This window comes from Sceloporus undulatus, chromosome 5, assembly GCF_019175285.1.
Source record: "Sceloporus undulatus isolate JIND9_A2432 ecotype Alabama chromosome 5, SceUnd_v1.1, whole genome shotgun sequence".
NCBI lineage: Eukaryota > Metazoa > Chordata > Lepidosauria > Squamata > Phrynosomatidae > Sceloporus > Sceloporus undulatus.
In genome coordinates, this window is record NC_056526.1 from 167,214,883 (window position 1) to 167,359,061 (window position 144,179).

The 144,179-nt window shown below is 40.0% G+C and overlaps 1 protein-coding gene and 1 pseudogene across 1 annotated transcript; one reads left to right on the forward strand and one right to left on the reverse strand.

The window, feature by feature from the left end:
• The first annotated feature begins 27,865 nt into the window (after nucleotides 1-27,865).
• DKK2 (dickkopf WNT signaling pathway inhibitor 2) lies at nucleotides 27,866-116,101 on the forward strand. The gene is made up of 4 exons (XM_042469698.1): nucleotides 27,866-28,180; nucleotides 106,049-106,199; nucleotides 108,194-108,343; nucleotides 112,233-116,101. Exons 1-4 carry the CDS (start codon nucleotides 27,866-27,868, stop codon nucleotides 112,481-112,483), a joined length of 867 nt encoding a protein of 288 aa, XP_042325632.1. The 3' UTR covers nucleotides 112,484-116,101.
• A 6,933-nt stretch (nucleotides 116,102-123,034) lies between these two features.
• LOC121931716 lies at nucleotides 123,035-126,970 on the reverse strand (annotated as a pseudogene).
• Nucleotides 126,971-144,179: the final 17,209 nt, after the last annotated feature.

Consider the following 144,179-nt stretch of genomic DNA (forward strand, 5'->3'; position numbering starts at 1 on the left):
ACTAGTATAGAGTATGTGGAAACCAAAATTTAGGTGTAAACCTTAAAATTCTAGTGACATTTCTGTTCTTCTTTAAGGACATTTAGTCTTTTTGAAACTCATTTCTGAGCACTTTTAAGCAGGATGGGTGGGGGCAAAAGAACTCATGTTTCTCATTCTCATTGCAGTGTGGCTATTCAGTACTCCATATGCGGACAATGGATAACAATCACTCCCAAACCCATAACAAACAGGCATTTTGAATAGTGTTTTCATTAAAGGAACATTACCAAAAATATAGTTGTCCAGGAGGCATTTTTAGCCCTCTGTGCTGAAATTATGTTTGACAAATGGGTAAGGAGAGACAAAGGACAAGTGCTTTTGAAAACAACCCCAGAAAATGTAGACACAGAAAGATCAAAGCTCAAGAAATATATCCATTACACAAGCATCAGGAGTTTGTGTTCCTTTTCAGAAATTGAACATGTGTGGCAGAATGTGGTTAAAGCTTTTAAGAAAAAAACAGAGGACTGTTTCTACATGCTCCATCTACCATGGAAGACAATCACACAGGGTTCATTGTGAAGAAACACAGACCCACCAGGGTCAAAGTACATGTGATGTTCAGTTGCATGTTGCCTCCCCATCTCCCTCAATATTTCTGTTTTTTCCTTTCTTCCCGTTTCCCCCTTTTTAAAACCAAATACATTGGCATAGACTATAGTCTGCAGGGGAAGACTGGGGTGGGTGGGAGACCTGTAAAACCTCTCCTTCAGGCTGGTCATTTGCTAAAATCTCAACAAGATCAACAAGCTAAGGTTGGAGTCCTGTTGGGTTATTTGCACTTTAGTAAAAATTGTTGCTCCAACGATTGTGCTTTCTCAGAAATTTTATATGTGTGGCCCTAAATGCAGCCAATCATTTTGCAAGCACACATATGCCCCTTTTACCCACTCTTGACTTGGAGGATGAGGAGCTATCAACCTTCACACAGAGAAATTTCCCCCTATTTCCCACAATACATCCTTGGCCTGTAAACCCCCCCCCCCTTTTTTTCCCCCCCAGGCTGCTTTTTCTTTCTGCTCATAGGAGAAAATTTCTTGCCTTTTCCATTCTTTTCCCTTCTAGATGTCACATGTAGCTGAGAAAGCAAGGATTAATAGCAGGTGTTCCACTACATAATGTAGTCTCCATGGCCATGTTGTTGTTGTTGTTGTTGTTTTGGAGCACATAACAGGGCAGAACCGCAAGCACCTAAGTGCTCAAGTATTGTGGCCCCCAAGCGTGTGTCTCTTGAAATACAAATATGGTGTCTGGAGAGAGGAGATTTTGAAAGAGTGACTGTGGTAGGGAGAAAAAAAAGTTGAATGCCTCCATATCATTGCACTTACCCCCAGTCCACTGAATAATAGACATGAAGAAAGAGAGGTTATGGAATTATTCAAATAATCTTAGTTACGTCCTCTTTGGGTTACTGTGACATGCAATACACTTTTCATGTATTGCATGTAATGCAATTGCAAATTTCATGTAGTTATATACCATGTGTCTTACTATAAATCCTTTACATGAAGCTGGTCTTAAACAATGTCCAGAAGCTTCATCTGGTTCAAAGAACTTCAGCCAGATTGCTAACTGGGACTGGTTAAAGGGAGTGTACAATTTCCTCATCACAACAGCAGTCCCAGCCACCAGACACAATTCAAAGTGGTAGTTTGTTTCCTGAGTCTAGGCTATCTGAGGGGCCATAGCTCCCATGGAAGCCTATCCAACTCAGAGATTCAGAAGAGAGTGCTTCTCATAATCCCATCACCCTCGCAGGCATGTTTGGTTGGAATGCAAGAGAGGGCTCTTCCAGGCATTAGAATTTCCTTCTTAGAGAAGCTAGAATGGATGTCCTTCCATTGACAGGTAAAAACCTCATTATTCTGATAGGCCATTGAGAATTGATTAATTTACAAGAATATGGCTTTTCTTAGAGTTTGTTGCTGTTGTTGACTGACTTCAAGTCAACTGTGACTTGTGCGGACCATATGAATGAGACATTTCCAGGGCACCCATTCTCAACAGCTGTGCTCAGGTCTTGCATACTCAGTGCAATGGCTTCCTTGACTGAATGTGTCCATTGGTAATGCTGTTTTTCTTTTTTCCTGCTGCTTTCTACTGTACCAAGAATTATTGTCTTTTCTAGTGAGTCATGCCTTCCATATGGCCAAAGTATGACAGCCTTAATTTAGTCATTTTGGCTTCTAGGGAGAGTGCTGTACATTTTTAATCACTTGCTTTTTAATGGATATGTTGTAAATGTTTTTTATTTTTGTAATCCTATAGACAGAATAATGGCATTTTAAATGTATATTTTGTATGTTTCTATCTATGTGTGTTTTAATGTTCATTTCTTTTTATCTTGTAAGCCCCTGCTTTGAGGAGAAGGTGGAGTATAAATAAACTACCTTGCAATACAACACAGTGCAATAGAATGATTGTTACATTGGACAATTGAGATGATGGTGGTTCAAAAATGTCTACATTGACTAGTGCTGTAAATCTTTGTACATTTCATTATTGCAGGAAATATTAAATCATTTATTTAATTGTCTCCCTGCTTCAAGAAAGTTTTCAAAAACAGTACAGTTTATCTGAAAACCATTTGGTATTCAGAACTTATTATGTGCAAACAAACATATGTTTTGCATAGAAATTTCTCTGCACAGAAAAGCATGTTTTCCCTGTAGGAAACTTGTCTTAACAGAAAACCTTAAGTGTAGAAACCAATATTCCTGGACATAAATGTTTTATCCTGTTTTATGTGCAAAAAAAAATGCTATGTAGAGTTTTTCCACACAGAATAAATCCCTAATTCTATCAGCATTTCCTGACACTCAGGTTCATTATGTTGTTCAAATATCTGCCAAAGTTCTTTCTGTCCTAAACATGGCTAGGTCAGATTGTAATGGCTGGATCTACTTGAAATATTGTAGTTCCATTACATAGCACAAGAACTCTTCCACCAAATCTCATATGTTATGACTTCAGTATGCATAGGATCAGGCTTTCAGCTGCTTCCAGGTTGGTAGGTGGATAAGTCACATTCTCTTGTTGTGTGCTGCAGTGCTAACCATGTGACTATGCACAAATCCAGTTTCTAAGAAGTCAGCATCAGGAAAAAGACAAGTGTTCTTAGACTCTGGCAGTGTCACTTAGTGCAAATCATGAAGCAGCCATAAGTAAGAAAATTACAAAAAGATGTTCTTTACAAGCACAAGGACATAGTGCCAAAATCACACAGTCAGCAAAGCAAATGACTGTAATAGATTTTGACACAAAGGCTACTCAATCAAGGTTTCTCCAATCAGGAAGAATTCAGAATGGGAACCTTTGCATGTTTCTGGAGATGTTCTCACTCTTCTAAGTAAAAGAGGGGCTGGGAGCCCCGCACTGCTGACATGTTTATGGCTTTTTATTCACACATGTGTGGATTTTGGCCCATAAAGGGAAGCTGTATGTGTATGTGCAGTTAATCTGGCTTCTGGTAAACAAACAAATAGTGATTCCTATGGTTTTATCCCTTGGCTGTGATCCACAGGTACAGTGGTCAGTGGGGGAGCACTATCTACAATGTAATGGATTGTTGACTTTCCCCTGTTGATAAATAGATTTCTGACACCATTCACTATGGAGACAAGCAGGAGTTAGAAGACAAAGTCATTATGTCAAAACCATGTGAGACATGGAGAGTGCTGAACCATTAGGCCATCATTTTCTCTTCTAATAGCTTGCTTAGAGCCCAGGTACAAATGAGTAATGCAACTGAAGGGAGTTGTATTGGATATGAATTTCCATATTAGTACTTTTTGTAGCAAAAAAGAGAAAACTCAGTTCCTTCTCTCTCACTCTGTGTGTGTGTGTGTGTGTGTGTGTGTGTGTGTGCGTGTGTGCATGTGTGTGTGTCTCACTCTCTCTCATACACACACATAAAGCATCTCTTTTAATTTATCTCTTGTTTGGCTCTTCAGGCTGATTATATTTTCAAGAGCCGTCCCTGCAGGAAAAAGAGACGTCACCCCAAAGATTTACAGAGGACAAGGAGGAGCTTAAAGGATGTTTAGAGGCTTCCCTTGAAAATGGGCCATTTGACTTGAAATGCAGCAGTAACATGAGGTAATGGAGTTATTTTCATTCAGGCCTGAACCTTTTCAGCAGTACAGCTGGGTTTTGTAGAGCATATCTCCCAGGCAACCTCATTTTCCAAAGGAGATAGTCTCTGCCAGTACAGTAATTCAGTGCTTCCTGCATCCATTCAAGCTGGTGAGATGGAAAGTAGAAGGAATCAGTGAGGTTCTACGAAGTTCCCCTATCTTGAAGCAGACCACAGTCCAATATTATCTATGCCAGTGGTTGTCAGTGCTTGGTCCTGCAGATGTTTTGGACTTCAGGTCCTAGGATCTTCAGCAATTGACCATGCAAGTTTGACACTGTGTGGAAGTAAAGACCAAGACATTTAGAATGTGCAAGGTTGAAATCTATGGTCTACTCTGATTGACAGGAATGCTTCAAAGTCTTTAGCAAAGTTGACCACGTCAGCTCTGTTTTTTGATAATGTTTTCATTGAAGAAGGCAAAAACGGAACTCGGAAACTTCTACTTGCGTTACCACTGATCTACGGAGTTTCATCCTATTCAAGATAATGTCATTCCTGTTGAAGATAGTTGGCTGTTCTCATCTGAGATAATTTCCTATTTATTACCTGAGATTATTATCTGAGATAGTATCTCACATGTACACAATGGAAGAATAATTGTAAGGAACAAATAAAATTTTGGATCTCAATACATGGCTGGTAGTTGAGCTTTCCATGAAAATATATTTAAGCTGCTCACTGAAATAATAACCTTTGGTGCCTTCCTTGATAGGAAATTAGCTGACATACCATGGGAATCTAAAGTCTGGGAAGTGGCATTTTGTGCTGGAAATGGGATATTTGACATTTAAAGGAAATGCACATGGAAAACAAATGCTTAGAGACCAGACACACGCCATGCTGATTATTATCATATTGGACTAGTCATCTACAGTTTGTTTATTTTGGGGGGAAGGTACAGAGAGTCAGTCACATGTTATTGTCACACAATGAAGCCAGAGAAGAATAAATTCAATGTGTCTAAAACTGAGTGAAAACCACACTGGCCAACAATAACAGCAGAAAGAAATTAGAACTGATCTAGGACAGCAGAATGGTGAAACTCCCTGCCTTATGAAGGCGCCCTAATGGTGGCTTCATTATCAAGGGCAAAATGTACCTGAAGCAGAAGTGAATTTAATACACACACACCCTGCCTGAATAGGCTGTATTTGTGTATAACATTTCATATAGAGCATATATATCTACATATGTTTATATAGATGTATATATGTATGTATATCTTTGAATTGCCTGCCAAGGCTCTCTGATAAAATCCCCCAAAGTTTTTAGTCCTCATCATTTTAGGGAAAAATTGAAACACACTATCTTTGATGATTTTAAAGCCCATATTGTAATTCTGAGGCATATCTAATGATTTTGAATTTCTGGCTACAGGAAGACCTGCTATTGTTGCCATATACAGTTTTGAGGGAAAGACATGCATATCATTATTACATTTTTTAGGAGAAATGTCCAGTAAACAATACTGCAAGCCAAACTAAATTTGATAGTGGGAATTATTCATTCATTCATTTAATCTATACCCTGTTTTCTCCCAATATGTGACCTAGGTCAGCTTACATTATAAATAAATTAAAAAATACTTATAAAACAATTTGATAATATAAATATTTTTTAAAAAATGATATTGAAAGCATTAATTAATTTTTAATAATAAATAAAATAATTAAACTTTATTTATACCCCACCCTCTGTCCAGGACAATTGGGGCAGCTTACAGATTAAAACTTCATACAAAAACCCAATATCCCCATTTCCCTCCCTCCCCTAAAACAAGAATTTGGGTCCCATGCACCAAATAATGTGTACCATACTGTGACATATTGGCCTGTTACAGACAGCCAAAATAAAGCTGCTTCGAGTCACAGTGGAGGTATGGTGTTTCAATGATGCATACGTCCTAAGAGTCCAGAAGCCACACCAAAGCCACACTCCAGTCCTTAGGGCTCGAGCGTGGCTTTGGTGCAACCTCTGGACTCTTAGGATGCATGCATCATTGAAACACCATACCTCCACTGTGTCTCGAAGCAGTTTTATTTTGGCTGTCTGTAACAGGCCATTGGTAGCTATGTGTGTGTGTGGGGGGGGGGTCTGTCCCAAGTTAGTAGAATAATGCATCTGCTCCAGGTTTTAGTTTGAATTTTAAAGAGGTTATCCAAACTAGAAAATCTATTTTTAGAATAGGGTCCAGGACCACAGACCTTTAATGTCCTTTAATATTCAAACTAAAACCTGGAGCAGTTTTTCCACCCTACTGTCATGTAGGGACATTTAATTTTGTTGTTGTTGATGATGATTTCATTCTCAATGGAAGCAATGCATAATTCCAGTTGTGAGAAATCTGTACTGTGAGAAAGTCTGTTTGCACTTCAGGGCTTATTCAGTGCAAGTTTTTCACCTTTTGTGCAGAAAACAGTATTTTCTGCAGGGAAAATAATATTTCTGTGCAGAAACATTATCGTCTGCACAGAAAATGCTGCTTTTCTGTGCAGAAAATGCTGCAGTTGGGGACTTATTCTGCACAAATTTCACACATGATTTTTAAAAGTAATTTTTTCTGCATATAAAATATTGCTTTCTACACACAAATACACACCATGCAACATTTGTGTACAATCAGATCCTCAACTTCAAACATTCTCATCAATCAAAGATTCTCCTTTTCAGATTCTCCAGTACTCAAGAAACAATTTTTTCAACATTTTTTGAATATTTTGAAATATTCTTCCCACCATTACTGACATGGGGTGATGGTGGTCATGTGTTCCTCTTTCAATTTTCTTTTAGCTGAATCAAATATAGAGAGCAAATATAACTGGGACCAATCAGTAAAATGAAACATTTTAACAGGACTTTTATACAGTGTGACTGGAATCCTTACAACAGCATCAATTGGATCTATGCCATTGTAAGTGTGTTGTTGTCATTGTTGTCGTTGAGGTTGGATTTCTCTACTGAGCTTGTGCAACAATCAACTTTTCTCCACGAATCACACTTTAGCTGCTTCAGGTCTTACTCCATGGCCATTATTCCTTGAGGTCCTGGCAAGTGATGCCATCTTACACTCCCCTCAGGCTACTACATGGTTATGGAAGGGGATGTCCACTGGAGGAAGGTGATTTCTGAGAGAGGAGTGGGGGAGCTAATGGTGGGATTTTTTCCCATTAATATGTATAGTAAACTATTTATTTAGGTGAGAGCCAGCATGATGCAGTGGTCTGAGTGTTGTATGATCCTGGAGACTAGGGTGCAGTACAGACTGCCCCTTTTAGCAATGGATTGGGGCCAGGGCAGCCTCAGTGGCCAAACATTGTATATGTTTCTTCTGAGATGGTTTGGGGCCTTGGAAGGTTCTGTCCCTTTCTCCTTCTACATACATTTGGCAGTATGTAGCCTTTGAAACGTTGTTAGATGCCTTTTCTCAACAACTCTGGCCTTTGGCCATGCTGGCTCAAACCAAAGGAAGCTGGATTCCAAGAACATCTGGACTGTCACAGGTTTCCAGTCCTGTTCTATAGCAATTACATCTTCTATGACCATGTGTGACCAGCTTGGTATCCAAATCATTTCCGATACTCTTCAGGAAAATGCCTGCATTACTGCTGCTACAGTATTTTCTTGGGCACAAACAAATAATCCTCAAACAGATTGATGCTAAATTTTATTACTTCCAAGACTTAAGGAATCAGCCTTTTCTGATCCAAGTCACTAATGAAGGCATTCAGTATCAGTGGACCCTGAAGGAAAGAATGGTTCTATGAAGGAGCGCTATTTTTCTGTCCAGATCTGACTGTGTGCAACATTTTGTTTAGATCATTCCCCCTGTTTTAAAAAATGGCTAAGCAAATATTTTTCCTGTTCCCTATTTTGGTTTATAAAGTTGCCAGACTGAGATTAACCATACTCTTTGACAATCCCATGGGTGCTTTATCTTGGAATCTGTTGTTCCCTCACTTGTCACAAACATTTCAGTTAACAATTTCAAGTAAGCAGCTTTTGTTTTTCCAGTGAAACATATTCATTTTTTTTCCTACTGGAAGTCAGTGGCAGATACAAGTAGTGCTCTAGATACTGCTGGACTGCAACCCCCATTATCTCTCACAATTGGCTATGCTGACTCAAGCTGTTAGAAGTGCTGAACCACATGATTCCTACTTCTATGATACTCCAGCAAGCCCACTGAAGCAATGGGAAATTTGTAAGTCAATGGTATATATAGGTTCCACTGATTCAGTACTGGAGTTCAGAACTAAGTACTGGATGTAGGCTCACCTTCTCAAACAGCTGACATTTCTCACCAGTTTTCAACCATACTGATTTTTAAAAGAATAACACAAATCCCCAATTCACTCTGTTCCATTATTGTTTTATCAACACAGCCAACAAACATTTAGAAGTACAGCTCTTTAAGGTGGGGGGGGGGGGGGAAGGCATTGACCACAAAACAAGAATTCTGTTCTCCCAAATAAAATTTTCCTGTAGAAGTTTTCCTTAAATTTCTAGCACTGCAGTAACCTCAAATTTCAGTTGAGCATTTAGAAATGTAGTTTAGGCATCCAAAGAAAAGGGACAGGTGAAGTGACCAAGGGAATGGGAAAACTTCAGAGAGTTCTAGGTGTGAAAGATTTTCAGTGCTTCACTCTCTCCAGTGCTAGAAATTGGATTTGAAGAAAATGTTCATCAGGAGCAGAATTCTTACTGGGGGAGAGCACATTTTGTCCCCCTTCCCATAGATATACCCCCCCCCATAAAAGTGTCAGTGGGATGTGGCCATAATAGGCTTCTACAGGGAAATGGGGAGGGACAGAAGGGAAACATCTGCATTCCAGGTGAAGTCGACAAACCTTCTGTGGCAGAGAAATGAAGAAACAAGGGGGTTCACGTCAGCTTCTCCCAACATCCTAACAAATCCAATTGCATGGTATGTGTTTGGATGGGAGGGGAGGGGAGGGGAGAGATGCTTTTTTTTCCCCCCAGAAAGAGAATGGCTTCCTTTCACAATACCAGAAAGCCTCCACTCGGTCTGATATTAACGTTTGATGGTGGCTTAAGATCACACAATAAAAGTCAGGGTGGGCTCCATCAGAAAAAGTTGCATTTCACAGAACATTTGCTATTGATATGTTGGGAAAGTGGCAGACTGGGCGGGGAGGGAGAGTTGAGGAGTGCTTGCATGATCCATTAATAAGAAACAGTTTGGCACACCAGATTACTAAAGCATGGCTAATCTTCAAGCCAAAACCCACACGTTCCTCATTTTTGTTTCCCAGACTTTTGGAGTTGGTATATGCATACAGTACAGAGGGACTGGCTAATTAAATCATTGAAAGGAAAGTTAGCATTTAGACATTCTGAAATGGAATAAAAGCACAGCAGATTGGATCTGCAGAGGCTCTCCTTTCAAATTGGCGGTGAATTAATCTGACTTTGCTTGCCTTTATTGCAACAATATATGCTTGTAAAAATAATGCAGTGTGTTTGTCTACATAAATTTTGTCTATCAACTGTCTACCATCCATTAATCTCTTGTGTGTGCACATGCACATGAGTGGTATTCAAAGTGACCCAATCCTGCTGGTGTCTTGCATATGTCTATGTTCCCCTACAGGATGTTTAGCCTGGAGAAGAGACGGTTAAGAGGTGACATGATAGCCTTGTTTAAATATTTGAAGGGATGTCATATTGAGGAGGGAGCAAGCTTGTTTTCTGCTGCTCCAGAGAGTAGGACCCATAGCAATAGATTCAAACTACAGGAAAAGAGATTCCACCTCAACATTAGGAGGAATTTCCTGACAGTAAGGACTGTTCGACAGTGGAACAAACTCCCTTGGAGTGTAGTGGAGTCTCCTTCTTTGGAGGTCTTTAAGCAAAGGCTGGATGGCCATCTGTCAGGATGCTTTGACTGAGAGTTCCTGCATGGCAGGGGATTGAACTGGATGGCTCTTGTGGTCTCTTCCAACTCTATGATTCTATGTTTCTAAGTGGACCAACATTTTTATCTGGAGCAGAACAGCTATATTCAGTTTGTTTGTTTGTTTGTTTATGGGATTTATATCCTGCCTTTCTCCCAAAATGGGATTTAAAAAGATGAAACTGAAACATTAATTTAAAAGGTTAAGGAACAATTAAATAATACTAATATGAAAAGATAAGTTAAATACAGCATAGTTCAGATCATTTTTAAAAGTAAAAACTATTAAAACATTAAAACAGCACACAACACTACATAATTCACCCATCAGAAGCCCGCCTAAGTAAAAATGTCTTCAGCTGCCAGTGAAAAGAGAGCAGGGAGGGGGGCAACCTGACTTCCAGTGGAAAAGAGTTCCACAGTCTGGGGGCAGCCATGGAGAAGGCTCTCTTCCCTCACTATTTGCACCTGTGAAGGTGGTGGGACTGAGAGAAAGCCCTCCCATGCCAATCTTAGCACTTGGGCTGGAAGTGTTTTAGCAATACAGTGGTACCTCGGGATACGAAATGCGCGGGTTACGAAATTTCCGGGTTACGAAAAAAACCCATTCAAAAAAACTGTTCCGGCTTACGAACGTTTTTTCGGGTTACGAAAAAATTTTTGGTGCTTTTCGGCGCTATTTCACACGAAATCGCGGCTTTTCCCCATTAGCGCCTATGGGTTTTTCGGCTTACGAAGCATTTCGGGTTACGAAAGCGGCGGCGGAACGAATTAATTTCGTAACCCGAGGTACCACTGTATTGCATTAGTCAAACATTAAGTTCATTTTGTTTTGATTCATTTAATATCTATTGAATCTATGTCCTGGAAACAATAGCTATGTTTACTGGTGGTAACCACTTTAGTTAGTGTTGCTATAATACGAACAGACAGCCAAGTAGAGATATATATGAAAATGGTCAAAGGCTTGGAAAACATGCCCTGTGAGGAGCAGATTAGGGAGCTGGGTATGAATTTGCCATGGTGGACAGAAGGCTTTTTAAAAAGGAAAATTCTGTTTTTACAACAATCTTTTTTCCCCCAAAAGAGTGAAATCAGAGATCTGATTTCTATGGTTTGGGGACAATGGTCATGTTGCTATAGGAAATGAATGGAAGCAATGGAGGGAGGATAGTTTTTCTTTTATAAATTTAATATTGACATAGATGCAGGTGTAAAATCTTAGTTCCATGCTTTTTCTCAGGCATCTCTCAAAAGAGAGAATTAGTGAAGGAGTTTGTTTGCCATAGGAAATTGAAGTTCCATCAAACAGCCTTAAAATATTTCCAGAAGAATAGTTATGTTAGTCTGTAAAATCAAAAATGACCAAGTCATTTGGCACCTTAAAGACTAACATATTCATTGAGGCATGATGGTTTATAAACTTAAGACCACTTGGTCAAACTCCATGAGACTGGATTACAGTTGTTGGTTTTGTAAAAGGAAGAAAATCAAATCTTGTTTTTCTTTTGGATCAGAATTTGAGGCATGTGTTTAAAACTGGAGAGATTTCTGAAAGGCACAAATCAGACAGTATGCAGTGGGACCTTATAGCACCTTTGAGAATAACTCTGCAAAAGTAGTTGTAGCATAAGATTTCACTCCATGCATCTGAGGAAGTAGACCAAGTGTAGGAAAGTTTATGCTACAGCTTTTTTCAAACAGTCTCAATGTTGCTGCAAGATCTCTTTGCATATTGATATTCCAGACTAACATACATGTATTTGAATTCTACAAATGAGATAGGATTGTAGGAAATTGTTCTGGTGTTTCAGTGCTTCTTCCATATTTATTTCCTGAAATACTATAATAAATAATATAATATAATAATAAATAACAAAATACTAACTCGTCATGCTCATTAATTGCTTATGGCAGAAACTGGTAAGAATGTGGTACATGAATAGGCTGTAACAGTGTCCTGCTCCGCTGTTGTTGTTTCAGCAATTGATGATATTAAAAAAATGAAAAAAGCCAAACTATTTGATCCTATAAGAAAGCAAAGATGAGCTTTACACTAGACTTGTGATTATCAGGGGGGAAAGTTAGGGTATTCAGTTTGTATCTTGGATGCCTCCTTCATACTCATATCTAATATACTTTTCAAATTTATTGCTGAAACCATTTTGTTCTTGTTATTTGAAATTAAAATTATTTTATGGCTTCCCATCAGAATATATTTGCTATTTTAATTATTATCAGGTGTGTTTAAACAGCTGAAATATAAATGGCTGAAACAGACATACAAAGGCCAAATCAGATGGGGCAAAAAGTGCAGCTTTCGGTCACTTCCAGGACAGAGTGTGCAGCTGACACATTCCCCTAGAAGCCACTCTGAGATCACCTAAGGTGGCCTTGGGCCACTAGTAGAAAGAGCGGGGAAAGTCTGCTCTTTGCCAGTGGCCTGTTGAAACTATGGTAGCGGCCTGATTTGAGAGCAGGTTGTCCCATTGCCGCAGTCCTATGCCAAATGGGGGCTGACCAGGGCGGGAGTGGCCAGAGGCTGCTCCCAGCCACTGGTCTGCTTCATCCCAAAGACATCCTATATATAAGTGTGGATTTAGGCACTTGGACATCCTATATATAAGAGTGGATTTGGGCACTAATTGATTTTCCAAGTGACATTCTTTTGAATAGCTCCAATGTCAGTGTGGCATTATCATTATCATTATTCCACTGTTTTCCCAGAACTGTGACTCAGAATGGCATAGTGGTTTGAGTGTTGGACTGAAATTCTAGAAACCAGGGATTGATTCCCAGCTCGGCCATGGAAACCCACTGGATGACATTGGGCAAGTCACAGTCTCTCAGCCTCAGGGGAAGGCAATGGGAAACCTCCTCTGAACAAATCTTGCTCAGAAAATCCTATAAGAGGTTCATTGTAGGGTCTCCATAAGTTGAAAATGACTTGAAGGCACATGACAACAAACAACACCAGGTTTCCCACCCTGAGTTTTAGTCCAGATTAGTGAAGCTGTTGATCATTCATAGGCATAGTTCATTGATTTCACTATGATTTCCAGAAACATGAATTTAAGATGCACAGAATCTCTCGAGAAGTATTAAGTATTGTTTAAGCTCAATAACATGCATAAGCAGGGAATTCTTATGCTTTGGTATTCCCACTGCAGTTCCCCATGTCTCCTGAAAAATCTCTCCAGCAGGACAAGAGAACCTAAGGGTCTATCTGGAATGGCTAATGTAGAAGTGGGAAATCTGGTAAAAAATGGTGAAAACACCTTTTTTTTGCAAGTAGAAGGATTCTTGGACAGTAAAGTGGTGTCCTGGTCTGTACGGGGCCTGAAAGCTGTTTTTCTGTTCCCCAAGTCAATTCACTCTCTCAGATCTTTCTTTTTTACCAAAAAAAGAGAGACAGAGATGCTTCTACAGCACAAGCAGGAAACTACAGAGTTGGTGGAAGCTTTTTCCCCCTCTCAGTGCTCATATGGTTTCAGTGTGCCTAAAGTGATGTCATTTTCAGATGTCATTCTGGCTCCTTTTGGCTATTTCCCCCTCTTATTTGCTGTTTTGGGTAGGTTTGGGGGGCTTTGCAGGGTTATGGGAAGAAATATGTTACATTTTAAGGTAATTGGTCCATTTTGGGGGGGGGGGAAATTGCCCTAAATATATTTTTAAAATTGGGGGTGGGGCTGGAGAGGTCTTCTGAAAGGTCCAAGTGCTGCAACGACAGGTTCCAGGACCACATGCTGCCTGCTGTCCCTTTTTCCAGCAGAAAAGAAAGATCATTTTGTTCTTACTGATGAATTTCTCTTAAATAAGCACAATAATTAGAACACATACTGAAGTGATCAAGCTTAAGTACTGTAAAATAAAGTATAAGGATCTTAATAGTCTTATATAACTGTATCCTTATATTGCAAATCATACAAACAATTCATTCTGCTTTACGTCAATACTTTAGTGGTCTACTAGCCCTAGATTTTCTGGCATGCTTCCTTCTGTGAACTTACTTTAATTTTTTTCTTATTGTTCATTTTTATGTCTTTTTTTTTTAGCTGGTTACACCAAAACAATTCCCTCTTGACTAACTTTATTATAAGGTTCTTGCTTTGTTTTTTTCATTTAACCTGCCAGAGTTCATGCTTCCTTCTGTTTTCCTCATTTGGATCTGACTTTTTTAAAAAAAATGCTCTAAAACTTGTAGTAACACTTCAATTTGCCTCCTAAATGACATCTTTCTAGACTAACATAAATTGGTCCCTTTCTCCCCACCCATATGGGCCACTTCCCTGAACAGGCCATTCAGTCAGCTTTTCCTGATGTTTCATTCATTTTATTCTTTGAGAGAACTGTGAAAAGCAATAACCAAGAAAACAGGGAGAAGCACAGAGAAATGCAGATAGGGTAAAGAAGGTGTAAAGGGGGAATGCAAATAAAATCTTGCTTTCTGAGGACTGAAATCATTACCTTGCTCTTCAAGACACAGTCAGAACTACCAATGTTGACTCAGACTATTGTCTGAATGTTGTTAGGTGATGAACATGTTGGTTTTATTTGTGGCAGACACTGTAAGAAAGACTTGGGGTCATATATCTCTTCACATTGAACCTTTTAATATGAATTGGAGCTTGGCTATGCAAAGCTTATAGTGTTTGATATATCTGCCATGAAGAACAGACTGAGCGACCACTCTGTCTTGATCTTATTGTTTGTGCTCAAGGCTGTACAACTAACCACAAAGTACTTTATGTGTTCACTTGGTTTTCAACACTTACTGAGTTCTATGTAAGCTCTCATGACCTTGAAATCCATGAACCAGTTAAGTCAGAAGACTTGAATGTCAGCCACCTCAGTCCATTCATTTCAATAAGACTAGTTCCTGATGCTAAGTGAGTTATAGATGGTTCTAAACTGGTATTTAGGACTTAACATTGCACTAGCTCATAGATCTGACTATAAACAAAAGTCAAGGCAAGAACGTCTGCTTGAATGGTTTGGGGATTGGATTACACTGACAATTATGAGTCATTAGTCAATTTATTACTCCTCTTAGTTGAATGACATTGGGCAGTTCTTCTTTTTGTGCTTTCAGTAATGTCACTGTTTTATTATTCACAATATCTTTGACACGTGAAAATCATTTCATGTATGGGATGAGCGTAGCTGGTTGTACTCTTTTACACAGTCAGAAATTCCTGGGTTCAGTGATGCCTAAATTGCCACAATCATTCCCCCCCCACACACACACATACCCCATTGTTTATTTGTTTATTTTAGTAAAGAGGATGTTTCTAATGATGAATTGGCTTTCATGCATATTACTGACTAACAGGAAAAATCAGCAAATTAATCAGCAAATCTCCATAGCAGAGCCCAGTCCAGGGTATGAGTAACATGGCAGTCTTCTAAAATACTGCATAAATTCTGAATAGAGGCTGGTTATCAATATGAACTTATGCAGTCTGCTCAGAATTAAGCCCCAATACACTGAATGCAACTTACTCCATTGTAAACACTGCAGTTTCAGCAATTCAGAAAGAAGCATATTAATTCAGGTAGTTATTTTATACCAAATGGAACAAAATTCTGTATAAAAGATACTTTACTGAGTGCATTAAGTGGCATGGAGAGAGCAACAAATGCAAAATTAACTTATGGCCATTGCCTAAATCTTGACTTGTTGTAAGGATCCCATCAAAAGAAGCCATGGCATTGTTTCAGTGTTCATTTTCTAGCTTTCCTAAGGCTGCCAGTGGTATGTTAAAGGGCTAGTGAATCTACTCTGGGCTTTGGTGTGAGCTTTAAAAGAGTTCTCCAAGGCAATGAACCAAAGTGGATTCTTTGCACCACTGACATGGATTTCATCAGCCCACCACCAAGGCTGCTGATAGATAACTCTGTATTTCAGAATGCTTGCAAGTAATATGAAAACTTGTTCTTAGATTCAAGTAAATTCAGAGAGGAAATGGCATTGCACTGGCTAGAAGATTACTGACAAGGATACTTGAAAAATTCTCAGATATCGTTCTCTTAACATTTTGTTTGGTCTGCTATTATTATGGCCAACCAGGGAATGTCTTTATGACCCCCACCATATATTTTTCTAAAAGGTAATTAAACAAACTGCCAAGGAAGCCCTAGAGGGGGAATACTAAACAGGATAATCTCTTATTATATTTGTCTTATAGGAGAAGCTGCACAGGATGGCAGAAATTCATTGCAGCTGGTTAGAACCATAAAAAGCCCCAGCATTGCTTAATACACCTTTATTTTTTATATGTCTTTCATTGTCTCCAAAACTTCACACAGAATTAAAAACAGATTTAATTTTAAGAGCAAGTGGTGTTTCTTTCTTTAAAGGGGGAAAGACACATACAGGATCTGAAAATTACCTTATATGCTTTGAAATTAAGAATAGTGGCAGTCAAATGACTTGAGTTATGAGTACTTAAGGGAGGGAAAACGAAATCAGACTAGAGAAGTGTAGAAGGATGGCAAGTAGGTATTACAGGATAGTAACAATTGTGAGCCAGTGTGGACTATGACTTTGGACACCAGGGTTTGAATCCTGGTTCAGCTATAGAAACTCACTGGGTGACCTTGGGTAAGTTATACTCAGCCACAGAGGATGGCAATGACAAACCTGCTCTGAAGAAACTTGCCAAGAAAGCCCCATGATAGGTTTGCCTTAGAATTGCCATAACTCTTGAAATGACTTGAAGGCACACAACAACAATTATTATTATTGGTTGGAATCCTTTCTTTTATATATATGTGAACACCACAGTTAGAATGCTACACAGTGAAACTCATCCCAATTCCTCGTCCCTGCTTACTAGGAAACAGCAACTGCGATTGACAGGGATCTGTTCCTCTCTCAGTCAAGAAGCAGCTGGCTTATGTTCCCACTCTCTCCACTGAGCAATCTCTAGTGTGACAGTCACAAGTTAAGAGGTGACATGATAGCCCTGTTTAAATATTTGAAGGGATGTCATATTGAGGATGGAACAAGCTTGTTTTCTGCCGCTCCAGAAACTAGGACGTGGAGCAATGGTTGCAAACTACAGGAAAACAGATTCCACCTCAACATTAGGAAGAACTTTCTGACAGTTAGAAGTGTTTAACAGTGGAACACACTCCCTCAGAGAGTGGTGGAATCTCCTTCTTCAGAGGTCTTTAATTTCTGATAGATGGCTGGATGGCCATCTATCAGAAATGCTTTGACTGTGTGTTCCTGCATGGCAGGGGTTTGGACTGAATGGCCCTTGAGGTCTCTTCCAACTCTTTGATTCTATCGAAGCAGGACCTCTGTTGCAATTCCCCCTCACATCAGAGATATTTCATGGGAGTAGTGTGGGACCATTAGCCAGCTCCTTCTTGATTGACAGGGAACAGACTCCCATTGATCACAGCAGCTCCTTCTTGGTAAATGGAGAATGGGGGACTCATACAGTCCCTATGTAACCCCTAAACTAGAGACTATGTAGGGATCATGACTATGAAACAGTCAAGCGAGTGTGACTCTAGGTTATGCATTCATAACTCAGGCTTTGCAGTGTCTCAACTGTGGAATTCCCTATCCAAGGAAGTTAGGCTGGCTCCATCTCTTTTAAGCTTCCAGGGGGACAGCCAAAACAGTGCATCACATTCAGTGTTTGAAATTGTTGTTTTAACTGTTTCAAAACTGGATTCAAGAATTGTTTGTAGACTGCTTTTAGGAGTTTTAAAACAGAATTTTAATATGTTTAAAAGTTTTTTTAAATCTTTGTTTTGTTTTTTATTTGTTCATCACCTCATGAACCCTTGTGGAATGGGAGGCGATACAGAAATACTTTGAATAAATATTAAATAAAAGATTAAACTAAAATTCCAAAAGCTCTGGTAGACAACAACATTTTACTTGAAATTTAAAAGCAGTCTGAGAGTGTTCAGGAGACAATTTCAGGAGTATGGAGCAGCACGTGATCCACTTTAATTCCCCCTCAAACTGCACTTTCTTCTGTATTTGAACTGTTTTAATCTGAAATTTGTCCCATGAAATTTATGAAGATGTTGATGATTTTTTAGAAGTTGTTATATAAAGAAAAAGCAGACTGTTCCCCATTCCGAATAGTAACAGAGCATAATACAGTCAGCCCTCCATATCCATGGATTCTTTATCCATGAATTCAAGCATCCATAGCTTGAAAATGCTTAAAAAAATATAAATTCCAAAAAACAAACCTTGATATTGCCATTTTATATGAGGGACATCTTTATACTCCACCATTCTATTTGAGTATCCATGGATTTTGCTATCCACTGAGGTTCCTGGAATCAAATCCAAGCAGATACCAAGGGCCCACTGCATATATATGCAAAAACATGAGATAGATGCTTAGGGATTTACACATAGGTCTTCTTGGTCCAAATCAATATCACTCTCCTCCTGCCCAGAACACTAACTTTTGATGGATATTTTGGGGAAACTATTTATAAATGTTTCCTCATCTAAAAAGAAAGGGGGGATAGCAATTCCTTGTAAGCGGAAATCTAGCCCATCAAGAAATCTGTGGAACTTTTTACATGGTGGAGAATTTGGAAAGGGTGTTTTCCATCTACCAGATGGTGACTTCTTTCTGCACTTACCTCCTTTTGCAACCGAATCTTAATTATACAATGGATCAAGTGGTTTAACTAGAGTCCTGGAGCCTTAACATTCCTTTTCCAGAATAGGATTTCCTGACCTAGAGGGTGAATTCCACAGAATAACACCAGAGCATCTGTTAAAAAAATACTTTGCAAAGTATTGCTTTCCAAGTATATTTGAAGGAAAGATGGCGTTCCATATTCCCAGCAGTGCAGAGAGATTAGATCAGAACAAATACAGATATTATTACTTTCTAGCAGAAACAGCTGAAAACTTTAGCAGCAGATCCTGACCAGATGCATGCAAACCTCACAACAGTGAAGATGGAAAGATTGAGCAGTGAGGGGAAGAGATCTACTGTAGCAGACCACAGTTAGAATTACCTCTGTTACCTATCATTAGTCAGTTATTCTCACTGTTTCTACATGGCTGCTTAGGTATGTGCATTCAAATCACCCGTCAACTTATGAATTTAATAGAGTTTGTTAGGTAAGGAATACTCAAAGGTGGTTTTGCCAGTTCCTTCTCTTGAAATACAGCCTACAGCACCTGATATTCATTGCCATGCCTCTCATTCAAGTACTAACCAGAGCTGACCCTGCTTAGCTTCCCAGATCAGATGAGGTTTGGTGCCTTTGGGGTATTTAGGTCCTGCTGCTTAGCTACTGAAGTACAAATTCAGACAATTTGTTGTTTGGATAAACACGTGATGCTCACTTTCCTTGCACAAACCTTATGCATCATGACTAAGGATGTGTAACGAATTCACTACATCAGATATTTTTTGAGATTTCTCAAATATGAACCACCTGGAAGTGAACACTAGAGTCACTTCAAGTTCAGAAACACACACATTCCAGGATTTTGAAAAACATGCTTGATGAAGTGTTTATAATAGAAAAGTGCATATAGAAAAATGCATGTGTTTCAAAAATGTACACAAAATTGCTTTAAGTCAGTGGGTGGATGCCTGCAAACAAAGCACACATACATACATACCAAGCATGCATACAAAAATTCAGTTTTTTTTAATAAAAAAAATAAGTACTGTCTGGCAAAAACAAAGAAAGGAAATAAAATAAATTATTCACTAAATAAATACATAAATAAATAAATATAATGCAAGGAAGCAGCAGAAACCAAATAGAATGGTGGGAAAATAAGGAATTTTGTGGAAACAGACTTGTGAGATTCACACATCTCTGATCATAACTTGCCCTATCACTGGCAGATTTCACATGTTTCATATATACAAGCAAGTGCTAGCAACCTGTTCATGAATTACATGAATCATTGCTATTGACTTTTACAGTTGTTGGGAAGGTCGGGTCTTTTCTGACCACGCAATGGGCAAAGGTCCCTTCAAAGCTAGCTCTTAAGCTCTGTCGTTCTCCCTCCCAACATGGCCATTTCACTGTTCTCACAGAGGAGGGGATGAGTGAAGATGCATACAGCTCTTTTCTTGTACCTAGATGTGCTGTGACAGGAAAAGAGTTGGACATGGCCCTACTCATTCCCCCATTTTCTAGCAACACAGAAATGTCCATGTTGGACGGTGGCTGCACTGCCCAAAGGGTATGTTTTTGAAAATAGCATCAGGACACATACATATACATATACACATATGTACAATGGCATCCCTACGGTTAGCATCACCCAGTGTGGTAACTAATACTGTCACCCTCTCATTGACCTTCTTCCATACCATACAGAACACTTAGCAATATTTATGTATGAATGTTACTCATAAATCATAATTCCTGTATGTCACTGAATGTAGTGGCAATAGTTGTGACATACACAATAAATTAAAATTATACCCTTAAATTACAATATCATATGCACAGCATAAATGGATTTACATTGTTTCATGTGATTAAAGTGAAAATTTGGTAAGATGTCACTGAAAAAAAACTTGGGACCCTTACTTTCTCTTCCAACTGAGCCCTGCCCCCCACACACCTTCTCTTCAGTGCTTTTTTCTTTCTTTCTTTTTTCATTTTATTTATTCCATATATAAATAACAAACAAGACATACAAACTTCAGTGTTTTAAAGGTGCACAGGCAAATGCCACATGCCATTTCTGCCCAAAATGGGTATGGTCCGCATCCCCCTCACCCGTTTAGTAATGCCTTGTATATCTCCCAGTGCAGGATCTTGGACAGGGGGTCCCCTGTGATGATACAGTATACGGTCTCACCCACAGTAATATGTAATAATAGTGAGACTGGCCAACATAAGAGGCTTATTGTGAAAGTAGTTTGACTCAGCTGGTCCAAAATCAATTTAAGATCATGAATCCTAAAGGCACATGGAGTTTCCTTCCCTTAAAATCAGCCATATTTCCCAGTCTATTAAAAGCACACTGAAACATTTGAATAAACAACTGTACCATGTAAGATAAGGGAATTCCCTATGCCCCAAAGGACTGCTTTGGACCTAGAAAACTCACTAAAAATGTGGTTTGATCATACAGTTGATAAACCACACAGCTTAAAAGAAGGCCTATCACAGGGCCTATTTGAGATATGGGCAAAGTATGGGCATGAACTTCAGATAGCCCCCAAAGCCATGTTTTTACAGCTCCCCATGCCTCCAAACATCCAGTTTTCCAAGCACCAAGCCACTTTTTTTTCAAAAAAGATCTGGGCTGGCATCTTGTTAGTGAATTAGGATGGTGCAAATTCAATATTCGCTATTGTAGCCCACTTTTACAACCACTGAGGTCAGAATTCTGTACTGACCACACAATGACCAAAATTCTCTTTGCCCAAAAAGCATCCCTCTATTTTCTCTGCTGCAGCTGTCCCCCATATGACCATTTCCTATCTGCTGGAGAGTAGATGAAGTGGCAGAGAAGCATCCAGTTATATTCCTATAGCTGGAGAGGTAGCAATGGCATTATTCTCAGAGACCCGGGGATGACCTCTGGGAGATCCTGAAGTATGCCTTTTTCTGTGTGTCCACCTATGGGGAAACAACTGGTTGCTTCATCGATACTCCCATCAATCTCCCTCAATCAGGAAATGGCTGTGTTGAGTAGATGCAGCAGAGTAAAGATTCAGGGGGTTGGGAGGTTGAGTGAGAAGCACATGACATGCATGTGTGATATATCTTCCAATACAGGATCTCAGCCAAGGTTTTACCACTTCTGGAGACCCCTAAGGCATTGTGGTTTTCTGTATTTGTTGATTGACAGGCCTCACAAGGCAACTTCCATACTGAATGTCAATATGAGATGTGCATATCCAATCACCCTTGGGTTTTATATCATGGTTTTTTGTTTTTTTGGTGGGGGGGCACTTAGGGATCCAGTGCAGCTTGAGCCAGGTGCTATGGGTAAAATATCGGCCCATCTACTCAACGCTGATTTCCAGTCCAACATCACTGTTGCAAAAATATCCAGATGCAGAAATAAACTATGCCAACAGTATGCAATAACATGCAAACAGCAACATTGCACAACATCTGACAGCGATGGATGCTGTACCTACAGTACCTAAGTGCAATGGGCAATGCACAGTATGAAACTGTAATGGTATAACAACCTCATTTCTGCTGCTGACAGCAGAATGTCTCTTATCATGCTATGGCAAATAATTCACCTTGAATGAGTAGTATGACTTGCACATGTTTATGTCACACCTTTGTCTATCTGAAGTCAAATGATCCAATTTCAGTTATGATTGCTGTAAACTCTACTAGTCTTATTTGGAATCTTCCAACAAAAATATTGTGTTTTGAGAAGTCACAAAGATGTTTTGTTTTTGTTTTGTTTTGGTTTTGTTTTTGGTTTTTTAGGCTATCCAGTAATGTACTTTACTGGAATTTAAGGGATTCATCCTTTCATTCCTACTAAGCCATGCAGGTCACTGTCTCTCAGTCTGACCTACCTCACAGAGTTCTCAAGGAGATAAAAGCTTTCCACATGCCATTTTAAGCTCATTAGAAGAAAAGTAAAATATAAGGTTGTCATGTTTTTTAAAAAAATAAAAATTACCAGGCCACTTGATTTCATTTCCCCCCGTGCTTTCATTCCCAAAATTGTTTATTACATTGGACAGCATACAGAATTCTAAAACTCATTTGCTTCTCTGGCCTTTCAAGAAAACCAGTTTGGTTGATTGCTTTGGGTAAAAGAAAGGCTTTCTGCCCCCAAGTCAAGCAATGAACATTTGTTCTTCCCTCTCTTTATGTATTTGCTTTTGTAAAATCACATTAACATAATATATTCTCTGCCTTTGAGGTATCCTTGACTTTCCCAGTCTTGCAGCTCAGGCATTCTATTCTGCTGCAAATTTAATTCCCAGTTACAAAAAGATCTAATAATTACATCTCTCAGGATGGTTTCACTGAGACCAGATTAGCTAAAATAAATTAATATACCTGCTGTTATTGTGTGCCTTCAAGCAGTTTCTGACTTATGGTGACCATAAGGTGAACCTATCACAAGTTTTTCTTGACACGATTTGTTCAGAGGGGGTTTGCCTTTGCTTTCCTCTAAGGCTGATAGTGTGTGACTTGCCCTAGGTCACCCAGTGGGTTTCTATGGCTGAGCCAAGATTCAAACCTTGGTCTCCAGAGTTATAGTCCAATTCTCAAATCGCTACCCCATGCTCACTCAATATACTTCTTAAGATATACACCAAAATTGGCTGCTATTCTCCAGTTCTGATAAATGCCAATGAAAAACAAATGCAGTGTGTGTAAATTTCAACAAGCTCAAGTAGTATAAAAATCTGTGTGTGTGTGTGTGTGTTGTGTGTGTGTTGTGTGCCTTCAAGTCATTTCCCATTTAATGCGAATCTATCATGGGTTTTTCTTGGCAAGATTTGTTCAGAAGAGGATTGCCACTGCTTTCTCTTGAGGCTGAGAAAGTGTGACTTGCCCAAAGTCACTCAGTGGGTTTCATGGCCAAGCTGAGAATCAAACCCTGATCTCAGAATCATAATCCAATACTCAAGCTATTACACCATGCTGGCTCCTTCTTATTTAATGACTGTTTCATTATTATTTTAATATTATCTTTAAATCATAGTTATTTGTATATTAGTTTGAGTACCAGTTTAAATGGTGCAACTTAAGTAACAGCTGCCATCAGCTTGTCTCCTACGAAGTGGAGGTAGCTGGTGGGTTCCATGTCAGTGTGGTGGAAAATCTGCCCTGGGTTTTACAGGAGCTTTCCAGGGTGCTGAATCCTATCCCCCAAAAGATTTAGCACCCTGAATAGCTCCTTTAGAGTTTGGACTAATTCACTGTACCACTGACATGAATGACATCAACCATCACTGGTCTATGTAGGCTGCATGATATTCTGGAGCTTGTTATCAGGCCCGTCCTAAGTTTATGTCTGACATTCAGCTAAGGTGCTGCATTGGGAGACCTATTGCAAGTTCTGCCATGGCAAAACTATGAGACATCCCTTTTCCTGGCAGGACTCATATTTATAGAACAACCTTCTTAAAATGATTTCATTATAAGGCCTACCTGAACAGAAAGATAGATGGATTTCGCACCCTTGCAGGACATACCTTCCTCCTGAAGCCATCCTCTATAGCCATTTAATGGTTAGTGGAGAGTGGAGGATGGCTGTGAAGCAGCTGTCTATATGTCTACAGCCAAATGCACAATGCCAACACCATGTTCCAAGACCTCCAGAGAACCCCTGAAAAGTCTGAGAAGATGCTTTCATAATTATGCATCTGACTATACTTTCATAGCCAGATGCTTCTTGGCTCTTCCCCTCTCTCCATCAGTCACTACATGTGGGGCAGCCACCGGAGGAAGATGAGTTGTCAGGTTTTTTTTTTCCTTTTTCTTTTTTAGTGTATACGAAAAAGTATATTGGGTGAGCATGGCGTAGTGGTTTGAGCATTGGACTAAGACTCTGGAGACTTGCTCTTGAATATGTCATTAGAGAAGCCTGTTTTTTTTTTTTTTTTTGGAGGGGGAGATGAAAGTATGCCTGTTGCTATTGACCTTATTTGATAAGTGCATACATCTCTGAAAAGCCACTATCATAAAAAAGTAATGTTGCAACCAGTTGCACCCAATGGATTATTACAGCAGATGAGCAATGACAACCTGGCACAGTCCAGATTTTTTTGGACTACAGTTACCACAAATCCTGGTGAAAGGCTAGAGACATCCTGGAAGTTGTAATCTAAAACATCTGGATAGGGCCAGAATACCTATCCCTATAGTATACTGTAGTGTAATATTGGTACTTCTTTGATGGAGGTCTTAGAAAGCCTGGCTACACATGAAGCAGAATAAGCTACATGCAGATGAAGTTCTCAGATGAGCAAGAAGTGCCATTTCCAATTGCAGAGGAAAGGGGGGCGCCAGTGACATTTCCCCATATTTCTGTAGGTGAAAATAAGGAATACCTGGGTCACCATAAGTTTGCGTTAAGTTTGTCATAAATCAGAAACAACAACCCTATGAGGAAGTGTCTCTGAACTTGAAGGCACACAACAACACAGCAGTGGAGATATGTTTTATGAACATATTTTACACCAGTGTCCAATGAAGAATGTCAGGGTTCTAGTAAAAACAAAAACAAAAAAAGAGTAGATCCCACAAGCCTGAAGTCTGCCCTCCCCTTGTGTACACAATGCAATGCAGAGTCCTTGCACTCCAAATTTTGCCACCACATTAGCCATGTACCTTTCATTCCCACCCCAATTTTGGGTACAGTTTCCAGATGCCTGGATGACCCAGGTGCAAACACCATATGAGAAAGTGTCTCTGATCTGAGAACCAAGGGCCCTTTCTTCCCAAACGTGTTACGTTTTTCAGCAAAGCTGTAAAATCTGCTCCCCTGCTTAAAAAAACAATGCATTTTCCTTTCCTTCAGCATTTTTTTCCTGCCAGTCAGACTCCTTTCCAGTCATTCCCAACACTGCAGGGCAACTTTGAAGTAAACACCAGAGGCTTCAAAGAAAGTTCCTTCCAATCTCAATATATTTAAAAAAACCACACACACACAACAGCATCCTTTCTGTATATCAATGTATCATTTCTACAGGCCCATTCACACTACACAATTGTAGCAGTATGATTCCACTTGATCTCCCATAGCTGCATCCTATGGAGTCCTGGAGTTTGAAGTTAGGTGAGGCACTAGAGCTCTCTGGCTGAGAATTCCAAACAGTTGTGATGTGCTTTCAAGGCATTTCTCACTTATGGTGACCCTGAGATGATGAGAAATCTCTACTTAGGACAAGAGAACAGAATACAGAGAAACAGAATGTTTTCCAAATGGCAAATGTCTTCTTTAAGGCTGATCATTTAAGAACAACCCAACCTTCTCTTGGTGTAGGTGCTATGTCTCTCTAGGGACATCTAGGGAGTCTCTCTTGGGAAAAGAAACCATCATGGTAATGCCTGGGAGAATATTGTCTGTGTGTGTTGTGTGCCTTTTCTGACTGATGGTGACCCTATCCTGGGGTTTTCTTGGCAAGACTGGTTCAGAGGAGGTTTGCCCTTGCCTCCCCCTGAGGCTGAGAGTGTGTGACTTGCCCAAGGTTTCCATGGCCAAGCAGGGAATCGAACCCTGGTCTTCAGAGTCATAGGGCCGCCTCAGGGTCTCCATAAATCAGAAACAACTTGAAAGCAACACCCCCACCAGAAAACTAGCAATCCCATGCATTGCTATGGCAGCTAAAGTGGAATCATGGCCCGTGTGTGTGTGTGTGTGTGTGTGTGTGTGTGTGTGTGTGTCTGTGTGTGGAGTGAAGGGCCCTAATTCCCTTTCAATTGGCAGCTGTCACTGTATATCCCTTGAGGGAACCCCTGTGATGCTTCCCAGGCTGACCAGGCGTCCTCCTTTCCCGGGAAACGTCCTACATTTCAGCCCCCAAGGATACATTTCAGCCTTCCGTCCGGGAGGCATTCCAAGATGCCCTCCCTTCTGAGCACGGCTGAAGAAGCATCCATTTCTGGGAGTGTTTCCAGCGTTTCGTTGCTCGTGTCCTCCAACCTCCGACATTTTGCAGGGCCTTGTCCTCCTCCTCCTCGGCGGCGAGGATGTCTGCTCACTTTGGTGCATTCACGCCCCACAAGGGCCATCTCCTCTCTGGGGGGAAGAAAGAAAAGGAAAGCCGACCCAGAAAGGGTTGAGAAGGCGGCGACCTAGGGTCCATGGACAGAGGCACACAGTCATCTATCTATCTATCTATCTATCTATCTATCTATCTATCTATCTATCTATCTATCTATCTATCTATCTATCTATCTATCTATCTATATATCTATCCATCCATCCATCCATCCATCCATCCACACACATTTGGAAGACTGGGTGCCTCTGTGCATGGGCAGAGCGCATATATCTCCCTCCGAGATGGGGAGGAGGGCCTGCACCCGTCCCCGGAGGGAGTGCTCTTGGCCCAGGAGGGAGAGGAGGGGGTCGGTGGGGCGGAGGAGGGCTGGGGGGGATCTGATCCAGCTCCCCTCCTTGTCGCTCCCAGGCTCCGGGGCGGAGGGAAAGGCGACTCCAGCGTTCTCCGGTACAAAGGGGGGGGGTGGGAGGAGAGGAGGAAGGCTCTATATAATCCAGCGGGGCCAGGGAGCGGAGGAGCTGCCTGGCTGGACGGGCGGACGCGAGCCAGGGAGAGCCCTTTGGAGACCCAGCTCTTCTGCCGTCCTCTCTCGCTGGGTCTCTCTCTGCATTGCTTCACCTCGGGATGCCCGGGAGCAGCTAAGTGAAGGAGAAGGAAGAAGAGGAGGAGGAGAAGGCGGAAAAGGAGAAGGAAGAGGAGAAGAAGGAGGAACAGGAGAAGGAGGAAAAAGGAGGAGGAGGAGGAGGAGGAAGCGATCCCTGTCCCTGTTTAGTCGACAGCCAGAGAGAGAGAGGAGAGCGAGGGCGTCTTGCTGGGGCGGTCTCTCTCTGTCCCCCTGAAGCCTTGCGGGAGCCGGGGCTGGGTCTGGGGTGGAGGCGGCCTTCCTGCCTGCCTTGCCGTCTGAAGCCCCGGGGGCTGGGGAGGCCCCTTCCTCCTCCTGCTGCTTTTCTTCCGTCGATGTAGCCGAGGCAGCCTCCTGCTCCATCAGCCACTTGCCGGATCCTGGTGCGGGGCCTCCGGGGCGAGCTCCCGGTCCCTGGCTGCCCCGCAGGCAGGCGCTGGCGGGAGGCGACCATGCGGCGCCGCCGGAGCTCCCTGGCGCTGCTGCTCTCCTGCTTCTCCTGCCGCCGCCCGCTGCTCTTCCTGGCGGCGCTGCTGGTGGCCGAGGGCAGCTCCCCGATGGAGGGGCCCAAAGTCAACTCCATCAAGGGCAGCAGCAGCCTCCTGGAGGCCCAGGAGGGGCCAACGCCGCCCGCCAACCGCTCCAGCCCCTTCCCGCAAGGCCTGGGCCCCGGAGCAGCAGCAGCAGCAGCAGGAGCAGGCGGCAAGAAGGGCAAGCTCTTCGGCCCCGCGGGGAAGGGGCTCAAGCACTACCACCGGCAAGGCGAGGTAAGCCAGCAGCGGCTCTCTTTCTCCTCCAGACGGGAGAGAGAACCCGGCTTGGCACCGCTTTAACTCCCAGAATGCCATAGCCTTGAGCCAGGGCAGTCCAAGCAGTGCCAAACCGGGTTATTTCTCCAGTCTGGATGCAGCCCTAGAGAGAAGACCCGGACAGATCTTCTGAAAAGCTTTGTATTCCCTAATGATCCAAGGTTTCATCTGCTTTGCAGGAATAATGCAATTGAGACCATTTCAGATCTTTGGAGATCCGGGATTAGTAGTTTTTGAGATATTTAGCCTTCATATCTGTGTGAGAGCTCTGATGCTACAGCAAACTGAGCCATGGCAGTTAAAGTGGTGTCAGACCGGATTATTACAGTGGTGTGGATCTGTCTTTCCTTTCCATCCTTCTTTCCACCCTCCTTGCTACCTCCCTTCCTTGCGGCTTCTATAACAGCAGACAGATCCTTCAGATCTTTTGGGGGACTCAAGAATTGCCTCTCAGGGGATCAAGATGAGCTCCGTGTTTCCGCCTTTTGTTTTCAGCACTTAGGGCTATACTGCCTCAGTCTGAACCATCCTGACCTCCTCAAAGGCAACTGTTATATTCAAGGGATGGCTCTGGATCAGGGAAGGAGAAAAGATGCTCAGATCTGTCTGTCCAGAACCTGTCCAGAATTTGGTACAGGATCTCTGCTGGCATTTTTACACTGTGGTTGGAAACAAGTGGTACTTAGTGCTCTGGCCATCATTTTGAACACCTGACTGTTTTGTCCCTTAGGAATGAAGTCAATCTAGTATGAAGAGAATGTGTAAAAATTCAGAAGGAAAGCCCCAAGTAAATTAAAAAATCTCCTGGGGAGAGCATAGCTAGGGCTTAGTTCCCATGAAGCCTGTGCTCTGAAGCAGACTTAACTGAAATCAGGGGTAATGATTTCCAAGCGCCTATTAGAATCGAGCTCTCAATGTGTTTCCGATTAATAGAACAGTCATTCCAGTCGTGGGTTAAGAATGGCAATGGGAGACCCCAGCAACCAGATTCAGCTCTCTTCTGCCTTGTTGCGACTGGATTTGTAGGGAACAGCCAAGAGAATCTGGCCACCACTTTCCATTCCTTACCCTCAGTGGGTTTCCACTTTTAAAGAAAAGTTGCTGACCAGGGATTTAATGTCTGAACATGTGCAATTCCCTCTTCCCTTCCCCAAATGTCTGCAACTCAAGGGGAGCTTTGGAGAACAAGGAAAATCTGGAGCTGGACAGAGAGCCTGGGCAAGGGAATTCTTCCTGCAATATTGTCTTTGTTGTGTGATTTCTTGTCATTTCAGACTTAAGGGTGAAGCTATCTTAGGGGTTTTCTTGGCAAGATTTGTTCAGAAGGGGGTTGCCTTTGCGTTCTCTGAGGCTGAAAGAGCGTGACTTTAATAGAAACTTCCATCGTTCCCTTTGATGAAGCTTTGGAGGCTTGAATCAAAAGGATGTGAACCAAAGCTGTTGTTGGGAGAAGGAAGAAGAGCACAATACATTTCCGTCTCCCCCGTTTACCCCATCCAGATGATTAGGAAAATGGTGGGTTAACTTCCTTTCCCCAGCACTACTGGGGTTAGCTATGGGGCAAATGAGGGCCATGCTCCTCCAAATAAAGATTCTGCTGCCCCCCAATTTTTCTGCAGCACCCAAATTTGTAGCATCGCAGAGAGTGAGATGCTGAAAATTGTTCACACCTGAAACTTGTATTTGCTGTGTTTGCATTTGTTTGGTAACCTTGCCTGCTGCCCCCTTTTTTTGGATACCTACACTGTATTTCCACATGGTAGAATTCAAAGATACTGTATAGCCATGTTAGTCTGTAGAATCAGTGCGTAGAGAGATCTTGTAGCACCTTTGAGACTCACTGGAAGAAAGAAAGACCAATGTCTTTCTTTCAGTTAGAAGTCTCAAAGGTGCTATAAGATCTCTCCACTGTATTTCCAAATGCTCAGCTGGTTCTTTAAGTTACTATAATGCTAGAAATGTGGAAAGTGAGGAAAAAATTCATGGGAGGGCAGAATTCTTAATCAGGATAGCAGTGTAACTGCACTCTGTGCAAGTTACATTCATCTTGTATTAAGAAAAGGGAAGGAAATCAGACAGTCTGAAGGTGAACGAACCTTCTGCAACAAGTCTGTTTTATGCTTCCAGTGAATGCTGTTCACCTTTTCCTGGCTCCTGTCTTGGGTGGCCATAGCAGACCTAAGGACAGGGAAGGGTAACTGATGGAGGAGCCGATAAGTAGGGTGAGAGACTCTCCCATTTGCTTATCAAGAAAATGTTCCCCTTGTCTCCTCTCCTCCCTTCTGGCTCCTCCGGATTTGATCTGGAACACAGCATTTCTTTGGAGACATCAGAGGCTTGGGTTCCTCACCTTCCATTGTGACTTCAAGCACTCAGATGCCCTGCATTTCCCAAGGAGCAAAGGGTGTAGTAATAGACAATCAGGGATTGTTTGTCCTAAAGGTGGCAGTGGAGATGGGGAAGGCAGAGGAGAAGAAGAAACAAACTCCAGGATTGTCAACATTCAGGGGTAACTATGTTGGACATTTAACAAACAAAAAGCCATCAGTGATAACTTTATTGGCCAACCAAAATGCACAATATACTTGTTGCAAGCTTTCGAAGCTCCATGGGCTTCTTCATCAGGCAAGATGTTTCAAGCCAAACAGGAGGGGGGGGGGAACAATTGGAGATGTTAGTCAGATGCCTGCATGTTGTTTCAGTCCTGTTGTTCCAGGATTGTCATACACTCAGAAACCCTGAGGCTGCTGAGATCCAGCACTCTGATAGGAACAACAACAAGGCAGACAGGAGTGTTGTAACTGAAATACCAACATTCAGTCAACACCGAAAGAACATTGGGTGCACTTCCTCCTTATCTCCAAGGGATCTCTTTCAAAAGGGACCAACAACTTGCAAAGTCATTCAGGTTACTGATTAAATGATTGGACCTCCAAAATAAAACAATAAAACAAAAGAAGAACTTTATAATAATATCTATCTAACAGTTCTGAAGCACACACTTTCATAGAGCAATAACATAGTATTTGGAAAAACAAAACCTACATATGAGTTTGGAGGCTTTGGAATCCTCTCTCCCAAAAGGGTATCTCTTTGATTTTGGCATAGTATGGGAGGCATATTTTAACCTCATAAACAGAAACCTGTGACGTCCCAGTCTTTCAGTGTTCAGCTCTGACTGAGAATGGAAGTGCTATGGCAAGATCCTGAAGTACAAATTTTTTAGAAGTCTTAGATTTGAATCTGATGCTGAGTGGATATGGGGGACAATAATATCTTTCTCTGTGTGTGTGTTGCAATTGTAGTTGGGGGTGAGAATAATGAGTATTCTGGTTTTATTCATTACGTTTGGGAGAAGATGATGGAGATGGTGGTGATGATAGCAATGATGGAATTAAGAGAAATTCTGCGACTACTTGATTTCAAATCAATGAAACTGTTATCACCCATTTGAGATTATTTGTTCTTCCGTGATTCTGCTTTGCTGGTGGCTAAGGTAGGAAAAGACATGACAAGGAAAATATTTTCATGACTGACCCATAGGGCATATTGTTCTAATAATTTGTATTATATTTTCCTTCTCCTGGCAGTTTCCACAAAGGTTAAAACCCACCATCACACACAATAAAATTAAGGGGACAGTTTTTGCATTCCATCCTTGACAAACTATCCCCTCTCTTGGTCTTGTTCTCCCATCTCCATGCCTTACACCATGCTGCCTCATGTGGTTGGAATGACATGCTCTATATACAGCAAATGACTTGGGAACAGAGAAAGCTGTATTATATTGTGTCTGTCAGTCTATCTGTCTCAGTATAGACCTCTCTGACTTTTGGAAGGTCTCAGGGATTTCAGACAGAGGTCTTTTTCAACTCTACAACCCAAGATCCTATTATTCAAGAGGTTCTTTCATGTTCTTCAGGGATTACTTTTTAGCAAAGCCTTCCATGAAGTTTCATCTTCACTGTAACTTACTATCTTCGCTACTACTTAACTTCCTGTTATTCAGTGCCAATAACTCATACTCATGTTTTAATTTTCTCTCATCCTTGACTCTTGTCTCTCTACTATAAATTGCAAGGCACCTGGGCATGAAGTGCTCTAGGGATTATATTGGACTATATTGTAATCCAATATACATGAAGGACATCAGGTCAGGATTGGTTGGTTTATATATTCTGTATACTGCCTATATAATTTGGATGTCAGATATCCAGTAGCAGTGGCAGTTATCATAGCTGCTACAATCAACATTATAATTTTTATATGTCAACAGTTGGAGTGCCCTTGGCATTTATTTTTCTTTGTTCATATGTTTTAGTTTATATATAGTAGTGGGTTGTGGGGATAATTTAGACTACCCATTTTCAACCTGACACATTTCAGATGTGTTCCCATAATCATCACCCAAGAAGCACAGACCAGTTGCAGATTATGGGAACTATTCTCCAACACATCTGGAGAACACCAGATCAGGAAAGGCTGATTTAGTTTAAAATCTGCTGTATAGACACAATTTTGCCATTCATTTCTTTAAATGTACAAACTGATACTTAACAATGCTTTATTATATATTCATGAAGTATACAGAGAGGAAAAGGGGGATTTATATATGATATATGTTGTTGTGTGCCTTCAAGTCACTTCTAACTTGTGTCAACCCTTTCATGGAGTTTTCTTGGAAAGATTTGTTCAGAGGGGTTTGTCACTGCCATTTTCTGAGGCTGAGAGAATGTGATTTGAGTTTACATAGCTGAGCTGGGATTCAAACCCTAGTCTCCAGAGTCTTAGTCCAAGGTTCAAACCACTGTGCCACACTGGCTCGCCATATATTATATATAGTGTAAGGATAGACAAGTGATATAGTACACAATTGTTTTGGAGTCTCCCCCCCCCGGTAAATATGTGTCCTTCATTTACCTGGGCCACATACTTGAAAATCAAGTTCCACTGACATCAGGACTGAATTACTGCACAAGTACTTTCAGGCATAACTTCTGCCAAGCTTCTTCACAACAAAAATGATTTTGACTGCACTTCTCCAGAATGCACACTTTTGTGAATGGTTCAATGACATTTCATAGTTCCAGAGCTGCTGATCTGCTGCCTTTCAGAACAGTTTTGCTGATGTCATGTGCTCTCAAGTCATTTCTGATTTACAGTGACCCTAAGATGGCCCTCCCATTGTTTTTTGGGAAGAAGCAATAATTGTTCAGAGGGGGCTTGCCTTTGCCGTTCTCTGAGGCAGCGAAAGTATGACTTACCCAAAGTCAGCCAGTGAGCTTCTGTGGAGTTTATCACACAGGAGGAATTTCTCTTAATTTTGAATGAAAAGAAAGTGGGGCCAGAACGCATTCATGTGAATTCGCTAGTTCAGTGAATTTACGTGAATTCGAATTGCATTCGAACTGACTTCCCATTGCCCCAAAATAGCTTGCCATGCCTGAAATTGTGTGTGGTAGTCTATCACGCAATAATGTGAAACCTCATGATTGCGTTCGGACTGACTTCCCATTGCCCAAAATTGCTTATGGTAGTCTATCATGCAATAACGTTAAACCCCATGATTGCGTTCAGATTGCCATTGAATTATACTTCCAATTTCCCTTGTCTGATAAACTCCTATGGCTGAGCGGGGATTCAAATCCTGGTCTCCCAGAGTCCCAGGATAACACTATACTGGCTCTCAGTGGTTTCATACACCCTGAATAATTAGCATAATAACAATGATTTAAATAAACCTTGATTAGATTAGTAGTCCTCTTTAACTTGTTCCTCATTGTTCTGAGGAATGCAAATATTTCTTATTAAGATAACAAGATCTATTTTCCCCCCTTTCTCCCTGTTTTCCCACACCCTTTTTGCTTTTCTTGTTTTCTTTACAGTATTTCATTTCATATAATTACAGCTTTTAAAACGTTTCCCTCTTTAGACTGAAACAGAATCACTTTTGAGGAGAAATTAGGGCCCAAATGCACAAAACAAATAGCAAAGCTTTGTTTGCTATTAGAAAGTTGCAAAAAGTGATGCCATTGTCGATTAACTGAGTGCGTTCGGAGTGATTCTGGTCTATGCATTAAAATACATCAGTCTGCATGAAAGATCAGTGTACAATGTGCATTGGTTTAAGCTGATAATTTGCCTTCCTTAATTTGCCTTCCTAACACTTCATTAGTAAATTTTGGGTGTGTTTGGCAATTTTTAGAATGTGATCTGCTACTGATAATTCACATAAGGATGGGTCACAATTTACTGTGCATTCTATTATCTGCAACAGGTTGCGTTGCTGTTTCATGTACGTGTGTGGTCCATTTCACACCCTGTACAACAAGTTTCTCACTGTGCATATTCTTGACAGGGAACTATAGCTGATACCAACTCTGTGGCAAGTATATCTGTATTATTCAGGCATTTTCAAATACTTCTTTATCATGTTCATATATTACATTTTTAGATCTTCACTTTAAAATCCTAAGTGTGCACCTACAATAAAATGTGCAATTCAGCCTAACATCATCATCATCATCAACAATAACAACAACAACAACAATTATAGCTCTCTTTTTTGGGAAAAGTGCCTGATTTTTTTAAAAGACATGTAACTGGCCTAGATTCTGGGTAAAAATCTTGTACTTCTCCATTTCCTTTCTAATGTCCTGTCCTATCCTACCCATGGCCAGGAACTTTTTCTTTTCTTAAATAGTATATTCATGCTGCTGCACCTGTGAACTCCTTCACCTTTTAAATGCTGTTTGCAATTGTCTTTTAGCAGCTGTAAAACTTGGCCACTTCACAACTGTGTCCCAGTGTCCTTCCATTTTTTTTCCATGCATACTACATAAAATATATTGGCTTATGTGTGAGTTCAAAGATACATGCTAAGGAGAGCACATCTGTATCTCTATCTGTTGATCCTCTCTCTCTGAGCTCTCTCTCTCTCGCTCTCTCTCTATAAAAGAAAATTCTGTATCCCACAAACCTGGAACAAGGAAATGTATAACTATAAAAATGCAAAAAGGTTAATGCCTGGAAAGAGACAGCCTAACTGTATAGAGACAAGAAATTTTGCTACCTGAGAAAAATGACAGGACACCCCCTGCCCCACTTTGATCTTCAAAAGCAAACTTGACAACTAGCTGGAAAAAATTTTTGACAGCAGGTCACAGGATAGTATACGCCACTGTAGATAAAGTCAGTAAGGTAGCGGTACAGGATAGGCTTTGTGCAGTGGCATCAATAAGGCGGGACATCTGGTCAGGCCCTCCTGGCTTGGTACAGTAGTGGAGGCTTCCTCATGAGAAGACCTCTGCCATGCTGCAGCAAAAGAGAGGGCCGAGTGTACCCTTTTGACTGCTACCACCCTAACAAAGCACTAGCAATAGCATTTACATTTCTATACCGCTTCATACAGAACTCAGTAGTCTCTAAGAGATTTACAGTGTGTAATCTAATTGCCCCAAACAAGCTGCATACTCGTTTTAGTGACCTACGGAAGGATGCAAGACTGAGTAAACCCTGGAGTCCTGGGATCAAACTCACAACCTTTTGGGTTTGTACTGGCATTTAACCACTGTGCCATCAGGGCACCCTAGGAGATACCAGGAGTGGGGATGACCACTGTCCTACGACAGAGAAGATATATCTCAAGGACTGTGTAGGAATGGTTGTGTGGCTATTGCAAGCTACTGGAAACAGTTTCCTTCTCTTGCCTAATGGTAGGGCTGGGTTTTTTTAAATAAAGAATTAGGTGCACCTAACATTAAATAGGACTGACCCATGGGAGTTGGATAGTGTTTTAGCTAAATCCATTCCAGTGTAGAGACACCATAGGCATGCCTCATAAGGTTCCTAGACTTTGTCAGATTTCTTACAGTGAGTCAGAACCTTTTATTACATCAAGTCTTGCTGGAGGCAGAAATTTACATACAGAGCTAAAATTGATTTTTAAAGGACTAGGCCTATATATACTGTTCATCAAAATAAGAAGCAGACTTCTTTACCTTCTTGGATTCTCATTAGTCCTATCATCTACCATTCAGAGCTGTCATAAATGTTAAATTCATACTTGCCCTTTCAAAATGATAATTTATTTTCTGGGTGTCTGTAAAGTTTAATTATATGGGTAACAGATCATGAACTTTAATTGAAGGGAGATCAACTTGCAGTCTAGGTAATGAGAAGGATACTCCTGGTATTTATATTATGCCATCATTAAACATGGTTCAAAAATAATAATAAAAATAAAACAGACAGCCCTGCCAAATGTATACAATTAAAAAAAAAAGAATATAAGGCAAGGAAGGAGCAATATAATATTTCACAGCATTTCATTTTGCCCCCTAAAACAAAAGTTTTTTTACACAGTGTTCCCATATTCCCATCTAAGAATATCAAGTGTTTCATTAATATAGGATCTGGTAAAATATTTCTTGCTGGGGATGGAACTGAAACCATGGAGTACATAGGCACCTGCTCTTCGCAGATCATCACTTGGGAATAAGCATCTCAACTGGAAAAAAAACACCAAATTTGGAATGGAAGAGTGGTGAGGTTCTAAGACCTTCCCTAATATATGCAATCCTTTGATTACCATATACTTTAAGGTGGCTCATGTGTCTTACTTTATATCAGAGAGTTCTCTAATTGAAGGAATAACCCTGTCTTTGGAGACAACTTTGGTTTCAGTCCAAGTTTTGTTTAAAGACAAAGAATCATAAAGTAAAGCAGAGGTCTTGAAACAACTCACCAAATCATAACAAATAGCAGTGGACACTGATGGTTTCAGTGTCAGTGGGATGATGAATCTGCTGCACTTTCATATAGATTTTAAAGGAACTATTCAAATTGTGGCACCCTAAACTTCAGGGACTAAAGCCTGGACTAAATTAATATAAAGACTAGTGGCAGATTCACATCCCACTGATGCTGGAACCACCAGCTGCCACTAGGGAGTTGCTCATTTCATCTAGTCACATTATTCTCTGCTATTATTAATACATTGTTACTGAGATTCTGCATCTTTTGATCTGACTCTGGAAGCACAACTTACAAGCAATCTCAAGTGATGGAGCCCTGAAATGCTGGCAAGTGGGGGCTTTAAGGATGATGTGACTCCCCCACTGTGTTGCATGATATTGCAACAGAGTTGCAACAGAACTCTGAAGGGGCCCCGCTTCCACTCCTTGCATCATCATACCTTGGTGGGAAGGGACTGATCATGTCATCCTGCAATGCCCTGCCTGCGAGTATGGCCGAACTCTGTCATTTGGAATAGCTGACTAGCCTTTAAGATGGGTTTGGAGGGCATTTACAACTGTGGCAATGGTACCATTACAATAAATATGAATAGGAAACAGTTATCTGGTCATAAGGCTAGATTGTGCTATCTTAACTGACTAACAGGATGCCAGCCAACATTTCTGTCTAAATTAGTGTATCTATTTTTCCATCGGCACATATTGATAGTGAGTACAGTACAAATGTAATACAAATCCACATCTTCTCTTTTGGTGAAGTACTTCCTTCTTTTTTAGCTATCTGTAAATGGTCACCCTAAAACTCTCCTGGTGGTCTTGGGCGAAGACATGTCTTTTAGGCTTGTTGTGAGGGTGAAATGGTATAATCTTCCTCTTCCCATTGGTTTCAGCTCAACAGTCTACTCGATGGATGAGCAGAATATAAACGTATTAAAAGCTCCTGGGCGTGCTCTCTCTCTCTCTCTCTCTCTCTCTCTCGAATACCACTTTAGTACAATACTTAACATTTCTATATCACTTCATAGTGAACTAAGCATTTCCTATAACTCTCATTCAGAATTGATCCTGGTGCCTTGGCGACTCTTGGAGCTGTGTTCCAAAAACCAACTTTTCACAGTTTTAGAAGACATTGGCTGCAATCCTACATTGCCACAGCATAATGTAAATATATGCTAGCAGGCTAGTGCTACAGAAACTCCATACAGAATAGAAACATTATGGAATAGTTGTTCAGGAATAGGCCCCACTGAGCATTTGCATTGTATGATATACCATTTTATGTATCTACAGTCACAGTGGTTCTAGATGAGCAACTCAGCTTGTCTTGCCATTAGCTGAACATGGTCATTGTGCAATGTCGAAATAGCCACTCTTGTATGTCACTAACACGTTGCAGACCCTTCAGGTGTTTACCCAGAACACAGAAGAGCAAAACTTGTTGAACTGAACTTGCTTAGAATCTAATTTCAGATATTTGTACTGAATGTGAAAAGACTGGGAATCTGGCAAGAAGGCAGCTGCAAAAGCATTATGGGTAGAGCTAGCATGTGCACTCCATCCCATATGTACTATTTACCCTCATGTATTATGTTCAGGATCTGAACAGGGATATTTTTCCATCTGAGTGTCAGGGTGTTGTTGTTGTTGTTGTTGTTGTTGTTGTTGTTGTTGTGTGCCTTCAAGTCATTTCTTGCTTATGGCGAACTTCGGGTAACCCTATCATGGGGTTTTCTCGGCAAGATTTGTTCAGAGGAGGTTTGCCATTGCCTTTCCCCGAGGCTGAGAAGTGTGACCTACCCAAGGTTACCCAGTGGGTTTCATGTCCAAGCAGGAATCAAACCCTGGTCTCCAGAGTCATAATCCAACATTCAAAACTACTGGCTCTCTATGCAGGAGTGTTTTTAATTGGTTTAATCATGTTTTTTTTTAAAATAATATTGTTATTTAATTCTCTTTTAACTTTTGTAACCAATATTTTAGTTTTCACTTTTTAAAAAAAATACTGTTAGAAGTCACCTTGGACACTATTTTGAGATAAAGGTGGGATATTAGTGCAATAAATAAATAAAACAAAACAGCTGGATGAGAAAGACATATTTCAGACTTGCCTCCACTGACTCATGAGGTTTCCTCAGAGTCTATGGCAGTTAATGGTGGTTTCCATGTCAGTGAATGTTGAGTTTACTCTGGATTTTTATCCCAACTTTAATGGAGTTATCCAAAGAATCAGACTTTATCCCCCAAGCAGGCTTAGCACCTTGGATAACGCATTTAAAGTTTGCAATAAAACTAAAATCACTGGCCCACTGACATGTCACAACTTGCCACAGTTCCCGATTAAACATGGCTACTTACAGGAGTGCAGAACAACTGAGTAGATTTCTCACTCTTTCTTTGGGTCCCTCACTCACTTCAGTCTGTTCTGATATATTTGAGAGAAATATGTTAACGTGTTCAGTTTACGGGCTACATAAATCAAAAGACATTGGTCACTGGGAAACAATAAGATGTTCAGTGGGAGTCTTATTTCACAGTCTCCATTTAGAATTACTTCAGTGATACCCAAACTAAATATTTTGGCCGTAGGGCTCACTGAGGTCAATGGCTTGACCTGTGGGATATACAAGACATTTTGCTGCCTGAGATTGCAAGCCTGCCACCAATGCTGTTTCCAGAAACCAGCTGTATAGGCAATTGAATATTAATTCAGTGCTGGCAAGAACCCTATCTTCCAAGGCAGGAAGCAAACTTAGGAGGGTGTCAAGGACAGAGTTGTATCTTCCAACTCCTTAGTGCCCCTCCGAACCTACAGCATCTGATGCCTCAGGTGACTGACTCACTTTGTTCAATGGTAGGGCCGGCTCTGTTTTTACCTCAAGCCAGGAGCAACTTGAGGTGTCCCATAAACACCCCTTCCACAGTTGCTGCTCCTTCTTCTCTTGCTAGTCATACACTTTAGTGTACTGATAAATTTTGAAGTGCTCTAGTGCTTGGATCTACTGACCTTTGCCTTTCATTATCTCCCTCTGTTGTTTTCACAATATATGTTTTACGGTATTGGCAATCTCCTTGAAAGTAGAAACCTGATTATGCCACTTATGTAACTGTATTACACCATATACAAAAGTAGTAGTAGTATGATGAGAAGTAGTAATAGCAGCAGCATCCACAGCCAGTAAGGAAGAAATGGAATGATGATTTGAACAACCATGGAAGGACTAGGTGGGAGATCCAGTAGATATGGAACCTGTATGGAGTTAAAAGTTCTCTAGTTTGCTGCCTGGCAAGTCTATGGTACTTATAAAATTGCTCAGAGCCATGCTGACTTGGATGCTGTAGTTGATACAGTTCCAGTGGATGTAACCTTGGCTCCTGCTTGTCTGGTGTTATTGGATTCTTTTCAGTTTGGACAGGCTGAAGATGTGGGCAGGATCCTCAGAGAGATGAAAGCCATCACATATGTATTAGACCCTTGACCTTCCTGGCTTATTAAACAGGCTAGGAGAGGACTGGCTAAGCTGGTCAGTGCCTCTTTACAACAAGATAGAGTTCCAGCTTGCTTAAAGGAGGCAGTTGTGGAGACTGTTGAAAAAAATAACAACCTTGGAATTCCTCTATAATGGATAATTGTCAGCCAGTGTCCAATGTAGCATGTTTGCACATTTTACATTTTTGTAAGGTATTAGAACATGTGGTAGCCTCACAGCTCCAGAGGTTTCTGGATGACATGAATTATCTAGATCCATGTCAATCTGGTTTCAGGCCTAGCTGTTGGACAGAGACAGCTTTGGTTACCTTGGTGGGCAGCCTTTGCTGGGAACTAAACAGGAAGAATGTGTTCTTGTTGGTTCTGCTGGACTTTTCAATCACTTTTGATACCATTGACAATGGGTTGCTTCAATAGGATGGGAACTGGAGACACTGTTTTGCAGTGGCTCCTTTCCTTCCTGGAAGGTTGAACCCAGAAGGTGGTGCTGGGGGACTTCTAGCTATCAGCCTGTGGGATCCCTCAAGGTTCTCTTTTGTTCCACATGCTATTTAATGTATACATGAAACAGCTGGGGGAGGTCATTCAGAGTTTTGTGCCATCAATATGGGGATGATACCCAGTGGTACTACTCCTTTTCACCCCAGTCCAAGGAGGCTGTCTTGGTTTGAAACCATTGCTTCTCATTGGTAATGGACGGATATAGAGGGGGAGAACAAATTGAAACTTAATCCAGACAAGACAGAGATACTTCTCTATTAGAAAGGCATATCAAGAAATAGGAATTCAGCCTGTGTTAGAAGAGGTTACACTCTCTCTGAGATGTAGTTCACAGTTAGTTTAGCTGTACTCCTGGACTCAGATTTGAATTGGGGGCCAGGTTTCTTGGTGACCAAGAGTGCTTTTGCACATTTAAAGCTTGTGTACCAACTATGCTGTTTCCTTGAGAGTCAGATCTGGACAACGTGTGCTACATGCCTTAATTCCATCTCATTTGGATGACTGTAATGTGCTATACATAGGGATGCCTTGAAGAGTGTTCAGAAACTTCCGCTGATGGAAAGAGTTGCAGCCAGGTTATTAACTGGGGCAAGGAACAGAGACAATATATACACCCATGTTAAACCAACTCCAGGGCTGCCAGTTTGTTTTTGGCATAATTCAAAAGTGCTTTAGCCATAAAGCCCTATATGGCTCAGATCTGGCTATGTGGCAGACTGTATCCCCTGTATGGCCTGAGATTATCAGGGTCATCAGGAGGAGGCCCTTCTCACAGACCCATCACCATCACAACCATGATTGGTGGGAAAGCAAGAGAGGGCCTTCTTGGTGGCTGCCTCTAGAATCTGGAACTCCCTTCCAAGAATGGCCCCTTCCTTGCTGTCCCTTCTGTTGGCAGGGAAAACCCCATTTTTTTCCAACGGCTTTTAAAAACAGAGCTTTTAAAGAATGGCTCTGGGGTGCAGTATTGTTTTAAATGGACTTTTAAAAAAAAAAGCTTTTTATCTTTTTTAATTGCATTATATTCTTTATAAATGAGGTTGGAATTGTTTTTATTTCAGTGAATAGTTAATTCTATTGTTAATATCACTTTTTATATGCTTTTAGTTTTAATTTATTTTAAAATTGTAAGCCACCTTGTCTCCTGGTTTTGGAGTGAAGTGAGATACAAATAAATAAGTATACAACAACAACAATGGGATATAGGACTAAATCAAGGTCACCCACATTGAAGTAAATATTCTGCCACCAAGCAGTGGCATCATGGGGTGGGATTCAGCCTGCACTGGGTGAATCCAGAAGATGGCTGACACCCAGTCAGGCCTTCTTCTCCCACTGTGGGTTGAGAAGGGGTGAGTGTGCCCATCCCTGCTTTGCATTAGCAACACTTTCACCTGAGGGAGAAGGCTGCCACTACTAGATGAGAGAGAAGGGTGAATGTGCCCTTTGGTCTGCACCCTCACATACTGGGTGACACACCAAAGGTAGGAACGCTGCTGATCCCAATTAATGATCTTTATCTTTTGCTTTGTTTCTCATGTATCATAAGGACTGGAATAGTAGGACCTTCTCAGTCATTGCACTTGACAATGGAACTTTCTTTCAGTAAGGACTCAATTGTTCTTCATGCGGTTGTCATTCTAGTGACAGTTGAAAATGTATTTATTTGTCAAATGTTTTATTTGACATTTTTTATGGTTTTGTGTGTGTGTGGAAATGTGATTTTAATGGTGATTGCATGTCATGTTCTGTTTATGAAGCTTTTTAGTTAACCTAGATTATAATATGTGACTCAATCTTATGCAACAGCTTTGAGACTAACTGAAAGAATGAAATTGGCAGCATGAGGATTTCATAGACTCAAGTCTGCTTCCTCCACAATGCATTTGGTGAATGCGTCTGAGGAAGTAGACTTAAGTCTTGAAAGCTCATGCCACCAGTTTCAGTTAGTCTTAAGGTGCCACAAAGATCTTTTCACATACTGATTTTACAGAATAACAGAGCTACATTTTGAATCCTAGATTATAAAATTCTGCAAGTTGTTAGCTGCCTTACACAGATATTAAAGGTACAGGAGATCTGAATTCTTTAGTTTTTGGCCAGCCTATTTTAATGTCTTTCTGTCTGTCTGTCTGTCTTTCTTTCTTTCTCTCTGAATGGAGACCTCACGATCATGTAGGCTCCTTCCTAATAGTGTGCATCTGCAAGCTAGAAAAACCTTTACTATCTGAATTTTGATTATTGCCGTGTAATTATTAAAACCCCAAAAGTCCTTTAACTTGTTTGGAAGAAAACTATATTGAGGAATTGATAGAATCTATTGGGATTCTTTCTAAACACGGTGATTAAAAGTGTAGCTGTTCGTTTTTGCTTCTGTTCATAGTTAAGAGATCATCTTTGGTGGTCTTGTTATCCATCATTACATTTGAATACCCATTTGCTAAACAGAAGAGTTTTTTAAAAAAAACAGAAAGGTCCCGCACAATGTTTCTTGCAAACAAGCTAGTAAAATTATGGTGTTAATCATGCAATTGTTAGGTGGATTTGTAATTGGTTGACGGCTGAACCCAAAGAGTACTCAGCAGTAGCTCCGCTTCCTGGAGAGAAGTGACCAGTGGGATGCCACAGGGTTCTTTTTTGGACCCAGTGCTCTTTTAGGAGGTATTTCCACTACAGTAGGGTCCTGTAGATCACAAGTTGAACATGAGTCAACAGTGTGATAGCAGCTAAAAAGGCCAATGTGGTTCTAGGCTGCATCAATAGAAATATAGTATGGTAGATCAAGGGAAGTAAAGTGCTATTCTATTCTTCTTAGGATAAAGCCTCAACTGGAATACTGTGTCCAATTTGGGCACCACAGTTCAAAAAGGAGGTTGAAAAGCTGGCACATGTCCAGAGGAGGGCAACCAAAAATGGTGAAAGATGTGGAAACCATGCCCTGTGAGGGGGGACTTGGGAGGATGGGTATGTTTAGCTTGGAGAAGAGAAGGTTAAGAGGTGATATGATAGCCCTTTTTGGATTTTGAAGGATGTCATGTCGGAGCTGGAAGACAAGCTGTTTGTTTTCTCCTGCTCCAGAGGATTAGGACACGGAGCAATGGATGCAAACTACAGGGAAAAGAGATTCCATTTCAACATTAGGATGAACATCTTGATGGTAGAGGAGCTGTTTTACAGTGGAACACTCTTCCTAGTATGATGGAGTGTTTTTGAATGTTTTTAAAACAGAGGGTGGATGGCATCTCCGGGGGATTGCTTTGATTGTGAGCTCCTGTATGGCAGGGGGTTGGACTGGATAACCCTTGAGGTTCTTCCAAATCTGTGATTTTATGATTCTATGGTGCTTTGGGTAGAGTTTTGTTGGAACATTCAGAGCTGGAGACCAGCAGAGTGGTGGTTAAATAGCAGACCTCATAACTGAGCCTGATACCATTCACATACTTTATGTCAGGCAACCAGGAAAGATTGATGAAAATCAAAATTCTCTCCTGTTGCCTCCGACTTTTTCAGGTAGGCCCACCTGATATAGGAAAATCCCATCTTTTCAGATGGTTGTTAAGTTGGGGAAGTCTTTCATTTCATACAGGTGAAGGTTCTGGAATCATTACATTTTTATTCTTATGCTTTTTCCCAAAGAGCTTAAATCACACTGGTGGGCAAAATGTGGTCCTCCTAGATGTTACTTATAACTACTTTCCCCATCATCTTAATACACAAGTAGACAAGGTGAAACTCTGTAAGCTGACCCCCAGTGTAGACAATTCTTTAATAATAATAATAATAATAATAATTAATAATAATATAAAATTAAATTTTTTTTATATCCACCCTTCCATGATCAGGGCGGCTTACATCAGAATTAAAACAACAATCAATACAGAAAAAGTTAAAATACAAAATATAATACCAAAACCATTACAAAAAAAAATAATAACACAAAGCCCCATAGCCCAAACCTCATGCCACGGAAGAGGGAGGGAGGCCCACAGGATATTTATTCGGGGAAATGCCTGTTGGAACAGGAAGGTTTTTAAGTCCTTCCTGAATTGGGCCAGGGTGGTAGTCGAGCGGAGCTCAGTGGGCAGCGTTTCCAAAGGGCTGGGGCAGCCGTGGAGAATGTCCTCCGTTGTTGGTGGAGGCTAACCTAGCCCCAGGCACCTTCAATAATTGCTGCCCAGATGTTCTGAGTGCAAGCGGAATGTACGGGGAGGAGGGGGTCCTTTAGGTATCCTGGGGCCCAAGCATTTAGGGCTTTATAGGTAATTACCAACACCTTATATTGAGCTCGGATGGGCAGCCAATGGAGAGATCTTTCAAAATAGGTGTTATATGGCTGGTCCTGGGGGCACCAGTGACCAGCCGGGCTGCCATATTCTGCACCATTTGGAGCAGCTTCCGAGTTTGGTAAAGGGTTGCCCCATGTGAGTACATTGCAAGAAATCCAGTCTCGAAGTTACCCAGTACCAGACGCGTACAACGTTCTAGGTCTCTGGGCCAGGTATGGCGCAGCTGGCGAATCAGCCGAAGCTGATAACAGGTGCTCTTGACCGTCGCATTCACCTGAGCAGTCAGGTTTGAAGCGACGAGTATAAGACGCACCCCAGACGCTGCGCAAGGAGTACATTCATGCCCATTGGTCTCCGCATGATTCTCTCTCAGCGGTTTCATGTAAATGTTAAATAGCATGGGAGACAGAATGGCTCCTTGAGGGACCCCAGTTTTTAAGGGCCTTATCAGAGCACACACGTCTCCCAGCTGCACCATCTGGGACCTCCCAGAGAGGTAGGACCGGAACCACTGGAGCGCAGTGCCCCCGATTCCAACTCTGCCAGGTGGCCAAGAAGGATACCAAGGTCTATGGTATCGAAAGCCGCTGAAGTGTCAAGAGCACCAGCAGGGACACGCTTCCCTGTCGATGCTCAGACAGAGATCATCGACCAAGGCGACCATGGCCGTCTCAACCCCCCGTAACCCGCCTGGAAGCCAGTTGAAATGGTGTCAGATAATCCGTTTCATCCAAGGACCGCCTGAAGCTGGATCGCAACCGCTCTCTCGATCACCTTACCCAAAAAATGGGCAGCAGCGAAACAGGCCGATAATTATTATGTACCAGGGGGGATCGAGGGGAGGTTCTTTTTAAAATCAGGTTTTTACACAATGGCCAATTTAAGTTGAGATGGAAATAGCCCATCCTCAGAGTATAGTATTAACTATCGGCTAACAACAATGTTGCCCCACGGTCCCCCCTGGGCCGCTAACCACGAGGGACAGGGATCAAACAGAGAGCAGTGTTGTTTTCCGAACACTTCCGAGGATCTTGTCCACTCCTCGGTACTCACCAACTCACACTGATCCAGTTTAACATAGTCCACGGAGGTTCTGGACACTCTTTATGACACATTATAGTCAGGCTTAAATACCATGTCTGGTGCAAAATCCACCACAATGGTGGATATTTGATCAGATAGTCCTAGTCTGGATACTCCTAGTCATAGACCAAGTGCCTTTACTCCAGCATTGGACTCCTACAAGATATCATTCTCAGGCAAGTGGGAACGGAAATTGTAGGGATGCCATAACCCAGTGGCGCCGGGAAAAAAAACCGCTTTCGGGGGCCCCTCCCGGTCCCGGAACGGGTTTGGCCCTAGCATGGCCTTGATACCGGTTTTTGGGCCCGCTCCCTGCAGCCATTGCCACTGCTGCTAATGCGGCCGGCCACGGCGCCAACCCCCCTCTCCTGCTCTTCCTGGAGTGGTGGGGGACATGGGCAGGCCAACCCACCCTCCTCCTCCTCCAGCTCGCCTTCCTCCTCCTCCCAGAGCAGCGTCACGCCACCGCCGCCGCGCCTCCTGCGCCAAGGCCCAGGCTTTTCCTGCCTGAGGCATGCAGGGGGCTCTAAAGCAGGAGCAGGTCCCTGCTTGGCCGCCAGCCCAATGGCCAGCTGGCCATAGGGGACGGGCTCCTCGGCACGCACTGCCCGGGCCTCAGCAAGGGCCAGGGCAGCGCGCACGCCTGCCTCACTTCCTCCGCCGCGCGTGCGTGCCTGCCTGCTTCTCACCCCACGCGCGCAATGGCCCTTCCTCCACACGCGGCGGCCAGTGCCAACCTGATAAAAAGAGAGGAGGAGGAGGGGGAGCAGAGGAGGGGGGAGCACTGCAGGGAGGGAGGGGAAGGAGCTGGAGGAGGAAGGGTTCCTTGAAGGGCAGAATAGGGCAAGAGGAGGAGGAGGAGGAGGAAAAGCTGAGTCAGTGGCCATTAGGTCTGCCTTGTTTTTTTGGTTTTTTTTAAATTATTTTTTAAAAATATAAAATACTTTTTATTTTATTAATTTTTATATTTCTTGTTTTTATTTTATTGATTTTTTATTTTCTTGGTTTTTTTATTATTAATTTTTATTCTTTTTTTATTTTATTAATTTTTTTATTATTTCTTGTTTTTATTTTATTGATTTTTTTATTTCTTGGTTTTATTTTTATTAAATATTATTATTTCATGTTTTTTATTTATTATTTTTATATTTCTTTTTTCCTATTATTTTTATTTTTTAATATAATACACCCTGTCTTGATTTTTATTTTTTTTGTCTAGGAATAATGCCAAAATGTCCTCCATTCTGATCATGCCTTAGAAACATGCATTTAGATTAACATTTTTAAAAAATCATCAATTTTTTTCGCGTGTCCTCCATTTTTAATAAAATCGTGTCCTCCATTTGAAGATGTTGTCCTACATTTGTCTACATTTGTCCGGTCTGAAGGTCCTGGCTTATGGCAACCCTACAGGACTTGTCATGTGTCTGACATTCCTCGAGGTAACAGTTTCATATGCAATGCATAAAAAACAAAACAAAAACAAAAATAAAACATATGTCCGACTAATCATTATAGCATAGAGCTCTTCAGACTCCAGCCTGTAGCTATTCTGTGACAGAACAAGTTCAAAGCAAGGAGTTTATTCAGCTGTGTTAATAAGGACTTGTGATGATGGAATAACCACAAAAAGGTTAATTGTGCCTGGCTTGGGAAGGCACTATGTAGGATTAAAGGATGACATTAAAAACCTTGAGAAGGAAGAAAATGGGTGGAGGGGAGGCAAAGTTCTTTGAGGAGTTACATAATCTGTGACCTTTCTGTGTGCATCAATTTCTTGATTATTTTAAGTGTTTAAAATCATGTATTTATTCAGCCACTGAGCTCTATGAAAACTCTAAGGGCAGAGAATTTAAATCCAAACCAGAATGTTTCCATTTGGAAAGGTCCTTCTGGTCATTTGCATACCAAATTTTCCTGAGCTGGAGGTTACCCATTAAAATGGAAATTGTAACATCCTCTGAACAATCACTAGATGGTGTTTCATACCAGTGGGCAAATAAAACTGAAGAACAGTAAATAATTGACCACAGGATCTTGGGGCACAGCCATAACAGGCCTTCTCAAATGCCAAACATATAACCACAGTATCTTAAATAATTAGCAGCCCAGAGAATACCAACTCCTTAACCATGGGACCTAGGCAAAATTTAATGATGCAAGCCAGAACCAATTATAATTTTAGATGAGGAGTGAGAACTGTTTGCTATTGCATTTTGCTTTATAAAATCTAGGTGTTTATTATGAAACTTTCTTGCTTATTTTTGGCATCTGTATTAAGCCCACCCCACCCCACCCCATCCCTGATCCTCCTTGTCATATGGAGTTCCCTTTGATTTACTGTATTTTTAATATGCTAACATGAAAGGGGTGAAAATACCATGATGTATTTTATCATCTCTACTATAATAAGCACCAGCCTGTAGTCAAGATCAGAGCCCTACTTGGCTGAGCCATGTACAAAACCCACTAGGATAAGATGATCCTTGATTGGATGCTCTTGTAATTCAAACCAGGAATGCTGTGAAATGACTGAACGATTGGCATGATGATCATTTCCCTTTTAAAATGGTACTCCATTTTTAGAATGTAATGCTGCAGTAGTGGTGGAGTGGTGGCAAAACACACAACAACTTTCAGACTTTGATGCCACAATGTGATAGCTTTGTAACAGTTCCCAAGCCCATATTTCAGATCACCATTCAAACCACTGAAGAAGGTAGCCTGAAGCAGTGTGGCTCAGGGATCATAGGATATTTGGGAATGTAATGGAATAGGAATGGGAATGCAAAATATACTTGTTTATGTTTTAAATAGTTTTCTCTGGAAGTTGCCTTGGGCCCCACCCTGGGAGAAAGGTGGCATATCAGTGAAGTAAATAAAATAATAACTAACTAAACAAATATTTAAATTAGTGATTAAAAAGGAGATTTCCAAAGCACCCATACGTTCTGGATGTGACAAGAATCTGAGTGTAATGACATTCTTCAGATGTCAGGACTTCATGCTATTCAAAAATTAGAGGAAAAAATGTGAGCTCTTATGCAGGAAAATGGGGTTCTCTGTGCAGGAAACTTGGGAGAAAAAACAATCAACTTTTTCCCCCCTGAAAGGTTATATTTCTTAACAAATGGGGTGAAAATTGAAATGATGATGGCTTACATGTCTCTGTTCTACTAGAGCAGAAAGACATACAACTCAAACCAGATGAAGGTCACTCAAAGGCCATTTTGCCTCCACTTGGTATTCCATGGGTCTAACATGTCGCACAAGTATGGGATTTGGCTGCCATGTTGACTTCTCAGCGTGGATAACAAATGGCTCCAGTCAGTTACAGTGGAGAGGGGAATTGGATTATTTCTTCCTGCTTTTGCAGTCTACTTCCCCATAGTGTGCTCTTGAGTTTTTAGATTCAGGGACTAAGGGAAGATTAGCTTTTTCTGCTCTACTGGCAGCACAGTGGGTAGAGTCATTTCTATATCGGGGCAGTCCAAAACTGATGTTGAGTTGTACTTTATCCAGTTTGGGAAATGTACTTTTTTGGTCAACATCTACCAGAATTCCCCAGCCACTGTGGCCATAACTCTCAACTCATAAGCACACATATCTATTCAATATGTGTGTGTCTCTGCTGAATCTTGCTCCCAGCATTGATATCTGATTCTGACCAAGGGAAGAATCTGGAAAGCAAGGTTACAGCATATCTTAATGTGTACCTATAGCCATATGTGCTTACTGACACCTTACAAAAGAGGTGGGGGGGGACAGTTTCCATCAGTCACCTCATAGCTTGTGGGCTATACTGGGCAACTGTTCCCTTTTGCCAGAGGTGCACACCTAACGGCACGTGAAATTTCACAGTAAAGAGAGGCGTAGAGCAGAGGTTGAGCTGGGAGCTGTGTTTTGGGACTTTTCTTTTACTTTTAACTGTTTTATTCCTTTTAGGGGCTTGTGGAGAGTTTTTGCTCAGAGGGTCATAGACTTGCCTTAGAAAGGAGGTAGCAGTCAGTAGCTCTCTATATAGCGATAGACCCAGTCTCTTGAGCTCAGTGACAGAGCTTGGGGAACAAGCCAGGCCAACAGAGATTTTTTACTTAGCTGTTTAACAGGCAGTTTTTGAGTGGGAAGCTCACAGTCCTGTTTCAGTGCCTCCTTAAGACTTCTGAGTATGGACAGTGAGGGAGCTACCGTCATCTGCAACAGTTGTGGGATGTTTGTCTTCTTACTTACAGATGTGGGGAACTTCACCTGTACCAAGTCCAAGTTGGTAGCCCTCTCTGAACTGAAGGTCCAGCAGCTGGAGGCACGGGTATCTACACTTCAGCATATTAGGCAAATATTTGGCTGGAGATGTTCCTTCAAGGAGCTGAATGTGCCTTGACATTACCATAACTGGTATGTTGCTTTGTTCATAGTGCTTGAAAATGTATGGGAGATGTTTAATCAGAGACAGTGAAGATCAAAGCATTAATGTGTGTACATGGCATGCAAACATTGCTGTCCAGTGTTATTTCCTACTCTCTGTTTTATTCAATCAGAAAGGAATCCACTCTTGAGAAACGTACTCTACAAAACAATGGGAGAATCTCTATTTGAGAAGGAGATGGTGGGTTTGAAAAGCTATCCAGCCTTCTCAACTTATTTGAAGCACAGGTGGACAAACCATTGGTCATGGACCAGAGGCCAATGAGTGATCTGCCCAAATCAGCCTAACCACAGGTACTTTCACACTGGTGCTCTCTATGATGGCCTTTTTGAGTGTAATCTGCTAGAGACTCATCCAACAGATCCCCTAACAGCTTGGCTCAGAGAAAGCATATAAAGTATTGCTGTTGCCACATAAGTATTAATGTGAGCTTGATTTATCTGGGGGATGCAGAGGTAAAACTTCACCTATTCATGACCTGCATAGAAACTGGTAATCTAGTTTGGTGTAGTGGTGTGAATATCAGACTATCAAGATTTTCACATGGCATTGTTATATCGTTCCTTTATTGTCCCAAAGTGTAGTGGAATCATCTTAACAGATAGACGATTCCAAAAGATTTTCACATGAGGCTGTTAGGGTTCTTAAAACGTTGATATATCAGAATTCAGCAATAAATGATTACAAAACGATTTCAAAACAGTTGAATTGCTGAATTCTGATATATCCACGTTTTAAGAACACCAACAGCCTCATGTGAAAATCTTTTACAATCGTCTATCTGTTAAGACTATTCCACTACACTTTGGGATGATAAAAGAACGATATAACGATGCCATGTGAAAATCTTCTATGACTCTAGAGACCATGGTTCGATTCCCCACTTGGCCATGAAACCTGCTGAGTTAACTTGGGCAAGACACATTCTCATCCTCTGTAGAAGGCAACAGCAAACCTCCTCTGAACACACCTAGCCAAGAAAACCCCATGATAGGATCAGCTTAGTCAGAAATGGCTTGAAGGTACACAACAACAACAACAACAACAACAAACATGCATAACCTTGGATTGTCGTTTTATTCGAAAGTTTGAATGGGGTCGTCATAAGTTGATAGGCCACTTGAAGGTGTGCCACACACACACACACACACACACACACACACACACACACACACACCACTGTATACTGAAGAAATGCAGCTTCATGGGAAGAGGATAAGATTGTCTTTTTGATGAAGAGATGTAGCAAAAATAAAATATCTGTCTTGGTGAAGAACTGTAACTAATATAGGGATTTGGTATAGGACTTTAGGACTTTTAAGAAAGTAGGATGGCTCTCCAAGGAGACAAACAACCCTGAATATACTGTAATATCAATTCATAAATACGTCCACAAGTAAGCTAGCTGATTTCATTACACTGCTGTTGTAGGATAATATTATTAGTTATGTGTGAACATATGGAAGGAGGCCTTCAGGTGTGTAGAAATCCCAGATGTCTTGCAAAAACACATACACCCCACACAATTTTGGCACAAATATTTATTTAGTGTGTTGGGAAATGTTCAGCCAGTCAAGGAGCAGATGTTTGACCACGTGACTTGGGCAACCAATTGGAGTCCCCCCTCAGGTTTTGATCCACCAATGGATGACATGGAATAGTTTACCATCCACTTGTGGGTTGAACACTTTTTTGTCTTACGGTTCTTAGGGAATGTGTGCCAATAAGACATAAAACAGTAGAGACCAGGATGTGGTCATGAAGGAGCTAGGGAGTCCATTTGCAACAAATGTTATTTACAAGGAAATATAATTAGGCTAGCACTATTTGAGAAAGTCTTTCCTGGACTATATTTAAGGTACATGTTTTTATGGAAATGTGGTTTTTTCTGAAGTGGCTTCTACTGTTCTCCAGGAGGAGGAGCAAAGCAAACCTGGCAACTAGCCCTCTTTTCTCCAATTCCCAGAGCAAAAGCTAGTGATGTATTTTACCTCATGTGCATCTTGTTAAGGTTAATGTGTTCATTGAAGCACAACAGCTGTCTGTCAAACATTAGGTTCAAAATTCACTTTATATTAAAAATTTCATTGGAAAGACTGTGCTTCTTAAGTCAGTAAAATGTTTCTGCAAGTGGTTGAATTAACATAGCACTTCCAAAATGCTTTTTAGGAGTCCTTATAAATTTTAGGGCTTGTTTTTCCTCCCTGTTTTTTCTATCTCATAGAACGTCCCTAGTAAGGAAATGGCAATTTAAGCAGAAGAATCCTCTTGAAATTATAATATTTTTTCCCACAGGGGGTCCTCAAATAGCAGCTGTAACAAATTGAAAGTGAGCTTTAGTCTGTTTTCTTTTTTTACTAAGTAGTCCTGTTAGTCTCTTGCAACTAGGGTTGCCATAAGTCAGGAGCTCCAAACCAGGACAAATGTAGGACAAATGTAGGGCAACATTTTCAAATGTAGGACACATTTTATAAAAATGGAGGACGTGCAAATAAAAATGTTAATATAAATGCATGTTTTTTAGGCATGATAAAAATGGAGGACATTTTGGCATTATTCCTAGACAGATGGCAGAAATGTATTTGCCCTTAGGTTCAACTGTACTTCTCAGAAGTGTGTACTTGGTCAAGGGACTGTGGTTTTTCTTCACTGCGCATGAGTTTGTAAAAATCACAGCAAGCCTCAGAGGCTTGTTGATATCAATATCATCATCATCATCATCATCATCATCATCATCATCATCACTATAATTGTCCAAGAAAGGCAGACTTGTTAGCATTCAAAGCGCCATAAATACACAGAAAATACACTTGCATATATTTAATAATAAAAATAATGGGAAAAAAATAAAAAACAAGGCAGGGGTGTATATATTTCATAATAAAAATTGATGTAATAAAATAAAACAAGCAATAATAAAAATTAATGAAATAAAATAAAACAAGCAATAATAAAAATTAATGAAATAAAATAAAACAAGCAATAATAAAAATTAAAGAAATAAAAAAATAAAAAGCAATAATAAAAATTAAAGAAATAAAAAATAAAAAGCAATAATAAAAATTAATAAAGTAAAATAAAATAAGTATTTTATATTTTTAAAAATAATTTAAAAACCCCAAAAAACCAAGGCAGACCTAATGGCCACTGACTCAGCTTTCCTCCTCCTCCTCCTCCTCCTCCTCCTCCTCTGGCCCAATTCTGCCCTGGCCTTCAGGCACCCTTCCTCCGGCTCCTTCCTCCTCCTCCTCCTCCTCTCCTCCCCTCCTCCTCCTTAGGATGGCTGGCGCACGCACGGAGGGAAGCGGGGCAGGCGCGCGCGTGCGTGCAGAGGGAAGCAAGGCAGGTGCGCGCGCTGCCACTGGCCCCTGCTGCGGCCTGGGCGGCGCGCGCCGAGGAGCATGTCCTCTTTGGCCAGCTGGCCAAAGCAAGGGACGAGCTCCTGTTTTGGAGCCCCGTGCGCGTGCGCGCGGGTGGGCAAGCCCTGACGCGGTGGCGGCGGCGCTTCTGCCGCCGAGGAGGAGGAGGAAGGCGGAGCTTGAGGAGGAGGTGGGTTGGCGCTGCCCAGCCCACCACAAAGAGGAGGAGGAGGAGGTGGGTTGGTGCTGCAGCCAGCTGCATTAGCGGCAGCAGCTAAGGCCGCAGGAGGAGCAGACCCCGAACCGGGAACAAGGCATGGGGCCCCCCAAACCGGGCCGGGACCGGGAGGGGGCCCCCAAAAGCGTGATTGTCATGGGGGCCGCCGGGTTATGGCATCCCTACTTGCAGCAAAAGAGGAAGGGGGGGGAATGTGACAGCAGCTTTAAGACTAACTGGTTTTTATTTTATTATTGGCTTTCATAAATACAAACCTACTACTTCAGTTGCTATAGTGAGTGGCATAAAGGCCTCAGGTATAAAGTTGTGGAGTGGGACAGAATGTAATAGCGTTGAGAAAGATGTACATTATTATCATTGCCCTAAATCTTCCAAGGTGATACAGGTCTTTACAATGGACAGTTAGTATTAATGTGTGAAAGAAATAAATCTGCTTACTAAAAGTCAGTTTTCCTGGGTTCACAACTCTCTCAGAAGATTCCTTTTGTTATACAGTGAATCCTTCCCATTCACAGGGATTTGGTTCCAGAGCCCCCCCCCCCCCCCCCCGGATGGCAAAATAGGTGGATAGTTACACCCCATATTATTCAGTGGTGGTGATGCCTGTGCGGACACATCAGGATGGATGGATGCATGCACCACCACTGAATACTAAGGAGTAGTATCCACAGGTCAAATCCACAGATTGACAGTCCACCAATATGGAGTGTGCATGTATGTGCAGTAGTGAAGTCTCTTGTATTAATAGATGTAGTGTGCCCTGAAGTCTCAGTTGGAGCTTTAGATATCAAAGTACAAGGAACTAAGACTTGAATGGGCTTCATAAAAACCTAGTTGAAAATCCAGTCTAATGATGTAACACTTACCAGCAAACAGAAACAAGCATAATACAATTTATACCATAATATATAAACAGCAAGTATATAGCAAGTATATCACAGCCTTATTACTCCATAATGAGGAGGGAAGGAAAATCCCATGTATAGAAAATACGCCCCGCATTTTCCTTTCCTTTACTGGGGTGTAGAGGCAACTCTGGGCTGGGATTGACAGATGAAATAAGGGACCGAGTTCTTTTGCTTTTAATGGTTCTTTGCATGACAAGAAACACCAGCTGAAATTCTGCACAGCTATTAAAGTTCTTGCTTTTAAACCTGTGCTTGTTATCAGTAATGGACTGGATGCGAGTGACAAATTGAAATTTAATCCAGACAAGACAGAGATGCCCCTGGTCAATTATTATTATTATTATTATTATTATTATTATTATTATTATTAAACTTTATTTCTAAAGCACTGTAATTATACACAGCGCTGTACAAAGTCGGTAAAATTAAGGTCAATTGAAAGGCAGCTCTGGGAATAGGGATTCAGCCTGTGTTTGTGGGGTTACACCCTTCCTGAAGACATAGGTTTGTACTTTGGGTGTACTCCTGGACTCAGCTTTGAAACCTGGAGGCTTCTGCAGTCACCAGGAGTGCTTTTGCACATTTAAAGTTTGTGTGCCAACTGCTCCTGTTCCTTGAGATGCCAGATCTGGCAACAGTGGTGCACACCTTTGTTACATCTCGTTTGGACTGCTGTAACACACTCTACATGGGGCTGCCTTTGAAGAGTGTTCAGAAACTCCAGCTGGTTTAAAGAGCTGAAGTCAGAGTGCTAGCTGGGACAGGTTACAGGGACCATACTACTCCTGTTAAAACAGCTCCACTGGCTCCCAGTTTATTTCCAGGCACAATTCAAAATGCTATTTATGACCTATAAAGCCCTATGTAGCTGAGGACCAGGCTATCTGGCAGACCAAATGTTCCTGTATGTGTCTGCTCAGGCCCTGAAATCATCAGAAGAGGCTCTTCTTTCAGTTCTATCACCTTCACAAGTGTGGTTGGTGGGGACATAAGAGAGAGCCTTCTTGGCTGCTCCTTCTAGACTGGAACTCACTTCACAGGGAGTTCAGACTGTTCCCTCTCCCTGCTGTCCTTTTGTTGACAGGCAAAAAAGCCTTCTTTTTCCAACAAGCTTTTAATACAGAAAGTTTTTAAGGAATGGTCTAGGGTTGCTGTATTCTTTTAAATTGTACTGTTTTTAGTAGCTTTTAATCTTTTTAATTGCATTATATTATTTTATCTAGAGATTTGAAGTATTTTAATGTTGCAACTAGTTTAATAATGTTTTAGTGTTCATTTTTTGCATGCTTTTAGCTGTGTTGCTCTTTTAAACCATAAACCATCCCAATTCTGGGAGGAAAGTGGGATACAAACACTACAGGAAACCTTTGCCTTATTTCACCTGAAAACCCTACCCCTGGGCTTTTAAAGGCTATGTGTATACCTTCTATGATTAAAAAAAAGTTTCCTATGATTATGTTTTTTCCACTTGCATAATCAAAACAGTATCTCCTTTTAATATAGAAGGATTTAGGTTGTTGTCATTCACATTTACCAGGCAGGGCTATATTTAGGAAGAAACCTGTTTGTAACATACATAATCTGGAGTTACCCCCATATCTGTCATTTTATAGGTGGGGCAGAAGGAGGTATACACTATCGTCTTCAATAATTCTCTATTTTATGAGGAAGGTAGACCCCCCCCACCGGCCCCCAGGCAGAGAGCATGCATCCCAGAGCCATGTGGTGGTGAAGGAAAGGAGTGCAGGTGGGAGACCAAGAAAACAGCCTCTCCTTTCCATGGAGATCTTGGAAAGCTGTATCTCCTTTCATTGCCTGGCTGCAAAAATACAGCTGGCTGCTATTTGTACACTCTCCCAAACTCCCACTATCATGACATGGGGAGTGCTTCCTCTCAAAGGATCAGAAGACAGTCTAACACAATTGATAGAGCAATTTTCCCCAGGTATGCTGATGCAGGATCTCATCTGTTTTATTAGTGACCACTCCCTGTGGAGAACCAGAGAGTTGGTTCTGACAAACAACAGATGAACATTAAACTTGCTTGTGTATCACTTCCAGAATGTGTGAAGTGACTCAATCCTGGCCTACCTCTCTGCCTTATATGTAACTTTTTATAAACATTGAAGATCCATTTGATTATTAAGTGACAGCTCTACCTATGCACCGAACAGGGTGTGGCATATTCAGTGATTTTTAAAAAGCAATTAAAAGCTTATTCCAGGTTAAAAGTTAAACGAACCTTGCTCACAGTGTATTTATCAGAAAAAGGAAAAGAGATATGACTTTAATAACTTAATCCAAAATACACTTCAGAAATAATCCAGTTTGAGACCACTGTAACTGCTCTGGCTCAATGCTAGGAAAATTCTGGGAACTGTAGTTTTTCTGAGACATTTAGGCCTGTTACAGACAGCCAAAATAAAGCTGCTTCGAGTCACAGTGGAGGTATGATGTTTCAATGATGCATGCATCCTAAGAGACCAGAAGACACACCAAAATCACGCTCTAGTCCTTAGGGCTGGAGTGTGGCTTTGGTGCGACTTCTGGACTCTTAGGACACATGCATCATTGAAACATCATACCTCCACTGTGACTCGAAGCAGCTTTATTTTGGCTGTCTGTAACAGGCCTTAGGTTTCTCTGCCAGTGAACTCTGGTGCCACAATAAACCACAATTCCCAGGATTCTCTACCACTGAGCCAGGGCAGTTAAAGCAGCCTGAAACTGGATTATTTCTGCAGTGTATTTTGACCATATATATCTCTATAATCTACAAATGTTATTTGTAGAGTGTATGCTACCATCATGCCTTTATTTTATTTTCTGTTATTTTATTTTATTTCATTTTAATTGATTGTATGTACAGTGCTGTGTAAATCTACAGTGCTTTTTATAAATAAATAAATAATAGTAAGGTTCGGCAAGAATATTATGTTCAGCAAAAATATTATATTCAGGAGGATCTAGGTAATCAAGACAGTGGGTGAGAGATTTTTTTTGAAACCACTTAAGCTACATGTGCACTACATAAATAATCCAGGTTGACAACACTTTAACTGCTGTGGCTCAGTGCTATGGAATTCTGGGAATAGTAGCTTTATAAAACATTTAACCTCCTTTGTCAGAGAGCTCGGGTGCCACAACAAACTACAATTTCCAGAATACCACAGCATTGAGCTATGACAGTCAAAGTGGTGTCAAAGTGGATTATTTCTGCAGTACCCATGCAGCCATGGTTGCTTGCCAAGCACTCCTGCTCAACACTATTTTGAGCAGGCAACATACTTTGATTCTGTTTACACACTCTGCACAGAGGTTGGAAAAAAATGGCTAACGGCCATGCTGCCTCGGGGATTCTGAAAGCTGTAATCAGTCAATCAATCAATCAATCAATCAGTTTTTTAAAAAAGTCAGTGTTCAAACCTCTGAACCAAGTTTGCAGGTTTTTGTTGCTTGTTCCCTAGTTCCATTACTAAAGGTAAACATACTTTAGAGAATGAGAAGAAATAGCAAGTGGAAGAAGACATTAATATGAATATGGGAGGGATACAGAGGTCCTTTCATTTTTCAGAGTTGGAAATGATGCTGGTTTTGCTGCTAGGAATTGTGCAGTGTGTAGTTTAATCTATTATTCTGGCAGCAAAACATGCCTTGTTGAAGATGGATCTCTTCCAACGGGCCTATCCAACTTCTCTAATTTGATTTTGAATACTATCTTACTACGATGACTCGATCCTTATGTTTATGACCAATACTGTAACAACCCCTCCCCTTTTATCTCTTCTTTTGATTAATGTATTTTGAATTATATGTATTTTATGACGTTTTTACTTGTTGTAATCCCACTTTGATCCAAAGGAAGAAGAGGGAAATATAAATAATAATAATTGTTGTTGTTGTTGTTGTTGTTGTTGTTGTTGTTTCCCTGGTAGAGAGAAGGCTTGTGGAGGAGCACCCATGTCTATAAGACCTATCAATCACTTGCTATTTTGTTCCCCTTCCCTGATGACAAGAGTTATGGGTGATATGAATACAATCTTTTATGAGTGAAAAATAAAATGAATGCAATTTTCATGAATGGATGACAATATACATTATTCATAACAATAAATAAATAAATGCAGGCTTTTTTAATCACAAGTTTATGTGGGCATGATATTCATGAACGATATCTCTTTTGCTCTTTTTTCCTTTCCTTTGATAGTCATACAATTTTCAGTAACTCAGGAGTAACTAAACTCAGTAATTTAATCCCAGTTTAAAAGCGTATAATCATATAGGTGTTATGACTGTTCTCATTTAGTTTACAAATATACCAGTAAGTATTCTTTCATAAGAATTTTAGGTGTCATTGGCCCAGTACATACCTGTAAAAATGTCTGGCGCAGCAGCGGCCTTTTTTCCTCCGGAGGGAATCCGCAGTTGCCAAAAAGCAGGTTCTTTTTCTGCCATGCCAGTTACATGTGACGTAACTGGTGCAATGCGATCTGAAGACGTGGCACCCGTGTACACGGGGTGCCGCCATTATGCTGCCACCAGTACGTGCTAGGGTTAGGGACCCTGTGTTTGCTGCGCAGTCCCGTAACCTTAGCACGGTGTGAGCATGGCGCTTTAGCGCTCTCTGTACCTCACCATTGTGACTTTCTGCTCATTGTAAAACTACAACACACAGTTTCCGTTATAAAACAGCCATTGTGTGTGTGTTTTCCTTTGTGTTTGAACTATAAAATGGAATAAAAACATTTTACATTTTGCATAACTTGGTGCATAATTATTCAAATGCCTTGAGTAATTTATATATAGAAACTACAGATTCTTATTGACATGGTTCAGGAATTGCCAGATTGAGACCTAGAGACATATAGTTTGATCTGAAAAGGCAATTACTGCGTAGGATGCATTTCATCTGCATGATCTAGCCTTTTCACTAGCAATCCCTAATCCTTTATTCCTACATTGATCTAATGCTTTCTATATAAAACTGGACAGGGATGCAAGGATGTTACAAGCAGAGTTGTGGCTTTTCTTTTCTTTAATGAATCTCTTCCTGGCTTTGCTAATGTTAAAAAGACGAAATGGTGCCTCATGTGTTCTCCATCTGGAAGAGCAGTGCCAATTCAGACAGGCAGCTCTCTGCGTCTGTTTTGATTTTAGCCCTCCAGAAGCTCCGGCACCGTGTTGTTCTCCAGAGAAGCATCTACGTGGTTTCCCATTGACCAGGAATACAGTGCCAGTGGGAGAAGCAGTGTGTGCGGTGGGACTCCCTGATTTGAGATGAATCAAATCTTTTGACTATATAAGATGCAGATTTACAATGGCCAACATTCTGGTTTTGATTTCCCCTCCTTTGCTGCATAGTATCTCTATGGCTCACTTTTCAACAATCAGCATTTGAGCTTCATGATAGGGAGGGCAAAGGGCTAACAGTAAAAATACAGAGTTCTGGGGTATCATTTCCAGAGAAAACTACTGTGGGATCAGCCTGGTATATCAGACTATTATAAAGATATTTGGACCTCACTTACTTAGTGATATAGGGGGTATCAAACTTGTTCAAGTATTTCCTCTGCAGACTGAAAGCTGATCTTTGCAACATATGGACTCCCAAACACTGTGATTTGTAACTTTGATTTGTTACAGAAAACTAAAAATGGAACATTTTTACATCCTGGAGCTAAAACATGCAATATGAAGTTTCCTTCACAATAACAAGCAGCAATCTAATAAAGAGGAAGCCAGCCCTCACATGAGATGTAACAGAAAAAATGTTGGAATTTCCATTTCATGTTCTTGAACCAGGCTCCATGGAGGGAAGAGTTACTAATGCTCTGGCAGCCAGGAATATAAATCTGAAAATGGTACAAGACGTACTTGCAACAAAATGAAGAGACATTCCAGTTCTTCCTTTGTCTCTTCACTCTTTTAAATATGCTGTAAGTGTTGTCATACTGAAAGAGAGAGAGAGCACTCAGAATGATCCCAATGACATGATGGGGACTTGAACTTGACTTTCTCAACTCAAAGTCTCATCTTCAAATAACATGCCACACTTGTTCTTGCTTCTCCATTCAGAAATATATATTTCTTAGAATGTTTTAAACTTGCTAGCAGACTGGTAAGGGAAGATATCTTGTGGGAGCTGACAATATATCTGTGCTTGCAGAATGCAATTTGCATTGTAGAAGAATGTTTTTACTCCTGTACCATGCAAAACTTTGATTTAGTATTGTTGTGTGCCTTCAAGTCATTTCTGATTTATGGCAAGCCTAAGACAAAACCTATCATGGGTTTTTCTTGGCAAGAATTATTCAGAAGGAGTTTGCCTTTCTGTTCCTCTGAAGCTAAAAGAGTGTGACTTGTCCAAGGTTACCCAGTGGGCTTCTATGGCTGAGCAGGGACTTGAACCACATTGGCTCTCTAGAGCTATTGTATTCAAATTTAAATGGGATCCCCCAGGTAAGAATGAAAACACTAATTATGGCTGGTATTCTGTTAGTGACTTACAAAGTTGAACATAGAACACCATGAATCTCCCCCATCCCCCCCCCCCCCCCTTTTTGGTCACTTCAGAATACTCTACTGACTTCTCACAACAACCAAATCCCCCCCCTCCCCCAGGACTCACCTTTTAGCTGCTGCAGCCATTTAGCCATGGTCTAGTGATTTGAGTACTGAGCTAGGACTCTGGAGACCAGGGTTTGATTCCCACACAGCCATGGAAAAATCACTGGTTAACCCTGGGCAAGTTACACTTTTTCAGCTTCAGAGAAAGGTAAAGGCAACCCTCTCTAAACAAATCTGGCCATGAAAATCCTAAGTTAGGAGCAGCTTAGGTCTGTCATAAATTGGAAATAACTTAAAAGCAAACAACAACAACAAAAGCCATTTAGTGGCCAATGGAGAGCCAGGAACATCAGAGAAGAATCTGGCTATATCTGTGCCTCTGGAGACTCTGGCATATGATGTCACCAGGACTTCCAGAGACAGATGCTGCTCCAAAACTAACCTCATTTCTCCACCAACCAAAAAATGGCCATGGATTGTGGGCTGCAGCATCAAGAAGGACATTCTGGAGGGGGTAAGAGGAGAAACCCAGTGTAGTTCCAACTGTATAGAACTTTGCAATACATCCCCTACTGCTTGCTTGCTTTGTGCCATATGGTGTTATGTATACCATGATGGATGGATAATGTTGAATGAATTATGCATTATTAATTGTAACATGTAAAGTCCTCATTTGCTCATAAGATCATTCAAGGACAGAAAGAATACATTAAAATGTTCAAAAATGGTTGGAAAACGTGTTATTTTTCAGTGTTGAGAAACCTTGACAAGAAGAAACATAGAGAGATGGGAATCTTCACAATTCTTGACTTGACTCTGTGCAAAACTCTCGCTTGTTTTGCACAGAGAACAACATAGTTGTGCCATAAACAGTACAGTGGGCCCTTGTTATCTGCTGGGGTTTGGTTCCAGGAACTCCCATGAATAACAAAATCTGTGGATGCTCAAGTCCCATTAAATAAAGTGGCATATCAAAAGGTGCCCCTTATATAAAATGGGGAAATCAAGATTTGATACTTGGAATTTATACTTTTTTCGATATTTTCAAGCCATCAACAGGGCAGCTATTGTTAACCGTTCCAGAGGCGAAATTTAGTTCTACCACCAGGAGGGCTTTCTCCATCTCAGCCCCCAACCTCTGGAACGCGCTGCCCTTCGAGCTCCGCTCAGCCACCTCCCTAGCCCAATTTAGGAAGGGGCTAAAGACCCACTTATTTGAACAAGCTTACCCCTGACCAGCTACTCTCCCCCCCTCCCCTTGTCAGCACTGTCTTGCCGGCATGGACATTTTATTATTTTTATTAATCTGTTTTTAATATTTTGTATGACCTGTTGCTATATTGTTCGGAATTGTTGTTCACCGCCCTGGTTTTTAGAAGGGCGGTATATAAATAAAGTTTTATTATTATTATTATTATGGATGCTTGAATCCGTGTATAAAAAAATCTGTGGATAAGGAGGGCCAACTGTATTTTATCTGCAGATAATTAATATTTATATGCAGAAATATTATTTTCTTTGTAGAAAATGCTGTTTCCTGCACAAAACAACCACAGGTGAATTTTGTACAGAGTAAGTACTGAACTTTGACTAGTCTTCAAAAACAGTGTGATTTTTAAAGAATTAAATTGCTTAATTTATGTATTATTCCCTTTGAGAAGAAGATTAGTAATGAATTTCATCCCAAATATACAGCCATTTAAAAATGTTTGTTGCTAAGTAGTGAAAATATTGGTCATAATTGTCTTGGTTAATCACAACTAAAGTAATCCCAATGAATCAATTGTTGAGTGGTGAGTCACTACATTTATTGTTAACTGCCCCAGAGTCTATCTCGATCCATGGCAACCCTGTGGATGAGACTTCTCCAAGCCCCCCTTCCCTCCACTGCTCTGCTTAGTTCCTGTACACTTATACAGGAACTAAGCATGACCTCCTTAATAGAGTCCATTCATCTATCATGCAACCTTAATATCTTTCAACTTCCCTTCATCTTTCCTAGCATTATTATTTTTTCCAGTGAGTTGTGCCTTCTCGTGATGCATCCAAAGTACGACAGCCTATGTTTTGTCATTTAAACTTTCAGAGAGATTTCTGGCTTGATCTGCTCTAGGAGAACCCATTTATTTGTCTTTGGCTGTCCATGGGATCCTCAGCATTCTTCTCCAGCATCAGACCTCAAATGAATTGATTTTTCTCCTGTCTTCTTTCTTAACTGTCCAGCTGTCAAATCCATGCATGGTAAGAGGAAATATAATGAGTTGAATGATTCTAACTTTTGTGCTGAGTTGTATATCTTTGCATTTTAGGATCTTTTCTAATTCTTTCATATCTGCCCTCCCCATTCTTAATCTTCATCTGATTTCCTGGCTGCAGTCCCTGTTTCTGTCAATGTTTGATTCCAGGTATGAGAATTCTTTTACTATTTCTTCATTGTCTAGGCTGAATTTGTGTAGATTCTCCATGGTCATCATTTTTGTTTTCTTTATGTTCAACAGTAAGCCTGCTTTTGCACTTTCTGCCTTGATCTTTCTTAGTAGTTGTTCCAGGTCAAGGAGGTTTTCTGCTAGTACTGTGGTGTCATATACATATCTTAGATGGTTGATAATCCTTCCTTCTATTTTGACTTCTCCTTCTATTTCCAGTCCTGCTTTTCTTACAATATGTTCTGCATATACAGGTAGAGAGATAAGATGCAGCCTTGTCTGACCCCTTTGCCAGTTGGGGACCATTCAGTTTCTCCATGTTCTATTCTGATAGTGGCCTCTTGTCCTAGATATAGATTCCTCATTAGTACTACCAGTTATGTTGATACTCCCATGTCTATAAGGGCATTCCATAGTCCTTCATGATCTATGCAGTCAAAGCACATGCTGATTTTCTTTTGGAATTCCCTTGTACGTTCCATTAGCCATCGTATATTTGCAGTGTGGTTCCTAGTGCCTTTTCTTCCTGATATTTTCCTCTACATATATTATTGCAGTCTATGTTGCAAAATTTTGAGCATAATTTTGCTTGTGTGGGAGATTGGTGCTATGGTCCTATAGTTGCTGTAGTCTTTTGTGTCTTCCTTTCAATGGATGGGGATGTTGTTTCCAATCCATTTTGTTTTCCTTATCTGTTGACATATGTTAGTACTGTAGTAGACTCTTTCAACATGTATTGCAGCAGTTTGACTGGGATATCATTTGTTTCTGGTAACTTGTTTTTTCACCATTTTCCTTACTGCAACTTCAACCTCTCTTTTTAGAATTCATCTTCAAATGGCTCTTCATTCCATGTGTCATTCATTTTATCATAACTTTTATATAATTCTTCTGTATATTGCTTCCAATGTTTTCTTTAATTCCTTCTTTGTCCTGAATTATGTTATTTTTAATGTCATAGAGCGTCTCGGTCCTTGGTTTGAAATTTCCTTTGATTCCTTGGATCTTGTGGAATAGATCTTTCATTCTTCCCTTTCTGCTTTTGTCTTCTATTTTTTTCTGTTGGTCGTTGTAGTAGTTTACTTTATCTTTCTGCATTAGTTGTTGTCCCCACATATGAAACCCAATTAATTTAATGGGCTTACTCTACTCAGAATTAGGCCCCTTTAAAAATTAGAATATAGGTGGAACCAAATCTTTCATTTACACAAAAAACCTACATGTGGCCCTCAAAGCTTTTTTTGTGGCTCTCAACCTGCCAGCTTCTCCCAATTTCACTTTGGGTGGGCAAAAAGAAAGGGTAAATTCTCTTTACTGGAAGCTTGCAATTTACCAGTTTACCTTTTAAATATTTTACAGGGTTTCCTGACACTGTTTAATCAAAACTACTCATCTTTAAGAAAAACAAAAAGCAGCAATATTGTGAGCTGTGAACCACATCTCTACATCAAACCAGCTAAACAAGATAATAAAATCAAACTATCTGATAAAATTGAATCCAATACCAATGATTAACCCACCCCCAACCTAATTTAAAAGGACAGACTCTGCTTAGTACCAAAGGTTGGTAAGAAAGGTGGATACCAATGTATCTTTTCTGGAAAGGAGTTCCACATTCCATATGTATACACATATTTACCATAGCTCATAGTATAAAATGTCCAAGTTGAAAAGCTCAAAAAATAAATGGAAACTAGACCTTTCCTTTAACATTGGTAACATTTATTTGTGAACATATACAGTAAGCAAGTACATATAGTAAGTAAGCAAGACTTCATTGCTATTTTGAAATGCAGGAATGTAACCATTTATAAGGAGTGGGGAAGAGCTGAATTTGGGAGTGGGGGGAAATCTCTCATCTGTCTTGGTGTATATATACAAATCTTTGAAGTTATTTTCTCTTTGCGTGCATATTGGCTGGAAAATCAGGTCTTAAAGTAGAACTGTTAGATGAACGTACATCTGAATAAACATTAGAGGTCCCCAGTTTCTTCTGTTTTGTTTTGTTTTTTAGGTTATATATTTACATTGGAAACAGTTTGCTATTCATTCAAATAGAACTGATCAGAATCGCAACCACTTATTCTTCTAGCAAATGCAGATTGTATGTCTGTGTTCCTCAAGTGAAAGACCTGAGAAACACCGAGGGAAGTGTTTGTAAAGATTAGCAATAGTGGTCAAGGTTTTCCAAACTTAAAAATCGGATTAGATTCTCCCATTATCTCTCTAGACTCTGCAGAAGATTGTCTCCACCTTAGTTTGCCATCCAGCAGAACTCTCAGAAGCAGGAATAGAAAGGATATTCACTATTTATAACCTGGACTAAAATAAAATAAAATAGGTTTTCTAACTTTTAGGAAACATGGTCAGGAGGAATAACACAAAGCTTAGAATTTATTTATTTATTTAGCATTATCAATATACAATGTACAGTTTTGTACGTTTTCACGTGGTGTTCCAAATTGTATCCTGAAATTATTCTGCACACCAATATATGTGATGTTTGTGCAAAATAACCCCATTTACACAAACACCTTGATTTTGCACGCACACACACCACACCCTTTCTTTATGCAAAAATCCCATCCTGAAACACTTCTGGGTGTCTGAATATTGGGTGAAGACAACAGTGGTAGTAAAAGTTGCAGAAATTGCATGCAACCACAAAACAGTTGAACACTTGCATCCCTATCCAGAAGTGAATTTGATGAGGTAGGCTGGAAGATATTTAGTTAAGGGGGGTCCCTGCCTTACAGTCAGGAGGCCGGACTGAATGGCCTGAGTCTCCTTCCAGGAATATTATTCCATGTTTTTCTTTTGTGTTTTACTTAAAACGTCTAGAGCAAGCAGGAAGTTTAAGAATGCTAATAAAAGGTTACTATGGATTTGAAGTAGACCTTTGTCCACTTTGATGTTGAATCAGAAAGGTCTGGCTTCCTATGCCGGTTGGAAGCAAGTGCTTGCATATGGTCTCAAGAAGTATTCACTCTCTTCATTCCCTCCCACAGCTGCAGTTTCCTGTTACAAGTTGTGATTTAATAAATATATTTAATAATCATAGAAATAAAAAAATGTCCTATGCCCTTCCCCTCCCAGCTGGAGCCATGATAAATACATATGTTAATTTATAAAAAAAGAAAATAAAAGAAAAGAAATAATCGCCATTCCCTCCAGAATCCCTCTCCACCTCCCAGCTGCAGACTTCCAACCTCATGGCATTTTTCCTTCCAGCTTTTATTTACAGAAATACTTTATTGAAAAACCTAAACTCTCCAAGCCTCTCTCTTTCTCTCTCCCAAGACGGTTGCGCTGCCTCCCCACACTGCTTGTAAGTGCTTCCAAGAGGGGCTGATTCTGAGCCATTGTTGCAAGGAGTTAAAATTCCTTAAAAGGATCCCCTGAGGGATGGATTTTTTTGAATAGGCAGGAGCCTTACAAACAAAACCCCCTGGTGTGAGAGAGAAAATAATGGTGTTGCAAACTGTAACAAATGTGGCAAAAGCCACATCTTCCATGTCCTTTGATGATCATAACTCATGGTTTCTATCAAGTGCATGTACACATCCCTCCTACATTGCTTTGAAAAACACTGAGCTTTCGTTTCTTCTTTCCCATAATACAAATAACATTGGGCCCTGCCTGACCTCTGTTATGTGTGTCTGTGTGGGAAATATTCCACTGTACTGACTTGTGTACTAGGTATATGCACTCCTCTATAAACTAAGCACTAATCTTTTGTTGATCAGAGCATAAACCATTATTTTAAAAACTGTATAATATTGCTTATTACATTATATGTAATTCATTTGCTACTCTTTACATTTTTTTAAAAAAGTAATTTATTGCCACCTCCTGCCCAGAATCATCTAGGTCAGTGCTTCTCGGACTATTTGATATGAAGGATTAGCAGTTATTTTTTTACAGTGTCCCAGGGACTGGCACCATATTTGTGCTCATTGGCTACAATTGCTTCTTTCTTTCTAGAACCTTGCCAGTGACCAACAGCCGTGGGAATCAGGGACTGGCACTGATTCAGGGACCACCAGTATGAGTACCACTGCTCTGACTTTCACTGCCATTACTAGGGGTTACAAAAACTAGGAGAGCATTCAATGAAATCCACAAAATAAACAAGAGATGTATCTCAAGATAATCAAATGATGGTGGCTGGAATTCAGTATTGCAGTTACCGATTTGTAATTTAGAGTTACAGGACCTTAGATTTGGATTTCATGCGTATTTGTTTTATGGAAAAGTGAAAGTGAATGTAGATTTTAAAAACCATTTTGTAAGAGCTTCATTGTATAGAATATGGGAGAGATACAAAAGATGGATTTGTTCTGCTACTCCGATGTGGTTATCCCCCCATGAGGCACTGTTTAATACAGATTCTCAAAAAAAGGAAGGTTGGTTAACATATGGAGAGATATTAAAAGGAAATAGAAAAAAACTTTGATATGAAACCATTAGAACAAATCAGAGCAGAAGGACATAAATATGAATGGTTTTTATACCATCAATCGGTGTCTAGCTTTAGAACTGACAAAAAAAAAAACAAGTTAATTCAACAAAAAACCAAAAAATTAAAAAATAAATTTGTTTGGGGGGGGGGGAATCGGCAATGTTATCCAGAGTATATAAAAAACTTCTGGAATATAATTTAGAAGGAGATATAATAAAAGAAAATATGATAAGGTGGGCCAAGGATTGTAAAAAAACGTTGGAACTAAGACAATGGGAAATATCCTGGAAAAAAGACTTAAATATACTACCTGTCAGGACATAAAGGAGAATTATCTGAAAATAAGGCATCTCTCCCCTGATAAATTGTGCAAAATATATGGAAAAGGACAAAATAAATGCTGGAAATGTGTTAAGGAAAAGGGTACCTTTTTCACATGTGGTGGAAGTGCTCAGAAGCTAAAGAATTTTGGAAAATGATAAAACAGGAGATTAAAGAAATAATTGGAATAGAATTGCAGTTTAGGTCAGAAGTCTTACTACTTAATGTGATAGAAAAAAACGTGGAAAAACAGTTTGGCAAAATGATCTTTTATATGTTGACGGCTGCTAGATTGATATATGCCAGATATTGGAAAATTAAAAAAGACATTAAGCCTGAGGAATGGATGAACAAATTATTAGATATGATGGAAGCGGATATAATTTCAAAGAGACTAATTGAAAACAAAAAGGAGACAGAGAAATTGGAAGGAAGGGAAAATTCTGATACAAATAATTGGGAAAAATTGTATGTATTTATAAGGAAAAAATGGCCAAACATACAAAATGAAATTTAAAAGTAACGAGGAAAAATTGATAAAATTAGATAAAAGATAGATGAGTATGGAAGTATGGAAAATAACGGAAGTTAAATTTGTAATAAGGAGTAGAAACAATGTATTCATGTGAAGAGAAAACAAAAAGATGAAAGGAAATTGAAGATATGCAGGAATACTGAAAAATGAAACGGTTCAAGGATTGACCAAGGGAAGTCACAGTGTTTTATGTTTTATGTTAGATGTATGCGACTGAATGGAATGATGTATTTTTGTTTTTGTGTTTTAGTGTTATGTGTATAGGTGTTATGTTAATGTAGGTTCGATTGGAATAGAAGATTTTAGATGTTTGTATTGTAAGATGTATTTATAAATAAATAAATAAATAAATAAAAAGAGTTACAGGGCCATAACCAATTCCTATTCATGAACACTACATATTCACGATTGTGGCACTATTGCCATGATTGTAAAAGACGTTAATGGCCACCAGCTGCTGTGAGCAACAGAGATCTATTCTCCTGCCAATTTAGGCATAGCAGACTGTGGTTTTGGATCTTTTTCCAGCCAACAATCTCCAGGGCTATGAAGAATTGTGACATGGATTTTGATTGTTGCACTAGAGATTGTTGAGGGATGAAAACAACAGGAGTAGGGCCAAGATATGTTACTTTTAAAGAATGCTTAACTAAGCAGCCAGTCTAAGGCCTCACTCAGCCATTGTTTATTAGTTAATAAGATTTTTAACAAATAAAGTAACCAAGGATTATACCAGCATAGCTACTTTTTTCTGAGAATGAGTAGAGAGCTACCCAGTACCTCCTTTAATAGTACCTTTGCCAGGCTGAGCAACACTTCCAATGATTACTGGGTACCATCCCATCCACGAGTTTCTTCATGTCTTTGTTTTCACTGGCTTCTGTTTGCCTAGATCACAGTATAAGCAAGAGGATCACAGTGTAAGTAGCAAGACTTTTTGTTCTGCCAGTTTCAGATAGGATCTTGGCCATTCTGTTATCTATTATTTTTGATATTTTTCATTGCTTTTCCAAAAAAATAAATAAATGAGAATTGATAAGAGAATGACTAATGCTTGAAAAAAATCAATTCAGAATCAGAGTTGTAAGGGAACTGTGGCATATTAGGGTCAAAGCTCCATGATTGTTTTTTATTAGCAAGGACTATGATTGCCATTTTCCCTTGTTTTTAGATAAAATTCCCACAATAGCAAAATGTGGAAATAGATATTGGTATGAGTACAGTCCAAGGTACTTTTAGGTGGCTTAGTAGTGAGTGAGTAAGATTCATTAGCTTTATATTCATTAGCTTTACAAAAGACTTGTTCCCGGAGCAGATAAAAACTGCAAGATGCACACACATAGTACCTGCCACTTTTGGACTCTCTATGGGAGTGTTGTTAGATTAATTGTGATGATGAGGGCCTGAACCTGGCAGTATGCCACAATACCACTGTTCAAAAATGCTTCTAAAATGCTGTAAAAATAGTTGGAAAACATTATATGTTTTACAAAAATAGTCTAACTTCTCCATTGTTACAAAAAAGCTTGAACAACTAAAAAATTAATAATGAAGTTACATGTAACCAGTTACTTTCAAGTTCATCTTGAAGACATCAATATTTCAGTAGCTGGGTTGCTTCATAATTATATTTTCTGACTCATAGATATAATTTATTCTAGGGAAAGCATGTGGAAGATATCTATGTATTTAAATTCATAACTGAAGAGCTTGCAGTAACAACATTTGAAGGAAAAATATTAAATATGAATTAAAATGTAATACTAGTCAATTAAATATTTTAAACCATAACAAATGTTGAAACTATGGCTGGCTTAAGACATTTTTCCCCAATAAAGACCTAGACATATAAAATAGCAATAACTACTTCAGACTACACCAGAGGACAGATTTTAGACATCAATATGTAGTAGCAAAATTGGCTACTAATATAATTGTTATTGCATTTTAACTAACGTAAGAACTATCTGGATGTTGTCCCCTTGCAATGAATTTCTGTCTTTCAATACAAATGTCTCTCAATGAAAAATCGGAAATTTAAAACTAAAAATTTTAAAATGTAAATCATGGAAAAAAGCAGGATATTAAATGAATAAATAAATGTGACCCCAAATTACCACAAGTGACCCCTCAAAAGCATGTTTGAAGTAATGAATCAATATTATTTGTTACACCAAAAGTAACAAATGAATTACCATTCGAGGGCTGTTCAAGTGTAAACCTCTTTTCTGGAACCTCTTGAGCTGCCATGTTTCAGTACTATCAACCCCAGTCCACACCCAATTTTAAATTACTTTCAGAACACATACACCCATATTCATTTGGTCAAAACTGAACAAGACATTCCCTCTTTTCCATAGGCCCCAACAAACTGAAAAACTGTAAGCAATTTCATCCATAAATAGGCTTTCCTCATCACAACTGCCTACCTCTGTGTACCTTATTAAGGACAACATGGTTATGTGATTTTCCAAATAAAGACCTAGACATATAAAATAGCAATAACTGCTTCAGAATGCACCAGATGACAAGTTTTAGACATCAGTGTGTAGTAGCAAAGTTGGCAAAAAGCAATGAAAATTGAAGAAAATATGTGTAACAAAATAAGACAGGGAGGTATGATAGTTAGAGTAGGGATTGGCAAGTGTGGTAGTTCGCCTTTATGCACCAAAACCCTGAAAGGGCCACATGGACTACTGAAAAACAAAACAAATAAAAAAAAGAGTGGAACTCTTTGTTCTCAAAAATGTTTTTTTTAATATTAAACAGCCCAGAGGAGGGAAATACGTAACATATTTATTTAAGAGGTAAATTGTTGCATCTGAAGGCTTCCAGGAACAGCAGTCCCAACAGCTGATGTGAATGCATCTACAGTGCAGAAATAACGCAGTCTGGAGCAGCAGAAAACAAGCTTGCTCCATCCTCAATATGACATCCATTCAAATATTTAAACAGGGCTATTATACCACCTCTTGACTGTCTCTTCTCCAGGCTAAACCTACCCTGTTTCCTAAGTGTCTCTTCATAAGGCATAGTTTCCAGATCCTTCACCATTTTGGTCGCCCTCCTCTGGACACGCTCCAGCTTTTCAACATCCTTTTTGAATTCTAGAGTAATTCATTTCTTTTTAAAACCACACACACATGCACATGCACATAAACTGATGTTTTGTATGTTTTTAATCTGCTCTGGATTTAATACTAATTCTCTAGTAATCTTAATATTATGCCTAATTTTTTCTTCAAATGAGCTCAAGACTGTGGATATGGTTTTCTTCATGTTCTTCTTGCAACTACCTGTGACATAGGTCAAGTTGAGAGAAAATGACTGGCCCAAGATTATCCAGTGCATTTCATGCTAAGTGGGAACTTGTACATGTCTTTTTCTCACATCTTTCCACCCCCCTATTATACTACATTGGTCCATGTACATTTAAAAAAAATTAAAACTAAAAATGTATTAGCTTTTTAAAACGTAATAGAATTTGAACTTTTCCTGGCAAAATGAAAACCTTTGAGGTATATATGATTTCCGTGTGTGAGCTGAACATGTGTTGCTTAAGATCACAATCCCAGACTTATCTACTTGGAAGTAAGTTCCCCTGAGTTTAGTGGTGCTTCCCACAGGTAATTGCATATAGGATTTCCTCTTTAACCTTGATGAAAGCAGTGAAATTCAATAATGTGCTAATGTGTTTCTTAAAGTCTCACATTGATAAAGACAAATGAAAATAGACACTGCCAAAGAAAGATATAACTGTTTTACTTAGAAAAAGACAATTTTAAATATCACACACACAGAGAGAAATTAAATAGTTTAATATGGCATTTATTTATTTCATATCCTCCTTGGAAAGGGCAGCTATGAAAGAACTAGACAAGATCTTGAAGTGAAAAGATACATAACTGAACACTAAAGTTAGAATTGTCCATACCATTGTATTTTCCATCACTACATATGGGTGTGAGAGTAGATGGTGAAGGTTAATTTGAAGCCAGTTAACCACAATAAAAAACACTAATTTAAGAATGTTTAAAGATATTTAGAATGTAGTAAAAAAAACCAGATTTTGAGATTTTTGAAAGTGTCTTGTTAAATGCCAGGAGGCAATTACTATCTCTGTGAATTTAAACTGCAACATTAAATATCAAATCACAACATAGAAGTAGGGCAGCCTTCAGACATGCCCTTTCCTTAATATACAGAAGACACTACTCTGTTTCTTGTGTTTATGTTCAACCAGACCATTTCTGGACAATTGCAATGTGCGTTTTAAAATTCTTTTCCAGCACTTGCACATTTCCTTAGAGTCAGCTAGAGGGAGCACATGCTGAACAACCAGGGAAAGCACAAGCTGCAATAAGAGAGAAAGCAAATCAAAGGATGACAAAATTTCTAAAAGAATGAGGCTAAGACATTTTACCTAAAACATTCATAATAATAATAATGACCACCATGATCAGGATGGGGATGGAGGCAGTGTGGCCATGCTACTATGGCAGGTTTACTTATGGATCAAAACACTGATTGACTTTATGCCTCACCTACCCAGATGCTCAAGGCAATATATGAACCTAGCACTATTTCATAATGACAATAAAACCCAAAACATGTCAAATAGAAACATAAATAAATATATTCCCAATGATGATAAGAGTGGCACATTACTAGAGTGGAGGAAATATGTCACAGCAAAAGAGAGGACAAATGAAGGTGACAGTTTGGATAAAATGTGATTTTGTAATTTATATCCATAGATGCTGGTTTTGAAATAACTTTTGTAAATTAAAGAATAGTAATTGTAGTATGGAAGACTGTGAACAGCTGGTCAGTATACCTGCCTTCTCTCTCTCATAGTTAAACTGGATATGGATTGGTCAGCCATTAAAGAAGAGGACTGGCTTCTGAGAATCCTTCAAACAGGAGAATGTTGAGCCATCATTTGCTCTGCTAAGACTATCAGTCTCTTAAACCAGAAAAGGGAACTGAGGACCAAATCAAACTGTTATTGTTAAGTAAAATAGATCCACTGAATCAACAGGAAGTTGGTAAACCAACACTTACACAAGTTCCTTTAATTCAGTGGGTCTACTCTTTTGGGGATTAACAATTGGATTCAGGCCAATAGTCACAAACAGTATCCATGTAAGATGAAAATTAATGCTTGCTGACCAACTTGTCTCCTTGGCCTAACAAATCAGTCAGTACCGTAAGTCTGTCTGCAAATCAGAATTGCCCCTCTAGCCTGAAAACTTTTTCCATCAACAGTTTTTGTACCAAAAGCAACATGTAAATAAATAATAATTGCTGACGCTGAAATGGGATAAAAAGGCCTGTACATTGCCCAACATTGGCAAAGCCATTCCATTCTTTCAAAAATGTTTAATGAAGTGGTCTTTCATTTGAAAATTGGATCCAGATCTTTCGCTTGCTGTGAGGTCTGGAAGTGCTGTGTCCAATTCGGGGACAGCCTTTGCAAAGAGCAGTTGCCTCAAGGTGAGACTTCATGTTCTTTACAGGCAAAACCATAGCCCTGGAAAGAAAGAAAAAACAATTTGTTTGTGAGTGCGTATCAGAACCTTAACAAAAATTGTGGCATGTGGGGGCGGGGGGGGAGGGGGAGAATACTGTTTTCCAGCTAGGTCAGAATTATATAATTCAGGACAGATTTATTTGACCATGCAGGCTTTGGGAATCAACTATTTCATTTCTTTGATGAATAACGGGAGAGTTATCATGTTCTGAATGCTACAGTGAGATTTTTCCAAAATCATATGTTCCATTCTCTGTGTTCACCTATTCATGATTCCTTTCCTACTGCAATTTGTCTTAAATCTGATACTGATGATAAAAAGCATTTGCCTACAAAAAGATGCTTTCTAAGTAATTTCCTGGCATCTCCTCAAGTGTACTGCAAAGAGAGAAAATGGAATCTACCCCCAGTCACTGTAAACATACAGGCAGTGGATGATAACAGGTGTGGTTAGCCACAGCCTGGCAGTTTCAAGTCCCAATGATATCAGTGAGAGAGTAAAGCATGCCCCCCCCCCCAACAAAAAATCAACTGGTCCAAGAAGTATAAAGTATAAAGCTAGAGATATCTGGTAGGATGGGAAATCCCATTAGCCTTAACTAGCATAGCCAATGAGGAATGCTGGAAGTTTGATTCTAACAATGTGTGGAGGACTGCAGTTTGCTCAGCCCTGATTTAGCCCCAAAACACTGCTTTGTTGCTGCAGACAACATCCTGGGCTAAGTGTTACTTGAGTAGATGGCTATTAAGCTTCTGCTTAACTGCTCAATCATGGACAATTCCTCCCACCCCATCAGTAGCACAGAGTCCTGGTGGTGCAGTGGCTAAGTGCTGGTACTGGAGCCACAACACTGTACGTCCTAGAGGGCTCCAAGGTCCACTCAGCCCTCCATCCTTTCGCTTAGGGGGTGCTAGTCCACTGATAAGCCATATATAAATGTACTTGCTATTGCTGTTGTTATACCTACTTGCCTGGTAATAAGATTACAGCCAAGAGCATAAATCTGCACATGCAGAGTTATGCCTTGATTGTGCTTGAAAGGCAAAGTTGTGGAACCAAATGCACAGCTGAATGCTGGATGCTCACAACATGTGCATGGGTGTACACCACATGCACATGTTCATTTACATGTACAGTGACGCAATCTGTGCAATTTGGTTACGCCAAACCGAAACTGCATGTAGATTTTTTGCGTCAGATAAAAATATCCAACCACTTCCACAGGGATCTCAGCCATTACTTATTAGGAGCTTAGTTATTATAGACTGGAATTATGGATTGTCTACTTAGTTAAGTATACTTAGTTAAAGTATAGTTAATTATACTTTTTTAAAAGTATTTTAAAAGCCATTTAAAATAATGTCCACATATTGACAGTCCATATGGCTTCCAGAGGCCCCCAGGGCAGGAACATGGTACCTACACTCACCACAATGCCCATCCTTCATTCAGGGGGGCTCAGGACAAGTGTGTCATATATAGTTCTGGCTTTCAACAGACAGAAACAGCTGAGACATCCAGGGGAACAGCTGGGGGGATATCAGGACAGTCCCCAGCAGCTGCTGCCTGAAGCAGTCACCTCACCATGCCTTCTGATATAGCTGGTCCTACTTTTCTATGATTAATCATATAAAATGTTGATCAAGACCAGCTGAACTAAATCTTTACAACTTATTTATGCCAAAAAGCTATAATCATGCCATGCATGTTTATATTCTCCATCCACATTTAATGATGTATGATCTGTAGATTCAATAGAGAGGTTGTAATTTATCATAAACTTTTGTTTTACCGAAACTCAGACATTTGTTGGAACTGTGGCTCTTCATTTTACAATGCTTGAACTAGAAAAAAAAGCTTTTTACATGGTGCTGGGGGAACAAAAATGTTTTTGTCTTGTTTTGTAAAAAATTCTTTAGTCAATGAAGTCAACGTCAATTGGATGTTTAATTATTTTTGTTTGCCATAAGACATCTGGATTGTTTTGTTTTTGATGTGGTGTTGAATAGTAGAAGTTCTGCCGTCTGAACAGGATCTTATCTTAACCTAATGCACCTCTAAAATCAATGCTAAGCAATAGATGTAACATCGAAGTGCTATCAAGAGGTATTATTCTCAGGTTCGTTTGATCAGAACAAGGGAGAGGGCTTTCTTGGTGGCTGCTCCCAGGCTTTGGAACTCCCTCCTTATGGAGGGTAGGATGGCTTCCTCTTTGCTCTTCTTCTGCGACAAGTCAAAATATTCTTATGCCATAATAATAATAATAATAATAATAATAATAATAATAATAGAATAGCATAGAAAGTGACTCAGATGGACTTCTAATGGTGTACTGTGCTGCCTTTTTGTATTTTGCATATAGTCTTTTAATGAATTGTAATGGGTTTAACTTTACAAATTGTAAAGTTAAACCCATTAAATGAGTAAAATAATAATAAGGCACAGAACAGGCACAATATGGTTGTAATGTACAAGTACAAGTTTTCTTTGTGAAATGTTGGTGAGTGTGATATGTAGTCCTGACAGTGATGATGTGATGAAACTTAACAGAAAGATTGGCTGATATGCCTTAATGTCATAGAGAAGCATGACAAGCAGAGATGTTGCTGGCTTTTATTGATCCAATTCTATTTGTATTCTCAACTGGAGAACTAATTTTATTGTTTTGCTTTTATTACATATTTTGTTTCTGTTAGACGTAGGGTTTTTGGAGGTCTAACTTGGTGAGTCTAATCTGATAGTTTACAGTCGTGCTCTCATGCCAATACAGGCAAAGCCCACTTAACAGCTAAAACAGAAGACCTCCCTTTCTTTTCTTTTCTTTTCTTTTAGAAAGTCTTTTTATGCACATCTAAAGTTTTCCTCCTTGTCCTCTATCTAGCTGGTGGTTTCTAAACAGTGTTGCCATTGGGGGGTTGGTAAAGGAAGGCTGGGAAAGTGGCATATTGTAGCAGTGAGTCTGCCAGTAAACAGTGTAATGGCATTGTTCTCTAGCCAACTGTACTACAGTTGTGTGTTCCTGCCTACAACAGGCAAAGTAAACAGCAACTGCCTCCAGTATCCCTTACCGAACATACATGAACACATATACAACACAGAGTGTAAAGAGGAAGCCAGAAGACTTTGTACTAGTCACTAGGGTTGGTGTCACCCATTGTGGTAACTCATGGTGTCACCTCCACCCCACTGACCTTCTCCCATACCACACCATAAAGAATCCTTAGTAATATTTTGTACTAATTACTCGTAAATCATAATTTCCATATAATTCTGAATGTAATGGCAGTAGCTGTGACATAAACAACTAGCAAAATTAAAATTATACCTTTAAATTACAATATCGTAGGCACAACCTAAATGTATTTACATGTATATAGTTTCATGTGATCAGAGTGAAATTTTGGTAAGAGGTGATGTTTTTAAAGAAAATTTTAAAAGAGTAAAATTAAAAATCAAACATGAGCCTCTCCTTTGTTCACTTCCCCACTGAGCCTCACCTCACTCATACCTTCTTTTCTGCTGAGCTCCAAGGTTTTAAAGGGATGTGGGTGAATGGCACAGTCCATTTCTGCCCAAAGGCAAAAATTTGGGAAACAGTGGTGTCACCCCTCCTTAGGGTTTCACCCAATGTGGCCCACACACCCCTAGTGTGCCCCTGGAGACAGCAAATAGGCCTGCTTCAAAAGCTACCCAAGAGCATGTTAAAGAAGGACAAATGTATAAGTTTGGCCACCAAAATGGGAATCAGAAGAGGAGTGGTGGCTGATGAAAGAAAAAGGCATCCCTGGATGCCTTCATGTGGTCTTGGATGTGTTTTCGTCTATTTATGTAAGGCCTCCCTGATCTGGTTGTTTTGTTTTGTTTCACATGTGCATATTGTTAATTTTGAATGAAAGTTCTCTGAAAATGTTGAACTACTTTTTTTTCCTTTTTCTTTTTTCTTTTTGTGGTGTAGGAACCGATCCCAATTTATTCCATGTTATTTCTGCCTCTGGTACCAAATGTTCTGTTAATACAGTAGTGTCTGGGAAACATCTACTTTGTCAGTTGAGGTATACCTGTACCATCATTGTCACTTGCCTCCCTCCTGTGTTTGCCACCTGAGGTGTTCACCTTACTGGCCAGCCCCAGCATTTGGAACAGTCATTTTAAGATCATGAGGGAAAATAGACTTAAACTGATTCCAAGTAAAACGGGGGTACTTGCTATAGGCAGTCCTAATCCGGGAATAGTGATAAGCTTTCCAGTTCTGGACAGGGTCACACTTCCCCTAAAGGACTGTGTTCGTAGCTTGGGGTACTCCTGGACTCATCGCTTCAGCTGTCATCTCAGGTGGATGCGACAGCCAGGAGTGCCTGTTATCAGCTTCGGCTGATACGCCAGCTACAACCCTTCCTGGAATGGGAAAACCTAAAAACGGTTGTACATTCGCTGGTAACCTCTCGTCTCAATTTCTGCAATGCGCTCTACATGGGGCAACCCTCATGCCATGTTTGGAAGCTGCAACTGGTTCAAAATATGGCAGCCAGATTGGTCACAGGGAGTTCGAAATTTGATCCTATTACACCTATCTTAAAATCCCTACACTGGCTGCCTATTAGCTTCTGGGTACAGTATAAGGTGTTGGTCATTACTTATAAAGCCCTGCATGGCTTGGGTCCAGCTTACCTGAGGGAATGCCTCCTCCCATACAATCCTTCCTGCACTCTCAGGTCCTCTGGGAAGAATCTCTTGCAGTCCAAGAAAATCAGACTGGTATTGACTTCCCAGAAGACGTTTTCTCTTGCCGTTCCAAAAGTCTAGAATGACCTGCCGGAAGAGATCCGCCATATAACATCTTTGGAGGCCTTTAAGAAGGCAATAAAAACGGATCTCTTCTGGCAGGCATTCCCAAATTGACCTCCTCGGAATGTTCACTCTCCAGTTGGGAATTATTGTTTTTAATGCTATTTTAAGGTGGGAGGGAGATAGGGAATTGGATTTTATATGCTTTGCTATGTTTTTACTTGTGGTTTGTTGTGTTCTATTTTTATTGTTCTTATGTTTCTTGTTACCCGCCTCGATCCAATACAGGGAGAGGTGGGATACAAATAATAATAATAATAATTATTATTATTATGTGGAATTATGGTAGAGATTATTGTTGTAGTAGCTATTTTGTTTCAAAGAAGCAATTTCAAGCTCTGGCTGGCCCAGTCAAAGAAGGATGCACCTACATTCTGGGATCTATAGTTTTGTGAGATATAGTCTTCTCTGTCTGAGCATGTTGGTGCCAAAACAAGCTACAAATCGCAAGATTCCATGAGATGGATCCATGGCAGTTAAAACGATGTCAAGCAGCATTAATTCTGCAGTGGTTTTGCATGCAGTCACATTTAGCTAACTCTTTTTCTATTCCACTGTAAATGAAACCCAGTGCTCTGCAATCAACTGGAAGAGCCCAAAGACTTTGGGAGATATTTTTCTGAAAGGATGTTAGCAATGGCATGCTTCTTTTGCTAGTTCAAGTGACCATGGGGCACAGAAGGAAGCAAGGACACTTAAAACTATGGCCAGCAGCTAGTTTCCTCCTGTCTCACCTACTTAAATGTTCAAAAAGGCTTTTTATGTACATAATGTGCTCTGGATCATACTCATTCCCGAGCCCTCCTGACAGCTTTCAGAGATTGCTGGTGACTCCCAAAAGATATGTAATTCTAGAAACAGCAGCCTGATGCTAAACATCCCCACCTGTTCTCCATTATCTTCCTTCAAAAGAAAACAATGTTTGGCTGAAGTTACAGACTAATGGAACCCATTTTCACTAAATAGGTACATTTGGTCATATGTAATTTGGTAGCTCATAAAAGAAAGAAAAATACATAGAAAATGGCCTCAAACAGAGGGAAGGAAATGAAATGAAAATTTTCCTAAGGCTGTGATCCTCATCCCATTTACCTGGAAGAGAAATTATACTGAAGCCAATGGAAATTCCAAGGACATGTGCTTGCGACAATGATGACATTACATTTAATCTATAATATGTAGAGAAAGGATGGAAGAATGTATTTATCCAGACCAAGAGTCATATTGCGAGTTTTAAATGGTACATACTTTCATATTCATAGGGATGAAAGTCTGTATCTGTGTGTCTCTCTCCTTCCCCCTCCACCACACAAATACAACTTCTCCACCTACATGTAGCACAAACTCTTTGTAGAAATGTGCTAAGCAAACCTAAAGAAGAAGCTTCAAAGAGGAATGGAAGGACATGTTTTCCAGACAGTGTGAAATGTTCATATTTTCTGGAAGAGCTCCTTAAAGTAGAAATGCTCCTGTCTTATGATGCCACATCAGACAAAATCTAGAAATATTCAGCATCGAAGCAAATCTTATGTAGATCCACCCAGAGTTACCCTATCACTAGGCAGATGTAGACTGTTCTTAATACTGGGAAATGGCAGCAAGTTATGGAAGGAAAGGTTGTGCCATAGAATTTGTTCTGCGTCTCCTAACCTACTGCTTTCAACTGTTCCCTCACCAAAGGTTCCATTGCCCATCCAATTTGATTTTGTACATTGAAAGTTTGGGATGAGGTGGAGCATCTTGTTCTTTACCCTAGGCAGCCAATCTGTAGAAAGAGGGTTCACATGTGCCCCATTTTCTACAATGCATCCTATAGGTGGGGCCCTAGACTCTTGCACTGTATCAGAGTGACACAAGGCACACCAAATTATGTATTTGAAAGGAAGTTCCTATCATGCACCCAACAGATTGATCCTGAAGCATTTAGTCTTTATGCAGCAACCAGGCCTTACATAACCAAGGGTCCATTTGCTGGGATTGTGGCTGGATTGGCACTGCTCTTCCTCCTGTCCATCCAGTGGGTTGATGTCAAATAGGAGAATAAGTTTTCATCTTTTCACAGCTGACAAGTTTCTCATGGGCCTTTGGGTTCCCATAAGATTTGTGGGAAAGTCCTGTGGGAATTGTGAAATCTCTCAGGCCATTCTCTCTTAAGATTTGAGGTGGCCTTATTCAGGCCTGCTTCACACATCCCATACTGATTTCCAGAAATCCTGGCAACCTTATGTGGAAAATAAACACAACAGATAGCTCAACGGCTGTTGGAGCATGCTCCAACTTAGGCTATGAGTTATGTAACTTTCCAGATGTCACTGAACTGGAAATCCCCAAATCTCTAGTCAGCATAAGCAATTGTGAAAAATGCTAGGAGTTGCAGTCCAATAACATCTGAAAGGCACATGATTCCCACCCCTGCTCTAGCTCAATGGCCGATAGAACATGCATTTCCATGTATAAAGTCACAAATTGTTGACTGGCATTTTTACCCAAGACAATTACTGGTTGCAGAATGTAGAAAAAACATCAGAGCAGGTAGTACTATCTGATTCAGCGTAAGGCAAATCTCTATCCACACTAGAATAAAGTTGCCTTACCATTCACTTTAAAACCTCCTTATCTGCATGTCATCACAAGAAATTACATTAATAGAAAATAAAAAAGTGGTAAAACTATTGTTGTTGTTTACCATCCAGCCAACTTTGACTAATGGTAAACTTATGAATAAGAAAGACAGCATGGTATTTAGTGGTTTGAGTGGCTTTGGAGACCAGGGTTCGATTCCCCACTCAGCCATGGAAATCCTCTGGGTGACCTTGGGGGAGTCATACAATCTCAGCCCCAGAAAAACCCGGTGATAGGGTCACCATAAGTCAAAAATGATTTGAAGGCACACACCAATAAAAACAAAAGAATAACAAAAAAGAGTAAAAGTCCTTTAAAAGTCCTCATCCTCAACTGCCTTGCTTAGGTCCCATGCCCACCAGCTATCCTGAGCTGCAAGGGACAGTCCTGATTAATCCTCTGTTGTCCAGCTGATTTTGAAATGTCCCAGTTCCTTTCTCCTTCTCCCCCACTTTCCCCCTTTGTCCCCAGCAATTGCTGCAGATTTAGTTAAAAGTGCAAAAGTAGTTTGCACTCAGTTTACTCAGCATGGGGGGTGGAGGAGATAAGTGGGAGAATCTTCTCAGGAAAAAGTAAATTGCTGCAGCCTCACCTAGCTTGTGTGTTCTTCCTCATTAATGATTTTTGCCATCTTGATCACACTCTGATGTTACTTGGCTCCATGTCCCATTTTCATCTGTGAAATGAATGACAGCCTCTGTTTAGTCATCTTCCTTCTTGTGAAAGTTCAGACTTGGTTTGTTCTAAGACCCATTTACTCATTTTGTTAGCTGTTTGTGGTATCTATAGAACATTTTCAAGGTGGTACAGCATAATAAAATATCACAAGAAGAAAATATTATTATTATTATTATTATTATTATTATTATTATTATTATTATGTCAGAAGCAGTTTTGCATAAAAGGGGACAGCTAGTTGAATAGCCTATTCTCTAAGAACTCATCATGGGCCATTTTTGTTTGGGTAGGTGCTATTCATTGTCTATTGTGGTTAAATTAAAGGCTTTGGACAAAACATTGTGAACATTGTGACTCCTGCATCAATCACTTATAGCATACTAGTGGAAATATATTTGCTGTACTTGTTGTTACTTTATCCTCCAATTGTCTCAATTTGGTACAGATAGCCTGTCATCCAACTTTTTGAAATGCTCTCCTCCCCCTTTGTCCACATCTTGCTACAATTGCTGCAAACTGAATTCAAAGTGCAAACATACATTAGGTGCAGTATAGACCGCCCCTTTGGGGTGGCCTGCACCTGTCCCTTTTCACTCTGGATTGGGGCCAGGGTAGTCTCACTGGCAGCCCTGCTGCTCCAATCTGAAGTTTTTCTGGGCCACGGAGAAGCGGCAAAATGGCCCTGGACACCAGGACAGATAGAGCCATGGGAGAAAGGGGCCACCCAGCCCCTTTCTCCTCAGCATTGTTCCCATGGTCATTTGGTTGCCACAGGAATGATGCGCTCGCTGAAAAGGAGCTCAGTTTCAGAGCTCCATTTCACACTGCTGATAGGGCACCATAGGCTTCTCCAACTGTCCGGTGATGCCTACACTAACTAGGTTTGCATGGCGTGCAGCTGCTCTGCCACCATGCAACCCTAGTAAGGCCCCAGGCCACTGCAAATTAGCGGTGTGTACCAGGCCATAGTTTTCACACAATTAAGTCATGGATGGAAGAAAGGAGAGGCAGAATCTTGTTACTGTCTGTAGGCTCAGGAAAAAGCAAAAGAGCCTTTCCCAGCTTGTGTGTTATTTCTCACTAATAACTTTTACCATCCTCACCACAATCTTAGTGCTGCTTGGCCACATATATCCAAGTTTTCATCTATGATTTCTTTGAGGATTGGCAAAACACTGGAAAAGTTATTTTTTGGACTACTTCTACCAGAATCTGGCCATGCTGGCTGGAGGATTTGGGGACTCGTGGTCCCAGAAATATAATGTTCCCAGTCTCTGGACACTGTATTCTGCAATATTTTTATGGTCCATTATATAAGCAGCCATGAATGAGTTTTACTTGAACCATTAAAAAGTCATTAACTATCCAACAGAAGCCAATGCAAGTGATCACATAAGGTACAGATCGTGACTTCTTAGCCTTTTCCTGTTCGAAGTAAATTAATGACTTAGTTTTGACTTTTGCAGGGGGAGGTCTTCTGTTGGTCAGTTCCAATATTCCCATCCATTTGCATCATTTTCATCCCATTGGGACAGATAATATAAGCCTTGGACTGAACACTCAGAATAAATTATTTTCCAGAGTTTCTGCAAGTATTGCCTTGAATAGCTTTGCTGTTTGGTGGGGGGGGGGGGACTAAATGGATTCTTATTAAAACCGCTGTTTGTTGTTTTTCTTTTGAGCTTCTCCAAAGCTATTCTTAAGCTATATTTGATATTGCTGATATGGACACTACTGTGCATTCCTCAGTGAGTATGTAACCTACAAGCATTTCAATGTACACATGTGTATAGAATACGGTGAGGCTGGAGGGGAAATTTAAAACAGGAAGTTTCTTTACATCAGTTGGCTTGTCGTAATGGATATAGAACATAACTTGGAGCAGAAATCCTGCAATGCTGAATCACATATGAGACACACTTTTATGGCAACTGGGTAACAGAGGAGCTATTCCACAGAAATCGTTATCTTAAGGGTGCCTATTAGCTGCCAGTCCATGTTGAGTTTCTAGGAAATAAGTAAATAAATAAATAAATAAATAAATAATAAAACTTATTTGTATACCGCCTTTCCTCCAGATCAAAGCAGTTCACATATCATAGCTATAACATATTACAATACAATGCAATACCATACATCAAAAATTTCATACAGATTAAAAACCTTAAAAACAATATATCAAACAGTCACGCAATCAGTTTTGGCTAGGCATCCTGATCTTATTGGGGTGTTATATATAAATAATATTTCTTAGTCACCTCTCCCCAAGGCACAAGGTGGGATACAACATAGATGAAAACACATAAACATATGACACATTAAAATATCCAGACATAAAATTAAAAATACACCAATTCAAAATTCATAGTTTAAAACTGATTGGGTAGGATTGCTAGAAGAGGTAGATCTTTGGCCCCAAACAGACAGGCCAAAATAAAGCTGCTTCAGATCACTTTGGAGGTATGCTGTGTAAATTCTGCATGCCTTCTAAGAGGCTGGAAGCCATGCCAAAGTCATGCTCCAGTCCTAAGTACTGGAGCGCAGCTTTGGTGCAGCTTCTGGCCTGTTAAGATTCATGTGTCATTTAAACCGCATACTTCCAAAGTGACCGGAAGCAGCTTTACTTTGGCTTGTCTGTTCGGTCTCTTTAAAACTGTTTTAAATTCAGACAGCATGTTAAACTGTTGAATCTCTCCCAGCAGGTTATTCCAGAGTCTAGGGACAGCTGCAGAAAAAAGTCCTTTGGCTAACAATTAGCAACTTAGTCCTGGTTGAGTGGACCTGAGTGTATGGGGTGGATTATATGGGAGGAGATGATCCGGTAGGTAACCTAGTCTTAAACCATGTAGGGCTTTAAAGGTAATAACTGACATTTTGTACTTTGTCCATAAACTCACTGGCATCCAGTGGAGTGATTTTAATACTGGTGCACTCCTAGCAGTGATCAGTAACGAAAGACTTATGATCAGTGGTCACAAATATGGTCCCTGGCACACTGGAGAGGAAAACCCTGCTAGTCCCATATCAGATAGCTGAACAAGCACTGCTCAGAGCCAGTTCTTACCATAGTACATGGCATACTTAAGTATATTTTTACTTTGGACTCAATGGATTTAGAAACTTGCCCAAAGCATCACCCCCCCCCTCCCCCCTCAGAACATCTTATTTGCAGGTCTGAAATGAAAGACAAAATGGTATCCCCACTCCATTCCCATTCCATTACAAAACCTGTCCAGACTGGCAGCTAAATTTTATTTCTCCACTGTACTTAAGGTCAGCAGGCTATTGGAGAGAATGTACAGTATACCATATCATACACAGTTCTGTCTCAGTATTTCTTCCCCAGGATTTAGCATCTACTGACACATCACTTGCCCTACTGTGCAGAAAAGAAGGGCCAGCCTTAATGAGACTGTGTGACATTTGTTGCCTTACTATTCCTGTGTTAAGGGCATTGCATTTCAAGAACCTTGCCTGAGTATTAAAGACAGTGGCCTTCAGGCAGTTTATCAAAGAAGCAAAGGTGAATTCTGTCCATGCGTTCAAAGCATTCAGTTTCGCTAGTATGTAACACACACAATATGAGACAGATGTCTTACACTATAACAAATCATTACTAATGAATCATGACATCTGACACTCAGTGCTGAAGAAGGATTTATGGACATGCTTCTCAGCAGCAGCAGTTTCCTGTATTAGGAAGACGTTTGACTTTGTAGCAACCATTCCCCTTCATTTGAATGTCCCAAAGGTGTAAAACTTGGAATTACCAGTGTTTGGAAGGAAGCTATCAGCTGTACTTATGCCCTGGGCAATGAAAGTGAGAAGTCGATGTTTCTCTGGGGTTTACGTTCTACAACAGTTTTCAGAACCGGCAAGAGAGTTCATACACAGTTGCATCACCTGCTGTGAACTTCTGCCTCTTTTTGTAATGCAGAATTACTAATCACTGAAGGAAGTGTTGGCAGGAGACTGTGATCTAGTCCTAGCTTTCCCCCATCATATGGTTAGGACAGTATTTCTTAAAATTATATTGCATATCTTACATTTGCTTCAATGTACAATTTTAGATATGTTTTGTGGGTTCCAGTTCAGTTATTCTGCTGATAACATTTATTTTTAGTATTTATAGTCATTTTTGTTTTTAATAGCTTTAAAGAACATGTGAATAGCAAGTTGCTTCTGAATCACAAGTAAATGTTTGTATGTAGACATGAAAATATGGAGATGTATGTAATATATTTTGCATGTTTGGTAGAATTCCTAATGCAGATCCATGTGCACGTATATGTTGAGTACAAACCACACCCAAATGATAATGTATCTATTCAAAAAGCAACCCTGCCTGTTCACCTACTTGCCAATTCATAACTAATTTAGGTTTTTAAAGGGAATAAAACCTCAAATAGTGTGCCTAATTTTTATCACCGATGATAACTGGCTATAAAAGAATTTTAAGATCTGCAAGGGAAGGTTTTCTCTCAGTCCTACCACTTTCACAGGCACCTTTGGTGAAAACAAAAAGATCCTTCTCTGTGTTTGCTTCCAGGCGGTGGAACACCCTTCCATGGGAGATCTCATTGGCCCCTTCCCTGCTCTTTCCTGCTGGTGGGAGAAGGTATTTTATTTAGCAAGTAGCCTTTGAGATTCATATTTTGTAGCATTAGTGTGTATGAAGTGGTATGATGTATTTCTTATCTATTATTAGTAAATGTAGGCGGGATACAGACCACCCCTTTGAGGCGGCCTGCACCCACCCCTTTACCTGCCGGATCGGGGCCTGGGCATCCACAACGGCAGCCCCAGAGGCCCCAATCTGCCACTTCTCCAGGCCTCGGGGAAACGGCAAAACACTACTTCTCCACGGCCTGGAAAGGGGTGTCCTTGGGGCTTCATGCCCCAAGGACACCCCAAAAGCTGCGGGGAAAGAGAGAAAGGGGCTGCTCAGCCCATTTCTTTTCCATATAACTGGCATAGCCGTGTAAAGGCTGCGCCAGCGATACACATGACAAAAAGGAGCTCCATTTCGGAGCTCTTTTCAGCGCCACTGAAAGGGCACCACAAGCGTCCTACAGTGGCACAAGCATGTCACACCTGCGCTGCACTGTTTGGCTACGGTGTGGCCATGATGTCATAATGGCAGCACCCGTGTAGACAGTGTGCCACCATTATCACGCCGCAGATACGTACTAGGGTTGAGGGGCATCTGGAAAGGATGCCCTGAGGCAACTCTAGCACGTATCCAGGCCGGCGCAAAGCACCAGTCTGGAAAACGCCAATGTAAATATAATAGTAAATACGTGTTTTAATCATATCTTTAAACAATAATGTTATGTAAGTCTTTGCTACTCTTTGTAAAATAAGATTTTAACGTTATTTTGTTTTAAATGACTATGGGGCAAAACAGATGGTGGGCAAGGAGGATCTTGCCAATGCCCTATTGTTGGGGCTGTGGCAACCGCATCCCATACCCCCAGCCAGGTCTTTTCCCAGCACAAAAAGGAGCGGTAGAAAGCCACTCCTTTTTGCACCAGGAAAAGAGTGCCTTTGCTGTGGCGGCAGTATTTTTTGAGTGTTTCCTTGGCGCAGCATGTGTAAATGCTGCACCGCTGAAATGTTGTGGATCCATGACATATGCAGTTGACTGTGCGGCTTCCCAGTAGACCGGGGGCATGCTGCTGTCTGAACAACATGCCCTCAATTGACCAGGAAGCTGGCTCTTTTTTACCATCTGTTTCAGCTCTATATATTACTTTGCATCCCATCTTGGGAGAAGGACAGGGTATAAATTCAAATAAATAAATATTAAGTACCTTTTTGTCTTCTTAGAGAGGTTTTGGTTTATAGAAAGGAGGAAAAAAGAACAGAAAATAAGAAATGCTTGTCAAGAAGATAATGCTATGTGATTAGGAAGTTGTTTTCTCAAGGTTGTTTCCCCAAGGCTAACAAACATCATATGTGAATGAAATTGTACCACAAAAATCTTTCTTTGGTCAGACAAACTACAACAAGAATGTCAAGTTCTTACAGACAGCTTTATTTGAGGAGAGGAGAATGCACACAATAGGATGAATGGGCAGTTGGGCCACCCACTTGACAAGAAGGATGACCATTGTGTGTGTGTGTGTTTAAAGAGTCCGATTTTTAATGGATATTTATTCTACAAAGAAGCAGTCCTCAGTTTTATGTTGTGCCAGACCCAGAGGATTTTGTGCTTTAAAAAATGAAATGAAAAGAAATGATTTAATGCTTAGGAGCTTCCAAGACATCCAAAAGAAAGAAGAGATTCCTACATGAAACATGGAAAGAATATTGTTTGAAGAAAGCAAAAATACCAAAACAGACCAAAAAGCTATTGTTAAACAGAGCAGAGCATAAGCTAAAGTATATTGAGAGATTCATTGCACTGGGGATCAGAATGTGTCATTTGTTATAGGCAAGCATTTATGTATTTTAATTTACTGAATGTGTTTTAAACATCTACACCAGGTATGGAGAATGTAAAGTTTTCCAGATGTTGAGTTTCAGTTCTCATAATTCCTTAACTTGGACTGATGAGAGTTACAGTCCTATAGCTAGAGGGCCACATGTTCCCTAGACCTGGCTGAACATAGGATACCCTAGGATGACAAGTAAAAAATGAAAATAACACTACGATTAAAAGGAAATGCCCACTGGAATACAGTAATGGTAATAATTATAATGGCAGCTGTCATTCTAAATTAGCTACTTAGTTAAATATATTTGGCCTGACCCCTGGCAACCCTGGCACTAATCAGAAATAGAATCTGCTTCCGTGAAAGTAGAAGCAGGATATCTGTTGTGATTCCTCCTTGCACTGAAGATTTATCAACAGTAAAACAGACCACTCTGTTGCTTGTAGTACTGTAGCTGGTGCTTGGTAAAGCATGACTGGGGGACTTTTATATTCCCTACATATTCCCTACACTATTGGCATGGTTGTGAATATGAAATAATCATGAATGTGAATCAACTCTTGTGTAGTGGTTTGAGTGCTGGGTTAGGACTCCGGGAGACCAGAGTTCAAATCCCTGCTTAGCCATGGAAACCCACTGGGTTATTTTGGTTAAGTCACATTTTCTCAGCCCTAGAGGAAGGCAATGGCAAATCCCCTCTAAATAAATTTTGCCAACAAAATCACATGATAGGGTTTCTTTAGGGTTGCCATAAATTGCACATAGCTTGAAGGCACACAACAACAACAATAAGAGGCATACATCTAAGTTGCACATTTGTAACTACAATTGTGAATAACAGCTTGTATTGATAAAACTGATAATAGAAAGAACATCAGAAGAAGGAGAACAGAGATTTGAATGTCCATTTGCCCAGTCAGTTAGAAGAAAGAAAGGCACAGAAATGTATGGATAAACTAAAATACTTTTCAGATTAAAAACAGGATCTTGAAAAATAACTCTGAGTGGTCATTTATCTATGTCCCGGTACAGACCGCTGGTTTGCGGCAGCCTGGGGCCTATTCTAGGGTTCTGGAGCGTGCAGCATCCGCACACTCCGGAATCCTACAATGTATGGACAGCACTATCTTTACGCAGTGCCATCCATATGGGGCACGCATGCAGGATGCAAACGTGGTGCCACGCCCACACCTCCGGACGCCATGCTTGCATCGTGGACATGTCACAGTGCGCCCTGTGCATCAATAAGAACCTGGGTTTTCCGGGTTCTTTTTGGTCCAGAGGGATGCCGCATGGTTTGAGTGCTGTGGCATCCCTCCAGAGGAAAACTGGCCCCCTCCAGCCCTCCCCTTTTAGGAGGTCTGGAGAGCCCCTATATTACTGATCAAGAAAATAAGACCAAGAGGGTGTTGTTTTTGTGAGATGGATTGAGCAGAAAAAGCAAAACAGATTGAAACCTCTGAACACCTTCTACAAATGGTGACTAGATCAGAGATTATATTTTACAGACTGAATTACAGAATTTCTAGGTTACAACTCACAGAAAGGTGAGATTTAGTTTTCGTCATGTATGCCTATTTTCTAAAAGTAAAAGAAGAGAGCGTTTTGGCTAAATTTCCTTGTCATGTGCAGAAAAACAAGATTAACAGCCTGATTTTATAATCTGCACCTTGTGATGTTTACTCACAGTTACAGCAGGCTCTTGTTTGGAACTGTTGTCCAAGACACACTGCAGAAATAATCTGGTTTCAGACTGCTTTAACTGCTCTGGCTCAATGCTAGGGGATCCTGGGAACTGTCATTTATTGTGGCCCCAGTGCTCTCTGACAGAGAAGGCTAAATGCCTCACAAAATTACAGTTCCCAGAAGTCCCTAGCAATGAGCCAGGGCACTTAAAGCGGTCTCCAGATGGATTATTCCTGCAGTGTACTTTGCACCTGTAATGCCTTTCAATTGGCCTTTACTTACTTACTTTAGGTTCCAAACAGACAGACCAAAATAAAGCTGCTTCGGGTCACTTTGGAGGTGAGGACCGGAACAGAGCTTTGATGCAGCTTCTGGCCTCTTAAGATCTGTGTTTCATTTAAACAGCGTATTTCCAAAGTGACTCAAAGCAGCTTTATTTTGGCCTGTCTGTTTGGGCCCATACTTACTTTATTGCCATTGATTGTCAGTAGCCACCCCAAGATGGTATGATCAAGCCATCTCAAACCTGTTGGCCACTGTGATTCCCATTATTCCCAGCAAGCATCAGAATTGAGGTGTTGAGTGCTGTAGTCTAACACAACTGGCGGAGTACCCATTTGGGAATGGCTAGCACAGGAGTGTGAATATCACACTAGATTTAAATCTTAACTCAGTCTTGAAACTCACTGGATAACATTAGGTCAGTTAGCATCTCTCAGCCTAACAATGCTTTACTGGGATGTGAAAATAAAGGTGGGGGAGAGAAGACCATGTATATTATTCTCAGTTATTTGGAGACTAGATAGGATAATAAACCCAATGTCTTTTTAATGTAAATGTTTCCCTACTGGTGCTGAAAGTTTCTTTGTTAACTTTAGGTTTCACAATTTCTTTATGATTTCATAACTATATTCTTATATTCACATCTGCATTGCCTGTTTACAAAGCATCCCCATCATTCTGTTCCTCAGAAATATATATGGTCAAGTGGGGCCAGAGGCTACGGTAAGTTTCTTTTTACTGTAGCTTTTTCCATGGTTGTATGTCTATGATTGTGTCTGCATGGGCCAGGATACTTGGGGGTCAGCCCAGAGTATCCTGGCCCCACAGCTGCTCCTGTTTTGTGGCCCTCCTTTCCCATGCCATGGCATCTATCTGCATCAGTGTGCCATTGAGCCACATGGCATGTCTGCCACCACTGCAAAGAGCTCCAAATCTTACTGGAAGATCTGGAGTAAGAGGTATATTTTAAAAATCAATTTAAGGATGTTATATTTCACTTCTGATGTAGAACATGCCAAAAACTGTCTAGACTGCTCACACCAGGACTGGGATTTGGGCTATGCATTGTCTGAATAGGACACCAGAATTTTTTTTTGGGGGGGGGAATTGGGCCTTTTGGAGTGTTCAGACCTAAATCTAACTAGATAAAAGTCCTAGACAAAAGACTTCATGCTACTGAAAACTGAAATGCTGTATTGAAAACAACAGATTAGAACCATTCATTATTGCATCATAATCATATAGAGGGTAGAAAAATCTGTGTGGCCCTCTATATGTTTTGAGAATCCAGTTCCCATTAACCCTAGCAAGGAAACGAATGGTTAGAAATGTTGGGTGTGTCATCCAACATCATCTGGAAGACCTCATGTTTCCCACCCTTGATGTATAACCATTGCTTTGATTTTCTTTATTCTGATAGAATCTTATTGAACTTGGTCTCAGTGAAATATAGCTTACTGCCATATTCCTAATAAGTGACATGGATTTCATTATGAAGATGTACCCATCCGTAAAAATGTATCCATCACTCACATCCTGCTGTTCACAGGGTTCTTCCTGCCCTTCTTAGGATGAATTTTCTCTTGGGACACATTTTCATGATGAATAGATAAATCCTTCCTCCCTCGCACCCACGTACTGTATTATTCCACCCTCCTTTTCTGCTCTTTTCTTTTGTGTTCTTTTCTTTTCACACAAAAGGTGAAGAGGTTTGACAAGCAACGTTTTATTCAAGAAATCCTTTAGCATGTAAGCTGGTCTGTTGTTGAAGGGGATCCAATTGGCTGGGTGTTCACTTTATCTTTTATCAAGAGCTGAGATTCTACATTGTGCTTGTGTAGTGCACTCTTATCATTATCAGTGGTTACACTACAGCACCCTTCTGCTGAATACCAGCATTGTGCAACCAACTATATAATCTGCCAGTGTGTGAGCATATTGTCTCATTATGCAAAAGGCAATGGACATTGGCTGTTTCTGCAAACCTTCTTAATAATGGCCCGGTACAAGCCGCCCAAAAGGGGCGGCCTGCTGGATTGGGGCCAGGACAACCTCACCGGCAGCCCTGCAGCCCCAGTCTGGCATTTTCTGGGCCACAAAGAAGTGGCAAAATGCCACTTCTCCATGGCTCAAAAAAAGGGGTGTCCTTGGGGCTTCATGCCCCCAGACACCCCGGCCCTACAGATGAGAAAGATGATTCTCCTCAGGATCGTTGGCAGGGCCGTGTAGTTGCCCTGCCAGTGATCTGCTGGCAGGAAGAAGCTGCCTAGAGCAGCTTCTTCCTGAGATGTGATAAGGGCTGCGGCAACTTATCTGCGGCATTGCAGCCCTTATGACATCTCTTCATGTTGCAGACGTGCGGATGCTGTGTGTCACTCACATCATCATAGGTGGTGCAGTGGTTAAATGCCTGTACTGCAGCCATTCACTCAAAACCACAAGGTTGCGAGTTCAAGACCAGCAAAAGGGCCCAAGCTCGACTCAGGCTTGCATCCTTCCGAGGTCGCTAAAATGAGTACCCAGACTGTTTGGGGAAAATTAGCTTACTTGCTAATTAGCTTACTTGCTGTTCACCGCTATGATCTTTGGAATAGCGGTATATAAATAAAAAAAACCATGCAGTTGCCACGTAGTCTGGAACCCTAGAATCGGCAGCGGTATACTGTTTTATGCCCATGTGTATCAGGCCTACGTAACATATCAAATACACTGCTGAATAATTGTTGTAAGTGAAAAATAAGTACAGTAGTCCCTTGGTATCTGCTGGGGTTTGGTTCTAGGACTTCCTTCACCTCCCCCACCCCCTCGGGGCGATATGAAAATCCATGGATGCTATTATACACAATAGTGTGGTAAAATAGTAAAATGGTGTGGTAAAAAGGTTGGCTTGTGAAGTCGAAGGCTTTCATGACTGACATTAACATTTTTTTTGTGGGTTTTTCGGGCTATATGGCCATGTTCTAGAAGAGTTTATTTCTGACATTTTGTCTGCATCTTTAGCTGGCATCTTCAGAGAACGCTGGCATGGAAGAGAGTTGGGTGTGTGTGTGTGTGTGTGTGCGCACACACACACACACACACACACTGTGTTTCCCTAGGCAGGGAAGAGTGATTTCCATGTAAATCTGTGTATTGTTCTGTTGTTGATGGCAAGGCCTCAGGGTGGGAGGATTAGTTTCTGCTTAATTAGTGATCATTGTCTGCTGGGAAAACCCCTGGTCCTGGGTGGTTTTGTATTTGCATTAGCTGAGTCCTGATTTTGCTGTTTTTTTGGGTCTGGTAGCCAAATTTTGTTCACTTTAAGGGTTTCTTCTTTCCTGTTGAAGTTGTCCAGGTGTTTGTGGATTTCAATGGCTTCCCTGTACATTCTGACCTGATAGTTGTTGGCACAGTCCTGAATTTCAGTGTTTTCAAACAGCATTTTAGCTGTTTGCTTCTTTGGAATTTTGTGTGTGGGGCAATATTTTCAAACCATGGTTGATTGAATCCATGGCTGTCGAATCCATGGATATGGCAAGCCAACTGTAGTAATGGTTGCTGATGGTTATTTTTGCAGTCATTGCCTATTCACCTTCTTCAAGCAAGAAAGCAATGTGAAGAGCAACAAGATGGAGTAGTCACTTCTGCATTTCACTGTCCCAGTTTTCTGTGAAGTAGTATGGAGTTCAGGGGAAGAGGCACATAAATGAATAGGAATATGAATGAATAAGGAGGAGGTGTTGGACACACTTAGAACACTTGACCAAAGTTCCCTCCACATCTTGAGGGTACATTATGCTTATATTTTGAGCTACTGTCCTTCGCTACAAGAAATTATGCTGTTCAAAAATAAGTAGGTCCTGGGAATGATGATAAATAACAGAGATTAAATTTAAAAAGAAAACTGGCAGACAGGGGTGGGAAGGAGATGAAAGACTAGTGGAAAAAAACTGGATGGAGAACAAAGTGTAAGAACAAACTTGGTCTTTCAAGGAGTCTTTGCTGATGCATTCAGAGATGACATAAAATCAAATGTCTTCTTGTCACATTGGATATTTTCTCATAGCCTACAGAGCTGCAGAGAGATTTGAAAAATTAAAGAAAAAATCCCAGTCTATTATTTTAAATGTCTTTTGAATTCCAAATTGCTAAAGTTAAAGGGCACTGTATCTGACCTTTCTAAAAAGTTGATTGAATTATTTTGTCAGTGCTCTAAAGCATTAAAACATGCTAGGAAGGGGATTTAGGGATGGTGATAGACCTTCACCCTTTGGGCAAATAAAAGGACATACAGATGAACTTTCAAAGTTCTTTTTCAATGGTTAGGTTAAGTTGAGGTACATCACTGAATGACAAATGTGTTTGAAGGAAGTCTGGCCTGGTCCAGACAGACAGGATAGGACGCCCTTGTCACATGCAAGGGGCGGTGCTTCTAGACGCCCCTCACCCCTCGCATGTGACGAGGGCATCAGAATGGGGGTGCCATGTACAGATGGGTGCTGCCATTGCTACATGCTGGACGCATAGCGTCCGCATGTCACAGCACCATTATGATGTTGCAAGTGCACCATTGGCGCACTGCGATGTCATAATGGCGTTGCAAGATTAATCCGCTTTTCGCGGGTTCTTTTTGGTCTGCAGGGAAGTCCCGCAGTCTGGAGGCTGTGGCTTCCTCATGGACCAAAATTAGACGCCAGGAGACCATCCTTTTTGGGCGGTCTGTCCCGCGCCTCAGTGTACTATTGGAATAGTAATTTCTAGTGAGGATCAACCAGATCTCATATAATTCTGCTAGCTGAGTTCTAGGAAGACATTGTCACAGCAAAGGGCTGGAACAATGTGAAGTTTTTAAAAAGGTTGTTGGGGCTTTAAGGGGCTGAATCACCTGGAAGAAGTGACTGTAATTCACCAAGAAGTGGTGCTTTATTCTGTAGTCTCATGAGCCTATATAGCTGTGTCTGTACACAAACTACTGGGGAAGCCTTTCAAGTTTATGATGGGAAATCAGCATTCACACACAAGATAGGCCTCTGAATCGGCCTGTGATTTGACTTCTCTACAGGCTAAGTCTTGGATCCATATGGTGAGACTTGAAGGAGAAGACTGACCAGCTGAGGATCCCAAGGCTGCAGGTTCAAATCTCCAGTGAAGCATGACTTCTTTAGTATCATTATATCATCCCTGAGCACACCAGGTCTCATCTGATTTGGGATGCTAAATAGGATTGAACCTGATTCATTGTTGGATGGTATCTCCAGGTAGGGGTGGGAAAGAATTCTGCCCAAAACCTTGCAGAACTGCAGCTTGTGAGAATTGGAAATACTGGGCTAGAAGGACCAATACTTTCATTAGCAATAGGCAGCCTTCTGTGTTCCTGTGCAAGAAACATGGCACTAGCTTGTTAATTTCCAGCAACCTATTACATAAATTCATCTTTATTTTGCTTTTTCTCTGTTTTTTGTTTCTTTTGGAATTGGAATTAGGTCAAAGTAATGGATACAGGCATCCAAGTAATTATCACATACTGCTAATAAGAGTTAGACTAACCACAATGATTTCCATTTAGTTGCTGACCCACAAATATAGTATGTTATTTCCATATATCCAAAACAGGAAATAACTGCATTTTATCAGAAGCAATGTAGTCTTGTGAGAGGAATAAATGTCCACTAGAGACAAAACTGAGATCACCAGAGTCATTTTCACTTGTTACTTTTACTTAATCAACATTTTAACTCTGCTCTCTGGGGGCCCTTAAGCACCACCTGCTCTTCCTTTTAATAAGACACTAATTCATTATTTCTTTCTTTAAAATCCTTTTAAGCAAACTAACCATTAAGTTATATCCAACACAACAGTTTTTGGACACTGCTAAAGAGAAGCAGTACCCCCTCCCCCACAAAATATAAGGTTTGTTGTACAAAACAAAGCCACTGGCAATGATGGCTGGGGGATTCTGGAAGTTATTGTCCAAAAAAGTAAAAATTTCAAGACCTGAACTGGTTATTACCGCCATAGAACCCCAGTACAGTTTGCCACAAAAAGAAATAATTACATGCTGTTTCCTTTCTATTCCATCAGAGTTGAACTAGTTTCACTTGAGAGACTGACACTGAGGCTGATCCAGATCATGGATTCACAGAAACCATCTCTCTGCCATGGCAATTAAAGTGGAATATGGGGTATCATTCTGTAGTGAATGGGCCCCTGATCCTTGGCCTCTCCCAGGATGGAAGACTTGAAAGAAAGGCTGAAATCACATCTAATTAAATGTGGCAGCAGTCTGTTCAGTAGGACATGGTAACAAATATTTGTTGATGGCCTGAAACAGATGGGCCAAATAGAATGGCTTCCAGCCACTTCAGGGGCATGGCATTTATATGATGCACACTCCTGAAGTGGCCAGACTCCACTCTGAGACCAGCTAAGGTGGCCCAAAGCCACTGGCAAAAGGAGCAGATTAAATCCACTCCTGGCAGTGGCTCATTTGGGATCGCTTCAAGAGTGGACTGTCCAGTTGCTACAGTCTTGGGCCAATTGGGAGATGACTGCAGCTGGACAGCTTGGAGAGGCCCCTCCAAGCCATCCATCTGCTTTGCCCCTAGGTGATTGGGACCCTGGATTTCATAGGTTAATGCAAATCATGCAAAAGACTGTCATTGTGATAAGATGATGTATTGGGAGTCTTTCTTTGGACCTTCCAATAAGGGCTGGCTCAAGACCTTTTGCTGCCTGAGGTCATAACATAAATGTTGCCCCCACAGCAAAATAAATGGTCACAGTACTCAAAACCAGCCAATTTATATTGACACATGAGATAGACTGAGACAGACAAGCTCACCTCTGACAATAAAAATAAATAACTTGCTGCCCTTTCACAACACCACAACCTGCTGCCAAAGGCGTCAAACACTGCCTAATTGTGGGACCAGCCCTGTTTTAAATTCAGCTCAGAAAGACTGGGGAAAACATATATCCTTCCACACTTACATGCTACAGCACATGTTAACTTAAGTGGGGTGATTTGCTATCTAATCTCTGACCAGGTAGGGAAACATGTATTTCTCACATTCTGTCCATTCTGGATAGGAAGAGATTTGTGAATACTGGCAAGTTACTCAATAATATGAAATAAAATGAAATAATAAATAAACAGTTTCCCCACTGCAATGGCAAAACTCAATAGATACAGGTACTTCTTCCATGGAAAGGACTATGTTGGACCTGCATGCCATCTGGGGTGATAAAAATGATGTGTCACTCTGAAAAAGAAAAGGTGGCAACCCTAATTCATCAGTAATAAGGCTGAATACAAAAGGATACCAGTACAGGCTTTGGAGATTTGTAAGAAAAAAATTCATATACAAATAAACTGGAATGAAACTCTTATCCATCTCTATCCATGGGTGCATCTACACTGTAGATATACTGCAATTCCACCTCTTTAGCTGCCTGGGATTTGTAGCCGTGAAGCACCAGTACTCTGGCAGAGAAGGCTCAAGACTATGTAAAACTGCAAATCCCAGGATTCCATAGGATAGCCACAGCACTTAAAGTAGTGTCAAACTGCATTATTTTCACATTGTAGATGAACCTCATGAGGAGCCCTTTGAACAATCCACCTAGATCTGACTTTCAGGATGTGGTCAAATAACCTTCAGTTTATGGTATATACTTCCCTTCACTCTGGCTGAAAAGCATTTATACATTTTGTATGTTACAAGCACTCCTAATATTACAACAGCAAAAAGAGAATTCCAGCATCTGATTGTTTTAAACCATTGAGAGATATGAAGTGAAGGCTTTTCAGGGAATCTCTTGGGAGTTTTTCTCTCATTCTGTGCCATGGCATGTACTTCTTGGACTGTTCCTCAAGGAATATAATGTGCCAGCCAAGTCATGAGGAGGCCTGGCCATGAAAAGCAGTCTCCAAAAATAGTATCTTAGGTTGTGCTTGTAATACCAAGGGCTTTGAATGAACCATAAGGGTACCCAGGGGAAATTATAAAGTCATAAGGAAAAGCCAGAAGTCCTGGATGCAAGCAAGAGTTAGTCTGCAGTGAAATGAACCAATCTATTTTCCATTTTAAAATACTTGCAATAATAGCACTTGGATTTGTTGGAAAAGATCTTTGTGGAGCTCAAAAGCTTAGATGTTCCCACTAGCAGAACTTGTAACAGAACTAATTTCCCAACACATCTGTCTCACAAATATCTATTTCTGCAGGAGTTTTGTCTTTCCATAAATATTTCGAAACTATTTATGCCAAGTGATCTGACAGAAAAGAAAGACAGGCTTCAAGAAACATTCTTCCTCTGTCAAGTTGAGCTTGCCATCTTTCTAATGCTGATTATACAGTATTATAAAGTTTATAGCAGCAGACTTTTTCTACTCCTCCATAGGCATTGCCAATTTTTGATTGGGCCTGACCCAAAAGACTTTGCTGCTTGGGTTGAAGGACAAGATCCCCAAACCAACACAAATTCCACGAGCAAAAGCTAACAAGGGTAAGAGCTGAACATTTCTTCAACTTTGGTTATAGGACATCATCCTTCACTCCACCTGAGGACAGAAGGCTAGTTTTTATGGAAGACTGAATGGAAAACAAAGCATTGTACTCTAACAGAAAGCAACTGCTGGCGGGCTACTCTGTTCATTTTTCCTGCATTCTGTTGCGTGAGGAAATGGCATCACTATTTCTAATGGCAGACCATAAGGATGTGAAGAATATTTAAATATAAATTTTTGAAAGAATGGTCAAAACATGTTTCTTGAGTATTGGGAAATCCTTATGAGGACAACTCTGGACTGATAATAATTTTCGCAGTTCTGGATATATTTTGTGCAAAATTCACACACTGCTTTTTGGCCAGAAAACAGCATTTCTTGTGCAGCAGACAACATTTGCTACGCAGCAAATGCTGTTATCTGCACACATAAAAAATCTGTGAATTTTGCTCAGAATAAATCCCCAAGTACAACATTTTAGATTTGTGCAAAAAGTTATACTGTTTTCTGTATAAAATAAATTTCTGTATTAAATAAAAAGACACCCCAAAAACCATGTGTGAAATGTTGTACAGAAAAAGTCCTGAACTGCAAATAGAATTTAAAGACTGCAGTTTTTGAAGACTTTCTCGGAATGGGAAGAAAGTTGCAAAAGACTCATTTCTCCTTTGAGGATGATATTAACAAAGAATTACATGCCTATGGCAGGGCCAGCTCTACTTGCAACATATGCCATTTTCCTGGACATACAGAATGAGATGGAGAACAGAATTATACAGTGGGAAGAGCTCTGCTCAGGCACCATACCTGGTTTGAATCAACATGAGAAGAAAGGGATGCCTAGTCTTGTTCCTTTCCATCATGGCTTTCCTCATGTAGAAGATGAAAACTCTAAAGAGGAGAATTTGCTGTTTGGATTGAGAATCTGCACAAGGATGGTGAAAAATCAGGGTTTGCATGGAGTTACTCCTTGTGGACAGGAATGTATCCTTTTCAGGCATGTTGTTTTCCATGTGATGAAACCAGTAATGGAGGTGATGGGTCTAGCCATTCCCCCTGTTTGTGTATTGACTCAGACTGGAAAGTAATGCCTGAATAAGACTAGGAAAATAACATATTGCACTCTACTGTCAAAGAATGCACAGATGTATGTAATGTAGAGTAGTAAATGCTGTAATTTTTCACTTCATCACATCCTCTGATGGCATGCTGTGTATTGATGTACCACTCCTTTGGGTTCTATATGGTTACTTTATAATAGTAAATTAATATTGTGAACGCTTATTACAATGTTTTAATTGTAAATGTAAAGCAGATGCACCAGCCCAACAACCCAGAAACAATACAACATATTGTGCAACTGTATACATCATATCTACAAACTTCCAAAATGTTCATGTACCCAGTTAGGTAACAGCACAGACCTTGCTTGCAGAAATCTTCAAGCTATACAGATCAATGTTGAAGGTAAAATCTTAAAGACCTAAATAAAATAAAATTACAAGAAAGATACAGATCCGTAAGCCAGTATGGCATAAAGGGACCGCCGTCAGGCTGCATAGTATCTTAAGTTGTGCTTGTAATACCAAGGGATTTGAATGCGGCATTCAGATGACACAGACCCCAAATGCAGCCATAAACCAACCCGGGTGCACCTCATCTTGAAAAAACTGGTCCAAAAAGGAGCAGTAAAATACTGCTTCTTTTTGGCAACTGGTTCCAGACTGTAGAGGCAGCCCAGATTAAGGCCAGGAGTGTGCAGCTGCCACGGTCCTGTGGCAAACGGCAGCAATGCGAGTCTGGTGTGGACCATTTGCACCATCTGCTTCTCCTCTAAGTGACAATATCCAGTTCTCAGTACTGAAATATTTGATCCTGGTTGGGGAAGGTGGAAGAAGAGATTTCATATTTAGAGCTTGGAAAGTTACGTCACTCTACATAATATTTGTCAATATTGTATATTTGACAATCATCTAACTTTTAGAACCTAATGGAGAAATCAAAAGATTTGATTTCTTAACATAACACTAATAACTATGGAACCACAAAGAAGAGAGTTCCTTGCATCTCCCAGAATCCCTCCATTCACCATGTCTACCAGCCGGGAGATTCTGGGGATCCTATCCAAAAAGCATTCTGGATTCCAGACTCTGAACTCATCAGACGAGAGCAGAATAACTCTTGTTAATTTATGATCAGGTTTAAAAAATGAGAAAACAAACACTACCTTCACATGATATGTAGTTTGGATGGTTGGCCTGTGATTTATGAACTGTCTTCTTCTGCTACATGCTGATATCAAGACACTTCATAAAATACAGAAAATCTCTATCTCAGAAATTAATTTAATCCCAATAGTTTCAGATACTGGGGGAGAAACAGCTGGTTCTCTTAAATTTAGCATCTACGGCCAGATAGTTGGAATACAGACCAAACTCCACCCTGTTTGGGGGGGAAGAGATGAAAGAAGGAAAAGGAAGACAAGAAGAAGATAAAGCCATGAAGTGACACAGATTAATGGCTTTCTAAAATGGAAAATTGAGGCTGTTTTTCCAATTTTCATTCTGTCTCACACAAGAATATTTTTTAAAAAGAAAGTACAAGTTGGAAAAAACCCCTCTTGCCCATAACTTTAGAAGCTGCAGAATATTAGATCATGTTAAAAATCACACTCCATTTTGTACATTTTCATATGCTCCTGCTGAGTATCTTTTACTCTCCCTAGTAGTGTTTCCTGTTCTCCTTAAATTAAGATGTGCCCTACTGGGATTATCAAAAGAAAGACATTTTTCATGCCAAGTTTCCTAGATCAAAGAAACAGCAATAAATTCAGATAAGTGTTTCAGCTTTATCATGTTTTGCCAGAACATGGCTCCTTGGTGGAGGGGAAGATTTATGTGAGAATATTAAGATGCATTTCTATCTACAGATAAAGCAAAGGCTAGATGTTGGTGCTTAACTGATTATGAACAGAGAAGGTTCCATTCTAGCCAAAGGAAGAGCTATGAATACAAAGTTCTCACGGCTTGGCTTGTCATGGGAAAAGATTGCTTCCCTTTTATGATTTGCCTTCAGAAGATGACTCCTACAAATCATTCGGCTGGAGAAAGTTGTCAAATAGGAAATATTGATAATCAGCACCAGACCCTACTATCATCCCACCTCGAGCCTTGGGAAAAGCAGAATAAGAAATAAAGAAAGCATTGTTGTTGTTAGTCAAGTTGCACTTGGGATTTTCTGGTACATGAGCCAAAATACCTTAGTACTATACATTTTGATTTAGTGTTTCTCCCCAGGTAACAAAAATGTTGGGGTGATTCCTGAGGTACTTAGAGAAATAATTAGGTAAGCAAAGTAGCTTCCATCTAGGGAAAAATTGTATGACAGTGACATACAAAGGCCTATATAGGTTGCACTGTTCATGCAGAGTGGATTTTTTTAAAAACAATGTAGAACAGTTTTATCCCACTGATGGTAGCATAGGTAGAGCTGCACATGTGGGACCACTGCACATGTGGCAGCATATTCAAGTACACAGAGTAGCATGTGAATGCACATTGCTTCTATACATTGCTTTTGTGTATTGTGCATTGCAACTGCACAACAGATTTTCAGCCACTGTGTTGATCATACTGAACACTGATCCACATAGGTTGCACTACATTGGTATTGTGTAGGAATTCCATAACATAACTTTGCTGGTGGATATTTATGCTATGCTTAAGATTGTGCCTGTTCTCTCTAAAGGTGTGACTTTCATCACCCTGCTTTTGCAAGGATAACAACCTGACCCACAAAAGCATGGGAAGTGTTCAGGATCATGGCCAGTGTAATATTTTATTATGTTTTTAGTGATTGGACTCTGAAAGATGTTAACATTTTTATTGTGGTTTTATTGTTTATAATTTTATATTGATTTTATGTGATGTTTTGATAGTTTTATTGTAATAAGTTTTTAAAGTATTTATTTGTGAGCCACCTTGGTTCCCTTTCTGGGAGAAAGGTGGCATATTAATTAATTATCTCATATCTTATATTAATTATTTTATAAATAAAATAAAAAGGTAAAGTTAAGATGGTAAAGGCATGCTGAATAAGCTGAAAGGCAAAGTGTAGATAGCAACAAATCATTGCCAGAGGGGCAGGGAGGAATAGCTTCATGGTGTTAAAAAAATTCAATATGTATTTTTAAACCATTGCTTTCCTGAGGAGCATGATAACCTTCTGAATTTAAATTATAAAGATTGTCTAGTAACCTAAGAACATGTGGGTTGAAAATCTTGAAATAATTAATATAAAATATGAGATAACTTCATATATATTTGCTTATGTAGTTGAAAAGATAATTTTATAAGGATTAATCAGATGCAGCAGTGTTAGCCAGAAACTGCAGCCAGCAACATCTTTTATGATTGTCCAGGAAATATCACCTTTATTACCAACTGTGGTGCTGAAAATGTGAATGTGGCTATATAGATGTATGGGTGCATCAAAGGAAATAGGAGAAGGACTTTATATAGTGTTTAATGTTCTTCAGGAAACAGTATAGTTGTCAGTATGATGAAAGAAATAAAAGCAACCCAGAGTATAATTTCAGTATTTTTAGCTTAATTTTTCTTCCACTTACACAGGCAGCAATAGAAAGTAAATATATATTATATGCATTTCTCTATACATTTTATGGCTCCTGAGCTCGCCAATAGAATGGAACTTATCTTAACTTGGATTTTTTTGCATTTTCTGAGGCTTGTGTCCTGGGAATTTGTACATTGTTGTGCTTGTAAAAATTCATCCAAAAATGTGTATTTAGAAAATGGATGAATGCATACAGAATTGTGTACATTAAAAAACTGTGTACAAAAATACCTACTTTTCTGACGTCATAGTGGATCAAGACCAATGTTTCAAGCTGACTTGTTTTAAGCTTGCTATAATTAATATCAATCACTGTTTGTGAGGTTGGATGGTATGATTAGCTGCAGTCAAACAAAACAGAGATGACCCATGTGGTCTCTTCCAACTCTATGATTCAGTAAAAAGGGAAACATGCAAGCTCAAAGTTTACTGTTATAATGATCCTGAACTAATGTTTAGCACAAAATATGAACTGAGCTAATGTCTGAGGTATGATTTTTGCCTTTTAAGACATCATCTGTAGGAAATGGCCAAGAGACTTCAGTCAAATGTCCATCTCCTACTGGACATGTGGCATTGGGAACAAAGCATTCCCAAGTCCAGGAAATTTTGAATTCCATTAGCAATACTTCAATTAGAAGTTAATTAAAACTTCAATTAGAAGTACCTTTTTGTATTGCTAATGGAATTCAAATTTTATCTCCTGGACTTTGAAATGCTTTGTTCCCAGTGCCACATGGCCAGAAGGAGGAGAGGCCTGTTTGCATAGGTATCCCTCCACGGAACAACACAATAACAGCACCCTGAGAAAATGGAAGTCTGTGACTAACATCATCATTTTAGAATATATTTTCTCCTGCATGATTTTTTAAAAACAACTTTGCCTTATGAAGAAAACAGTAGAGCTTCGAACGCTTGCATCATGTATTTTGTATGTTTTGGCTGGTTGAATAAAGGTATCACTCTTTTGTGGATTTTGGATGTAATTATCACAGATTTTTTTACTACCATTAAAGGTTTACAAAGATATGGAAAGTTATTTTTCAAATCATTACTTAGAGTTACTGGTGCAAGGACCCTAAATTATTACCATAGTTTCAGTTTTAAAAGTAACTCTTTCCTTTTCGATTACTCAGAACTGAAGTAGCTTTCACCTCTCAAATTACTCTTGTGTGTACTTCCCTTTATTTCCTCCACATCTTTCACTTTATCTGCAGCAAAAACAGTCAAATAATTACTTTCTCTTCTCTTGCCCCATCTCTAGGCTTACCCTTGTACCAATGACAAGGAATGTGAAGTTGGGAAATACTGCCATAGTCCTCATCAAGCAATATCTGCCTGCATGATTTGTAGGAGAAAAAAGAAACGCTGTCACAGAGATGGAATGTGCTGCCCTGGAAACCGCTGCAACAATGGTATCTGCACTATTTTCATGCATTGTAACAAATTAATATGGCAAAATGTATTTTCGCATGGTCCTCAGGCTAGTTATTCTGGAGTTCCCAGTAAATGGGGGGTGGCTTCAGAATAAAAAGTTTTGTGATATAGGACATGCAGAGAGAGGACATGAGAGGAGGAAACTGTAGTCCTCCAAAACATGGGAATTCAAGGGGGCCAGAAGTTGACTTGTGATAACTTTTGACTTTATTCTGAACTAACTAGTGAATGAGATGCTTATTGAAATGAGATGCTTACTGTGCTTGAGCTGTTTCACATCAAATACACATCAAAAGTGCTCTGTATAAATAATCAATATATCAGGGAGTATTTCACTTTGGCCTCTAATCTTCCTTATGCAGGGAAATCTTTGTGAGGCACTTAGTGGGACAGTGTGAAGTTATATAATGCAGCCACAGCTATCACTGTCTGAAGCACTGGGCTGCTATCATGACCTTACGCATGTGTACCAGATAATAAGCCCTACTGGATTTAGGGAGACATGTTTTTGAACAGGGGTGTAAATTATACATGAATATATTTATTTTTAAAGTTTTGAAACAGGTTTTAGGTGTTAGGAAACCCAGAAAAGTTGAATCCTAGATAGGCAAGAATATGCAGTTTGGGATTTATTTTGCATAATTCTTTTTTCACAGAAAAGGGGATTTTCTGCCTAGAAAACAAGTTTACCACACAGAAAACACATTTTTATGCACAGAAAATAACATTTTCTGGGCAAGGAGCTGGTTTTCTGTGCTAGAAATGTTTGTTTGTTTGGAAAATGCTGTGTGGAAAATGCCAGCTACACATATAGATAAGAGGTTCTCAATGGAGAGGGGGTGTAATTATTCAATTTTACTTATTATGTTTTAAATTTATTTTTAATGCTGTTTTAGCTTGTGTTTTTAGATCTTAAGTTAGATTAATTACATTTTAACTTTTGTATTACTAATGTTTTTAAAAATTGAATTGTCTTTTTAATGTATTGTGCATCACTTTGGGTCCAATACTAGGAAAAGGAGGATATAAACTTAATAAATAGTCACTGTGTCATGGCTATGCTCCCTCTCTGGCTCTGGCTCCAAAAACTCACCTTAAAATGCATCCAGCCACACCAAATGACAGAGTTCTGAGGTGCTGACAAGCAGGGTGCTGAAGGATTATATGTTTAACTACCTCCAGGCAGTCAGCGATAGCGCACCAGCCAAACCAGTAACATCTGCAAGGTACTGTAGCAACTCACTAGTATACAGCTGCTTGTTGGCAGGAAGCAAGATGTGTCATCCTTTAGTTCCCTACTCACCAGCGCTGCAGAACTCCATCCCTTGGTTTGGCTTGCTAACTTTTAAGGTGGTTTTCAGGGGCATCGTGACAATGGCTCCTCAGTCATAAATGTGAATAGTTACAAGGATGAAAGTATAATTTACAACATTCTTACTAACAGGATGCTAGCTGTCGTTTTTTTGTGCAAAACTCCTCATGCATTTTCTGGCAGAAACTGTCATTTTTGTGCACAGTGTCAATTCCAAACTGCAACCAGTTTTCAAAAACTGCACAGTTTTTTATCTGTCTTTCTCATAACAAAGAGAAAAAATGGTAAAATTATTCATTCTGACCTGTCAAAATGAAATTTATGAAGATTTACATCCCTTCTTCTGAATAAATATGCAAAAGATTGTGTTGCAAAAATTATGAGCTAGGAAGAACATGATTCACTTCAAAACTCATCTCAGCCACAAGCAGTCAAGTTACCTTAGATGAGACTCATTCCTCACAGCTGCAATATGGGAATAATAATATTGCCCCACCTTTATTTTGACTGAAATGTCAAATATATCAAATGGTCTGCTGACAATTAATGATATTTAAGTGAATGAAAAGACCTTTTCTTGGTACCATTCTGGGGGTGGTGGATGGAATCACATTTTGCCATAATGTCACCAATTCTGACTCACGGTATTCATTGATCTAGGTATTTGTATACCAGTGACTGAGAGTATTCTCACACCCCATATCCCAGCCCTGGAAGTACCTCGCAACAAGAAAAATAATCACTATCCTACCAAGGACGTGGGCTGGCAGAATCTAGGGAAAGGACAAACCAAGCTGACACACTTGAAAGGTAAGATTGTATTCCATCTTGTGGCAGTCTTCTTCAAAGGAGGCATTATGAAATGCATTACATTGCCATTACAGAAAACAATTAGTGCATCAAAGTGTCCCATGAATCACACATTGACCATGCAGTAATTGAAGGCCCTGTGTCTTACTAGGAAGAGGAAGCTTCACCTGCTCCAGTCGCAACCTTCTCATGTTGACATGGACAGTCTGAAGAGGAGGTATAACTATATTTGACTGGATATAATCAGAGGATTCCATGTGACTGGAAGCCCTAGGAATTCTGAGTGTGTAGTTAGAGCTTCTTTTCAGACTTTCCCTGCCAACACAGGGAGGCCAGAGGTAGAGTGGGCAGCACCACAGCACATGTTCCTCTCTCCCATGTACTGAAAAAGGATCCTGTGGACTCTGTGGCAGTTCCTTTTTTAGGTGGAGGAAGGAAGAGGGCTGGAGAAGATGCTTTGAGTAGTCATCTTCCCTGTTGCTGCTCTCTGTTTTCTTATGTTTCATGGCCTGAAAGCTACTGATATACACATGGAATCAATAGGATTTACATAGGTTTTGACTTATCACTCAACAGATGATTCGCTGCAACTGCTTTAGTTGGAAAAACCATCAAGATTCAGGTCTATTTCAGAACACAGTCATCTACTTGAATGGTTATCAGAGGGCTGTCCAGTCCAGCTCCACTGGCATTCTTATCATGTCCCAGTTCTGCATTAGGTTGTGATACTTTTCACACCCTTTACTCATGGAAATGTATGGTAAAACAGTATGTCATGGCAAACAGTAGCTCAGCAAATATGGACGTGAGACAGAATCTATAAGAGATGTATCTGTTTGTATTCCAATTGCTGTCTTGCTTCCATATTTGTTGAATTATCACTTGCTGTGATGGATTATTTTACTGTATTATTTTGGATTTCATGCTGACAAGAACCTTATTTGGTCCATTTATTCGATTTTGTCTTTGTGAATAATTACTGACAGTTGTACACATTTTTCCTAGTGTGTTGAAAATGCAATAACACTTCGTGTTTAAAGAGTTACATAAATATATATTAGATAGAACAGCAGTGGTACGGTTAAGTAGTTTTGAGTCACCAAACGTCTTCTTGTCTTCTATACACCTATTCTAAACCCTCTGAGATTTAAATTGGCATTCTTAGGGATCTTTCCACATCCGCTTTCCCCACCTGCTTATTCTCTCACTTCTACTAAAAGTGAAACTACCTTAGTTTTCTGTATTAGCTTAGTATCCCTTAGAGAGCTTTCCTGTCTTTCCTGAGTTTCATTAGCCATTGTATCTTTACTCTTTTATCAGTATTGCTGTCTACTGCACACGTGCATGTTTTGGCAAAATACATATTTTTGTATGCATTGTTCTTAATATATGCATTTTCTCATTGACAAAAAGTCTGCACATATTTTTCAAATGTGTGAAGTTGGGTTGCACTCAATTGTGTGCATTTTTATTCACCAAAATGTACCACAAGCCTTAACAACATACAGATATTCAAGGCATGATGTACTTGGTCCCATTTCCAGTGTTGGGAGCTGTGAAATGAATATTTTCATTGGGAAATGCAAATCCAGAAAATTTCTTTGCCATCCCTAATGGTGAAATGAATGGTTTTCCAATCCACCTTATAGCAATTCTGTGTACATTTGTACCACAAACAGTTTTTTATGTAAAGTAGTATCCTCTTTTTCTTCATTTTTGTGGGTGGTAATTGTGTATTTTCACCTTTGTCATGGCACACAAGTACATACCCTTATGCTTTCTTCTGGATCCAATACACCTGGCTGCCCAGAGAAATAAGGCAAGAAAAATGTGCCCTTTTATGTTGTTTCTGCCACTGCTTGTTCATTCTTTTGAAACCAGAAGAAGGGGGCTTGTGGTCAACCACATTTGAGAGACGACAAACTCCATGTGGCCTCCAAACAATCTTAGGCACAGAAAAGTGGTTGAGGCCCTACCCCCATTTTCCACCCCTGACTCTAGGAGATAAGTACACAAGGAGGCTGCATAAATGGGATTCTAAATTGTACCAACATGAATATAGTGGCAGATTGAGGAAACTATTAGTACAATGGACCCTTACATTATGCAGGGGATCCGTACCAGCCCCCCCCCCCCCGTAATGCAAAAATGCATATGCATTCAATATAATGGGGCTCGTGTTCACAGCACAGCAGAGAGCACACACCACACCATTCATTCTTTTGTTGCCCGCCTTCAGCATATGCCGCAGGCACACTGTGTCTCTTTCTTATGATTTGGTGAGATCTTATCTGGAATACTATGTCCAGTTCTGAGCAATAAAGTTCAAGAAGGATATTGATAGGTGGAACACGTACAGAGAAGAGCAACCAAGATGGTAAAAGGTCTGTAAGTCAAGCCTTGTGAGGAATGGTTTAGGGAAACTTGGTATGTTTAGCTTGAAGAAGAGAAGATAGACATGTAATATATTAGTCATATTTAAATACCTGAAGGGTTGCCCTGTTGAAGATAGAGCAAATTTTTTTCTGCTACTCCGAAGACTAGAACACAAACCAATGAATCAAATAACAAAAAAAGAGATTCTTTTTAACAGTGGAATAGACTGTCTCAGAAGGCAGTGAACTCTCCTTTGGAGGGTTTAAAAACAAGGCTGGGTGGGCATCTTTCAGGAGTGCTTTAGTTGTGTATTCCTGCATGGCACAGTATTGGACTAGATTTGACCCATTCCATTTATGTAATTCTATGGGGAAGAGCAGATCCAGGTGACTCCATGTATTGGGATAGGTAACAATCATCTTTTAAAAAGAATCATCATATGTTTTAAAACCTCAGTTTTCTTTGGCTTACATGATTTGCAAAATTTGTTAAATACTTTGAAAGGAGATAAAAAATGATATTGACCTATTTGCCTTGACCAAATTCACTAGAATAGTACTGCTAGTGAATCTGGTAAACCCAAAGCAGTGTTTAAGAAAGTAAGTGTAGGACACCTCTGTAAGGACAGCAATCTTAAATGCACTTCCTAAGTGATGGACATATTGCTATTTGATATCAACCAATGGTGTCTGGGGGGTAGTGCCACACTAAACTCTGTTGCAAGAGTTAGTTTTAATACAGGTTGATCTTCCATATTTGGAATTCCAAAATCTAAAATATTCCAAAATCCAAAATTGTTCATGTGGGTGGCTGGGATAGTGATACCTTTGTTTTCTGACAGTTCAATGTACACAGACTTTTTCATGCACAAGATTATTAAACTGTTCTGTGTAAAATTACCTTCAGTCTATGTGTACAATGTGTATTTGAAACATAAATTAATCACATGTTTGGACTTGGGTCCCATCTCCAAGATATCCCATTATGTATATGCAAATATTCCAAAATCCCAAACACTTTGAAATCCAAAACATTTCTGGTCCCAAGTATTTTAGATAAGGGTAACTCAACCTGTACCATAAACTAAATTTGACAAACTGAATGAACCACAGAAAACATCTGAACTGTATGGAACTTTATATTTGTCAGAATGTAGAAAACTGATATTTAAACCCTTCATTGGCTTTTCATTTGAACTTACTTATTGGTTACACACAGCCTATGGAATGACCTGCTGAGGGAAAATAATTTGGCCCCTTCTTAGTTTCCATCCCACTAGTAACCAAGACTAACAGACAGTTGGTATTTAACTGTTTTAACTGATGAGAACTATTTTTTCCTCTCATTGTTTTTCAAATTAATTTTCAAATTAAGTTTAATCTGTTTTTATGGCTTATGTTTTATTCCAGTGTTATTGTTGTTGCTGCTGCTCTGAGTGCCATTTTAAACAGAAAGGTGTGATCTATTTGTAATAAATTCATATTAACTAATTCTATGTGATTGTTTTCTTTAGGTCATGAAGGAGACCCCTGCTTAAGGTCTTCTGACTGCAGTGAGGGTTTTTGCTGTGCCCGCCACTTTTGGACCAAAATTTGTAAGCCTGTGTTGCACCAGGGAGAGGTGTGCACTAAACAGCGCAAGAAAGGATCCCATGGCTTGGAGATTTTCCAGCGCTGTGACTGTGCCAAAGGGCTATCTTGCAAAATCTGGAAAGATGCCACATATTCTTCAAAAGCAAGACTTCACGTGTGCCAGAAGATCTAATGGTGATTCTGGAGACTATCACTGCTATGAAGATCCTTGATCAATACTGCAGACACTGCAGCATAATGGATCACAGATTGTAAATAAGAACTAGATGGGCCAAATATCCACTGTGACAGGAAGAAGCGTCATCCCAAACAACTGCCTTTTCTGCCTTGAAAACAATGGCAGCTGACCTTTCTTGGTGATGTGGTGTCATTCTACCAGTGATGCCAAATGTTTGTGGGAAAGCTTTTAACCATGATCAGCTTATGGCCTCATGACATCTCCACATTAGTTGGGGGTTAGATTCTTGTATGACAATTGTAAAATAATGCTATAGAATTTATTTGCAATACAGAGCAGTGCTTTGCCAAAGGACTGTGCTAACTACGTATTCTTAAATACAGAACAACTACCAAAGAAATTCCTATTAAACTGAAGCTATCGGAAATAAATTACTATGCATATCTGTAACTGTTAATATTACCCTTTAACAATCTGAGACTGTCACTTGAAAGAGACACGTTTTTGCAAGAGGAAGCTGAGGTGGGAAAATATCAGCTGCACAGCAATCGCACCCACCACAACCAAGATAGGTGTTGACTTCAGTGGTGGCATGGAGCAGGGATGATGGTCTAGTTTCAAATATTGGTATAAATATTCAGACTACAACATCCATTTTATTTCATCTTCAGTTACAACAGCCAAGGGCTTCTGTTTCCTAAGACACATGGAACTTATCAGATAAAGAAAACTGTCCATGCGTGTATCCAGAAAGGAACAGGATATTGAAATGCTAGTTGTAAATACTGGGGTACTGACCATTTCTATTGCGAACTCTTCTGCTTTGCCTCAAAAGAAATTATCCAGGATCCACTGACTGTATATTGCTAAATAATAATGTCTAAATAAATAACTAAACATGGTGTTTAGTATAGATCTTCTATGGTTGAGATGGAGACCCCAAAATAGAAGGATCATATGCTGGTGAAAAGAAAATGAAATGAACAGAGAAGGTATCAGGATCAATCTGGAGCTGTGTCAGAAAATCTCACCAAAGGGTGAACTATAATAACCTAGGAATGGTGAATACATTACTTTATTTCAACTACATTTTAGGAATAATGATTATTTTAGGAAGCATCATTTGCTCTCAGATTCACGTGGATTTTAGAGGTTTACTGTTACCATAACAGTATTAATAGACTGACAGAAATGAATGATGCGTTTCACTATCTTGTTTTTTTTCCCTCCCAGCAGCACATCTGCATTTTCTCTTACTATAGTCACTTATTTTCAAATGTGTTATTTGTTTAAGCTGAAGAGCAAAGAAGAAATGGAAGGGTTGCATTGCTCTCCAAGCAATATGCTTGACAGGTTGAAAGAATGATGTTTTTCTTTCTTTGTTTTAATTTTTGTGTCACTCTGGGTTTAGTGTCAGACTACAATTTTTCTTCTTGCCACAATGTGCCAATTGCAGTACTAGGATCATGCAGAAATGAAGCCTCAAGACCAGTTTATAAAAGCTAGCATGTTTTCTACAAGCCATACTGTCCTGGCCATCCAAAGATACCTTGCAGCAATACATCATGACAAATTATGATTTAGTTGTAATTAATATCTGTAACTCAAAATTGCTCAGTAAACAGAAGCCATGCACTACATTTTATCTTTCATTTAAAAACAAAAACAAAACCCTCATATATCTGGATATAAGGAGAATAAGTGAGTCATTTCTAAATAGAAACCTAAAGAATACCTTGTGGCTCTAAAATAGAAATTTGGTTTGAATCACTCCATCATCATTTCTTCCTAAAGAAGACAAGAAGCCGATGAGGGTGCTGAGAACCTTCTGTGTCTATGTTACAGGCATCCTGCATGGGATGCAAGGAAAGCTATACAAACAAAATTGTTTTATAGCATAGTGCTAACCTATCCATGTGCTTTGACCTCAGATGAGATCCTTTTTGTACCAACAAATGTTCATAAGTGGCATGTCACTGAGAGTAGCATACATGATGTAGAGGGAGCAGATTGGGCATTGAATGCACTGATGAAGCTTGGACAGATTTTTTTTTAAAAAAAAATGAAAAATAACCTGGAAAGATAGTAGAGAAGCAATATGGTGAGAAACACTCTATCCTTTCCAATTATCCATCCCAAAAATTTCAATCTATTGTGTCTCCCCAAGCAGTTCCAGAAATGTGTTAACTTTTAGAAACATGCATCTGGAAATCCTTGGCAGGAATGCACCTTAGGGTAAATTAATTGCTTTAGATATAAATGCACGCTCATTTTAAATAGGTGAATCTGTATTATACACTCACTGTGCCATTAAATTGTAACCTCATGGTACTACATCTCAGCTAAAACAGTTGACCTAAAGTTGAAAGGTCTTCATTCATTAATATTATTTGTAAGCAAAGCATACTTTGCCCATAGATTACTTCATGCTACTAGCTGAGGGCAGGAGCAAACTGTATATCTTTTTAAGCTTGAGTCATTATGTGTGACCTTTAAAATAATAATAATAATAATAATAATTAGACTACAGTTGGCCCTCCGTTTTTGCAGGGGATCCGTTACAACCCCCCCCTCACAAAAACAGAGGCTTATGCATATTCAAACCCCATAGGCTTGAATGGTGTGCCCCCATGTGCACAGGCCAATGAAAATAGCAGAGGTCGCCCCTCCACAGATATTCAAGGGCACAGATCTCAGATCCGTGAGTTTGGGGGGCAACTGTATACAGAAGTCCTATGTAAACAGTGAGAAGTAAAAAATTAATTCTGCATCTTACTGAAGGTTGTTGTTTTGACAGATTGATACAGGGAGCTGTGTTTGGTTTATTTTAGCACCATGAAAAGCATGACTAGGCTTAACAAGTGCGGAGTTTCAGTAAGATGTTCTCGTGGATGACCCATCTGTATTTAAATCCATAGATGTGCACATCTCAAATCCTTTTGCCTCTGTGAGACTATAGGAAGGAATCTCCTGTCCCCTAAGCATAGACAACTGTTACAGAGTGAAGCTCCCCACTCATTTAAATGTTATCAGATGGCTTCTGCGTGTCCTTCCTCTCATTATCCTGCAAGATCTAGTATGAAGTAATTTATTTACAGGAAATGTTTAATAAGATGTATTTTCTTATAGAAGATATTTCATACAAAAAGCTTTGTAGCAAACTATACTTGCCAACTTGTTGACTTTGTAATTTAGAAAGAAATGTATAATAAGATTAAATATATTAAAGTGTCCATTTTTTTCCACTTGTATTCTTGGTTCATTCTATCATAGGTATAAGGTGAGGCGAAAGAGAGATGCCTACAAGGTAAGAGTGATTAACCTCATTCAGACTTTAACAAAACAAATCCTCACCTAGTTCCCAGTATGGGAATCAAGATGGCTTACAAAAACTGAAATAAACATAGCAAAAAACTACCTCAATACAGAAGTTAAAAATGTAAATTAAGCAATCAATGAAATTTACAGCCAGTTTAAAACACAGCCATTAAAAAAATAGACAATACAGCACATTATGTAAATCTCATTCATCTTGGGCACTCTTCAAAGGCCTACTGAAACAATCCAAAACAAAGTTTTCACGTGTCTGTAGAAAGATAACAAGAGGATGGTTTTTTGTGGGTTTTTTGGACTATGTGGCCATGTTCTAGAAAATTTTCTTCCTGACGTTTTGCCAGCATCTGGCTCTGAAGATGCCAGCCACAGATGCTGGTGAAATGTCAGGAAGAAAATTTTCTAAAACATGGCCACATAGCCCAAAAAACCCACAAAAAAAATGGATGCTGGCCATGAAAGCCTTTGACTTCACATAACAAGAGGAGTCCAGTACAATGTTTCTGTGAAAGCAGAACAAAAACCTGGGAGCAGCCACTGAGAAGGCCCTGTGTGGTGGAACAGAGAGAAGGCAAAGGGTCTCAAAACATGGACAGGCTATATGTTATAATTATGTAGTTGTATGTGTATATTTAAGTAAGAGTGTTTAATGTATATGTCTGTTTGTTTGTTTTTGGTAATACTTTTTGTGCTTTTTTGTACTATGTGTATATTATAAATAAATTAAAAGAAAACATGGGCAGGCTCTCTTGGGAGAATATAGGACAGTTGGAGTGTATATGTGCTGGGATAAATGTGGAATCCTATACATTGTATCCTCCAGATAAAGTGCACCTGAGCCATATAGGCCTTTAGAGATTACCAAATGGCAAAAAAAGGACAGAAGAGAAGCAGAACACTCCCGACCTTATTAGGCAATTGCGGGAAGATTATCAAATGATGTCCTGCGGCATCACTCTCATCCAGTCCTTCTCCCATCAGTGAAGTGGAATGGCCCCATAACTTTTTGACAGAAAACTGCTATCAATAAATGACCTCACCAGGAGGCATGATAGGCCCCTTTAATGTTGGCATTTGGTGTACTGGTTAAATGTCATTATTTCATTATACTCTTAAGATGGGTTTTATTTCTTCCCTTCACCCTTTTGTAAGATTCATATCCAGAAGATGGTTTTTAACTGAGGTCTTCTTTCAATTACTGATTCTGTCCTTTGTCAACTATTCTGATTCACCTGGATATGGCTCAAAGACTATGGGGCTGTGCAGACCGCCCCAAGGGGCAGCTTTGAGCTGCCTCCATTTATGCCAGGTTGGGGCTGTGGCAACCACATGCTAAGGGCCCAATCTGGTCTTTGCACAGAGCAAAAAGGAGCCGTAAGAAGTGGTTCCTTTTGGTGCCCTGCAAAGGATGCGATAGCCATGGCGCTGTGGCTTTACGGCACTCCTTCAGCACTGCATTGTGTGGCTGTGATGCCGCATGCCATGTGGAACACCACGCAGCATCATGCCACCCTGGGGGCAGATTCAGGGCAAACATAATGTGGAGATTACACCCCAACTCCGCCCCCAAGCTGGCCTTTAAGGCCGGTCTGCACAGGGCCTATGTGTCTGTCTCAGTGTGGCTATGTATCTCCAACATATGGGCAGAATCCTGTTGGGCAGTTACAAATATATGACCTAAACTTACGCATTCAAAACTGCTAGTTATTCATGACTAGGGGCTACATAGAGATTGTGAAATTCTCCCCCAAACCACACTTACCAGTAATCTGCAACTGAGATTGATGGGGGAGGGGGGTCATTGCTCTGTCGATGAAGAAATAGCTACCTGATGTTTATCACCCCCTTGCTCAAGTAATCTCTGGCATGATGGAGATTTGTGCCCATGTCCTTTTTCTGCTGTTGTACCAGAGATCATTCACAGGATGTGGGTAGGGAATATCAGGCAGCCATTTCTCAGTCAACAGAGGAATGGATCCATTGATCCCAGTGGCTAAATACTGGTAAGTGGGTTTGGAGGAGTCTGGCTGGAAACCACTACATTGCATCATAGTTGTAGTGTGTAAGGTCATGCAGGATTCTGGTGAATACATCTATTTTTAATATATAAATATCTTTTCAGCCGAATTTGGAATACAGTAGTTACTTTGGGGCATTCTGGGAGATGGATTTTTGGAGCTGTAGTTCAAAAAAGAAACTGAGCCAGTCTCAGCAATAAATCACCTATATTCAGATCAAGATAGCTGCTACATTCAACGTTAGTCACAAATCTGATTCTTCTCATTTTAAGGTGCATCTAGAGGGTACCATATTGGGTGATTTGTAGCACACCATTATCTAACTTTTAATGGGTTTTTTGTCACTTACCTTCCAAATACTGCTTACAGTTTTCTCCAGACTTAAAAATATACAACCAGTCCCAAACCTTCAATAGTGTGCTTCATAAAGGCAGCTTGTTTCATTTTATTTGAGGGGATATGCTGCTAGATTCACAACAAATACACATGGGCACACATGCTCTCTCTCTCTCTCTCTCTCTCTCACACACACACACACACACACAGTAAAAGATTTTCCAGCAAGAAGTGAAGAGAACTAAAACCTTTACAGAGGATATGCAGTAAAAGAATTCACTTTACCTCCCATTCCTTCATGGCTAGGAAGACATTTTACGTAGCTTGGTGATGCAGAAGGAAAGAGGTAAGAGCTAAAACATGTACCCTCTGACATTTCACAGAAGAAAACCAGGACACATGTGGCCAAGCAACATCAGTGTGTGGTTGAGATGGCAAAAGTAATAGATGAACAAAAAATACAAGCTAGGAGAGACTGCAGCACTTTGCTTTTGAAAAAGTAGTAAAATAGGAGGAACACACAAGATTGGAGAGGTTGCAGCCGTCTAGAGGGAAAGGCATGATTCTGCCCCCTCTTTTCCTCTCCCTCCACTGAGCTGAGTGCAAACTACTTTTGCATTTAACTACCGTTTACACTTGACTGTATGTCAACCTCATGCTGAGGGCAGATTTTGGGGACAAAATTATGGATTTTGCCATGACCCATGGATAGGTTGAGGGTAAAACTTGGAGTGTGTATATGTGCATGCAGCAAGAGGGACTATCATTGAGGTTTTTTGCTTCAGCATTCAGCTTTCATTTTAGCCTTCGCAAGGGCGGGAGAGGGGCTCAAACAGCAATATCAATCAATCACCCAGGACTCATTCTGCTTGGCTCAAGAGAGAAAGAAACTGCATGAGGAAATCTGAAAGAGCTGCTATCAAATTACCGTAGTGACCTGTAAATAAGTTGACCTGGGATTTGGAGGTCAATTTTTGGGCATAAATGTTTAGACTTATAGATGAGGATATACGGTAAGTACATACTAATGGGAGTAAAATGAGGAAAAGGGGGGAAGTGGGAGGGTAGGAGAGAAACCAGGACATTGTAAAAGCTTCTGAAAAACTGGGACAGCAGAGGATTAATCAAGACTGTAGATTTTTGTGGGTTTGGGGCTATGTGGCCATGTTCTGTAAGAGTTTATTCCTGATGATTTGCAGATGCTGGTGAAACGTCAGGAATAAATTCTTCTGGAACATGGCCACATAGACCGAAAACCCTATGGATGACATGCTGGCCATGAAAGCCTTTGACTTCAAATCAGGACTGTCTCTCTTAGTTGAGGAGGGGGATGAAAAAATTCACAGAAGATATGAACTCTCCTCCTCCACCAGCCCTGCTTCCCAGTTCATCATTTCTGCTTGGTGATCTACTGCTAATAAAGGGAATTTTTTTTGAAAAATGAGGAGTCATCATAAAGATAAAAATTCCACAGTAGTTGTACCAGTGTAATTGGATGGGGGCAGGCTTCCGTGGGAGTACTGTGAGCTCTTTATTATTGCACTGACTAGCAAGAGTGTTTCAGCTTGCTGTCTTAGTGGTGTGAACAGGTTTGTTTTTTTTTTAAATGAAACACGTGTCCTCAGAGGAGATGGAAAGTGTGTAGATCTCAAACACCAAGTACAAATGGAAACAGAACTAAAAAATGAGGAGAGAAGTGAGGAAATTAACTAACACCCCAGTTCATACCACCAGGAGACACTCATAAATGAAATGAAGCACTTTATGAACCACATTATGAAAGAATCAAAAGACAGTCATTCCTACAATGTCAGTTTTAAAAAGGAACAACCAAAGTCAGAGAGGAAAATTAAAAAAACAAGAACAATGAAGCCTGCAAATGGAGCATTCATTGGAGGGGTGGAATAAATACAGCACAGAAACCTATCACTAGAGCGAACCATGTGATGTGACTGGATGAGCCCACAGACTCTTTGAACCAAATTAATTGTATAAATTGATAATTGGTATAGAAATGTACTTGCTATTACTATTGCTAATTGTACTGATCATATAAGTTAAAATGTAGTCCCCAAAATATCTACATTGTATTTATTTACTGTGTGTGTAGTGTGCCTTCAAGTCGTTTCTGATTTATCATGACCCTAAAATGAACGTATCATGAAGTCTTCTTGGCTAGATTTGTTCAAAGGTTTGCCTTCCCCTGAAGCTGAGAACATGTGACTTGCCCAAAGTCACCCAGTGGGTTTCATGGCCGAGGCAGGAATCAAATCCTGGTCTCCAGAGTTGTGGTCCAACACTCAAACCACTACGCGACTCCGGCTCTTATTTATTTACTAGCTACATTTATTTACCACTGTTCCTCTACATAGAACATGTACATAGGCTTTAGCTATTTAACTTGCTAGATTGTTTAATGTTTATAACTGTATTTATTTTACTACTTAGTATTTTAAATTGTTTTGAGTTATTCATATTGGGTTTATTGTATGCATCTCAGATATCTGTGCATATAAAGCACGATATGAATATTTTTATAAACAAATAAATAAATACTGTTCTAATCAGATTGGATACTGCAGCTTCAGCATCATAGCAGCCTTTTTTCCTCTGTCTTCATAATCATATCATTGTAACAGTTTGCCTAATCAGGAGATTTCAGAATACATCACAATTTCACAACTTTGGCCACAGTTCTGAGTGTATTTTCTCATGGATAAACATAGACTATTTAGTTTTGTCTTTAAAATGAATTTATTCTCACTTAAGCAGTTGAACTTATAACCTTTATTGTAGAGAACATTGAAGCATTGGGTTCCTTTAGTCATTACAACAGACTCCTAACCCTCTTGTGGTTAATATATTTTCTATCCAAACACTAAGTGCTTTGTGAATAATGACCACCCAACAGAGTACAAGAATCCTACATGAAAAGTCATTTCCGTGTAGGAAATTGCACAAATCCCACATGTAGATCACCACATGTGATAATCGTACGTACACATGTACAATGCAGCATGTGTACACAGTGATTTACAAACATGTAAAACATGATGATCTCCATGTGGGAATTTGTACAACTTCCCAGGTGATTTTTGTAATGTGTGAACTGGCCCAAAGCCACCACCTGAAAAACATACTTGCTCTAATCACTTACTACAAACAGTTTCAGTCTCTCTATACCTCTAAGATTTCTAGCTCAATTATGGACATATTTACTCTGAATCCCTACTGTAGTCAATATTTGCTACCTCACTATTTGTTGCCACACTTTCACTCAATAAGTGGTGGGATATTTATTGTTCCCAATGAGATTTATAAAGTACAAAGTGTTAAAGTTATGGTTAAGGTCAGGGTTAAGTATATGTATGTATAATGTACAGTGTTTTTCAGTCTAGATGCTGAGGACTGGAATTCTCTCCTCCCTCCAATGGGTTGAAGAGGGGTGATATTTACCACTCCTGAAGAGAAATCTATGAAAGCAGGGGATGGCTCAGTCAGCATTTGAGGGCAATACCTCTTAAGAATATGCGGCCAAAAACACCTCACAGTGGATGAGATTTTAGTTTTGTCCAAATGGAGTCAATCTATGGACAAGGGGAACATGCCACTTCTGCTTCATTGTTTAATTTTGAGTTGAAAAATACCATGGAATATATTCCATTGGTCAGGGAAGGAAAACACCCCTTTTGGCCTATGCCACCACTTAGAGTTACAAGTTATCACAGGTGAAGCAGCCACAGGTAAATCAAGCCACTCCAATGTATGCAGGACTAATCCTGAAAATTCATAGGAGATGAGAGAGGCACAGGGACAGGGTCTCAGATAGTCTAGAATCTGTAACTTGAAGCCAGAGGTCCAAATAACTAAAACCAAGAGGGTAAGACAAGGACATATTAAACAGAGCCAGCCTGAAGGTCAAGAATCCCAAGAAACAGACAAGCACAGAGAGCATTGCCAGCTGAGAAATTAGGGAACATCGTTTATAGCTATGCCAGAAACAATCCCACTGAATGCCTTCACTCTACATATTAGTAGAGTCTGCAACAAAATATGACTTGAGAGATAAAAATGTCCCATTATAATGAATGAGGGTTGTTCAGTAATGGTTAGAGAAAATTTGTAAAAGGTGACCAAAAACAGCAGGAAGGATAAACTCAGATTGCCTCTTAAGGGCTATTGGCTGATAAATCAAAATATATCTATCAGCTTACAGAAAGATCTGAAATGAGGAGGTGGCATTTCTATCCAAAACTGAAAGCCTAAGACCAGTGTTTCTGGCATCCAAGGAATATCTACATTCTCCCTTCAAAATTAGTTCATCTGCCCCCATCACCACACAGCACTATGTCCAACAGTATACCCATCATTTTTCCAACGGATGCAACTTAACAATTTCCATTGAGCTTAACCATGTGAAAGTCAAAGTGGGAAGGGATGTTTACTGCAAGAGTTCCAGACTGAGCAGAGGCAACTGATGAAACATGATCTTCTGTGTCACCCCTGTAAAAATTGTAAGTGGTTTTGGAATCAGTTTTTCAAGATTTAGTCTTGCATTCTCCAAGAGTTGTCTTTCTCGTTTCAGTCTCTTTCTGTTTTTAATTCCCATTCATTGTATTTTGTAGTGGCTTAGACTCTTGGTTCACATGAGCCAATCATGTGTTGTTTGAAATCCTGGACTGGACAATTCAAATGTCATCAACATAATGTTACATGTCAGGGAACCAATGTAAAAAAGAGGCTTCTACCCAATGTTTAAAATCTGATCCACATTTTTCAAACCTGATTCAGGTTTCTTTCTGGTATCTGTTTTCATGAAACAACTCCCAGCAACAGCAGGACTGCAACATAATCCTGTCTAATCAAAAACCTGCAAAAAGAGTATCAAAGTGATGGAAACAAAATGGGCCTAGAGAGCAGCATTCACTAGATGCACTCTTGGATTACACAATACAGACAGTTTGGCCTCAACATCTAACACTCTCAAGCCTAAACACATTGGCTTCAGTCCAGAGAGAAAAGAACAGTGCCCAGAAATAGGCTACTGTGCACAGATCTCTCCTAGAACATATGCAAGAGGCTACTGTGGGCTGGGAAAGACACTGACCAACATTCATCATAACAGCACTTTATCTTTTCTATAGGACTACAGAGTCTCTCTTCATTTCTTTGAATCTGGCATCGCTGTGAAAGTGATGTACTGATATTTATTTACTTATTGTCTATTAAAATAATTGGATCTTGCCCTATGTCCTAAGATTTCTGGCTGGCTTATAATAAACTCAAATTAATCAATTTAAAATTTAAACCAATTAAAATAATGTAAACATTCTAAAAACACAGAGCTATTCCAAAAGTTTCAAAAATTTAAAACTATATATGTGTACAAATTTGGATGAAAGCATTAGGCCCCAAAGGTTTTAATAAAAAGACAAGTTTTGACTTGGAACCAGAAGGAAACCAGTGTTGGATATGATTGGGTTTCCAAAGGGATGGGATTGCATAACCAGGGTGCTACAGCAGACAAGGCTCTCTCCCACATCATTATACAGTACATTACTCCCACTGATAAGACATAGAGGATGGCTCCTCCAGATCTCAGTCCTTGGGTACCTTTATACAGGGAGAGGCTCTCATGTTGCTCCATCAATAGAGTGGCTGCATTATAAGCAGTAGTTTCTTCATCCTTTCAGTTTTGTTCTATTCTATTCAGTATAAAAATAAAGACTGTATGTTTCACTTTCTCCCATATCTGAATTTTGTAAACCTTTCTGTGCAGAATTGGAAAAAATCTGTTGGCTTTAGAAAATTTTTCCAAAATGAAAAACAAAATGAAATTCTTTCCATTGGCCTAACTGAATTGGTACAGCTATTCCCTGCATGAGAAAGGCAATGGATAATAGGTATTAAAGAAGACAAGACTTTCAAGAAAAAGAAGAGGATAGCCTAATTCAGCACCACAAACCTAGTTGAATACATAGTGATTCAATCTTATACTTTTCAGAGTCAAGTACTAGACAGTTCTGAGTTGGAATGAATAAATCTATCTGTTTCAGTTTCTATCTCATTCAGTTTTTCTCGTTTAAAACTCTCAAACTCTGAACTGAATCACCAATTCCAACTAGAATAGACCAACTGAATACATGGGATTTAAGTAAGTGTTGATTTATCATTTTGCCCAGTACAAATGGATGGGAAGCGCTGTCCTGACGCTGACTGCACACTCCCAAACCCTAGTCCATATGGGCCTCCCATCTCCACGGGGCCCACCATGGTAATGCAAGTACAGCACAGCATCTGCACATTGCGGCACTGCTCTCGCGTTATCGACATGCAACAGTGTACCAATGGTGCACTTGTTGCATTGGCCGTGTGCACCTAAAAGAACCCATTTTTTCCAGGTTCTTTTTGGTGCAGAGGGACACCGCATGGTTTGGCTGCTGCGTCGTCCCTCGGGAGCGAAAAAATTGTCCTACGGCAATTGCACTGTTTCTCTTAGATCCAACAATCCCTGCATATTATGATGACTTCACATAGAGGGGGTAGAGGATGGGGAACAGAAATCTACCCTTTATCTTTGCTCCTCCCTTCAACATACATACATGCTGTTTCCTTATAGCCTCTTTTCTCAAAGTCAGAAAGCATACTATTCCCAAAATGATACCAATTGCATGGGTAATTGTATGTACCCTGATAAAATATAACTGCATTCAGAAGTTACAATGAATGCAAACCAGGAAGAAGAACACTGAGTGTAATGTGTCACCCTCTTTATATGCATTCATGGTTAGGACTGACTGAGGGGGGTGAGTCGGTACAAATATCTGGGGCCTGGCACTGGCAGTCTGGAAAGAAGCCCAGAGCCCAGGTATATTGCTTAAGTTTTAATCTTTAGGGCAGAGCAGACCCAGATCCTTGCTTTTTGATGGGGGTATAATCAGAAAAAGCAGATGCCAGTTGTGGTCACAACAGAGTGACCTCCCAACATATGGTAAACAGCAAAATGTCCTTAGATTACATACCAAATACTGTGGGAATCAATCTGCTGCAAACCAGCAGGCACCTGTTTCCAGCGAGTCTTCCCACACTCAGCTCTACAGGCCCAGGTAGCTAGCTGAGTAGTATGTAGCACAGTCCTATATATAAAGTTCACTTCAAGTCTCACATACACACAAAAAGGGTTTCTCTCAAGAGTTTTGGGCTCCTGACAAGATCTTTAATCTTGCAGGAGTCTGAAATTCTCATGAGGAGCCTTCTAAGACCTGCCTCAGGTGTACCAGCCAGTCTTGACTGGCCTGGCAACAGAAAAGGCAGGCCCATATTTGAGGTTGGAAAACTGGACAACCTTAGCCAGGCCCTCCAGTCTATTTTTATGGTATGACTCTCTCTCTCTCTCTCTCTCTGTGTGTGTGTGTGTGTGTGTGTGTGTGTGAGAGAGAGAGAGAGAGAGAGAGAGAGAGAGAGAGAGAGATATTGCAACCACAAGTTTGCCGGAAATGACAAAAGCACAAATAAGTCGGGAGAACCCCACTGTGTCCTTCAGCTCCTCCTGCTCTTTTGCTTGCTTCTGCTGCTTCTGCCTTTTGCATTCCTCTTCATTCACTTTGCTGACAATAATGTATCACTCCTTCTTTTCTGTTTCCAGCATTTCTGCATGGATGCCTTTTTGATATTTCCAACTTAACGTCTGGTAACTTAGGTTCCTCTGAAATCCTGTGCATGGCTCTAGTTCCAAATTTGTGTTTTCTTTATTCTACAAGAGAGCATCTACCCTTTCTACCACTTTGTCAATGAATTTCTTCTGGTGCTCCAGTATTGTCACAGGGCATGTGGTGGTGTTGGGAGAGATGTAGGACAAGCTGCTTACTCTGTTGGTCTGAGAACACTTCTCATCATACTGCTCCTGCGCTCCTCTTCTTGATTTAAATAAGAGATTCCATTGCGAAAAACTTTATTAAAATCAAATCCCTGGTTTGTACAAAAGTCTATACTTTGACAGATAAACTTGACATCTGGTGATGTTCTATTGAAAGGTTTGGGGAAGATGTAGAAATCAAATTATTTCATGATGTATTTAGATTCTTCAAGTTATTATTATTATTATTATTATTATTATTATTATTATATTTATTTATATCCTGCCCTTCTCCCAAGACTGGGACTCAGGGCATCTTACAACATTAAAAAACACCATACAGTTAAAAACATACAAAAACAATACATTAAAATAGGATTAAATTACTACAATAATTAAAGCAAATTCAATGCTAAAATATCAAATACCTTAAAAGATAAAATGTTTAAAATACATTAAAACAATATAGTACCCCAGGTCATTCTTTAAAAGCATTCTGTTTTGAATGCCTGTCTGAAGAGGAAGGTTTTCACCTGTCGGCAGAAGGCCATCAAAGAAGGGGCTGTTCTGGTCTCCTTGCACAGAGTCTAAGAGCAGCCACAGAAAAGGCTCTCTCTCATGTCATCACTAACCGTGCTTGTGATGGTAGTGTGATAAAGAGAAGGGCCTCCTCTGAGGGTCTCAGAGCCCAGGCTAGCTCATATAGTGAGATACAATCATATTTCAAAGTGCAATGGCCGAACTGGAAAAGTCCATGGAATGCTTTTTAAGTTTCTGGTACCTTTCTTGAGGTGTGTCAAAGCCATTGGTTAATTCACTAACGGATGATCCATCACTAATTCCTGAAAACTCTTCATCAATAGTCAAGAAGTCTGCCTTCTCAATAAATTCATAAACTTTGTTGAGGTTATCCTTAAAATTGCTCCTGGTGATCTCCATCCCTGTGGCCAGGGGGCTCCAAGGGTGGCAGACGAGGGTCCCCTGCCACCTGCCCTTGGCCTCCTCCTGGCTCTGCTCCATTCAGGCCCAACCCAGGCTCGACATCTGGAAACAAATCTCCCCCAAAGCAGGAGCCTCTTCCCTGCCTCCCTCCTTCCACACCTGATCCTCACCCAACTGTGTGGCATGATGACATCACCATGGTATTGCCCTGTTTTATTATAAGGCATGACGAAGTCTGTATTCCCCCTTAATCTCTTGATCTAGAGTACAGCAGGGTGCAATTCACTGAAAAACAGATTGACAGTCTCTGTATGACTGTGTATGGCTGAAGAACTAGAAAGTGTTATCCACAGTTCTCAACCTAGCACCCTTCAAGAGTGTTGGACCACAGCCATCATGTTTAATCAGTATTATGGGAATCATAATAAAATACATCTGGATGGCACCTGATTGGGAAAGACATCTAGGTTAGTTATCTAATCTGCACTTCAAAAATAGTACAGTTTGTCACTGCGTTAACTGTCTTGGCTCAATGGAACTCTAGGATTTGTAGTTTTGTGAGATATCTTCCCCTACCCATCAGAGAGCTTTCATGCGACAGCAAACCCCAGGATTCCAGAGCATTGATTTGGCAATTAAAGTGGTGTCAAACTGCATTATTTCTGCAGTGCAGATTAGACCTAGGTTATCCAGTGTGCATCTCAGTATTCTCACAGTTTCAGTCAGTCTGCTGAGCCTTTAGCAAAAATTGCCAGCTGTGGATGGCCACAGCTGCAGACTCCACTGTCCCAAAGGTGTCATTTGTGGTTGTTTGCCATATATTTTGGCCCCACTCAGTTTAACAGGCCTGGCACCAGTGGAGAGCTTTGAGGATCAAGCTGTTGCCGAATTCTTAACAACCTCCATTCCCACCACATGACACCAGATGTATTTAATGTAGCTGGGAGTCTAAAATGCTCCTAAAGTGCTGCTGTAATTTAAATTACATTTGCTGGACCAGGCAAGGTGGATATGCTGTAGATGGGACTTCCAGTTCACATATTTTAAAATAAATTATGCATAACAGTCATATGCTAAAGATGGTTTGGAAGATCACTTTTAAAGGCATTGTCTGGAAAATGTAAGCAATCCATTGCTAACTCCACTGAAGAAAGACTAAGAGATTGGGAGTGAAATGGCTGTCAACTGAGAAAGGGTGAAGACAGGTGCAATCTTGACCTGCCAGCTGTGCAAAGAGGAAGAGCTGTACTTGCAAAGGAGAAGCCCAGAGCATATTTTTATCCATTAAAAGATGGAAAAATAATGGAGTGGCTTATAAAAAAGATGGGTGGCTTTTCATTCAGATCATTCTGGTGTGAATCCAGCTTCAGTCAAAGGGACTATAAATTATTTCTGATAATGTGATGGTAAATTTTTGACATGCATTATGTTCAGTGGTATGGACTCAGTTTTTTTCTTAGCATAATCAGTTTTAGTTCAAACAGCAGAATTTTGTTTTATTTTTGAGGGTATGGCTGGAATTGGAAATAAGGATCAGAATAATATAAACTTACATATCCCATTGACATGGGACTCAATCCAGAATGATGAGTCAACATGTAAGTAAGACCTGATTTACGAGGCTATGAGATGTAGTTCCTTAGGAAAAAAAGTTAACTACATTTATGTCTCATTGAAATTAATGGTATAAATGAGTTACAATGAATTTCTCCTATAGATTTCAATGGAATGCAAAACACTTTTACTTCATTTAAATGACTAGATGTTGGGTTGGGTTGGGGAGAGAGAGATCCAGTTGTGAGATGAGACAGAGCTTGGAAAAGTTACTTTCTTGGGATACAATTCCCACAGTATGCCAGCTAACATAAGCAATGGCCATGCTGCTGGGAATTACAGGAGTGCAGTCTAGAAAAGTAACTTTCTAAAAGTTATGGGATGAGATTCATGCAAACTGGAAGATTCTGGCCAAGGGCCCAAATGAAGAAAGATGGAGCTCCTAGCATCCCAAATCAAAACTGAAAAGCAGGCTCTCAGAAACAGAACATTTATCACTTTGCAGAATGAAATGATTTCATTTATGGCCACTGCAACATAGTCCATAAGGAAATGTGATGAATAATCTGAGACATTCTATTTTACAGACCTGTTGACTTGACACTGTGGGGAACGTTGAGCCCAGTATAATGCCTGTTCAGAAATTGCACACCTGCATATTCTTAGACAGGCAAGGCTATTCTGTGTCTTTAACATAATATCTTGTCTTTCATTAAGCCTTTGCCTGCCAATGTTTGTCATTGCTTTTTCATTCTTACAGGCATTCCCCATGAATGCATATTTTTCTTTCCTGTATAAAACCTCTTGATAAATACTTATTTGCAACACAAGATTACACAAAACATTTCTTTTTTAAAAATTTCCATAATTTAAAATTCAGTATTTATGTATGTCATGTAAAGATCAAACTAGAAATTGGAGATCAGATTACCTGATTCTTGAAGCAGACATCTAAGTCGTGAAGAGAATTCAACAATGAATTAAGTGCAGATATGCAGTACAAAGTCATCTGTATTTCCCATTGTGGCAAATTGTGGGTAGAAACTTGAAATATCAGAAGACAATTCTTTAGAACAAGTGTAGAAACAGAAATAAAACCAGATACATCTACCTAACCTTTGCTAAGAGACGACCACCTAGAACTGTTTTTTGATACAGGTCAATGGTTGTGGTATTCATTCATCCAAGTTTTTGGTAGTTGATCATGTTGCTTCTTATGGTTGTGTTTTGCCTACCATTGTGTTTAACCCCTTTAATAGATAAGCTGTATTTATTTAAATGTTTTCACTGATACTTATTGCATTTCCTGCTTTTATCGGCTGTTCAATAATTGTTTTATTTTAATGATTTATATATTGTTTTTCTTTTCTGTTGTATGGGAAATGTTGAAGGCCATTTTTCTGGTAAAAAGGGAGTATTATTAGTACATAGTAATATACTATACGCTAATATACAGTAATAATAGTAATAAGATGATGATGATGATCACCACCACCACCACCACCACCACCACTACCCAGTATTCTATAGCAGCTACTTAGTTATAGATATTGATTTTATTACAGAAGTATACTTAGGTATACTGAACTCAGGGGTTATTCACACTATGAAAAGAATCCAGGTTGAATATTTATTGTTCACATGTATCTCAAATGCACTCAATTCAATTTGGGGGGCAGGGGGGTGCAAAAAAATAACACTTAACTTCGCATAATTGGTACTGAGTTTTTTCCCAAGATTTTAAAAAAGATTTGCATCATTGACAGTGTAAATAATGATCCAAATAGACTTGGCATTTAACCGCTGCATGCCTGGCTCTGTGTTTCCCCTCTGTCAGTCTCTCCATCTCTTGTTTTCCCCCTGCCCCCCAGTGTCACTTGGCAGCCATTGGCTCCAGAGAGCAGTGGGGGAGGGGGAAAACATGTGAATGACCCCTAAGTTCAGTATACTTAACTAAGTAACCACTTCTTGCTTGATTCCTTCCCCAAATTTGATGGAAATCCTATTCACCAATGCTCACATCACTGGAAAAATTAATCTCATTTTTCCCATGCAGAGGATGCACTATAACATAGGTAGGGGTTTTTACAATTGCCATTATAACTCTCTGCAACCTACTTTCCTGGTCATCAGCCCTCCCTCCAGTCCATCTGGTGCCATCCAGCCATGGAGGGAGAGATGCAGGCCCAGCTCCATCAGGCCTGGCCTGAGCTAAGAAGAGCCCTCCCTCCTGTCCATCTGCCTTGGTCCAGGCCTCAGGGGGAGGGAAGAACAGCTAGACCTGATCTCCTTCCCCACCACCTTCCCTTCTTCTTTTCTGTTGTGTCTTTTTAAATTGTAAGCCTGAGGGCAGGGACCTGTCTAATTAAAGATAATAATAATTGTACGCTGCTCTGAGAGCTTTTAGGGTTAAAAGGCAGTGTATAAATACAATAAATAAAATATCAGCTGCATGCAGAGAAAAAGATCCATTCTGCTGGTGATCAGAGCACAGGTGAATGATGTTTCTATTAGGTTAGTGGGGATCAGGCCAGGAGAGGTTACTTAATTAAGTGTATTAACTAAAGCAATTAACTAAGAAAGGTATATATTTAACCCAGGCTGCATCCACAGTGCAGAAATAATCCATTTTGACACCATTTTAATTGTCATGGCTCAATGTGATGGAATTCTGGGGGTTGTAGTTTGTTCTGGCACCAGAGCTCCAGACACACACACACACACACACACCGGTAGCTAATACAAAAGCCAATATATATTGGTGCTGGCAGTGCAGATTGTTATGCTACGTGTGTTTCTATCACTCGCTCATTTAAATGCAGTGATTTTCCCCACAATTTTGAGCATATCATTAATATTTGGGATGATTCTAGCAAGATACCAGTGGATCTTTTTCAACTCATTACTATGCATTCTGTACTTGATGGACCAGGTCCCTGCTAGATCAGCCAAAATAAACCATTTCCATTGGAAATAGTGTGGTGGGGTTTTGAAAATCTCCCTCTCAGAACATTTTGTTCAAGGCCAAAACTTTGACATGAAAGTACTGATGTCAAGCATGCTAAAGAACCTTCATCTGTATGACCACTTGGTACTCCATTTAGCCTCAGTCTTCTGGTTTCTTGACATCTCTGCTCTCTGAACCTATGTCTTATTGTCACAAAAATCCATTTTCTATATTACTATCTGGTACTATCACAAATTTAGTCAAAGTTTTGTATTTTTGGCTAGGTTTCAAATTGTAAACTTCCCTTGTTTTTGGCCCTGTTCATTCCTTGATCAAGAGCTCCCTTATGGATGTACATCTAGATGGCTGTTTAACTTCTGTCCACAGCATTTCAAATTCATTAGTCAAGTCCTGGATCATGGCCACTGGAATATGATTCCCCCCCCCCTCAAATATATACAGTTCCTCCCATATTTTCTTCACCCTCCGCATCTGGAAGACAGATAATAACTCCCCCAGCGTTTTTCTTCTCCTTAGTTCTTATTAATTTCTGTTATGAGGTTAAGATGATAGTTTATTCCTGGCAAGTGACTTGAAGAAGCTAAATGGGATTCATTGACTCATTGTGGAGCACTTAACCACAGAAGGACTTGTGGTAGGTTTAGTGGCCACAACATGGCTTCTGGGTGGCACATTCTGAGACTGGTCAAAGAGCAGACTTGTGTTGTCAAGCTCTTAAACATACCTTGAATTTCCTATACAATTGATAGCTTTAGCCGTTTCCCGTCTAAATAAGTCAGCCCTGTGACAGCCTGAATTACCTGTAAGATAATTGCTGGCCAACTTTTTGTCAGTGCAAACTTCCATTACTAAAGCCTGCTAAATCCCTAGGTTTTCTAGCCTCCAGCTGCATTGCCATAAATAAGGTTCCTGCACTCCTGAGGAGCTCAACTGTTAAACTCATCTGTAGGTGCACTGTGCCTTCAACTCATCACTGTTATTTCACCAGAGTCCATCTCTTCTTCATTTCAGATTATCTCAAGTTTCTTCTCCCAAGGGAGGCATAACCTTTCCATCTCTAACTCCCTCTTTCTAGGGAGGATAGTTGAAGATCAGCGCTTATAAAAAGCATGAAGACAGCCAGCAAAATCTTCTAGCCAAGCTGCAGCTTCTCCCCCCTGTCAGTAGCAGAGTTGAGAGATTGTTGTCTTAGTTGAAGTGTTTGTTTAACATTCTCTCAGCAGCAGACCTTTCTGAAAGCTTCTTTCTCATTCTCAGGCCGTCCATCATGCGGGATTGCCATATATGTACAAAGCATAACATATGTTCTTTCATTTTACAGGTCTTTCTGAAAGATATTTGTCTTTCCCTCAGTGAAATTCATCTTCCCGCCATGATGAAATTTACAGGAACATCACTTTTGGACCACAAAACACATCAGACACTCAAAAGCAGCAGTGGCAAGTTCAGCAGGCCCAGGTACCACTTTGTGCCTCTTTGCTGCTGACCAAAGGTGCCCTGCTGGGTGCCATCTGAAGTGCTAAAGCCTCCCTTCCAGTTTCCCTAAAGCATACATATGCTAAACTGGGGAGCTGATGCTTTCTTTCAAAGTTCCTTGAATGCATCCCTGAATGCATTAACTTTCCCAACTTGATTTCACATGAAAATGCATCCCTTTTCAATTCTGGACCATCGCAAAACTGGAATTCATGACACCAGCTTTGAGATTATAGACTGCAAAAATGGCCAGCAGTGTGACTTTCAGCATGCAAGCTGTATCATGCTCATCCTCCACTTTAAAGAAACTAAACTCTTATTGAGGAGATAGTACAAGACTTGTATTACTTTATAAGCATGCTCCCACCCATACCATCCCACCCTTTCTGAGTCATCTGAACATCAGTGGGGAATGAGCAGCTTCACTGTAGATGAATCTGCACTGCACAAATAATACAGTTTGACACCACTTTAACTGCTATGGCTCCATGCTCTGGAATCCTGGGATCTGTAGGCACCAGAGTTTCCTTGCAGATGCTAAGTATCTCAAAAAAGTACAAATCCCAGAATTCCATAGCATTGCACTATGGCAATTAAGGTGGTGTCAAACTGTACTAATTCTATGATGCAGATTTTGCCCGTGACAGGTATTTATTTATTTATTTACTAAAATGTTTATATCTTACTTTACATTGCAGGATCTCAGAGTAGAATACAATTCTAATCAGTTTAAACAATTTAATTTAAAAAATGAACTATTCAAAATAACTTAAAATTTAAAGCAGTAAACAATATAGTGGTATGGCCCAGGAAGAGAGCCTCTGTCATGATTACCATCATAATTACCAGTAGTAATACTGACAGCTTGTAATGCTTGACTCAGTTGTATTCATATACAAATTCTGCCGTTGGGCTTTGATTCCCAGTATGAAGTTAGAATGGCTAATTAGATTATATTGCTCAGTCCTTTTTACATGGCACAGTGTTCATGATCCAGTGGTATTGTGAAACCAGGGTTTTCAGGGTTGAATGAGATGCATTTGGAAAAAAATCACAATGCATGAAATACTATTGCTGGATGTTTATTGAATGGTTTTGAAATCCTTTTTACTAATGGCTATCTCAAATTAAACATCACCAGCATTTAGAACTAATTAGTACTATTTACCCACTAGGGGGCATCCATTTTGTTCCAAGCATTCCATTACATCATTGAAGGGAAAATATATTAAGTACAAAATTGAATATATTCTGATGCATCTATTTAGAAAGTCAATTTCTGTAACTTCTTAAAGAGCTCTTTTTTTTAAAAAAAAAACACTTTAATGGTAAGTTAACTAGAGGGGCTTTTCTGAATAAGTGAAAAAATGGGGATATCAATACTCTAATTGTAACACAGGAAAAAAAATTGTTCCATTGTATAGGCAGGGTTTGATGAGTATTTCAAAGTTCAGATGTAATAGGTGAACAGAGAAGCAGTGTGCCAACTGGTAAAGGTGAGGAAGTGTGTGTCAGACTATGCCTAATGTATGTAATTACACTTGATGTGTTATATATAGATGTGCCCCCTTTTCATTAATTAAATTATGATTGAATAATGAAGGTCCAACCCATGTGTGAAAAGAAAAGCTTATGACTTCTTTCTGCAGCAGTAATTTGAACAAAAATCTCCCTATCCACATGTGGCTAGAAGCTTTAGGAGAACAATTCCCATTTGTTTGTTGCTCTGTGCCTTCAAGTACATGGAGCAATGAATGCAAACTACAGGAAAAGAGATTCCACCTCAACATTAAGAAGAACTTCCTGAAAGTAAGAGCTGTTTGACAGTGGGACACACTCCCTCGGAGAGTGATGGAGTAGCCTTTATTTTTTTAAAAAATAAATCTTTATTGATTTTAAACAGAAACAAACCAAAATAAATAAATACTTACATCATAACATACATAATCATATATCTAAAAGACCTCTAATAGATATAATCTAACCCTTAATTCTTAACTCATTCATTTTTTTAAAAAAAAGAGATGTTTCTTGCATATTATCTTCCACATTTCACAACTTACAACATCCCCTGTTTCCTTCAAATTTCTTCTACTCCCTTCTATTCCAATCAATTCCCTTCTGTTCCCTTCTCTGATTTTTCTTTCCTTAGCTTTCTCACCTGCCCTTTTTCTTTCATTCCTTATTCTCTCTCATCTTCCCTTCTTCTCAATTCATTCCTTAATTCAACACTCCTTCTTTCATATTCCACACTCACATCTCTTTCCTTTACTCAACCTTTCCTCGCTTACTCTAACTTTTGTACACCTTCCCACACCTTCATAGACTTACTCCTACTTTCTATATACATTCCAAAATCTACTTCCTCATCAGTTTTATAAACTATAATATCTATCCTTACTTTATAAATTCACCCTATAGGGTGGAGTCTCCTTCGTTGGAGGTTTTTAAACAGAGGCTGGATAACCATCTGTTGGGGGTGCTTTGATTGTGTATTCCTGCATGGCAGGGTTGTTGGACTGGATGGCCCTTGAGGTCTCTTCCAATTCCAATTCTGTGATTCTAAGTCACCATTCAACAATTGATTGAATGAGTCTACTCTGGTTAAGCCTGACAAATGCCAAGTATTATAAGTACCATTTTTTAAAAAATTGAACGCGATATGGAAACACATTTTCTTGTGCAAAAATTTACAACAGAGCTGGCCTTTACTGACTGAGTAGTCAGAAACATTTGAATTTGCTGAGCAGCCATGAGGATATGTCATGTAAAGAAGTGTACAATATTTGTGAAGTAAAAAGCTTTCATGGCTGCATTCATATTTTTGTGGGTATTTCAGCCTATGAGGCCATATCCTGGAAATATCGGTTAACCTGCAGACAATCAGAGCATGTAGCTTCTCTTTTGCTGCATCAGGGTTTGAAGAAAAAAGGCTGAAAAAATCATATTTATTGTTCCAAAACATTAGCTGGGTCTACAAGTACACAAATAGCAATAGCTTTGTTGGGATTTTATTTTTGTCTTGGCTAGTTTATGTTTATTACAAATAAACTATACATAGGAAAAGGCTGAAATTGGGGGGGGTATATATGATTGTTCATGACACACACACACACACACATACATACATACATACATATATATATATATATATGATTGTTCATGACATCATGTGGCAGAATGCCTACCCTTTAGGGGTGATATTACTTGAATTTTGCAGCAAAATGTGACTTTGAGGAATAAACTGTACCATCCAAATATATACAAGTTAAGTGCATAGTTTCTTACAGCATAACCTCTAACATTTCAAACATGAAAACTGGGACATGTGTGACTAAGCAACAGCAGAGTATGGTCAGGATGGCAAACAATCCTTTGGATGAGACATTTTTATACTCTGCAGTACAGTTCAATTCTCATTGACCAGAGAATACCTCAGAACTTATAAAATAAAAGCTTTCTTTTATCCTGGTGCATGAAAGTTAAACACTGTTCAGATGTCATGGACTTAGCATGTTTAAAAGAATTGTTCATAAAGCAAGTGTATAATAGCTTACAGGTGGACCTTAATATATCTTATGCTTTGTATTCATCCTACTGAATTATTTTAACTTTCTTCAGTATCTTTTAAAGTTCTTTATGATCATCTCACAAGGTTAAAGCCATGCTTCCCTAAGCCCCAATTTTATATATAAAAAATACATTATATACAGCACGAACCAGCACATAAATATGGAGAAATGAGCCTCGCTGAATTGAAAGGAACTTTCCTTTCAAATAAGGGTGTATATTATTGCAGCTTTAGCTATAATTGAACTGTCTAATATGTTCATGAACTGATACCACTGAGACTGCTAAATGCTGTACAGTTAATTGGATGATTCAATTTGGCAAAATCTCTTCAATAGATTTCCTCCCCTAATGACCAGATTCCCTATCCTCCTCACTTGTAATAAACTACGAGTAATGAAGTAAACCATCCCATGCCAGAAAACACAGATGTGCTGGGCTCTGTGTATGGATTCTCAATGCTGAATCCATTCAAAATATCAGCTAGGAACAGGTACCACACCCAGACATATTTAACAAAGGCTGTACCTACTCCCACATGCACAATGCTGAAAGCAACATTATAATGTGGTGGATCTTCACAACATTGGGGCAGTATATATTGAGAAACTGTGAAGATCAACAACATAACTGGATGGAGAACCAATGAAAAAAATCATTATGGGACACACCATTAGGAAGTGCACACACTTTTTTTCATGCTCAAATCAAGAAGCCTAGTCATGTAAAAGGCAGACCATCTTCTTCCAATGATAGCCCTTCTCAGTGACATGGATAAGTGGGAGAAGACCTGTTTGCAAACAAAACATTCACTGAAATGCCTATTTAAAAAAATGTTCAAAGATCTCTTATCATCTACGGTCAGAAGAGAAACACTGTTCCTATTGTTTCCATTGCCCCACTGCTGCCACCATCCCCAATGTATTGTTTTTGTTATGTGACTTCAAGTCATTTCTGGCTTATAGCAACCCTAAGGGGAATCTATTGTGGAGTTTTCTGAGGCTGATAGTGTGATGGTGTGTGACTTGCACAAGGCCACCCAGTGAATTTCCATGGCAGGTACATGGCTGAGTAGGGATTTAAAGCCTGGTCTCCAGAGTCATAGTCCAATGCTCAAACTATTATGGTGTGTTGTCTCCAGCCCAGTATATTACTGTCACCCATACCCATTGCCTGTGCTCTCTCTGTGAGACAGATGGCTGGAAGGCCTTCTGTAGAGCAGCCTTTCTCAATCTTTTTACCCCAGAGGAACACTCAAGGAACCCCTGCATAAAAATTATTATATCTATAATTCAAAAAATGTTTATTCCCCCCCCCCCCCAATCACAATCCCTTGGCAGAACATCTAGTGAACTCTTGAGGAACTCTAAGGCTCCAAAGAACCTTGGCTGAGAAACCTTGCTGTAGGGCAATGACAGCTGCAGAAAATTGCCAGCATTGCTCTCCAAACAGCCAGTTTCTAGGCTCCCGGCTTGGAGTTGTCCTTCATCAGAGCCAGGTGTTATAGGTGGAGTGTTCTGGGAGATTGCTAACTGCCATAGTACAGGGAGAATCCCAGGGCGTGCAACCCAAATTGTCTGGCTCAGAGAATTCTTCAGAGCTGGACACTGGGAAATAAGCCATGTTCCCTGGGAGCATTCCAGAATGGCAGGAGTAGGACTATTGATAGGGCAATCTCATACATATCTGCTCAGAAATAAGTACATGGAATTCAATGGGATGCCCCCTCCCAGAAGTGTTATAGAAGCCCGAGGAGCTCTGCAGCCTCAGAGCAATACGGAGGTGCTGTGTATTGTCTGCATTGTTAATAACACTTTAATACTAAGATTATTTCAGTAGCGCAGTCTTCAGCATAACATGCTGCTTTGTAGAACAGAGGCTTGAATGGTCTGGATGAAACTACAGTGTGACAGTCATAATCAGGAACTGTTTCTATGTTTCCTAGGACAACTAGGACAACATTTTGTGCACTGCCATAGCAACATAAATGTATTATGTCATAATGTAAAATACAGTCACTGTGTATCGAGTAAATAAATAGAATAATATGTCAACATGAAAATAGCTAGGAATCACACTTCATAGCTAACACATATTCTCCAGAAGCACATGCAGTGTCAACGTATACTTTAAAATTGTACTGCTTCATTAACAAATTTAAGGAACTTGGGTAGATTTTTGTAAAAACATACTGTATCTGATTTCAATATTTAGGTCTCCTGCCCAAAGAAAATAGACACCACCGTAGGTCTTCTCTCCTCTCTTCACCCTTGCTCCATATACCTCGCATACATTTCCCTCTGTCATTAAAAGGCTCATGTTGAATGTCTAATGCTATCGTCTAGGGGGATGTGATGCAAGAGAAACTGTAGATCTGATAGTGTCCTGATATAGACTGAAGACTTTTGAAAGCGTTATACTGAGAACAATGTGGTGCTGACTGAACTGTGTTTCCAAAAAAGGGAAAGTGTGTGTCTCTGGAAATGCAATTAAACCTGATTGCCTTACCTCTGTTTAACAAATACTTAATGCAATCTGAAATACCACTTGCTTGAATAAGAAATAATTCCACCACAAGGCTCTTGAACATGTCTTGATCAACTCAGGAGCAGGATTATCACATGGACTGACCTCTGCTGATTTCCAATAACATATATTGTTCTAGCTGACAGTGCTTTCCTTAAGGAAATGTCACACAGCTAAAATCTCTCCTGGGAACAGCCTAACATGGATACTGCTTAAGGCTAATTTTTGTTACGTTTATCCAGAGAAACAGAAGTCTCAATTATGTTTCTTACTTCAACCATTCAGTATTATCTGAAACCTCTTTCTCTTCTGCACCTTGCTGGGTCCCCTGAAAGTAGTTTCTTTGTATATGTGCTCTTTAAGTGTAGGGCAAGTAATTAAAACAATTAATTAAATCAGGTTAAATCAAATAAGAAATTGACAAAATCTGTCAGTTTCAGTTTCTTTTGATGTCTTGTTTTTCTCAATCAGTCCCATTTAAAGGGAAAAAATCACTTTGCATTAATGGATTAAAAGTAATATGCCTTGATTAAATCATGTACTAAGGCTAGATAAAAATGGAAAGCTGTCCAGTTAATATGGGACCACTGAAAGGCTACTAAATCTGCCAGTTTAATCTGATTCTCTCAGTTTCACCTGATTTCACCTGATCATGGAAGGAAAAAAATAAATCTGGAATAATTTTTTGATGTCAAAACTGCATTTGAGATTGTTCACCAAAATGTGGTTGACCCTTGGAACTTCCTAGCCTCTTTCAGACGTTTATCCAAATATGTGAAAGATAACAATATACAAGAAGAATGGATGCACACAAAAGTCACATACTCCAGTGTTCCCACACATATTGGCAATTCTTTATACTAGGTACAGTGCCCAACCCTCCTCCCAGAGGTCACTGTTTTTTTTTGGGGGGGGCAATGCTCCACAACCACCTTTAGAAGCCATGGAAGCATTTTTGCCATGCTTTTAGGTCCTCCTGCATCATTTTAGACTCAAGAGATGCCTTTTTAAAAACAGCAAGTGAGCAGGAATTAATGTCCAGGTCACTTCCTTTTTAAAAATAGTTCTGCTGTTCCAATAATAGCCTGGAAGAGGACAAAAAGGTGGCAAATTCTCATTTTGTGGAACAAAAACACCTTGAATTATTTTTACAAGGAAAAGCATATAATCTTCCAGGTACTTGGGGAGAGGGGAGCAATATGCCATACCCATCCTCTGAAGGTTGCCCACCCCTGTCTATGCTTTAGTGAACTTAGGGTGCATCTACACTATAGAAATAATACAGTTTGACACTACTTTAAGTGCTCCATTCTATGGAATCCTGGGATTTCTTGTTTTACAGGGTCTCACAAAACTACAAATCCCAGGATTCTGTAAGATGGATCCATGTCAGTTAAAGTGGTGTCAAACTGCATTATTTCTACAGTGCAGATTCGGCCTTGAAAAGAGTCTCTGCATAATTTTGGCTGAATGTTTTTAGACATCTCCCCATGACTAGAACCCTTCCTTATCCACCATGTGTGCCAAGCACTAAAGGGCCTGTACGTGTACACTCTAATATACTTTTAGCTTTTGAACATTCACATGAATGCATTAATAGACTATATTTTGGGTCCTCTTCCATTGTCTCCAGCATGACAATCAGTATAGCCATATGTTTTCTTCAGCTGAAAGCTTGCTTCACTACCTGTTCTTGTCTTCCTTATTCTGAATGTTGTTTCTTGTTCAGTCAAATTCCAAATGTTAAAGCTGGTGGGAGGAAAAACACAATCCATGTCTTCTAAATTCTTTCTTATGTGAGACAATTCCAAGACAATTTCAAATTTAAGGTAGGTTTCCTTGCTTGCCTAGGAGTTGTTCAGACTTGTCTAAATAACCATACTCTTTGGCTCACACCATTTTAATAAGCCCCGGGTGTATTAAGTCAGATTATATGACACATGTTAAGGTTCATGTTTGATATCAAATTAAGTATCTGGATGATTTATGGAAAAGACTTCACCTCCTTTTCCCCCACATGAGTTTTAATACTAATCTTCAACTAGATCTTCCAACACTTTCTGAATTTAAACCTTCCCCACTCCAAACTGTCAATGTTGTTTTTAATTTCACATGAGACTGATACCCAGCCTCGCATCTGTTATTATTCCCTTGGCTTCTCTCTCGGGGAGAAAGCATGAGCCTAGTGTATATCAATGTGATTACTGGAGGCTGCTAAATTCCTACGGTTAAAAAAAGAAGAAAAATGACTTTCCTCTGTCTCATAGCAGGATTTGATTACACTATTACTCTATGCATTAATGTGCTATTTGGTTATAAAGGGAATTGCTAAAGAGTTTCTTTTAAAATTATTGGTACATTCCTTGAATATATGAAGACCCATTATTAGCTCTTGTTCCTAAGAAAGGACAATTCAGTTCATATTAGCATCAACAAAGCTTTACCTAGGTTCTGTTTTGTTGACAACACTGTAACTTCCACCTACCAGCCTTGCCCTTATACAAGGTTGTTTTACTGAAGGAAGTTCAGCTGAGTTGCATATGATCTATTCATTCCTGGGCTTTAAAAAAAAAAGCTGGAAGCATTCATTTTTAAAAGCCATCTGTGGAAATTTAATATTTCCACATTTCAACATGCTTGGTAATTTCTGAGCATATACTATTCCTTTCAGATTTTGCTCGCTATCTCTTTGTACTTTATGCCACTTCCCCAGTGAACTGAAAACAGGTGTAGGGTTTTCATCTCCTTCATTCCAAGGGCTTCCTCCTGAAATTGTGCCAGAGGCCCTTTAGGTGCTTGTATAGGGTGTTTTATTTTATTGATGTCCTTGCATTATACACACACACACACACTTAATGAATATAGACTCAACTTTAAAATCCACCGATAAAATGTATTCTGTGTATACAACACTTGCAGGATCCGATGAACATCTGCATGTGCATCGTTGGACTCATCCATATCCTAGTGAAATGAATGGTTGTGTCTTCTAATATAAATTGGAGTGTGCATTCCCATCAAGGCTGAATAGTACATATCTGCTCCATATGCCATTAAGGTCCAAAGTTGACATGACACCATGTAGATCACTTACAATCACACCAGTTAAGAACAATTATAGATGCATGCACCATAATGCATAAGCATTGTTTGACAGATGGTGTCCCAGAGACAAGGTGACCACATTTACTCCTTTTCCAGGACATGTCCTTCATTTCAACCTTCTGTCCAGGAGGAATTACAAAATTACATGCTGATCATGACTAAGAAGCATGAATCTATATTTCTATGATTGTTTTAAATTTATATTTGGTAATGCCCTCCATTTTTCTTGAATGTCCCACATTTTGTGCTGCCTTGTCTTCCTTTGTGGTTATGACATCTGTTCATTCTGCCCAGAGGGTGTTGAACTCTACCTCTTTGGTGGTCTTTAAACAGAAGTTGGGTGGCCATCGCTTGGGAGCATTTCAGTTATGTATTTCTACCTGACCAAGTGTTGAACTAGATACCCCTTGAGCTCCCTTCCAGTACTATGATTGTATGATTTGTTAGATGAGAAGGTGTCAACCAGAGATAATCTGGGGCAATTTTTTTTCTGGGAACTAAACTGAGAAAGAAAGGATTAAATGAGTCTAAGGCTAAAAATTCTTTAAATTTTTAAAACTTATATAGTTAAAGATTAGATCCAGCATAATGCTAGTGGCATGAAAAGCTTTTCTAGAGTAATTGTTGTGGCTAAAGAATCAGTGTTATGCTGGCATTAGTATGTTTGGATTCTCTCACATGTAGTCCTTGCTGGATGCCCAAAACATGCTCCCAGTGACAGTTTCCAGTCCTCCAAAGCAAACTTTTTGGCAGGGGTTCCAAAGGATGAATAATAATAATAATAATTTTTTTATTTTTATACCGCCCTTCCATAGATCAGGGCGGTTGACAGCAAAATATCAAACAACATATACATCAGGGTTACAAACAGTTACATACAAACAGAATAAAACCCCCGTTAGCCAGTCCTCTTTGCCACAGAAGAGGAAGGGAGGCCCACTGGACTTTAATCGGGGAATGCAAGCTGAAATAGAAAGGTTTTTAGGTCCTTTCTAAATTGGGCCAGGGAGGTGGCCGAGCGGAGCTCTGTGGGCAGCGTGTTCCAAAGGGCTGGGGCGGCAATGGAAAATGTCTTCCTCGCGGTGGAGGTCAACCTAGCCCCTGGCACCTTAAGTAGTTGCTGCCCAGATATTCTGAGGGTGCGGGACGGAATGTACGGGGAGAGGCGGTCCTTCAGGTATCCTGGGCCCAAGCCATTTAGGGCTTTATAGGTCATCACCAACACCTTATATTGTGCCCGGAAGCGAATAGGCAGCCAATGCAGATCTTTAAGCACCGGTGTAATATGGCTGGCCCTGGAAGTTCCAGTGACCAGCCTGGCTGCCATATTCTGTACCATTTGTAGCTTCCGGGTTTGGTATAAGGGTTGCCCCATGTAGAGTGCGTTGCAGAAATCCAATCTCGAGGTTACCAGAGCATGTACTACCGTTTCAAGGTCCCTCTGGGCCAGGTATGGGCGCAGCTGGCGAATAAGTCGAAGCTGATAACAGGTGTTCTTGACCATCGCATTCACCTGAGCAGTCAGGTGAAGCGACGAGTCAAGAAGCACCCCCAGACTGCGCACAGAGTCCTTCACAGGGAGCGTGACCCCGTTCAGGACAGGTGGAACTACCACCATTCCTGGACCAGGGGAACCTATCACAAGTACCTCCGTTTTCTCTGGATTCAGCTTGAGTCGGTTTTCCCTCATCCAGCCCATTACTACTCCAGACAGGCCACGAGAGGAGAAACACCATCCCCGGTCACTGCATCAGTCGGAGATATAGAGAAAATTATTTGGGTGTCATCAGCGTATTGATAACCCCGCGCCCCATGTCTCCGGATGATCTCTCCCAGCGGTTTCATGTAAATGTTAAATAGCATGGGAGACAGAATGGCTCCTTGAGGGACCCCAGTTATAAGGGCCCTCTCATCGGAGCACACGTCTCCCAGCTGCACCATCTGGGACCTCCCAGAGAGGTAAGACCGGAACCACTGGAGCGCAGTGCCCCCGATTCCCACCTCTGC

Excerpts from the sequence above, each read along its gene's own strand:
- DKK2 (XM_042469698.1), top strand. The coding sequence starts at position 27,866 with ATGCGGCGCCGCCGGAGCTCCCTGGCGCTGCTGCTCTCCTGCTTCTCC. Across the intron at positions 28,181-106,048 it reads ACTACCACCGGCAAGGCGAG|GCTTACCCTTGTACCAATGA; the intron begins GTAAGCCAGCAG and ends CCCCATCTCTAG. Across the intron at positions 108,344-112,232 it reads CAAGCTGACACACTTGAAAG|GTCATGAAGGAGACCCCTGC; the intron begins GTAAGATTGTAT and ends TGTTTTCTTTAG.